At 42.7% G+C, this 120,088-nt stretch overlaps 6 protein-coding genes across 7 annotated transcripts in view; 2 read left to right on the top strand and 4 right to left on the bottom strand.

Annotated features, from left to right (window-relative positions):
- The window catches only part of LOC311132426 (protein Jumonji-like), a 90,875-nt gene extending 76,145 nt beyond the window's left edge, over positions 1–14,730 (top strand). The window contains exons 7-17 of the mRNA XM_084165718.1: positions 2,884–4,129; positions 4,625–5,148; positions 5,983–6,075; positions 6,245–6,363; positions 6,911–6,981; positions 7,318–7,432; positions 10,017–10,305; positions 10,734–10,864; positions 11,162–11,345; positions 11,571–11,678; positions 12,468–14,730. Coding sequence (XP_084021844.1) covers positions 2,884–4,129; positions 4,625–5,148; positions 5,983–6,075; positions 6,245–6,363; positions 6,911–6,981; positions 7,318–7,432; positions 10,017–10,305; positions 10,734–10,864; positions 11,162–11,345; positions 11,571–11,678; positions 12,468–12,650 — 3,063 coding nt within the window. The 3' untranslated portion in view covers positions 12,651–14,730. The remainder of the gene's footprint in view (positions 1–2,883; positions 4,130–4,624; positions 5,149–5,982; positions 6,076–6,244; positions 6,364–6,910; positions 6,982–7,317; positions 7,433–10,016; positions 10,306–10,733; positions 10,865–11,161; positions 11,346–11,570; positions 11,679–12,467) is intronic.
- Positions 14,731–20,541: 5,811 nt separating this feature from the next.
- dtnbp1b (dystrobrevin binding protein 1b) lies at positions 20,542–31,583 on the bottom strand (the record flags this gene model as incomplete). Its single annotated transcript, XM_084165719.1, has 4 exons — positions 20,542–20,837; positions 27,473–27,616; positions 30,591–30,794; positions 31,505–31,583. The coding sequence occupies 4 exons, from the start codon at positions 31,581–31,583 to the stop codon at positions 20,542–20,544; spliced, it is 723 nt and encodes a 240-aa protein (XP_084021845.1).
- Positions 31,584–41,282: 9,699 nt separating this feature from the next.
- Positions 41,283–54,839, bottom strand: LOC311132197 (synaptic vesicle glycoprotein 2A-like; the record flags this gene model as incomplete). 2 transcript variants are annotated; one of them, XM_084165419.1, is made up of 12 exons in its annotated part: positions 41,283–41,466; positions 41,628–41,787; positions 41,986–42,189; positions 42,339–42,472; positions 42,659–42,823; positions 44,022–44,110; positions 44,369–44,476; positions 44,754–44,843; positions 48,570–48,703; positions 48,852–49,003; positions 52,417–52,597; positions 54,239–54,839. In XM_084165419.1, the coding sequence occupies 12 exons, from the start codon at positions 54,837–54,839 to the stop codon at positions 41,283–41,285; spliced, it is 2,202 nt and encodes a 733-aa protein (XP_084021545.1). The 2 variants fall into 2 exon arrangements, with proteins under 2 accessions (XP_084021545.1, XP_084021544.1); XM_084165418.1 differs by having other exon boundaries at positions 52,417–52,659; positions 54,235–54,839.
- Positions 54,840–60,596: 5,757 nt separating this feature from the next.
- Positions 60,597–68,322, bottom strand: LOC311132323 (splicing factor 3B subunit 4-like). Its single transcript, XM_084165573.1, has 6 exons — positions 68,276–68,322; positions 67,319–67,447; positions 66,426–66,968; positions 65,943–66,110; positions 61,307–61,468; positions 60,597–60,933 (listed from the first exon to the last, which is right to left on the bottom strand). Exons 1-6 carry the CDS (start codon positions 68,307–68,309, stop codon positions 60,761–60,763), a joined length of 1,209 nt encoding a protein of 402 aa, XP_084021699.1. The 5' UTR covers positions 68,310–68,322; the 3' UTR covers positions 60,597–60,760.
- A 1,701-nt stretch (positions 68,323–70,023) lies between these two features.
- Positions 70,024–73,605, top strand: LOC311132848 (uncharacterized protein). Its single transcript, XM_084166203.1, has 2 exons — positions 70,024–70,248; positions 71,172–73,605. Exons 1-2 carry the CDS (start codon positions 70,175–70,177, stop codon positions 71,515–71,517), a joined length of 420 nt encoding a protein of 139 aa, XP_084022329.1. The 5' UTR covers positions 70,024–70,174; the 3' UTR covers positions 71,518–73,605.
- Positions 73,606–78,551: 4,946 nt separating this feature from the next.
- Positions 78,552–101,369, bottom strand: LOC311132021 (LIX1-like protein). Its single transcript, XM_084165188.1, has 6 exons — positions 100,913–101,369; positions 97,559–97,722; positions 93,691–93,831; positions 93,404–93,499; positions 82,813–82,890; positions 78,552–79,558 (listed from the first exon to the last, which is right to left on the bottom strand). Exons 1-6 carry the CDS (start codon positions 101,232–101,234, stop codon positions 79,304–79,306), a joined length of 1,056 nt encoding a protein of 351 aa, XP_084021314.1. The 5' UTR covers positions 101,235–101,369; the 3' UTR covers positions 78,552–79,303.
- Between the last annotated feature and the right edge of the window lie 18,719 nt (positions 101,370–120,088).

Consider the following 120,088-nt stretch of genomic DNA (forward strand, 5'->3'; position numbering starts at 1 on the left):
AGTATGCTGAAGACTATTCATGTAGACAGATCTCTAAGGCCACATCTTTTCAGCGATCACATTGATGTGCTTGTTTTTATGTACTTTTGAGTGCTACATTGTTTTGTGTGTTTTTTTGGTGGATCGGTGTCAAATCAAATGTTATTTGTCACATGCACCGAATACAACAGGTGTAGACCTAACCGTGAAATGCTTACTTACAAGCCCCTAAACAACAATGCAGTTCAAGAAAGAGTTAAGAAAAGATTTACTAAATAAACTATTAAATTAAATGTAAATTAAAAAGTAACACAGTAAAATAATAATAACGAGGCTATATCTATAGGGGGTACCGGTACCGAGTCAATGTGCGGGGGTACAGGTTAGTTGAGGTAATATGTACATGTAGGTAGGGGTAAAGTGATGCATAGATAATAAACAGCGAGTAGCAACAGTGTAAAAACAAAGGGAGGGTGTCAATGTAAATAGTCCGGGTGGCCATTTGATTAATTGTTCAGCAGTCTTATGGCTTGGGGGTAGAAGCTGTTAAGGAGCCTTTTGGTTCTAGACTTGGCGCTCCGTTACTGCTTGCCGTGCGGTAGCAGAGAGAACCGTCTATGACTTGGGTGACTGGAGTCTTTGACCATTTTTTGGGCCTTCCTCTGACACTGCCTAGAATATAGGTCCTGGATGGCAGGAAGCTTGGCCCCAGTGATGTACTGGGCCATACGCACTACCCTCTGTAGCGTCTTACGGTCAGATGCCGAGCAATTGCCATACCAGGCGGTGATGCAATCGGTCAGGATGCTCTCGATGGTGCAGCTATATAACTTTATGAGGATCTGGGGACCCATGCCAAATCTTTTCAGTCTCTTGAGGGGGAAAAGGTGTTGTTGTGCCCTCTTCACGACTGTCTTGGTGTGTTTGGACCATGATAGTTCGTTGGTGATGTGGACACCAAGGAACTTGAAACTCTCGTGTCTGCTTCTCTATGCACTGGAAGAGTTACGGTTCCTCTTCCTGATCCAGTCTCTTCCTATTGGTTGCTGAGCTGTAGATCTCTTCCTATGGGCCGCTGAGCTGCAGATGTTCCGTGTTAATCTTCCTGCCATCCTGCAGATGGGCTATAGCAACACATGATGTCATCCTGGGCCATCCCCCGCCACCACCCTCCTCTCTTCCCACTCACATGTGACCAAAATCCACTTCAAGGAGTTGGCTGTGGTTCCTATAATGATTTTTTCCCCCTTTGTTCCCACCAGTCTTTTGGTGCTTTCTACAGGGGCCTTCTCATGCTCCACAGGGCTGGGATGTAGTCTTCTCTCTCTCTCTCCTCTCTGTCTCAGACCAGATTATTACAGTGCAAGGCCGCTGCTCACGTGCACACCAACCCTTGAGAGAGAGTTGTGAAGCAGAGTAGAGCCAGTGAGCTCTCTAGTGGTGAAACTAAACTAGACATCCACCACCCAGCCCGCTGTGCCTTTGTCAGCATATCTGTTCGGTCACAGTTGGCTGACTGGCTTTCTGTTTCTGTTCTTTTGGTCGTGGAGGCAAAATGGATGAGTTTGACCCTTAAGCAAGGTGTTTAAGTTCTGCAGACAGAAGTCTTGAGAATTTGATGTAGTCTTTGGTTATAACCCTATCCCTCAAGAGTTGAGAATAGGATGTATTTGTTGAATCGTGGCATCGTGCTGCTTTGAGACCCTGTGTTTAGCCACTCTGCTATCCATCACTCTGGCCTGCTGGGGCGACAGGGTTTGCCATCTCTCTCTCACGCTCTCTCTCTCATGCTCTCTTCCTCCTCTCTTCCCGCTCTCCTCTCAATTTCAATTTAAGGCCTCTCTCTCTGTCCTTCTCTGTATTTTTCCACTTGGAGGGGAGCAGGATTGATGAAGGGGGTCACATTTCACTCCCCTTATCTTTTAATAGCCTCTCTTTGTGTTGGCTGCACCTGATAGAAGCAGGGCTGCAGCTGTATTGTATTCCTAACGCAGAGGCGTTCAGGGGGCAGCGGAGGGAAAGGAGAGAGGGAGACAACTCTGCTTCTTCCGCTGGTGGGTCTGGATGGCTTTATTCCCCCAGCTGCTGTTAGCCAATGAGGTCCCCGATGTAACCTAAGCTACCCACAATCAGAGGTCACATGTTCAGCAGGGGTTCTCAGATCTGCAGGGGGAAAAAGCCTTTTATTTGAGGCATTAAAGGCAAATTAAAGAGCTTAAGGAAACCATACCAAATTAAACTGGCTTTATGTGCTGGGATAGAGTTTCAAGTAGTAACCTTTTTTTATGTAGTGTTTTCTACATACAGCAGTTGGCTCTGAAATGAAAGCCTCACTCTCCATATTAGGGCCGGGATGGCTTTTTTCAGCTGTTGTTGAAGCTGACATTGTTCTGTTTTTTTGCCCTGTGAGAAGAGTGTTTGTCTATAACAGCAGATTTGAAAGTACAGCAACCCTGTATAGGCTTCAATGAATAGCAGCAGTATTTTATGTTTGCTACGAGTTTTTACTTCTTCAATGTGAAGCCACAGCTCCAGAGAGAGTGTGTGTGTGTTAGAACACAGAACCACTGCACAGAATGTTTATGAACAAATCTTTCTGATCTCTTGCGTTCTCTCTCTCTCGTTCTCTCTCTCGTTCTCTCTCTCTCTCGTTCTCTCTCTCTCTCGTTCTCTCTCTCTCTCTCTCTCTCTCTCTCTCTCTCTCTCTCTCTCTCTCTCTCTCTCTCTCTCTCTCTCTCTCTCTCTCTCTCTCTCTCTCTCTCTCTCTCTCTCTCTCTCTCTCTCTCTCTCTCTCTCTCTCTCTCTCTCTCTCTCTCTCTCTCTCTCTCTCTCTCTCTCTCTCTCTCTCTCTCTCTCTCTCTCTCTCTCTCTCTCTCTCTCTCTCTCTCTCTCTCTCTCTCTCAGGTCTTTAAAGTGAACGGAGTAACACGGGCGTCCCAGCCAGGCGTGCACACGGCCGGTGCCAAAAAAACTAAAGACTTCAGACTGCCGTCCAAAACTGTGAAGGGCCACGTCACATACACCAAAGCAAAACGAGAACTGGTCAAGAAAACCAAACTGAACCACCGCAAACACAGCACTGCTGCTGCCCATAGAGCCCATAGCAACAATCACCACCACCTCCAGCGCCACCAGCGACTCCCCCTCGCCAACTCAGGAAAAGCAAAGAATAGCAAAGCAAAAACACGCAAACAGGTGCTATTATCCAATGGGGTGCACAAGGTGGCCAACGAGGACGGAGTGCGCCTCAACGGCCGGCTAAATGGTCGTCTCTGTGCCAAGCTGGAGGTGGGCAGGCAGGGGCGTGAGGGGCTGAGGAACTCCAAGCGGAGGCTGGAGGTGGCGGCAGCGGCCATCGGCGCGGTGGCTGACTCCCAGGGTAAGCTGGTCGTCCTGGAAACTAACCCCAACCCTAAGAAGACAAAACAGCCCCAGAGCAGCCTTCTGGACGGTAAGACCAAGCACCAGACCAGCCCTCTGGAGACACGCAGTAAGAAAGCCTGTCAGGACAAGACCTTGGTCCCCAACGGACACATCGTCATGGAAACCACCCCTCCCCCGACCCTGCTAGCCCCACCCCCTCCCCCGACTCCTCCCTCTACACCACCAGCCAATCCAGAACCAGAGCGTCAGCGGCCCAAGCGGGCGTCAGCCGGCAAGCTGATGTTCATCAGACAAGCACAGCAGAGGGCGCAGGCTGCCTCTAACCCTAACCACAACCACAACCGCTCAACTACCTCAGAATCCCCTGGCCACACTCCCGGACATATCCCTCACAAACCAGCAGAGCCCCGGCCTGATAGGGAGTGGGAGAGAGAGCGGGATAAAGAGAGGGCAGAGAGGAGCAGGGCGAGCTGGGCGGCGTTAGGTGAGGCGCCAGTGTTCTCTCCCACCCAGCGAGAGTTCCAGGACCCCCTGGTGTACCTGGACTCTGTGCGGGAGGGAGCGGAGCCCTGTGGACTTTGTCGGGTGGTTCCCCCGGCTGACTGGCGCCCAGAGTGCAAACTAAACGATGAGATGCGCTTTGTGACCCAGGTGCAGCGCATCCACAAGCTGGGCCGTCGCTGGGGACCCAACGTACAGAGGCTAGCCTGCATCAAGAAGCACCTCAAATCTCAGGGCATCACAATGGAAGACCCCCCGCTCATCGGTGAGTCTAACTCATAGACTGTCTCTACTTTACCAGCAATAACCCAATCCCCCTGTTCATAGGTTAGTCTCAAACATTCAGACACACTTACATAGGCTGGACAAATGTCGCAAAACAAACCTCTTTAGCAAACATTGGGTCTTGAATGTATTGACAATCCAATAAAACGTTTGTTGCGTTCCACCAACCGTATCTTGTATTTATACTGTAGATTTCAATAACAATATTCAGATGTAGCTATATGTCTGTGAGGCAGTAAAACAATATTCCCAGCAGCTTGTCTGCCTCCTTAGATTTCTCACTCAGCAGCTTGATGTGGTTTTTAAACAGCCTCTCACCTTCAGACTCCCTTGGCCTGTTTCAGAGCCCAGTCAGTGTATCTGACTGAAATATATGTTTGAGTCTGTATGAGAATGCGGCCGATTGTAATGCTATCATTACTGTAGAAGTGTTAAACTCATGGCCATTGACCCTCACCCATATCTCTCTCCCCAGGCGGCTGTGAGGTGGACCTGGCTCGGTTCTTCCAGCTGATTAATGACATGGGCGGCATGCAGCAGGTGATGGACCTGAAGAAGTGGAGTAAACTGGCTGATCTGCTGCGGATCCCCAAGTCAGCCCAGGACCGGCTGGCCAAGCTGCAGGAGTCCTACCTCCAGTACCTGCTGTCTTATGACTCTCTGACCCCCGAGGAGCACCGGCGCCTGGAGAGGGAGGTGCTGCAGGAGAAGGAGGGCCTGGAGCGCCGCAGGGGGCCCCTGGAAGGCCACACAGAGAGGAGCCTGGCCCTGCCGCGCTACGAGCCCAAGAACGGGCTGGCCGGCAGTCTGGTGCAGCGCAGCAACGGTCAGCTGTGCAGCCGGCTGAAGGAGCTGGACAGTCAGCAGCTGAAGGTGGGACGCCGGAGGCTGTTCGCTCAGGAAAAGAAGAATGGGGACAAGACACAGCAGGAGGAAGAGGAGGAGGATGAGGATATGGAGAAAGGCGTTCTCAGTGACCAGCACAAGTGTATTTACAAGGTGAAGCCCGGGCGACAACTTTGCACATCCCTTTTTAAATCAGTGTTTTTGTTCATTCCTCTCATGCCCTGTTCATGCTACAGGAGGAAGGGAAACATGGTATCTAGATCCAGTCCTGCCTGCTCTGTTCTGTTGTTGTAGCTGATGGAATGTAGGTCAGTGCTGCGCTGGTTGAAATGGAGCCTCAGACAGCAGGCCTCTGCCTCTCTACTCCACATCACTCTGCCCTGCCTCTCTCTGTGTTACCCCTGCCCACACACCCACACACAATAGCTTCCTGACCCAGACGTTCCCCTTGGTGCCCTTCTCATGGAAGAGTGTGATGATGTGCATGTAGTTTCTAACCCTAGCCCTCTCCTTCCTCAACCTGCTGTGTGTCTATGATCTCATGACATCTCAAACACCGTTCTGGTCTGGATTCCATTTCAATCTTTTCCCTCCTCCTTTTTGTAACCAAGTCCCCAACACAAGCAGACCCATAAGATGTGAGATCAGTACAGTTACAGTAACCCAGTTCTTACAGAGAGGAGATGTGAGCGGGGTCTTAAATCCAGGGGCAGTACAGGCAGATTTTATAGACGCCATCAAGGCCCCTCCAATCTGAGTAGGCATCCCAGGGAAGGTTCATATTAACTAGTCATGCTCAGAAACGTTCGACACAGACATGGAGCTGCAGAGACTTGCATACAGTACACTCAGGTCATGCAGTCTTTCATTTTTCATTGCAGAAGTATGCCCTGGTGTATGGCTATATGTTTCTCTTCAAGGCTTGTCTATAGGACAGTATTTGCTGTTTGATGTTAGCTGTACTATGTGGCTTCTGTTGTGTTGCAGGGGAAATCTGTATCTCTCACCAACTTCTTTAGGATAGCCAGGAACACCATGACCATGTGCTTTAACAAAGAGCCCGGGGCTGCTGAGGTCGAGGTAAGAATGGAACCAGTCTCAATCCCTACTGGCCTTATGTAGGGGTCAGCGCACTACTGTAGCATACTATTGACCTCCGGCTCCATTTATTAGTCACTACTTAAATCTTTTTTTTAGTATGCACATTTATTGATAACTGCTCACTTCTCCTTTTTCTCTTCCTTTACAGCAAGAATACTGGAGGATAGTGGAGCAGAGGCACTGTCATGTGGCAGTGCATTATGGGAAAGTGGACACCAACACACACGGAAGTGGCTTCCCCGTGGGAAAGTCAGAGCCATTTTCTAAGTAAGAAGACCCAATGTCATCACACCCTAAAAATTACCATGGAGTCGACCCTATATGGTCCAGCTTTAAATTACTTTCAGCTTATAAAGACTTCCTAAGCACTACATCAATGTTTTAAGTATGTCATGCTTTATAAAGGGTTAATAAATGTGGCATAACTGTGACATAATGACCAATGTCATTTATGACATAACCCACTATGTCAAATATGATACAGCATGACAGGGTTAAAAATGCTTTGAAGCCTCAATTTAATATGATTTATAAGGCCTTTATTAAGAGGTGCGTATGCCATATAGTGGGTTATGTCACATTTGACATTGGCGGTTATGTCACACAGTTATGCCACATTTATGAACCCTTTATAAAGCATGACATACGGTTATAGATTTGTAACACATTTATGTAGTGTTTATGACGGCTTTATGAAGCTTTTATAAGCTGCACGTCATTTAAAGCGGGACCAACAATATCTCTTGACTGGCCACTGTGGAATGACTGTGTCCTCTCTCTAACCCTTTCAATGACTGTTCACTCTCCCTTTCAGACATGGATGGAACCTCACTGTCCTCCCAAATAACTCTGGATCCATTCTGCGGCATCTTGGAGCTGTGCCCGGTGAGATTTCTACCTTAACCCCTCATCCTCACTCTAACCCCTAACCCTCACCCCTGATCCTCACCCCCTCTCTCACACTAACCTTCACCCCTGAGGCACATGTCTCTCTGCTGGAGACAATGGGAAGATCTCAATTGCATACTCCTCTCGTCTCCTTCTCAAAACCCATTGGATGAGAAAGCCAGAGGTCCCTCCCCTGTGACCTTTTCCTCCAATGGGTTTTGAGAAAGAGATGAGCAGAGAGGACGCGAGGAGTAGGCAATTGAGATCTTCCCATTGTGATGCCTGTTGTGGCGTCTGCGGTTTTAAAACTGACTTCTCTGTCTCTCTCCGTAGGAGTGACCATTCCCTGGCTGAACATTGGCATGGTCTTTTCTACCTCATGCTGGTCTCGAGACCAAAACCGCCTTCCATACATTGATTACTTACACACTGGTGCTGACTGCATTTGGTAAGTATCCCAACATGACCACCTCTGGCTCTCTCTTCCTCCTCACAGGTAGATGTGTACAGTACAAGGACATTACAAAGATATGTGGTTTTTCTAAGGTGAATACGTGGAATACGTGATATAAAACATGACAAAGCCCTGTCATTGATAACACCCATCTCGGATCAGGCTTGTAATTAGCTGATCAAATTCCACCTTCCTTGAACATGCCAGTCTTTTGGAAATATTATGTATTTATGCCAAAGTGTCTCTCATTAAAGCTACATTTACTTACAACAAGAAACGACTGGGTGGCAGCGAAAGCCACAGACATTAGTGTTTTGTATTGACCTGTTATGGAGGCAATGTTTATTCTCTTTGCATTAGCCCAACTTGAATGTGATGGTAATGAAGGGGGTTGAGAAAGGGCATTGGCTGTGGACATCCACCAGCCCAACCCCTCCCTCCTTCCCCATGTGTGCTACCTGCCCATTGGTGGTGACACAGGTGAGTAGCAATGTGCTAGGAGGTTCCTGAGATGAAGGCAAGTCATAATCAACATCATTGACTGTCTGCTCTCTTGAAGTATGAATGTTCCCCTCATCTTTTCATGGTGTGTCTCCATGTCCTAGAGTAGGGGTTCCCAAACATTTTGCAGGTTTAAAGCATATTTCCTGCAATTCTACACATTTTGTCATGGGGTGCAAAGAAAATGTTGCAATTTTAAAGCACATTTTCTTGCAATTATATACATTTTGCCATGTCTAATGTTTATTCTTGTGATATTTGAGTGACAAAAAAATTACAACAATATCTATGGGCTACAAAACCTAAGTAAAAAAACTGTCAACGTTGCTGACAGGTGTATAAAATCGAGCACACTGCCATGCAATCTCCATAGACAAACATTGGCAGTAGAATGGCTTTACTGAAGAGCTCAGTGACTTTCAACGGGGCACCGTCATATGATGCCACCTTTACAACAAGTCAGTTAGACTTGTTAGAGCTGCCTCGGTCAACTGTAAGTGCTGTTATTGTGAAGTGGAAACATCTAGGAGCAACAGCGGCTCAGCCGCGAAGTGGTAGGCCACACAAGCTCACAGAATGGGGCCGCCGAGTGCTGAAGGGTGTAGCGCGTAAAAATTGTCTGTCCTCGGTTGCAACACTCTAAATTGCCTCTGGAAACAACGTCAGCACAAGCTTCATGAAATGGGTTCCATGGCCAAGCAGCCGCACACAAGCCTATGATCACCATGCGCAATGCCAAGTGTCTGCTGGAGTGATGTAAAGCTCGCAGCCTTTGGACTCTGGAGCAGTGGAAACGCGTTCTCTGGAGTGATGAATCACACTTCACCATCTGGCAGTCCAACTGATGAATCTGGGTTTGGCAGATGCCAGGAGAACACTACCTGCCCCAATGCATAGTGCCAACTGTAAAGTTTGGTGGATGAGAAATAATGGTTTGGGGCTGTTTTTCATGGTTTGGGAAATCTGAATGCTACAGCATACAATGACATTCTAGACTATTCTGTGCTTCGAACTTTGTTGCAACAGTTTGGGTTAGGCCTTTTCCTGTTTCAGCATGACAATGCACCCGTGCACAAAGCGAGGTCCATACAGAAATGGTTTGTCGATCGGTGTGGAAGAACTTGACTGGCCTGCACAGAGCCCTGACATCAACCCCATCAAACACCTTTGGGATGAATTGGAACGCCGACTGCGAGCCAGGCCTAATCGCCCAACATCAGTACCCGACCTCACTAATTATCTTGTGGCTGAATGGAAGCAAGTCCCCGTAGCAATGTTCCAACATTTAGTAGAAATCCTTCCCAGAAGAGGGGAGGCTGTTATAGCAGCGAAGGGGGGACTAACTCCATATTAATGCCCATGATTTTGGAATGAGATGTTCGAGCAGGTGTCCATATACTTTTGGTCATGTAGTGTATGCAATGACTAACATAAGATGAACTGATGATGAACTAAACAATTTCGAAATTGCACCTTGTGCATTCTACTATTACAACTTTCAAGAGTAAGTTTTAAGCCTGACTGTTCCTATACATGTCCTAGAGTTACAGGAAAGGGCTAGACAGTCTGTCTACATGTCCTAGAGTTACAGGAAAGGGCTAGACAGTCTGTCTACATGTCCTAGAGTTACAGGAAAGGGCTAGACAGTCTGTCTACATGTCCTAGAGTTACAGGAAGTGCTAGTTTGGGATGCCCTAGGACAAGCATAAGTCTGTTACACTATTCCCATAGGACTTAGTTGTCCAGTGAGTCTCAGTTAAAAATAGATCTCGTTCTATTATGCAATCAAGGTCCTCCATTTGACAGATGAAACCACAGACGGCCAGACCGCTCTACCTACAGTGTCTACAGGCTATGAGCCTCACAGGAAAGCCGCCTCTCAGGCTCTCATTCACTTTCTCAACCTTCCCTCTAGCTCTCTCTCTTGCTCTCTCTAACCTCTGGAGGCAGTGCGTAAGCACAGACCTACCTCCTGATTGTTCAAAGCTGAGGGGTTACACTGCACAGTTGATGTCCAGCATACCACATACACACACAGAGTTGCATGAACCTGAGTGGTTCCCTCTCGCCCTGCCAGGTATTCTGTTCCTGCTGAGGAGAAGGTGAAGCTTGACAAGGTCGTACACACACTGCTGCAGGCCAATGGGACCCCCGGGCTGGAGATGCTGGAGAAGAACATCATGATATCTCCAGAGGTGCTTTGTCGGGAGGGTATCAAGGTCCACCGCACCGTCCAGCAGAGTGGTCAGTTCGTGGTCTGCTTCCCCGGGACCTTTGTGTCCAAGGTCTGCTGTGGCTACGGTGTGTCGGAAACTGTTCACTTTGCCACCCCCCAGTGGATGAACCTGGGATACGAGGCTTCTAAGGTAAGGCTGAAGCTGGAGCTGCTTTCTGCTGCCTCCCTGTGGCTGTTTAGAGACATAGCTCATTGTTTACACCAGTATCTCTAGAACAGGGCTGCCCATCCCTGTTCCTGGAAAGCTAATCTGTCCTGTAGGTTTTCGCTCCAACCCTAATTTAGCACACCTGATTCTAATAATTGGCTGGTTGATAAGATTAATCAGGTTAGTTAAAACTGGGGTTGGAGCTGAAACCTCCATGAGGGTATTGTAGCTCTCCAGGAACAGGGTTGGAGAGCCCTGCTGTATAGTCTATGCAGATTTTTGTTCCTGTTGATTAGTGTAGTGTCATGTGTAATCTGTAATGTAGTTTTAATCTGGCTGGCTTAAAAGGCTGTAGAATATTCTGTCAATGTTCTGTGTTAACCCAGTGTCTCTCTGCCTTCCCTCTGTAGGACCTGAAATGCCGGCACATAGCCAAACCCTTCTCCATGGAGAAGTTACTCTACCAGATCGCCACGGCCGAATCCAAACGCGAGAACGGACACCTTCTGACTACGATCTCCGCTCTTCTCAAAGACCTCAGGTGAGTAGCCATGGAAACCGGGCACATCATAATATGGATGCTGTTTGCGTCAGGTGTTAGGGACGGCATCATCCTCCATCCACTGTTGCCATAGCAGTATGATCAAAGACCCCAAATACACTCCATGCTTTAATGGATTGGCTTAGTGTCTACTTCAAGGCAGAAAGACATTGAAATAGTACTAACTGTTGTTTGCTGTACTGTGCTAAATCACGGAGTTGTGAGTTGTCGTGTTGTGCCGAAGTGTGTTGTAGTGTTCTGAATCACTGAGTTGTGTTGCTCTGTCTGCTGCAATAGGAACATAGAGATGAGACAACGGCAGGAACTGTACGAGGCGGGGCTTCTGTCCTCTGCCCGCTACGGAACACACAACAACAACCTGGTGCCCGGCGATGGACGCAAGAAACCCAGGAAGTGGCTGGCACTAGAGTCATCAGAGAGACGCTGCCAGACCTGCCAACACCTCTGCTACCTGTCCATGGTGAGAGCTGTGCCACGGGGAATAGTGCTAGAGTTAGGGCTGGGGCTGGGTTACGGAGACTAATGCTAAGATTAGTTGGGGTTAGGACTAGCGCTGGTGCTGGGCAAGGGTGAGGATGAATGTAGTTAACCACTCCATCTAAAGATGCATTTAGTTAACCACTCCATGTATAGATGCATTTAGTTAACCACTCCATGAAAATATGTGTTGTGTTGTTTATCCCAGGTGGTCCAGGAGAATGAGAATGTGGTCTTCTGTCTGGAGTGTGCTCTGAGATACGTGCAGAATCACAAGTCCTGCAGAGGCCTCAAGATGATGTATCGTTATGATGAGGTAAGATGCCATCCCAGCAAACCGGGAACATTCCCAGGACATAAACTAACATTCCCATTAAGGGCGCTATTCAATCTATCACTGAAGCGTTACAGATTGCTCGATAGACATGTAAAGCTAATTTTCCGATTGAGCGTTTACTGTGAATGCAGTCTTCACTACCTTGGGAACATTGCCTTTACATTTAAATTGGGCTTTAACACTGAACTTCTGCGATATGGATTGAATAGAGCCCTAAGCTAGTTAGGGTTTTATCTAACATTAGGATGATAACATCCAAAAAACCTTAAAATAATGTTTTTGATAACAAATATATATATACCGGTATATATATATATATATTTTTTTTTATATATGTTTTAAATAAAATATCCTTGGAATGTTTTCCTAACATTCACTAAAATGTTGTGCACAACATCTGTAACAACCACTGCAGGACATTCCCCTAAGGTTCTTATTATGTTTCCAGGTAATATAATAGCTAAATGTGTTCTTGGAAGGTTCTTGCAATCAAACATTGTATAATCATCAGCACAACTGGACAGTTTTTGTGTTATTAGAACTTTTGGGGCAACCTAATGAATGTTCTGGGAACGTTCACAGAACTGATTTTGGTTTGCTGGGATGGCCCGCTCTTATCTGAGTAGAATTGATCAGAACCTTCAACAGTGGAGTGACGTAACATGCAATGTTTGGATAAATATGAGATTTGTTCATTATAACGCATATGTTCTCGCTCTGATTCCTCCCTTCCCTGACTGTGCCCCCTGTGCCTTCACCTCATTGCAGGAGCAGATCAACAGCTTGGTGAAGCAGGTGTGTGGCAAGGCCCTGGAGAAGACAACTGAGAAATATAATGGTGCGAGCCCCTTCAAACCACCACCCAAACGCGGGCCCCGGAAGAGAGCCACTGTGGAAGTGTCCCTGTCACGCCTCTCCTCCTCCCACCTGTCTCCCGCAGCCGTCTCATGAGGACGTTAACATCCCCCACTGCCCCTCCATCTTAGTTTGGCAAATCACTGTTGCCCTTTTTAAAGAAAGAAAAAATATGTTTTGCTTTTAATGCCCCAAATCTCCCCCACCTATGCCCTTTACTATGACAAACTACTCCCCCCTTAGTATGGCAAACTTGTGAAAGCAAACTGTATTTTTTTGCACTAGCACGGGAAAAAAACTATTTTCAGTTTCTTTTTTTTTTGTTGGGGGGGTGGGGTTAGGTGATGTCGTCCTTAGCATTAAATGAAAAGTTCACAGGTAAATGTTGTGCCCCTTGCACACCCCCCCCCCCTCTACACTTTTTGAGGAGAGGGTCAGATTGGTCTTCCCCACCCACACTCCAGTCACACCCATCACCACCTGTCACTCAACCGTGAACAAAGGGACGAACGGAGAAGATGCTCCTTTTTTCGTTTTATTGAAATGACACAAGTAGAACCCAAAGTTTGCTCTCATCAGTTTTTGAAGATGAGTTGTTTTTATTCTCCTATTTTACCTGCAGCAGCTCCTGTTGTTCAGAGCCTGTTGCTCCCTAACCCACACCAGGTAAAACTTGAAAGGCAGATGTGTTTTGGCTGGCTTGTTTTATTTTGTATTTTAGCTTTGATTTTAGTCTTCTGTGTTTATTTTGTTGTTGTTATTTTCCTTGGTGGCTGTGGAACTAGCAGTGCCATGGCTGTATGTCAGAAACACAGACCTATGTGCCGTGGCTGTATGTCAGAAATACAGACCTAGGTGCCGCTGGTCTCTGTCCCCGTAGTAGGAGGGAGGCCTCCTTTGCTAGCGAGTGAAAACTGTGCCTGATACTAAGCAAGGAGATCCATTGTTTTTGGTGCTGTTGGTTATTATTACTGTATAACAATACAAAAGAAAGGTGGGGTGCTGGCTAACTGCTAGCCTCCTCTCCCACAGGGCGGTAGCCTCTAGACTGTCCTCTCCCACAGGGATGGGGTTCTAGGTTTTCATGTCCCACAGGGTTAGGTTAGGGTTCTAGGCTCTCCTCTCCCACAGGGTTATGGTTCTAGGCTCTCTTCTCCGACAGGGTTAGGGTTCTAGGCTCTCCTCTTCTAGATGTGCAATCATGTTAACATTCCATTCTTCCAGTCCTATCGTCTCAGCTGTACCAGTAAACATTAATTATTTTATTATTATTTTATATTTTGATTGTGTATTTGTTCTGATGTGCGAGTAGAACCACTAGTCAAAGGGTGTAAAATGTGAAATAATGAAATCAACTTCTTTTTTTTGCTTTTGCATTTTCCCTTTTTCAGATATATTATGAATGATTTTAGGAGAAAGTCCAACACAAAAACATAAACTTTTGTACATAATCCTGTAAATGTCTTTAAATACTTGAGCCTTTTCTGGGGTGAAGGAATGATACATCTAAAGGTATTAGAGGAAGCAAGTGAGGAAGTGCTTGATGAAGAAAAAGCCTTACGTTTCAGTTTCTTCATGTGTGTGAGTTTGACGCTTACAGGGTTGCTCTGGTTACGTGTATACATTTAAGTGCTGCTTACATCAGTGAGAAAGATATGGAGTAGCAATGGCCCCCAGTTGTTTTGTAAGTTTTTTTTTTTTTAGCTTTACTTTTTTAAAGAAAAGGGAAAATATGTTCACAAAAAATGTGTTTTACATTTTCATTACTGAAAATTCAACGATGTAGTAGCTCCTCATGTTGCACTGAGCTTGCCAGTGGTGGCTGACAAGGTGATCTTATTATCCAGTTTGTTGGTTGTTGTCCTTTACAGAAGACTGAACTGTTTTAGGAGTATTTAATGAAAACCAAGTCGGGTGTTTTCAACAGAAAGTGGTTGTCAAGTTTTTATGGCCTTACAATGTATTTTATTCTGATTTTTTTTTTTGGTTGCATTTTCTTTTTCTACAGTATAAACTATTGCTCACGGTCTGGCAAGTTAATTTATTAGCGCCTCGTCTCCAGCTTTCCTTTCACTTGGAAAGATTATGTTGGTTATATTGCCAGTTTTTTACTTTTGCAGTTTGTACTAAAGGTTTAATAAAAATGTACAGACAATTCACTGTCTTTTCTTTTGAACCTGTGTGAGTGTCTGCCTGTGTTGTTCTGAAGATGTCATGTTACGAAACTCACTAGCCATTCTACAAATAAGTATACTCTCCATGTCAAGGGGTCCAAGCCTAACTAACTGGTCCATAACCTGATATAAATACAGTTGAAGTCGGAAGTTTACATACACTTGGGTTGGGGTCATTAAAACTCGTTTTTCAACCACTCCATACATTTCTTGTTAACAAACTATAGTTTTGGCAAGTTGGTTAGGACATCTACTTTGTGCATGACACAAGTAATTTTTTCCAACAATTGTTTACAGACAGATTATTTCACTTATAATTCACTATCACAATTCCAGTGGGTCAGAAGTTTACATACACTAAGTTGACTGTGCCTTTAAGCAGCTTGGAAAATTCCAGAAAATGTAATGGCTTTACAAGCTTCTGATAGGCTAATTGACATAATTTGAGTCAATTGGAGGTGTACCTGTGGATGTATTTCAAGGCCTACCTTCAAACTCAGTGCCAATTGCTTGACATCATGGTAAAATCAAAATAAATCAGCCAAGACCTCAGGAAAAAAATTGTAGACCTCCACAAGTGTGGTTCATCCTTGGGAGCATATTCCAAACGCCTGAAGGTACCACGTTCGTCTGTACAAACAATAGTACGCAAGTATGAACACCATGGGACCACGCAGCCTTCATACAGCTCAGGAAGGAGACGCGTTCTGTCTCCTAGAGATTAACGTACTTTGGTGCGGAAAGTGTCAATCAATCCCAGAACAACAGCAAAGGACCTTGTGAAGATGCTGGAGGAAACCGGTACAAAAGTATCTACAATTGTGGTCAAAAGTTTTGAGAATGACATTGGTCGTATTGGTCTCCACAAAGTTTGCTGCCTCAGTGTTGATGATGGTAATTTGCATATACTCCAGAATGTCATGAAGAGTGATCAGATGAATTGCAAAGTCTCTCTTTGCCATGAAAATGAACTTAATCCCCAAAAAACATTTCCACTGCATTTCAGCCCTGCCCCAAAAGGACCAGCTGCCATCATGTCAGTGATTGTCTCATTAACACAGGTGAGAGTGTTGACGAGGACAAGGCTGGAGATCACTCTGTCATGCTGATTGAGTCAGAATAACAGACTGGAAGCTTTAAAAGGAGGGTGGTGCTTGAAATCATTGTTCTTCCTCTGTCAACCATGGTTACCTGCAAGGAAACACGTGCCGTCATCATTGCTTTGCACAAAAAGGGCTTCACAGGAAAGGATATTGCTGCTAGTAAGATTGCACCTAAATCAACCATTTATCGGATGATCAAGAACTTCAAGGAGAGAGGTTCAATTGTTGTGAAGTAGGCGTCAGGGAGCCCAAGAAAGTCCAGCAAGCGCCAGCACCGTCTCCTAAAGTTGACTCAGCTGCAGGATCGGGGCACCACCAGTGCAGAGCTTGCTCAGGAATGGCAGCAGGCAGGTGTGAGTGCATCTGCACGCACAGTGAGGCAAATACTTTTGGAGGATGGCCTGGTGTCAAGAAGGGCAGCAAAGAAGCCACTTCTCTCCAGGAAAAACATCAGGGACAGACTGATATTCTGCAAAAGATACAGGGATTGGACTGCTTAGGACTGGGGTAGAGTCATTTTCTCTGATGAATCCCCTTTCCGATTGTTTGGGCCATCCGGAAAACACCTTGTCCGGAGAAGACAAGGTGAGCGCTACCATCAGTCCTGTGTCATGCCAACAGTAAAGCATCCTGAGACCATTCATGTGTTGAGTTGCTTCTCAGCCAAGGGAGTGGGCTCACTCACAATTTTGCCTAAGAACACAGCCATGAATAAAGAATGGTACCAACACATCCTCCGAGAGCAACTTCTACCAACCATCCAAGAACAGTTTGGTGACGAGCAATGCCTTTTCCAGCATGATGGAGCACCTTGCCATAAGTCAAAAGTGATAACTAAGTGGCTCGGTGAACAAAACATCGACATTTTGGGTCCATGGCCAGTAAACTCCCCAGACCTTAATCCCATTGAGAACTTGTGGTCGATCCTCAAGAGGCAGGTGGACAAACAAAAACCCACAACTTCTGACAAACTCCAAGCATTGATTATGCAAGAATGGGCTGCCATCAGTCAGGATGTGGGCCAGAAATTAATTGACAGCATGCCAGGGCGGATTGCAGAGGTCTTGAAAAAGAAGGGTCAACACTGCAAATATTGACTCTTTGCATAAACTGAATGTCATTGTCAATGAAAGCCTTTGACACTTATGGAATACTTACTCTGAATTATACTTCAGTGTACCATAGTAACTACTGACATAAAGATCTAAGAACACTGAAGCAGCAAACTTTGTGGAGACCAATACCTGTGTCATTCTCAAAACTTTTGACCACGACTGTATATCCACAGTAAAACGAGTCCTATATCGACATAACCTGAAAGGCCGCTCAGCAAGGAGAAGCTACTGCTCCAAAACCGCCATAAAAAGCCAGGCTATGGTTTGCAACTGCACATGGTGCACATACTTTTTGGAGAAATGTCCTCTGGTGTGATGAAACAAAAATAGAACTGTTTGACCATAATGACCATCATTATGTTTGGAGGAAAAAGGGGGTACTTGCAAGCCGAAGATCACCATCCCAATCATGAAGCACGGGGGTGCCAGCATCATGCTGTGGGGGTGCTTTGCTGCAGAAGGGACTGGTGCACTTCACATAATAGATGGCATCATGAGGAAGGTAAATTATGTGGATATATTGAAGCAACATCTCAAGATATCAGTCAGGAAGTTAAAGCTTGGTCGCAAATGAGTCTTCCAAATGAACAATGACCCCAAGCATACTTCCAAAGTTGTGGCAAAATGGCTTAAGGACAACAAAGTCAAGGTATTGGAGTGGCCATCACAAAGCCCTGACCTCAAGCCTATATGAAATTTGTGGGCAGAACTGAAAAAGTGTGTGCGAGCAAGGAGGCCTACAAACCTGACTCAGTTACACCAGCTCTGTCAGGAGGAATGGGCCAAAATTCACCTAACTTATTGTGGGAAGCTTGTGGAAGGCTACCTGAAACGTTTGACCCAAGTTAAACAATTTAAAGGCAATGCTACCAAATACTAATTGAGTGTACAGTGGGGGAAAAAAGTATTTAGTCAGCCACCAATTGTGCAAGTTCTCCCACTTAAAAAGATGAGAGAGGCCTGTAATTTTCATCATAGGTACACGTCAACTATGACAGACAAAATGAGAAGAAAAAAATCCAGAAAATCACATTGTAGGATTTTTAATGAATTTATTTGCAAATTATGGTGGAAAATAAGTATTTGGTCACCTACAAACAAGCAAGATTTCTGGCTCTCACAGACCTGTAACTTCTTCTTTAAGAGGCTCCTCTGTCCTCCACTCGTTACCTGTATTAATGGCACCTGTTTGAACTTGTTATCAGTATAAAAGACACCTGTCCACAACCTCAAACAGTCACACTCCAAACTCCACTATGGCCAAGACCAAAGAGCTGTCAAAGGACACCAGAAACAAAATTGTAGACCTGCACCAGGCTGGGAAGACTGAATCTGCAATAGGTAAGCAGCTTGGTTTGAAGAAATCAACTGTGGGAGCAATTATTAGGAAATGGAAGACATACAAGACCACTGATAATCTCCCTCGATCTGGGGCTCCACGCAAGATCTCACCCCGTGGGGTCAAAATGATCACAAGAACGGTGAGCAAAAATCCCAGAACCACACGGGGGGACCTAGTGAATGACCTGCAGAGAGCTGGGACCAAAGTAAAAAAGCCTACCATCAGTAACACACTACACTGCCAGGGACTCAAATCCTGCAGTGCCAGACGTGTCCCCCTGCTTAAGACAGTACATGTCCAGGCCCGTCTGAAGTTTGCTAGAGTGCATTTGGATGATCCAGAAGAGGATTGGGAGAATGTCATATGGTCAGATGAAACCAAAATATAACTTTTTGGTAAAAACTCAACTCGTCGTATTTGGAGGACAAAGAATGCTGAGTTGCATCCAAAGAACACCATACCTACTGTGAAGCATGGGGTGGAAACATCATGCTTTGGGGCTGTTTTTCTGCAAAGGGACCAGGACGACTGATCCGTGTAAAGGAAAGAATGAATGGGGCCATGTATCGTGAGATTTTGAGTGAAAACCTCCTTCCATCAGCAAGGGCATTGAAGATGAAACGTGGCTGGGTCTTTCAGCATGACAATGATCCCAAACACACCGCCTGGGCAACGAAGGAGTGGCTTCGTAAGAAGCATTTCAAGGTCCTGGAGTGGCCTAGCCAGTCTCCAGATCTCAACCCCATAGAAAATCTTTGGAGGGAGTTGAAAGTCCGTGTTGCCCAGCGACAGCCCCAAAACATCACTGCTCTAGAGGAGATCTGCATGGAGGAATGGGCCAAAATACCAGCAACAGTGTGTGAAATTCTTGTGAAGACTTACAGAAAACATTTGACCTGTGTCATTGCCAACAAAGGGTATATAACAAAGTATTGAGAAACTTTTGTTATTGACCAAATACTTATTTTCCACCATAATTTGCAAATAAATTCATAAAAAATCCTACAATGTGATTTTCTGGAAAACATTTTCTCATTTTGTCTGTCATAGTTGACGTGTACCTATGATGAAAATTACAGGCCTCTCTCATCTTTTTAAGTGGGAGAACTTGCACAATTGGTGGCTGACTAAATACTTTTTTCCCCCACTGTATATAAACTTCTGACCCACTTGGAATGTGATGAATGAAATAAAAGCTGAAATAAATCATTCTCTCTACTATTATTCTGACATTTCACATTCTTAAAATAAAGTGGTGATCCTAACTGACCTAAGACAGGGAATATTTACTAGGATTAAATGTCAGGAATTGTGAAAAACTGAGTTTAAATGTATTTGGCTAAGGTGTATGTAAACTTCCAACTTCAACTTTATGTGCGTTCAGCATGAAACTAAAGAGTAAGCAGACCGATGTCTGTAATGTACCTGCATACTTACCAGGGTCCAGGGGGAGTTCTGTCCGCACTCTAGTCGGCCAGCCCAACCAGGTCATTGAAGTTGAAATGGTGACAAATAATATAGAAAAAGGGAAAATCTAAAAGACATTCCATAACAAAAAGATATCAAACCAACGCTGTAAGACCCCACCAGACCGAGAGGCTACTTAGTCCACCTCTCACTCTGCAATAACCTGCCAATCTGTGAGCTATTACTCCATTAGCAGGCCTTGCTGGAACTTCAAGCAGCTGTATGAAATATGATTGTATATAATCATGTTATACACACTGTACAAAACATTATGAACACCTGCTCTTTCCATGACAGACTGACCAAGTGAATGCAGGTGAAAGCTATAATCCCTATTGATGTAAATTGTTTAATCCATGGGCCAGCATCCCTATGGAATGCTTTCAACACCTTGTGGAGTCCATGCCCCAAGGAATTTAGGCTTTTTTAGGGGGGGTGTATGAGAAATGACATACTGGGCATACTGGGGGTGAAATGTTTATTACCAAGTCAAGAGAGTTTGGGGGAATACTACTGTAACCACACAATGTCAACATGACAAAAAAGGATGAAAATACAGTAAACATAAATTATGCTTCTCTTCCTCCATGCATCCAGTGCATAGCATCTATTCCTCTCAGACTCTCAGTTTTGGTCCGTTCAGTATCTTAGCTCCTACCCTCTCAGGGATTTGGTCCGTTCAGTGTCTTAGCTCCCATCCTCTCAGGGTTTTGGTCGGTTCCGTGTCTTAGCTCCCATCCTCTCAGGGTGTAGATGCGTTCCGTGTCTTAGCTCCTACCCTGGCCCTTATGTGGCCTGTGAGCTGCTGTCCTCAAAGTGTTTAAGTGTCTTGCTTCTGGGTGGGGTTGGTGGCCTCTCTGCTAGGACGGTGTTGGGGGGAACCTCTGCCTCATATGATTGCACCCCAACAGGACAGTGGCTGCTGCCCTCCCTGCCCCCTTCATCCTCTTCATCATCCTCCCCAGCCTCGGTGTCCTGGCTGTCAGTGCAGGTGGAGGAGAGGGAGGACAGCTTGTTTCTTAGCTCAGCCTGGGTGGGAACCTGCAGGGTGATCTCTGTGGTTAACGACTCCACATCTGGATCTGAGAGAAAAACGGAGGAGGCACGTTTTGTGCAGTGCCCGTGAATCAATCAAAGTATGAAGTTCATGTTTGCTGTGCATGTCTGGGGGGGGTAGATCAGCTTTAATATTGCAGATAGATTGTGGCTTCCGTCAATGTAATTGTCTGCATCATTTCCAATCCCCTATATATATTTTTTGTAAATACATATATAAAATATATATATATATTTGTTATATATTTTCCTTTATTATTTTCCGCTAACCTTACCAGCACTCCCCTAATTGGAGTAAACTAATGGACAACAACACTTAGGGTTCTACTTCCAGCTTATACATAGTATATACATTTTACGGACACAGTATATTTTACAATAGTTATCGTTTGTTTGTTTTTAGTCCCATCCTTCAGCTACCCTCAACCCCTCCCGTCTATCTCTGAAGACCATCCAGTTTTGATTTCTATTTGCCATATATTTTTCAACTGTGCTGTTTCACAAAAGTTCTGAACCTATATACATTTTACGAACACAGTACATTTTACATTAGTTATCTTGCTATTTTTAGTCCCACCCTCCAGCTCCACTCAACCCCTCCCATCTATCTCTGAAAACCATCCAGTTTTGACTTCTATTTGCCAAATATTTTCAACTGTGCTGTGATGTTTCACAAAAGTTCTGAACCTTTCTATTCTCATAGTTTCTACAGATTGTAAATTAAAGATAAACATTTTTGCTAAAAGTATTATTATATTATTGATCGATTGACTCTGAATTTTTTAATCACCCAGCAGTGCTATTTGCAGAGTTAGCTCCAGGTAAATGTTGCAATTCTTCAGCCATTCCTGAACCTGCGACCAAAAACAAGCTACAGTTGAAGTCGGAAGTTTACATACATTTAGGTTGGGGTCATTAAAACTCGTTTTTCAACCACTCCACAAATGTCTTGTTAACAAACTATAGTTTTGGCAAGTCGGTTAGGACATCTACTTTGTGCATGACACAAGTAATTTTTACAACAATTGTTTACAGACAGATTATTTCACTTATAATTCACTGTATCACAATTCCAGTGGGTCAGAAGTTTAAATACACTAAGTTGACTGTGCCTTTAAACAGCTTGGAAAATAACAGAAAATGATGTCATGGCTTTAGAAGCTTCTGATAGGCTAATTGACATCATTTGAGTCAATTGGAGGTGTACTTGTGGATGTATTTCAAGGCCTACCTTCAAACTCAGTGCCTCTTTGCTTGACATCATGGTAAAATCAAAAGAAATCAGCCAAGACCTCAGAAAAAAAATTGTAGACCTCCACAAGTCTGGTTCAACCTTGGGAGCAATTTCCAAACGCCTGAAGGTACCACGTTCATCTGTACAAACTATAGTACGCGAGTATAAACACCATGGGACCACGCAGCCGTCATACCGCTCAGGAAGGAGACGCGTTCTGTCTCCTAGAGATGAACGTACTTTGGTGCGAAAAGTGCAAATAAATCCTAGAACAACAGCAAAGGACCTTGTGAAGATTCTGGAGGAAACAGGTACAAAAGTATCTATATCCGCAGTAAAACTAGTCATATATTGACATAACCTGAAAGGCCGCTCAGCAAGGAAGAAGCCACTGCTCCAACACTGCCATAAAAAAGCCAGACTACGTTTTGCAACTGCACATGGGGACAAAGATTGTACTTTTTGGAGAAATGTCCTCTGGCCTGATGAAACAAAAATAGAACTGTTTGGCCATAATGACCATTGTTATGTTTGGAGGAAAAAGGGGGGTCTTGCAAGCCGAAGAACACCATCTCAACCGTGAAGCACTGGGGTGGCAGCATCATGCTGTGGGGGTGCTTTGCTGCAGGAGGGACTGGTGCACTTCACAAAATAGATGGCATCATGAGGAAGGAAAATTATGTGGATATATTGAAGCAACATCTCAAGACATCAGTCAGGAAGTTAAAGCTTGGTCCCAAATGGGTCTTCCAAATGGACAATGACCCCAAGCATACTTCCAAAGTTGTGGAAAAATGGCTTAAGGACAACAATGTCAAGGTATTGGAGTGGCCATCACAATACCCTGACCTCAATCCTATAGACAATTTGTGGGCAGAACTGAAAAAGTGTGTGCGAGCAAGGAGGCCTACAAACCTGACTCAGTTACACCAGCTCTGTCTGGAGGAATGGGCCAAAATTCACCTAACTTATTGTGGGAAGCTTGTGGAAGGCTACCCGAAATGTTTGACCCAAGTTAAACAATTTAAAGGCAATGCTACCAAATACTAATTGAGTGTATGTAAACTTCTGACCCACTGGGAATGTGATGAAAGAAATAAAAGCTGAAATAGATCATTCTCTCTACTATTATTCTGACATTTCACATTCTTAAAATAAAGTGGTAAACCTAACTGACCTAAGACAGGACATTTTTACTAGGATTAAATGTCAGGAATTGTGAAAAACTGGGTTTAAATGTATTTGGCTAAGGTGCATGTAAACTTCCGACTTCAACTGTACATATGGACAGTACCAAAACAAATGATCTAATGATTCTGTCTCTTCGCAGCCAAATCTGCAGAGCTGGGATGGTTGTATCCCCCATATACAGTGGGGAGAACAAGTATTTGATACACTGCCGATTTTGCAGGTTTTCCTACTTACAAAGCATGTAGAGGTCTGTAATTTCTATCATAGGTACACTTCAACTGTGAGAGACGGAATCTAAAACAAAAATCCAGAAAATCACATTGTATGATTTTTAAGTAATTAATTTGCATTTTATTGCATGACATAAGTATTTGATCACCTACCAACCAGTAAGAATTCCGGCTCCCACAGACCTGTTCGTTTTTCTTTAAGCCCTCCTGTTCTCCACTCAGTACCTGTATTAACTGCACCTGTTTGAACTCGTTACCTGTATAAAAGACACCTGTCCACACACTGAATCAAACAGACTCCAACCTCTCCACAATGGCCAAGACCAGAGAGCTGTGTAAGGACATCAGGGATAACATTGTAGACCTGCACAAGGCTGGGATGGGCTACAGGACAATAGGCAAGCAGCTTGGTGAGAAGGCAACAACTGTTGGCGCAATTATTAGAAAATGGAAGAAGTTCAAGATGACGGTCAATCACCCTCGGTCTGGGGCTCCATGCAAGATCTCACCTCGTGGGGCATCAATGATCACGAGGAAGGTGAGGGATCAGCCCAGAACTACACGGCAGGACCTGGTCAATGACCTGAAGAGAGCTGGGACCACAGTCTCAAAGAAAACCATTAGTAACTACGCCATCATAGATTAAAATCCTGCAGCGCACGCAAGGTCCCCCTGCTCAAGCCAGCGCATGTCCAGGCCCGTCTGAAGTTTGCCAATGACCATCTGGATGATCCAGAGGAGGAATGGGAGAAGGTCATGTGGTCTGATGAGACAAAAATAGAGCTTTTTGGTCTAAACTCCACTCGCCGTGTTTGGAGGAAGAAGAAGGATGAGTACAACCCCAAGAACACCATCCCAACCGTGAAGCATGGAGGTGGAAACATCATTCTTTGGGGATGCTTTTCTGCAAAGGGGACAGGACGACTGCACCGTATTGAGGGGAGGATGGATGGGGCCATGTATCGCGAGATCTTGGCCAACAACCTCCTTCCCTCAGTAAGAGCATTGAAGATGGGTCGTGGCTGGGTCTTCCAGCATGACAACGACCCGAAACACACAGCCAGGGCAACTAAGGAGTGGCTCCGTAAGAAGCATCTCAAGGTCCTGGAGTGGCCTAGCCAGTCTCCAGACCTGAACCCAATAGAAAATCTTTGGAGGGAGCTGGAAGTCCGTATTGCCCAGCGACAGCCCCGAAACCTGAAGGATCTGGAGAAGGTCTGTATGGAAGAGTGGGCCAAAATCCCTGCTGCAGTGTGTGCAAACCTGGTCAAGACCTACAGGAAATGTATGATCTCTGTAATTGCAAACAAAGGTTTCTGTACCAAATATTAAGTTCTGCTTTTCTGATGTATCAAATACTTATGTCATGCAATAAAATGCAAATGAATTACTTAAAAATCATACAATGTGATTTTCTGGATTTTTGTTTTAGATTCCGTCTCTCACGGTTGAAGTGTACCTATGATAAAAAATTACAGACCTCTATATGCTTTGTAAGTAGGAAAACCTGCAAAATCGGCAGTGTATCAAATACTTGTTCTCCCCACTGTATATATAACATTCTATTGGTTGCAAGAATTTTGTATAATAATTTAAATGGAAAAACTAAGTTTTGAATCTAGCGTTGTTTTGTGTATCAGTTCATAAACCATGTGACATGGAATCGGTACATCGAAAATATTTTCCCATCTATTTTGCAGTCTATATGGCACAGCTGTCAATTGTTTGGTCTTTAAATTAAACTGGTATAATTCTTTATTTATCATAAATTTCTTTAACCAATTTTGGTCTTTAATGCAGGGCTGACAGACAACTCCCCCCTTCCACTTGCCTTTTCCCTTTTTGCGCTAATGCTGCAATTAGTTGGTTGGAATTTTGAGTAGAGCAGACATTTCCATATATTTTTGTTATCTGCATGTGTGACAACTCCACCAGTCCTATTTATATCATTTACAAAGATTATACTGTTTCTCAAATCAATTAGTATATTTGAGTTTAACCATAATATTTGTTGTAATATTTGTTCTGTCTTTTCTGGTGGATTAAACTGAAATTGTAACCAACTTTCTATGGCTTGTTTTAAAATTTTCATTTTTAAATAACCAAATGTGAGAGGTTGTAATCCGAATAAAGGGAAAAAGGCTATTCTTGAACATGGGGTGAGACATTTTTACTAATCTGCTAGATAACCAGTTTGGATTTAAGTGTAACTTTTGTATGACTGAAGCCTTTAGTGAGAAGTCTAATGCTTTAATATTTAATAATTTCTGCTCTCCGAATTCATATTCATTATATAAATAGGCCTGTTTAATTTTGTCTGGCTTGCCGTTCCAAATAAAATGGAATCTTTTTTGCTCATATAATTAAAAAAACAAGTCGCTAGGTGTAGGCAAGGCAATATGCAAATAGGTCAACTGGGATATGACAAAAGAGTTAATCAGGGTGATTTTCTCACAAATAGACAGGTATTTTACTTTCCATGGTAGCAAGATCTTATCTATTTTTGCTAACATTCTATTAAAAATGTATTGTAGTGAGATAATTTATTTCTTTCGGGATGTAAATACAGAGTATGTCCACTTCACCATCAGACTATTTTATTGGTAAACTGCACAGTAATGTGAAAGTGTTCTTTTTTAGTGATCCAATACTTAATATAGTACACTTTGGTTGTAATCGAGAGAGGTTAGAAATATTATCTCGATTTTCTATGAGCCTGTGGAGGGATCCAGATTGTGGATTTAAAAGAAAACATGAATCATCAGCGTACAATGACAACTTTGTTTTTAAGCCCTGGATTTCTAGGTCCTTGATATTATTGTTTGATCTGATTTTAATAACTAACATTTCGATGGCCATAATAAATAGATATGCCGATAGTGGACAGGTTTATTTTACTCCTCTTGACAGCTTACTACTTTCTGAGAAGTAGCCATTATTTACTATTTCACACCTAGGATTACTATACATAACTTTAACCCATTGTATAAGAGATTCTCCAAAATTTATATATTCCAGGCATTTATATATATATTCCAGTCATACTTTATCAAAAGCCGTTTCAAAGTCAGCTATGAATACTAGGCCTGGTTTCCCAGATTTTTCATAGTGTTCTATTGTTTCCAGTACTTGTCGTATACAGTATTATCTCCAATGTATCGTCTATGTAAAAAAACCTGTCTGATTAGAATGAATAATATCTGACAATACTTTTTTAATTCTATGTACTATGCATTTTGCTCAAATGTATGCATCACAACACTGAAGTGTAAGGAGCCTACACATTTTTTTATGGACTGGATCTTTATATTTACCACTTGGGTCCTGTTTCAGTAATAATGAAATCAGACCTTCATGTTGAGTATCTGATAATCTACCATTTTTATAGGAGTTGTTAAAATATGCTAATAATGGTCCTCTGAGTACATCAAAAAAGGTTTAGTATACCTCAACTGGTATGCCATCCAGCCCTGGAGTTTTCCTGGACTTAAAGGCTTTAATTGCATTAAGAGTTCCTCCTCTGTAATTTGGCATTTACATGAGTCTTTCTGTACAGCTGTTTATTTTACATTATTAATAAAATAAAATCCTTACAATTACGTTCGGTTAGTGGAGATGGAGAAGACTGAAACAAAAACATATGCTTAAGGTACTTTGCTTCCTCTTTCAAAATATTGTTTGGTGAATCATGGGTTACTCTGTTATTTGAAACAAGTTTCACAAAATTATTTTTGGTAGCATTTCTATGTTGAAGATTAAAAAAGAATTTGGTGCATTTTTCCCCATTTTCCATCCAGTTCGCTTTATTTTTATAATATGTTACAGTTGATCTTTCTTGAATAAGTTCCTCCATTTCTTTTTGTTTTTATTCTAACGTATTCTGTGCCTCTATTTTACAGTTTTTATTGCTATATATCTAGAAATTCTGTAAGAGTAATGTATATCCCAATTATTTGATAGTCCAACTGTGCATGTGTGTCTGTGTGTCTGGGTCTGTGTGTCATACCCAGCATGGGCGAGGCAGCGTTGTTGTCCTCTCCCCCAGAGTGGAGGAAGACGTCAAGGCTGTCATGGTCGGAGATGTCCATCAGATCCATCTGCTCCAGCATGTCCACGTTCACCTCCATGGACGAAAAGCTTCCTATTGGCCCTGAGAAGCAAGACACAGGCGTTAGTCACCAATGCATATAAAACGTCATCACCCAGAATGCAACGGCAAGGGGCTGAGTCCAGAAAGAGCCTTTTTATGTTTTAAAACACACTAAGGAAGAAATCATATTGGCAAAACCATCTAACTACTCTTGGCAAAAAAATTGTAATCTTGGAATTAACAACAAAATCTTGCATGCTACCTAATTGACTCTATTATTCTGGGGGTGGAAGTGGCTAAATTTGAATGAGCAGAAACCGCAGATTCAGCGCCATCTCACCACAAAACCCCTAAACCTGTTTCATCAAAAGAACTGAGATTCATCTGAATAAATTTTTTCATCTATCCTGACTGACTTGCCATAAGCCCTGAAATTTCTAGGTTGATGCCTGCAGGGTTCCATCCTGTCTAAATTGATTCCAGGCTGGTGTCTAGGGTTCTATCCTGTCTGAAATGATTCCAGGCTGGTATCTGTATGGCCCTATCCTGTCTGAAATGATTCCAGGCTGGTATCTGTATGGCCCTATCCTGTCTGAAATGATTCCAGGATGGTATCTGTATGGCCCTATCCTGTCTGAAATGATTCCAGGCTGGTATCTGTATGGCCCTATCCTGTCTGAAATGATTCCAGGCTGGTATCTGTATGGCCCTATCCGGTCTGAAATTATTCCAGGTTAGTGCCTGTATGGTTCTATCCTTTTTGAAATTATTCCAGGTTGGTGTTTGTAGGATTCTATCCTGGTTCTATACATGTCCTGGATTCATCACCTTGCAGGAACAGTATCTGTTTTAACACCGGTGTTATGATCACGTGGTGCATACGTCACAAACACACAGTACACTGTGAGGGATGATTGACAGCTGAGACGGCATACCTCAAGGAAAGGAGGAGAGGAGAGCAGGGCAGCAGGGTGGGGCAGAGTAAAGAGAGAGAGGGAACTGTTATTACCCAGCCACACCCACACACACATACAGTTGAAGTCGGAAGTTTACATACACTTAGGTTGGAGTCATTAAAACTCGTTTTTTCAACCACTCCACAAATTTCTTGTTAACAAACTATCGTTTTGGCAAGTCAGTTAGGACATCTACTTTGTGCATGGCACAAGTAATTCTTCCAACAATTGTTTACAGACAGATTATTTCACTTATAATTCGCTGTATCACAATTCCAGTGGGTCAGAAGTTTACATACACTAAGTTGACTGTGCCTTTAAACAGCTTGGAAAATAACAGAAAATGATGTCATGGCTTTAGAAGCTTCTGATAGGCTAACTGACATCATTTGAGTCAATTGGAGGTGTACTTGTGGATGTATTTCAAGGCCTACCTTCAAACTCAGTGCCTCTTTGCTTGACATCATGGGAAAATCAAAAGAAATCAGCCAAGACTTCAGCAAAAAAATTGTAGACCTCCACAAGTCTGGTTCATCCTTAGGAGCAATTTCCAAACGCCTGAAGGTACCACGTTCATCTGTACAAACAATAGTACGCAAGTATAAACACCATGGGACCACACAGCCGTCATACCGCTCAGGAAGGAGACGCATTCTGTCTCCTAGAGATTAACGTACTTTGGTGCGAAAAGTGCAAATCAATCCCAGAACAACAGCAAAGGACCTTGTGAAGATGCTGGAGGAAACAGGTACAAAAGTATCTATATCCACAGTAAAACAAGTCCTATATAGACATAACCTGAAAGGCCGCTCAGCAAGGAAGAAGCCACTGCTCCAAAACCACCATAAAAAAGCCAGACTACGGTTTGCAACTGCACATGGGGACAAAGATCGTACTTTTTGGAGAAATGTCCTCTGGTCTGATGAAACAAAAATAGAACTGTTTGACCTTAAAGACCATCGTTATGTTTGGAGGAAAAAGGGGATGCTTGCAAGCCGAAGAACACCATCCCAACCGTGAAGCACGGGGGTGGCAGCATCATGCTGTGGGGGTGCTTTGCTGCAAGAGGGACTGGTGCACTTCACAAAATAGATGGTATCATGAGGAAGGGAAATTATGTGGATATATTGAAGCAACATCTCAAGACATCAGTCAGGAAGTTAAAGCTTGGTCGCATATGGGACTTCCAAATGGACAATGACCCCAAGCATACTTCCAAAGTTGTGGCAAAATGGCTTAAGGACAACAAAGCCCTGACCTCAATCCTATAGAAAATGTTTGGGCAGAACTGAAAAAGTGTGTGTGAGCAAAGAGGCCTACAACCTGATTCAGTTACACCAGCTCTGTCTGGAGGAATGGGCCAAAATTCACCCAACTTTTTGTGGGAAGCTTGTGGAAGGCTACCCGAAACGTTTGACCCAAGATAAACAATTTAAAGGCAATGCTACCAAATACTAATTGAGTGTATGTAAACTTCTGACCCACTGGGAATGTGATGAATGAAATAAAAGCTGAAATAAATCATTCTCTCTACTATTATTCTGACATTTCACATTCTTAAAATAAAGTGGTGATCCTAACTGACCTAAGACAGGGCATTTTTACTAGGATTAAACGTCAGGAATTGTGAAAAACTGAGTTTAAATGTATTTGGCTAAGGTGTATGTAAACTTCCGACTTCAACTGTACACACAAATGGTGCTTTTCCAATGAGACTTACCCCCACACCAGTGGGTCGCCAGTGTTTTATGTTAATGTGAACTGTTATTGTGTTTCCATCAGCAGTGTGATACAAAGGACTTCTGGTAAGTAGAATCAACAACCTCTGCATCATTCAAATCTGTTGCTTTGTGAGAAGGTGCAGGTCCGCAGGTCCACTGGAGCCATGGCCCAGTGAGACACGGGTGCCGGGCACGCTTAGATAATAAAATAAAATAAAGTCTGAGCCTTTTGGGTAAAACACTGGTGTAAATCCTCATTGGAAATGCGCCAGTACACACACACACCCCATCTGTCACTGTGACCATACTTCTCCATTGAAGATGATAAGGTGTTAGGGTTAAGGTGGGGGCTCTCACCTCTCCTCTCAGTGATCTGCAGGTAGCCGGTGGACAGGTACTGATCCATGTCTTGCTGGAATGCCTCTTCAAATAACTTCTGCCTCTCCTTCAGCTTCACCTGGGCAGGCTCCACCTCCTTTGGCTTCACCTGGGGAGGATCCACCTCCTTTAACTTAACCTGGGCAGGCTCTGCCTCCTTCACCTGGGGTGGCACCTTCTCCGCTACATAGGGCCGAGATATTTAAATTTTTCATTTAAAGGTCCATTGCAGCCGTTTTTAAAAATCTCAATAGTAAATCATTTATGGGTTAAGTACCTTACTGTAATAGCTTCTTAGCAACAAGCAGTTTCTAAAGCAATTTTTTTGAAAACTAGCTGTTATTGGCAGAAAGGTTAGGAACTCTCTTTCTTATTGGTCTAGTCACCAGGCAGGCCAAAACTCCATCCCACCAAAACAGGCTGAAATTTCAGGCAGTCTTTTCAGCTCTTACACTAAAAGGGCATTATCATCATTTTCAAAATTTCACAGTATTATTCCAACCTCATAGTGTGGAAATATATATAAAACACAGGAAAATCACGTTTTTGACTGCACTGGGCATTTAACACTTAAACTCAAATTACAATGAATGGTTACTAGTGTAGATTACAGGTGTATGTACAGCATCTAGTGTTGATCTGTTACATGAAATAATTTGATACAGAATGCTTCGATGTCAGGCCTTTGGGTAGCAACTGACCATCTCTGTCTGTCTGTACGATGACAGAGCAGCAACTGACCATCTCTGTCTGGCTGATGACAGAGCAGTAACTGACCATCTCTGTCTGTCTGGGCGAAGATAGAGCAGCAACTGACCATCTCTGTCTGTCTGTACGATGACAGAGCAGCAACTGACCATCTCTGTCTGGCTGATGACAGAGCAGCAACTGACCATCTCTGTCTGTCTGTATGATGACAGAGAAGCAACTGACCATCTCTGTCTGGCTGATGACAGAGCAGTAACTGACCATCTCTATATGTCTGGGCGAAGACAGAGAAACAACTGACCGTCTCTATCTGTTTGGATGATGACAGAGCCTGGAGGTTTAAACGACACAGTGTCACTTCAGCTGAATGTTTCTCTCAGACAGGGAAAGACCGTTATATAAGACCGATCTAAGACACGAAAGGGAGAGCGAGAAAGGGAGAGAGAGAAAGGGAGAGAGAGACAGAGAAAGGGAGAGCGAGAAAGGGAGAGAGAGAAAGGGAGAGAGAGAGAGAGAGAAAGGGAGAGAGAGACAGAGAAAGGGAGAGAGAGAGACAGAAAGGGAGAGAGAGACAGAGAAAGAAAGAGAGAGGGTACAGTTGACGTCCCCATTATCAGCAGCTGTCCCCAGTCTCTCTCTCCCCCTTTCTCTCTTTAGCTACCCCTCTTTCTCTCCATCACTCTCTTGCCTTTCCACTCTTTCTCGTTGTATGTGTGCTGCTGAGTGTGGTTGGTTCCTTCCACTCTTTTCAGAAGTGTGTGCATGTGTGTGTACAGTATTTGAGTGTCTGTGATGTTTTATGTGTGTGTGTTTGTGCGTGTGCCTGTGTAAGTGCATACGTGTGTGGGTCGTGTTTTGTTTGAGGATGAATAGTGGGGTTCCTAAGGGACTCCAGTGTGATTCATTACTGTGGTTGGTTGGCGCCGACGTTGTTAACCCTGAGAAATAAAGATATTCTGCCCTTGTAGATTGTGTGTCCACTCGACTTGACATAATAAAACTGCACGCATGCTATAAATATGAAATGAGTCATATGTACTGTGCCAAGATGATTGAATCATGTTAGTCACCGTATATGCTGTCAAATAAGATATTTGTATGTTGACTGATAGAAAAATCTGTATTTAAACATATTCCACCCTAACCAATAAACAGAGGCGTGTGTACTACTATTACTGCATAATAACTCTTAATGGTTTGTAATGAGAATGGATGACCAAGGTTCACTGATGAAGCATATAAGCAGTACAATTATATTAGTATTCTGTGAGGACACATTGTTCACAATACAGGACAATGCTGACAGTTTCCCTCCCTTATTCTTCTGAAACGCATCAGCTCAAATGATTGTCTATTATTAGATAAGAAATATAGAATTATTCAGCATGAAGCAAGGCATCCTCCTTTGGTTCATATAAACTAATATATTTAAAAATCAGATTTTCACTCAAATAAAAAACTACAGGCCTGACAAACCTCACATTCTTGACAGTTGTAGCAGTGTATTTATGCAATGTTAATTTTAGATTGCAGGCGTCTTTCTCTGAAATGTTCAGATTTCCAGCAAGGCAGTAGCCAACATGAAAATAACTTGCAATGTTAATAGTGGAGAGTTGGAATGGGTTAGGGTTAGTGATTGAGGCTAGGGTTAGGGTTGAACCAGGATGTGGACATGAAGCTAGGGTTAGTGTTAGGGTTGTGGTTGAGACTAGGGTTAGGGTTGAACTGGGATGTGGACATGAAGCTAGTGTTAGGGTTGTGGTTGAACCGGGATGTGGACAAGAACCTAGGGTTAGGGTTGTGGTTGGTACTAGGGTTAGGGTTAAACCAGGATATGGATATGAAGCTAGGGTTAGGGTTAGGGATAGCAGCATGCACATCTGTGCTCGTCTGGCACCCAGGATTAATTTAATTCACTTATCGAGTGCCTCATGACAAAGTGAACTGATGGTGAGCAGCTCATGACAAAGTGAACTGATGGTGAGCAGCTCATGACAAAGTGAACTGATGGTGAGCAGCTCATGACAAAGTGAACCAATAAATGCCAGAACGAGAAGACTACTCTGTCTTTGTTTGCTTTGTTGAATAGCTTCATTTGCATCCAGCGTACGTACAGGAGCTATACTGATTATGGCAAAGCAAACACACACACACACACACACACACACACACACATTCACAGTGGAGCTTCCACTACAATACTCACTGGAACACAGTGCCCAGACTATCTGCATTTTACTTTGGTTTGTGCAGACAAGAAGAGCGTAGGAGTGGGAACCTGCGGGAAACTGAGTCACTCTACTGCTGTCAGGTCCACTCAACATCCTAGAGAGAGCTGGCAGAGCCAAATTAACAACACTCTGTTAGAGCACTAAACATTCACTGCCATTAAACAATCTAATGTTCATTTTGAACCCCCCCCCCCCCCACACACACACACACACACACACACACACACACAGACACCATAAACAATGCTTAATTCCTTCAATATACAGTAGCTTCTCCTTTCATTTTCTCTCTTTGGCTTTGATAATGTTGCTAGTTCCCTCTGGCTTTCATCATAGAGGGCTATTCAGAGCCACCAGCTAATGTTCCCTCTCCTCTACAGCACTGTTATTGTGAAGCTTTTCAATAGATCACAGAGACCAATGTTCACTGTCCTGTCCTTTCATCATGTCCTGTTCTATACTGCCCTCTCCTATCTCTGTCCTGTCCCATCTGTTCCTGTTCCTGTTCTGTTCTGTTCTGTTCTATCTCTGTCCTGTCCTAACTCTGTTCTGTCCTATCCTATCTCTTTCCTGTCCTAACTCTGTTCTGTCCTATCCTATCTCTTTCCTGTCCTAACTCTGTCCTGTCCTATCCTGTTGTCCTGTCCTTTCTTAACTCTGTCCTCCTGTCCCATCTCTTTCCTAAACACTGTCAAACCATCCCACGGAAACCATCCAATCTTCATCTGCACTCAAAATGAGTGGCTGTGTTAATAGACCATGCGACATGAATGTCTCAGGACATTGAATAATTCTACAGGGTCATTATACGTTCTATTTCATTCTATGAATGCAATTATTGTCCCAGCATGTTGCACAATAGTTTTCAAAATTGTAATGATTACTGCTGCTGAGAATGTGTTTGATTATATACTGAACAAAAATATAAACGCAACATGTAAAGTGTTGGTCCCATGTTTCATGAGCTGAAATAAAAGATCCCAGAAATGTTCCATACGCACAAAAAGCTTATTTCTCTCAAATGTTATGCACAAATTAGTTTACATCCCTGTTCGTGAGCATTTCTCATTTGCCAAGATAATCCATCCCAGGTGTGGCATATCAAGAAGCTGATTAAACAGCATGATCATTACACAGGTGCACCTTGTGCTGGGGACAATAAAAGGCCACTCTAAAAAGTGCAGTTTTGTCACACAACACAATGCCGCATCTCTCTCTCGCTCTGTTTGTTTATCTCTTCTTCTTCTCTATCAGCCAGACTCAGTGCTGTGTTCAGTTCAGTACAAAATATGAGCTCCAGCAGGAAGACAACACCCTCTTCCCCCATAACACCTGTTAAACCAGGTGGTCTCTGCTAGCAGAACACAGGGCTTTACACCACACACATCAAATCATGTTAATATTAATTCCATACACATTTGAAACAAAATCCAACCCGTTTAGAGATTAATCTACTAGACAACTGTGACCATGAAAACTGGAAAAGAAAGTAAGATAAAAACAAGTCTACCAGGAAGGAGAAGACACATATCCACAAATATTAAAAATATATAATAATCAAGCATGGATCAACATCTGCTAGTCCCCGATACCTTAGCGTGTAGACATCCTGACACAAACAAAAAACTAAACAAATAAATAAACCAAGAAAAGCTGGCGTCGGTACCATAGAAATAGAATTAGAGCACTGTATTATATGCATATATACTGTATGTATATCTATGGTGGGTACCTACAGCTATTCCTCTGGCTGCCGTCCATGTATCCTGGAGAAGAAGACATCACAGCGGTGTTGTAGATCAGAGCCAGAGGAAAGGGAGAGGAGCAGAGGGCAGAATGAGGACTGGGTGAGGCGGCAGAGAGGTGATGTTGCCAACTCTCAATCACAGCACCGTCTGTCTCTCTCTGCCTCTCATCCTAAGAGGCTGCTTAAACCACTAACTCATACGCACACACAAACACACAGTCATGCACACATATATTATTACACACACACACTCTCACACACAGAAACACGGCAGCAACGTTCTCCCCGACACACACTGGCTGTCTGAAAGGATAGAGCTGCTCCCTGCAGGCTGTCTGGCAGTGGAGACAGAGAGGCTTCAGCAAGGCTAGGAGCTGGAGATGGGAATGTACCAATCACACGTCTAGGAGCTGGGAATGTACCAATCACACGGCTAGGAGCTGGGAATGTACCAATCACACGGCTAGGAGCTGGGAATGTACCAATCACACGGCTAGGAGCTGGGAATGTACCAATCACACGGCTAGGAGCTGGGAATGTACCAATCACACGGCTAGGAGCTGGAAATGTACCAATCACACAGCTAGGAGCTGGGAATGTACCAATCACACGGCTAGGAGCTAGGAATGTACTAATCACACAGCTAGGAGCTGGGAATGTACCATTAGCCACAGTCATATGAGGGGGAGCTGCACTCAGAACAGGGAGAGGAAGAGAGAGGCAAATAGTGTGCGTGTGTGTGCGTGTGCATGTGTGACAGAGAGAGATGAGGAGTAAAATAACCTCTGGTAGGATGTGTGTTGTCATAGTCACAATAAGGCTGAACGTCTGGACAATACTCAGCCTGAGATCAGGCCAATAATCAGCCTCTCTTCTTCTCTCCTTCCTCATAATGCGCAGCAACATTTTTAATGTATTATTTTTCCTTTTAAAATGTGTTATTATTTATATTTTATCATACGCTCTTATCCAGAGCAACTTACAGTTAGTGAGTGCATACATTATTATACTGGCCCCCCGTGGGAATCGAACCCACAACCCTGGCGTTGCAAACGGCATGCTCTACCAACTGAGCTACATCCCTGCCCTCCCCTACCCTGGACGACACTGGGCCAATTGTGCGCCGCCCCATGGGTCTCCCGGTCGCGGCCGGCTACAACAGAGCCTGGATTCGAACCAGGATCTCTAGTGGCACAACTAGACCACTGCGCCACTCGGGAGGTAATAACCCTCTATCCTCATAATAACACTGGCCTCAGTCCTCATGACTCAGAATAGCCTGGCTCAGTCCTCATGACTCAGAATGGCCTGGCTCAGTCTATACAACTAATACAACATCCTGCACCACTATCAATAGCTTTTTACCAATACATACAAGAGGGACCGGAGGGAGTATGGAATGTTATATTATTACTTATGAAGATCTTCAATTAGCTAGGGGGTGATTATGAAAGGGGGATGGATGCACCAACTGGACATAGTTAATGGGATATGAAAACACATATTGGTTCACACGTAAATTACACATTTTCTCAGGACGTACATTACTGTGTATTGGTTGATTGTTTTTCTGTTGAATAATTCTGTAATCGTAGATTCATTATTATATTGAATTCTATTAATGTAATCATTGTCCCAGCATGTTGCACAATCGTTTTCGAAATATGAGTGATTATTGTTGCAGAGAATGTGTTCGATTAAATTCAAAATGACGCAACATAAACATTTCATGAAGAAAATAATGTGTTTAGAAATTAATTACGAATAATCCTTTATTCATGCAGAGAAGTCACATTGAGATCTCATTTTCATATGAGCCCTGGCCAAGAAAGCAGCATAAGTATAGTTAGTTACACATGAGACACAACACAACATAAACATAACAATGAATGGAAGTTAAAACAGTGCAAAGTGCATTAGAGAGCCAGTTTAAAAACATGTGCAATCTGTGGTCAGCAGCCCTCCAATCTGGGATTTAAAATCATCAATCAGAATAAAAGGATCTAGTTGTAAACCCTTCTGCAAAGTGTACCAAGATGGTGGGGCAGTAAAGCTAAAAGCACTCTTACCAAACTCAGTTCTTCTGTTGGGAACATTATATCAAATACAGGTCATTGATCTTAGACGGTCATTTCCATGACTCTGAAGGGTACGTTAAGCGCTTCAATATATTGACAGCGGCCCTAAAATGGCCTTACAGACAAACATGTACCAGTGAGTCTATGGCCTTACAGTTATGGATGGCCATCCTTCTAACTGATAGAAGGTACAGTGATATGTAAGAGGCCTTGTGTTTGTCACAAATGGTGACACATACACACACAATTTCCTTATCACAAACAGGGAAAATACTTTGTGTTTATGACCATAGTAGTTTTTATTTTATTCATAGAACTGGATAGAGAAATGGCCCACAAGTGTGAATCCCAGCATAAGTAACAATTCTCACATACAATAAATACATACAGCACCTTGTCAACATCCCATGGGAGTGATTACTGAATAATTTTTTCACGTTTCTTAAAAAAAAGGTAATTTACAAAACAAAGACAACATACAATAGTGTTCTGTTATGTTGATAGTATTGTCAAAGTGTTTTCCTTGATCTTTTTTTGTCCACATATTTTATACTAATACGTACAAACATCTACAGTTTCTACACACAGTACAATGATAGCACGTAGATTTTTAAGTAACATTTAAAAAATGGCAGTTTCATCTAAGTGGACATGAGCTTTAATTTACTGAGGGCGCTCTTTTGACGAAAACATGGCGGCCATTTTGAAATACTTAATTATGGAAACCCATCTATTCTTGTGGCTGTTCACTAAGAAAGGGCGAAAGATGTCCCTTTTATTGCTTTGATTTATTTTCTCCTAGTAATACCCAGAACTTTAAACCCCACTGAAAGCAGAGAGAAGTACAACCATTTAACAGGATCACCAAAGACTTACCAACAACAGCTTACTTTAAAAAACACAGATTAAATTTGCACCAAGTCATCCCACTCTGATCAAAAGCGATCATAGAATTGATATTGTACATAAAACCCCAAAGTCTCACCATACAACAGCAATACAAAAGCAGCTCCTGCTTTGGACAAACAGACCAGGCATACGGACAGCCAGAGAGATCAGACACCATAAGCATGCTTGACATCCTGCTTATTGTGAAGGCTACAAGCCTGCCACAGGGACCTTTGATCTTAGAGAAATATGAACAGAGAAAAGTTTAAAAGTTGATGGGTCTAAAACTAGAGTCCAGATTCCTATGCTGGAAACTACAAGCATCTATCTAAAGGGATAATGGCTGGGATTTTGACACTCCCCAAAACCAATTGGTAACACACTTAATTTGAACTTGCTTTGAACAAAAGTAATGTGTTTTTCTCATGATTACCATGGAACCTGTCAGGCAATCAGAGACAAAATGTCAGTTTTCAGGGGAAAACATTTGTTTGGCGGAGGCCCAATCAGCAAAAGAGCGCCCACAAGGCTGACACTATAAAGAACATCACATTGATCTAGATATCTATCGTTCATTTTAGTTCATAGATATGTTATAATGGCCCCTATTGACCTGTGCTCGTTCTTAGGGATGAAAACACCAGAACAATTGAAGTAGAAAAATATTTGGCACTCGCACACACACACGCACACATACACACAAATATGCACACACACATTTGCACACACACACACACATACATAGAGAGCACAAAAGAGATCACAAATTCAATCTACACACATTGTTTTAGACTTATCTTTCGCAAACTCACTCAAACACACTAGGTCTAGCAGAACAAATAGTAGTTATGTGCACACACAAACAACATTAGATGTCACATACAGATATACGCAACACTAAAGAGATCCGATTAGAATAAATAAATCCAGTACCACATCAGCTCTTGTACCAAGCACACAGCAACAGAGAAATCCCACAGGCCACACATTCAACAAGCCCAATCTCCCTGCAGCCAGATATCACACTCACACTACAGTTGAGCAATGGAGAGATCAGCTCTCTCACTGATTGTCACCACACTTGTGACACAAAGATTAAAAGGGATGGCGTGGACATGGTGACAAGTAAGCACATAATAATCAACAAAGACAAAGGAGCTTTGCGGGGAATTTTGTTTTTTTGTGTGTGTGGGGGGGGTTAATCATTTGCACATTACTTATCACAGGGAAAATTGTGTTTTATACTACGGTGGAAAAACAAAATACAGTTTGCATTTAATTGAGCCCTTCAAATGAATCTGTGAGTGACTAGTTGCTCTATTCCCATGAGCCGTATGACTGAAGGACAATGTGCTTTGTAACAGTGTATATGGATTAATTTGTGCTTCATTAATATTGCATCGTTTGGCGACTGAACGGGCTGACTTCGGTCCTCCTACGTGTAATGTTCTGTATGCCTTCATAGACAGCAGAGGGCATGTTTGCAGGAAGCATGAGCTGTAATCCTGGACTCATTGATGTATTAATTATTCTAAAGTAACAATATTCTAGATTTTCAAAATTAAAGGATATCTCCACTGTGTTAAATAGGTTGTCATCTTATTTACTCATCTTTGTCTGGCGTTCCAGATGATAATGATGCACTTTATCAATGTAGATCAATGTACATGAATGACTGCCCCAGAGGTCTCATAGAACCAATTACAAGAACCATACAGAAGGATACATATGATGTAACTCTTTCTCCATCTCTCTCATACATACACAACATAACACTATTTAGACATATACAGTATTTTCCTGCTTGACGTAAATCTGATGCAGAAAAGCATATACAGTAACTGTTTTGTGTGCAAATCAATTAAAAACGATCCCTTCAAATTGCCATCAATAAATAAACTAAAATATTTACCAGTTATTGGTCATGTCCCCTGTAGCTCAGTTGGTAGAGCATGGCGCTTGCAACGCCAGGGTTGTGGGTTCGTTTCCCACGGGGGGCCAGTATGAAAATGTATGCACTCACTAACTGTAAGTCGCTCTGGATAAGAGCGACGGCTAAATTACAATATACCTTCAACACACATGTACAGTCTGTTTTCTATATGATAAAATAACTAGTATCAATGCCAAGTTTGAACAAATAATCTACATCATTATTTTGAAGCAGGGATCTTGGTGCATGTCACCTGGCAAGGGAAATATTGTGTGTAATATTCTCTTTCAGAGGAAGCCAATAAGAGATTTAAATGACAATGATCCTGTCCTCTCTTCCTCACAGGATATAAGATGCAAGCAATAGGCTGATCAACCAATGGGCTTCTATAATACTGCTTTCACTCATCAAGTCCATTCAGATTACAAAGGACAAGACGCTTTGAAGTATGATTAACCACTATTATAAATCAGCCAAAGCTGAAAAACATAAATTTAATATTCAAGTATTCATTTGAGCTCTGCTTTTTCAGTAGAAAGCTAAGTTAAAGTGAAAGCTATTTTCAGGAGGAAATCTATTGGAGGGCATCTGTAACCTCAGATTATTTGAATGGCATGAGGGTCAGATATGGATGCTAGGATGAATTGAGGGTGTCTAGATGTTTGATCTCTTTTGTTGGGAAGTATCTATGATCAATTTATCCCCATTAAGCATTGTAGCTATCAAGCAGTATCTTTACATCCTTTGGCAGTGGTTTATAAACTTGTATCTTTGTTGGCAGGAATATATTCCGTCTAATCTGAAGGGTCTCTGAGAAGCAAACCCAATGTGCTATTTTATGCTGTGGTGAAGATGTCAGCTAGTCTGTGCTGGCTAAATGGGTTACATCAGCATTTTAAGTATGATGCTATCCTCATAATTTCTCAGTAATCTGGGACTGTTGTGATACTGTTGATGACAGTCTGTTTTTTGGTGTTTAATGAGCAATGTTGGATTGCTAAGGGCTGAGATTGTATGGTTGGTCGGGCCCTGGTTGCAATGTGGCCACTGCAGCTACACTCTTCTGCCTTCTGGTGGTGAATTGTGCTACTGCAGCACCTGGCCCCGTGTTTCAGGCAGCTTTAGAGCCAGGAAACTGCCGGCAGCGAGTGCGCCTGCAGCGAACAAGATGGGCACAGCCTTGGTGATGCCTACGAAGGACTGGAAGATGCTTATGCCCAGGACAGCAGCCAGCTTGCAAAGGGCATTTAAGAAGCCAAATGCAGTGGTCCTAAAGAAAAGAAAACAGTGGAAATTGGCAGGGTAACTTCTCAGAACTTAACATGAAAACTTAAATATGTTTTCAATAAATCCAATTGCATAAAATACCCCTTTATTCACTATGCAAGAAGGAGCTGTAACACTTTCAAAATGTGAGGTAGCTGAGCTTGCCTTTTATCCGATGGGTATAGTTCTACAGTCAACACATCCAGGGCATTCCAGGAAGCTATGCTGATGCCGCCAAAGAGACATAAGAGGGCGATCATTCCCGACTCGGTACTGCCGAATGACAGGAAGAAACAGCTTACACAAGATATGACACTTGATCCCGCTGTGTAGGAAAAGAGATTGAGGGGAAAAAATCAGACAAATATAAGGGCTCTTTCTGTAGTAGGCTAATCATGAAATACTGTGGTGCAGTAAGGCCTGCATGGTTCATGTATCATCAGATGTATAATCTCAAAATAAGCACATTTTTTTTGAGTGTTGTATAAAGCATTAATAACACATTAATGAAGGCCTGACATACCCAACATCCTCAGACGCCCAATTTTGTCCATCAGCAGGGCTGACACAATGTTGCCGGGTAACACAGCCAATGTGCCCAGGAAACTGACAAAGTAGATCATGTATGCGTTGTTGTCATCAGTGAAGTCCAGCAGACAGCCTTCCTTGTTGTGTAGGAAGGTGCTGTTTACCAGTTTGCTGTTGATGATTCTGTTCTGGAAGAAGTCTTTCAAGAGAAAAGAAAGCAAGAGAGTTGTCAAGAAGGGACCAAGGGTAGGATACTGCCCTGTTCAATGCTAGACATGGACTGAGCTCATAACTATTGTAAGCTCTACTCTATATTGTTTATGCTTCTTGTTTTGGGAGAGACTTTACCTGTATTGTAAAAGAGGGTTGAGACAAAGGTGCAGTTTCTGAAGAAGCTTCTGCTAGAGGTGATGTCCTCGAAGTAGCACTCCTCAAAAACTGAGTCCTCAAACACCATGGACTTCATCTTAAGGTTGATGAACCTAGCAGACAATTGAAAAGTAAGAAAGACCTTGTATTTAACGGCCCAGCTTTATTAGAGTTCACTACCAATTAGTGTCCATTGCATAGTTGTGAAATTAAGACCAGCACAATTAACCATTCCTGATTAAATACAGAATGGCATTTTGCAAATTCACAAAGTTCTGTGTAATATAATGAGGACTGACTTGTCGTTGAAGTACTGTCCTTGGCGGTGCACTTGGTTCTCCAAGGTAAAGTTAAAAGTGACATGCTCCACTCGCTCCTTGGTGAAGAACTTGGTGCGTGAGGCATATTCCTGCTTCTGAATGTATTTGATCATGTCAGGGAACCACACTGTCAGCCCATAGTAGCTGGGGGAGAAGCAAAATACAAATGTAGTTTAACCAAACTTTCACTATGTTGAAATCAGTTGAGATAAATATGAACCTCAATAACAACCTCTCTCTCAACGTGACCAAGACAAAGGAGATGATTGTGGACTACAGGAAAAAAAAGAGGACTGAGCACACCCCATTCTCATCGACGGGGCTGTAGTGGAACAGGTTGAGAGCTTCAAGTTCCTTGGTGTCCACATCACCAACGAACTATCACGGTCCAAACACACCAAGACAGTCGTGAAGAGGGCACAACAAAGCCTATTCCCCCTCAGGAGACTGAAAAGATTTGGCATGGGTCCTCAGATCCTCAAAAAATTATACTGCTGCACCATCGAGAGCATCCTGACTGGTTGCATCACCGCCTGGTATGGCAACTGCTTGGTCTCCGACCGCAAGGCACTACAGAGGATATTGCGTACGGCCCAGTACATCACTGGGGCCAAGCTTCCTGCCATCCAGGACCTCTATACCAGGCGGTGTCAGAGGAAGGCCCTCAAAATTGTCAAAGACTCCAGCCACCCTAGTCATAGACTGTTCTCTCTGCTACCGCACGGCAAGCGGTACCGGAGTGCCAAGTCTAGGTCCAAAAGACTTCTCAACAGCTTCTAACCCCAAGCCATAAGACTCCTGAACAGCTAATCATGGCTACCCGGACTATTTGCACTGCCCACCCCCATCTTTTTACGCTGCTGCTACTCTGTTAATTATTTATGCATAGTCACTTTAACTCTACCCACATGTACATATTACTCCAACTACCTCAACTAGCCGGTGCCCCCGCACATTGACTCTGCACCGGTACCCCCCTGTATATATAGCCTCCCTACTGTTATTTTATTTCACTTCTGCTCTTTTTTTTCTCAACACTTTTTTGTTTTATTCTACTTTTTTATTAAAAATAAATGCACTGTTGGTTAAGGGCTGTAAGTAAGCATTTCACTGTAATGTCTGCACCTGTTGTATTCGGCGCATGTGGCCAATACAATTTGATTTGATTTGATTTGAACCTCAATGGCCAGTCTGTTAAGATGGCAGAAGACACCATTTTTTAAATAACCTTTTTAGATTTGATGTGACAAAACATTTCTTGAGCTTTTTGATTGATCAGAAAATAACCAGTTTGTGCACACGCCGCTGATAACAGCTATGGTCATGGCCCTGGTTCTGTTACCTGAACGACATGGTAAACCAGACAGCCATCATCATGAAGGTGGTCCTTCTGTATTCTGGATTGAAGATGGCCAAGAAGTTACTCCGCACCTATAGCAACCCACAGAAAATTACTAAGATATGCACCTAGGTTTTACTGCTGACACGGTTTAAAAACACAAAAACCCACTATAAAACCCACTTGCACTGGCTTTGGCGTTTTGGATAAAAGCGTCTGCTAAGTGGCGCACATAATCTACGCAGTCTCATGCATACAGTAAATTAACATATACTGTATAAAATATAACATATATACACATAAAATAATCATATTCTCATACCTTTATAGGGATCTTAAACGACGCTTACCTGTTGGAATAGGCTAGTCAGCTTCAATTTATAGCGTCGCAAAGTTGATATTTCTCCTCCCATGTCCACCAGCTCATCCATCTGCTTTACAGTCTTGATGGTGGTGACCTGGGAAAAATAAGACCTTCCATTTTCAACTCATTTGTATGCAGTACATGTATACATTAGATGACATCAGAAGAACTCCATAAAAAAAATAACTAACAAAACATAGTATGCCTAGCATACGCATTAGACAAATAAGAGTCTCATCAGACCTTCCAGCCTGGGGACGAGGTTACACAAAAACAAACAGCTAAGACAGGACAATACAACTTCATAAACACTTTTTGCAGAAGAAACCTTCAATTCAAAGACTTTACATCTTTGTCTCAGAAATACTCACAGAAAACACCTTCTCTGGGTGTCCCTTTGCTCTCATGTTGGTGTCGTGAACTTGTTTCAGAATCATCCAGCCTTCGTCGTGTTTGCCGTTCTGTTGGGAAATGATTGCATACTTCATCAAAAACACTTGCAGTTTAAACACATTACGAGTATTGTGACACATTATGTCCATGTGAAGTGTCTAATGGTGTACTGTAATGTGCCTTAATATAATTTCCATGAATTTGTAATAAAACCTTATATTTTGGATTATGCTACTAGAGTAAGACAGTTGTGCTAAGCTCAAGAATCAATGTGTACAGTGAATTCGGAAAGTATTCAGACCCCTTGACTTTTTCCACATTTTGTTATGTTACAGCCTTATTCTACAATGGATTAAATAGTTTTTTCCCCTCATCAATCTACACACAAGACCCCATATTGACAAAGCAAAAACAGGTTTATAGAAATCTTTGCAAAAAACAAACATAAACCCCGGCTCTTACGCTTGTCGGACGTGGCAGGGCTTGAAAACTATTACAGACTACAAAGTGACACAAGCCTACCAGACGAGCTAAACCACTTCTATGCTCACTTCGAGGCAAGCAACACCGAAGCATGCATGAGAGCACCAGCTGTTCCGGATGACTATGTGATCACGCTCTCCATAGCCGATGTGAGTAAGACTTTTAAGCAGGTCAACATTCACAAGGCCGCGGGCCAGACGGATTACCAGGACGTGTACTCCGAGCATGTGCTGACCAACTGGCAAGTGTCTTCACCGACATTTTCAACATGTCCCTGACTGAGTCTGTAATACCAACATGTTTCAAGCAGACCACCATAGTCCCCGTGACCAAGGACACTAAGATAACCTGTCTAAATGACTACCGACCCGTAGCACTGACGTCTGTAGCCATGAAGTGCTTTGAAAGGCTGGTCATGGCTCACATCAACACCATTATCCCTAGACCCACTCCAATTTGCATACCGCCCCAACAGATCCACAGATGATGCAATCTTTATTGCACTCCACACTGCCCTTTCCCACCTGGACAAGAGGAACACCTACGTGAGAATGCTATTCATTGACTACAGCTCAGCGTTCAACACCATAGTGCCCTCAAAGCTCATCACTAAGCTAAGGATCCTGGGACTAAACACCTCCCTCTGCAACTGGATCCTGGACTTCCTAACGGGCTGCCCCCAGGTGGTAAGGGTAGGTAAAAACACATCTGCCACGCTGATGCTCAACACGGGGGGCCCCTCAGGGGTGCGTGCTCAGTCCCCTCCTGTACTCCCTGTTCACCCATGACTGCATGGCCAGGCACGACTCCAACACCATCATTAAGTTTGCCGATGACGCAACAGTGGTAGGCCTGATCACCAACAACGATGAGACAGCCTATAGGGAGGAGGTCAGAGACCTGGCCGTGTGGTGCCAGCATAACAACCTCTCCCTCAACGTGACCAAGACAAAGGAGATGATTGTGGACTACAGGAAAAAAAAGAGGACGCCCCCATTCTCATCGACGGGGCTGTAGTGGAACAGGTTGAGAGCTTCAAGTTCCTTGGTGTCCACATCACCAATGAACTATCATGGTCCAAACACACCAAGACAGTCGTGAAGAGGGCACGACAAAGCCTATTCCCCCTCAGGAGACTGAAAAGATTTGGCATGGGACCTCAGATCCTCAAAAGGTTCTACAGCTGCACCATCCTGACTGGTTGCATCACCGCCTGGTATGGCAACTGCTCGGCCTCCGATCGCAAGGCACTACAGAGGGTAGTGCGTACGGCCCAGTACATCACTGGGGCCAAGCTTCCTGCCATCAACAGCTTCTACCCCCAAGCCATAAGACTCCTGAACAGCTAATCATGGCTACCCGGACTACTTGCACCCCCACCCCATCTTTTTACACTGCTGCTACTCTGTTAATTATTTATGCATAGTCACTTTAACTCTACCCACATGTACATATTACGTCAACTACCTCAACTAGCCGGTGCCCCCACACATTGACTCTGCACCGGTACCCCCCTGTATATAGCCTCCCTACTGCTATTTTATTTTTGCTCTTTTTTTCTCAACACTTTTTTGTTGTTGTTATTTAAATGTTTTATTAAGAAATAAATGCATTGTTGGTTAAGGGCTGTAAGTAAGCATTTCACGGTAATGTCTACACCCGTTGTATTCGGCGCTTGTGGCAAATAATATTTGATTTGGAAATATTAAATTTACGTAAGTATTCAGACCGTTTACTCAGTACTTTGTTGAAGCACCTTAGGCCGAATTTACAGCCTCGAGTCTTCTTGGGTATGACGCTACAAGCTTGGCAGACCTGTATTTGGGGAGTTTCTCCCATTATTCTCTGCAGATCCTCTCAAGCTCTGTCAGGTTGGATGGGGAGCGTCACTGCACAGCTTTTTTCAGGTCTCTCCAGAGATGTTCGATTGGGTTCAAGTCCAGGCTCTGGTTAGGCCACTCAAGGACATTCAGAGACTTGTCCCGAAGCCACTCCTGCGTTGTCTTGGCTGTGTGCTTAGGGTCGTTGTCCTGTTGGAAGGTGAACCTTCGCCCCAGTCTGAGGTCTTGTTCGCTCTGGAGCAGGTTTTCATTAAGGATCTCTCTGTACTTTGCTCCGTTCATATTTCCCTCGATCCTGACTAGTCTCCCAGTCCCTGCCGCTGAAAAACATCCCCACAGCATGATGCTGCCACCACCATGCTTCACCGTAGGGATGGTGGCAGGTTTCCTCCAGATGTGACTCTTGGCATTCAGGCCAAAGAGTTCAATCTTGGTTTCATCAGACCAGAGAATCTTGTTTCTGAAAGTCCTTTAGGTGCCTTTTGGCAATCTCCAAGCAAGCTGTCATGTGCCTTTTACTGAGAAGTGGTTTCCTTCTGGCCACTCTACCATAAAGGCCTGATTAGTGGAGTGCTGCAGTGATGGTTGTCCTTCTGGGAGGTTCTCCCATCTCCACAGAGGAACTTTGGAGCTCTGTCAGTGTGACCATCGGGTTCTTGGTCACCTCCCTGACCAAGGCCCTTCTCCCCTGATTGCTCAGTTTGGCCGGGCGGCCAGCTCTAGGAAGAGTCTTGGTGGTTCCAAACTTCTTCCATTTAAGAATGATGGAGGCCACTGTGTTCTTGGGGACCTTCAATGCTGCAGACATTTTTTGGTACCCTTCCTCAGATCTGTGCCTCAACAAAATCCTACGGACAATTCCTTCGACCTCATGGCTTGGTTTTTGCTCTGACATGCACTGTCAACTGTGGGACCTTATATAGACAGGTGTGTGCCTTTCCAAATCATGTCCAATCAATTGAGTTTACCACAGGTGGACTCCAATCAAGATGTAGAAACGTCTCAAGGATGATCAATGGAAACAGGATGCACCTGATCTCAATTTCGAGTCTCATAGCAAAGGGTCTGAATAGTTATGTAAATAAGATTTTTTTATTTTTTTTATAAATTTGCGAAAATGTGTATAAACCTGTTATTTCTTTGCCATTATGGGGTATTGTGTGTAGATTGATGAGGAATTTTTTTTATTTAATCCATTTTAGAATAAGGCTGTAACGTAACAAAATGTTGAAAAAGACAAGGGGTCGGAATCCTTTCCAAATGCACTGTAAATCTGAAGAATCTGAAGAATTGAAAATACTAAATTAACAAAATCCCAGATTGTACCTTTAAAGGTATAATCTGCTATATTTACTGCTGTTCAATAGCCAACTCAGGTAATGATATATAAGGCTTCAAATGATTGAGGTTAGATTTGGACTTGGGTAAACTGCTTCTATATGGATTTATGAGAAAGCGACCCCTGCTTACCTCTAAGAAGAAGCGAGGGCTTTCTGGCATGGTGGTGAGAGAAGCAATAGCCGCAACAGAGGGAAATGCACACACCAGGACGAACACACGCCAGCTGTGGAACTGGTACGCTGACCCCATCTGGAAACTCCAGCCTGGGAGGCGAGGAGCAGAGAGAGAGAAATGGGATGAAGCACAAACTGTAACCCTGCGTAACCACTAGATACAACTTTGTGGTAAGACATTTCGAGTGCTTTTGGGGCCATATCCGTGATGATTGAATTCCTGCCATAGGCTACTCACCATAGTGTGGGATGATGGCCCATGCCATGGCTGAGGCATAGATGCCACCAATCATCCAGAACATGCAGAGCCAACTGAGGTGCTCCCCACGTTTCTCCTGGGCCAGAAACTCTGAGTAGTAGGAGAACACAATGGGGATGGAACCACCGATCCTGCAAGGATTTGCACAGAGACACAAACCACTGGAGGTTAAATTAAATCAAACTTGAAGAGAATATTTGGTGGTAGGAGTGCTATATAGCTTCGAGAGGGTGCTATTTGGATGAAAGGTCATTCTTAGCATTAAAGCCAAGAAAATCTAACTCTCCTAATTATAAACAGCGACTTCAGAAAGTACTCATACCCCTTGACTTATTCCACATTTTGTTGTGATACAGCCTGAATCCCCCCCCAAAAAAATCTCAAACATCTACAGTGAGGGGAAAAAGTATTTGATCCCCTGCTGATATTGTACGTTTGCCCACTGACATAGAAATGATCAGTCTATAATTTTAATGGTAGGTTTATTTGAACAGTGAGAGGCAGAATAACAACAAAATAATCCAGAAAAACGTATGTAAAAAATGTTATGAATTGATTTGCATTTTAATGAGGGAAATAAGAATTTGACCCCTCTGCAAAACATGACTTAGTACTTGGTGGCAAAACCCTTGTTGGCAATCACAGAGGTCAGACGTTTCTTGTAGTTGGCCACCAGGTTTGCACACATCTCAGGAGGGATTTTGTCCCACTCCTCTTTGCAGATCTTCTCAAAGTCATTAAGGTTTCAAGGCTGATGTTTGGCAACTCAAACCTTCAGCTCTCTCCACAGATGTTCTATGGAATTAAGGTCTGGAGACTGGCTAGGCCACTCCAGGACCTTAATGTGCTTCTTCTTGAGCCACTCCTTTGTTGCCTTGGCCGTGTGTTTTGGGTCATTGTCATGCTGGAATACCCATCCACGACCCATTTTCAATGCCCTGGCTGAGGGAAGGTTCTCACCCAAGATTTGACGGTACATGGCCCCGTCCATCGTCCCTTTGATGCAGTGAAGTTGTCCTGTCCCCTTAGCAGAAAAACACCCCCAAAGCATAATGTTTCCACCTCCATGTTTTACGGTGGGGATGGTGTTCTTGGGGTCATAGGCAGCATTCCTCCTCCTCCAAACACGGCGAGTTGAGTTGATGCCAAAGAGCTCAATTTTGGTCTCATCTGACCACAACACTTTCACCCAGTTCTCCACTGAATCATTCAGATGTTCACTGGAAAACTTCAGACGGGCATGTATATGTGCTTTCTTGAGCAGGGGGACCTTGCGGGCGCTGCAGGATTTCAGTCCTTCACGGCGTAGTGTGTTACCAATTGTTTTCTTGGTGACTGTGGTTCCAGCTGCCTTGAGATCATTGACAAGATCCTCCTGTGTAGTTCTGGGCTGATTCCTCACCGTTCTCATGATCATTGCAACTCCACGAGGTGAGATCTTGCATGGAGCCCCAGGCTGAGGGAGATTGACAGTTCTTTTGTGTTTCTTCCATTTGCGAATAATCGCACCAACTGTTGTCACCTTCTCACCAAGCTGCTTGGCAATGGTCTTGTAGCCCATTCCAGCCTTGTGTAGGTCTACAATCTTGTCCCTGACATCCTTGGAGAGCTCTTTGGTCTTGGCCAAGGTGGAGAGTTTGGAATCTGATTGATTGATTGCTTCTGTGGACAGGTGTCTTTTATACAGGTAACAAGCTGAGATTAGGAGCACTCCCTTTAAGAGTGTGCTCCTAATCTCAGCTCGTTACCTGTATAAAAGACACCTGAGAGCCAGACATTTTTCTGATTGAGAGGGGGTCAAATACTTATTTCCCTCATTAAAATGCAAATCAATTTATAACATTCTTGACATACGTTTTTCTTGATTTTTTTGTTGTTATTCTGTCTCTCACTGTTCAAATAAACTTACCATTAAAATTATAGACTGATCATTTCTTTGTCAGTGGGCAAACGTACAAAATCAGCAGGGGATCAAATAATTTTTCCCCTCACTGTATACACAATGCCCCATAATGACAAAGTGAAAACATGTTTTTAGACATGTTTGCAAATTTTGAGAAAATGAAACAGAAATATCTAATTTACATAAGTATTCACACCCCTGAGTCAATACATGTTAGAATCACCTTTGGCAGCGATTATAGCTCATTCTTTCTGGGTAAATCTCTAAGAGTTTGCAAACCTGGATTATATGATATTTGCAAGTTATTCTTTTAAAAATTCTTCAAGCTCTGTCAAGTTGGTTGTTGATCATTGCTAGACATTTTCAAGTCTTGCCATAGATTTTCAAGCCGAAACTGTAACTATGCAACTCAGGAACATTCAATGTAATCTTGGTAAGCAACTCCAGTGTATAGCTGTCCTTGTGTTTTAGGTTATTGTCCTGCTGAAAGGTGAATGTGTCTCCCAGTGTTTGTAGGAAATCAGATTGAAGCAGCTTTTCCTCTAGGATTTTGCCTGTGCTTAGCTCTATTCTGTTTATTTTTATCCAAAAAAACAAGCATACCCATAACATGATGCAGCCACTACCATGCTTCAAAATATGAAGAGTGATACTCAGTGATGTGTTGTGTTGGATTTGCCCCAAACATAACACTTTGTATTCAGGACATAAAGTTCATTTCTTTGCCACATTTTTTGCAGTTTTACTTTAGCGCCATATTGCAAACAGGATGCATGTTTTTAAATATTTTTATTCTGTACAGGCTTCCTTCTTTTCACTCTGTCATTTAGGTTAGTATTGTGGAGTAGCTACAATGTTGTTGATCCATCCTCAGTTTTCTGCTATCACAGCCTTTAAACTCTGTAACTGTTTTAAAGTCACCATCGGTCTCATGGTGAAATTCCTGAGCGGTTTCCTAACTCTTCGGCAACTGAGTTAGGAAGGACACCTGTATCTTTGTAGTGACAGGGTGTATTGATACACCATCCAAAGTGTAATTAATAACTGTACCATGCTCAAAGGGATATTCAATGTCTACTTTTTTTTACCCATCTACCAATAGGTGCCCTTCTTTGCGAGGCATTGAAAAACCTCCCTGGTCTTTGTGGTTGAATCTGTGTTTGGAATTCACTGCTTGACTGAGCGACATTACAGATAATTGTATGTGTGGGGTACAGAGATGAGTTAGTCATTCAAAAATCATGTTAAACACTATTATTGCGTCCATGCAACTTATGTGACTTGTTAAGAAAATGTTTACTCCTGAATTTATTGAGGCATGCAATAACAAAGGGGTTGAATACTTATTGACTCAAGACATTTCAGCTTTTCATTTTCTATTAATTTGTTTTAAAAAATGTCTAAAAACATAATTCCACTTTGACATTATGGGCTATTGTGTGTAGGCCAGTGACACAAAATCTCAATTTAATCCATTTTAAATTCAGGCTGTAACACAACAACATTTGGAAAAAGTCAAGGGGTATGAATACTTTCTGAAGGAACTGTAACTCTATAAAAAAAGCCCTTAAGCCCACCTGCGTCTGTTTGTCACTCTGTCTCTATCTATCATTCACCATCCATCAGTTTTCAGAATCTTACCCAACACCAGAAAGTAGTCGGCAGAAGAGAAAGGTGCTGTAACCCTGAACAAAGGAGGAGAAGAAGGAGAATACGCTGTTGATGGAGAGACAGATAAGAAGGGACTGCCGTCGGCCGATCCGGTCAGCGAGCCCACCCCACACAAATGCCCCGACCATCATTCCCAGATAAACGATCAGACCTGCAGAGGATGGAGAAAGACAATGAGAGAGATACATGTTTCGGTCAGACCTGTGCATAGAGCTGCTTTATTTGTTAAACTTCGGCATAACACGTGGGTCGTTCCACCTCATAAAGCACAAGAAAGAGGATTTCGACACCCACCATCTCAGATTGCTCTTGTCACGGTTTCGGCCGAGGCTGCCTCTCTTCCTTGCTCGGGCAGGCTTCGGCGTTCGTCGTCTCCGGAATACTAGCTGCCACCGTTGCATGTTTCTATGTTCGTTTGCTTTTGTCTGATTGTTGTACACCTGTTATCGTTTAGTGTAATTAGTGTCCTATAAGTTCTCGTTGTGTTTGTCTAGTGTTGTGTGTGATTGTTTTTCACTGTCGTGCGTTTAGCTATTGATTATACAGTTTGCTCGGTTGAGCTGCTCTCCATTTCTGTGTATTGGAGTATTTTGTTGCGCGTATCTTGTGCGCCCGCTTTATTTCGCCTGCGTGCGGAGTTTCTCGCCTCTGGGCATTTGTTTTCGTGCTGTGTTTTGTTTGCAACAACTAAAGTCTTTTGGACTTACTTTGTGCGTCCTGCGCCTGATTCCACCACCACACCCACCTACAGCTACACTGACAGCTCTGAAATCGTTTCTGTTTAGAAACTGATAAGATTAGCATTCCTGCAACGTTATTTTGTTGAAATATAATTTGACCTCTGAGATGTTAAGCTAATTGAATGCACGCAAATTGGCCATTTAATTAATTTATAGGATTCATATAATATTTAATAAATATAGTAACTAACATCCGATTTGGACCAAACTTTTTTCTAACAACGAGTTAGACATGAGGAATCTAAATAAATGGTCAAAAGTTTATATTATATGAATCCTATAAATTAAAATGGCCAATTTGGGTGCAATCAATTAGCTTAATCAAACTACAGAAACGATTTCAGAACAATCTGAGATGGTGGCTGTCATGGCTTGCTGAAATGACATGGAACGACCCATGTGTGTTTTGTTTTTGTATCGTCTCTGATGTGAATTTTAAAAAATCCACCACGTTCTACGGTAAATCCCTCGCATCTTGATACTTTGTTATCAAAACTCACATACATGACTGTCTTGCAATGTAAAAAAAAAAAAAACAACAACTTGCATTTGTGCTTGCTGCCAATGGCATTGTGTAAACATGCAGTTAGGTGTGTGTGTGGGCTGACACCGTCACACACTCACAGACACACAAACAGACAGATATACACACACACACACACACACAAAGCTCAGGGGTAGTGAAAGGGGGAGGTGTGGGATGGAGGAGGCTATTTATAGATGGTTTTCCCCTTTATGTGAGAATGAACTCTCTGCGTCAGCGGAAGAGGAGGGAACGTGTCAGGAGACAGACATAGATGTGTCGGAGAGACAAGATCAAAGCAAGCTGTAGAGCATAATTTGATTGTCTATCAAAGACATAAGATGTGAATTTACAGCAGAACGACAGGGTTTCATTGAATTTGCATTGGGGCCGATAAAACCCCCCACATTTGACATTTGATCGGAGAAAAACAGTATCCAACATGCTCCAAAAAATTTAAGGGCTCACTTACCTAGCATGTAAATCAATAAAATCAATGAAAAATACACAGTTTAAGGGTCACACTTACCCAACATGCCCTTGCTTTCCTCTGACAGACACATATCCTTCTCAGCACTGGGGAGCACAAAGCCCACCACAAAGATCTCCACACCATCCGCCATGAGGGCCAGCCCCAGCACAAAGTAGAGGGTCCACTGGAACTTCCCATGGCCGCACTCCTGCAGGATGGTCTCGTACTGCTGGGCTAGCTCTTCTTGGTCCTTCCGCCGCTCCCCCTCCAACTGTGCCATGTCCCTGAACTGCTGCCCATCTCCCCCTGCTAGGCCGTCAGCAGCCTTGCCCGAATCAGTGCGAGGAATGCCCTGGTACTCGCCCTCGTAGATCTCGTCGTCTTCGTCGTGGCCCTCTGTGGAGTCGCTGTGGCCACCTTCATCGTCATTGGCTGCCTGGCTGTCGCCCCGGTAGTAGCCACCGTCCTGCCCCCCAGGCACTCCAGGGTAGTCATCGTCGTCGTCTTCCTCAAAGCGGGCATAGGAGCGTTTGCTGTACTCGTCGGTCATCTTGTCCACACCGCGGCCCACTTTCTTGGCCGCCTGGCGCTTGACCTCTTTGGCAATGTCTTTGGCACCCTTTATAAAGGCTGTCTTGTTCTGGTAGCCGTCCTCCATTATTGAAGGGTCGAGGAATCTCAAAGGCAGGGGTTTATCACGTGAAAAGTAGGTTGGAGCTAAGGAATCTCTGGGGAGTGTTTATGTCGTGTAGTGTTCCAGTTTACCCTCAACAGGGTGGTGGAGAGTTGAGCTTGATTGTATCACAGGGCCCGCTCTGTGATGGACAGCTCCTCTACAGAGGGAAAGCGCAAACACATTGTTAGTCACATGGACCATACTTCAGAATCAGGGTTGGAGTCAATATAATTGTAAACAAATACTGTAGTTTCAAAACATGTTTGAAACCATAATTGTGATCTAATGGAGTCCTTGCATCCATAGCTCCATCCCTCAGCTCTTTATCAAAACAAGTGGCGGGGTAGCAATTTGTTGTTGTTTTTTTATCCCAGATTGCCCCTTCAAGTAGCATTCCATCTCTATAATGCTAAATAAATGAGTGAGCACAGTGCCCGTTCCTGTTGCTAGGGGGAGCGTATTTCTAAGCAGTTGCCAAGGAGCATCTTATCTCAATTTGCACTCTCTAAACTGATTAGGAATAGCTTACTGTTCTCCTGTTGACATTTTGTTTCTGGTGTCCATCTGATAACAACTCAACACCAGGGAAACTATAGCAGGGACAAACTGAGAAGGGTAGCAGCTATTCCTAGTGGACTGTGCATTCATGGATAAGTCAAAAACAATATTTTTCCAAACGTATGGAAAGGACATTTTAAATAATAGAAAGTAAGAGTATAAATCCAAGTGTGCATTATTGCAATGCACAAATAATGTTGCTTTTGACTTATACTGCTTTATTTGAAAATTGCCTCTCTCACATGTTAAGATGCAGGCGTGTATAGGGACCACAACACATCACATGATCTAACATTTTTAAGCCATATACTATATGCACTGAGAGCTAGTTTCCTGTTCCCCAAAAACCTGACTACAGCAAAGTCAGATTTTAAATGGTTGCCACCATTAGAGAAGGTGGGAATATTTTGATACAATCAACATCACGATAACAATATTGTTTGGGAGCATTTTATCTACAGTACGTCTGCCTATCAAAGCGGTAAACCTACAATGGTCTCTTTCTGTAAATGTGAAACAAATAAATATAGCATTTATTAGTATAGCATTGGATTTTGTAAGACAATGATGAAGAGATGTGTTGATACAAGAATCTACATTTTTTACAGAATCAAATGGGTGGGTCAAAATGTAACTGAGCTTCAAATTCAAAGTTTCGAACTGACTGCCCAGGGGGATGGGCTGTATGTCCTTGTGATTTGATCTTTCTGCTTTTTACAATTAATTATTATCTCAATCTATGGAAGTGGCCACATTTTCCTTGACAGCAAAATACCAAAAGCCCATTGTACAAGGCTGACACCCAGTAACTATATGTATTTTGTTGAAACAGCTGCCCACTTAATCTTTGACAAGGACTAGAGATAAGCTCTAATGCTCTTCTTTACCTAGAATGCCATATTGGGGTGTTTAAAGCGGTGACTCCTTTAACTGGCAAATGAGGATTATTAATCCTCTCATGTCATGTGTTGGGATTATATGAAGGGAAAACAATAGCACAGGAGTGAGAGGATTAACTTTTTGCATCGAGACTGTGTTCAGAGAATCAGATTGATTTCAAAGCTTTGGGAGGTTCGAGACTGTGATCAGATGGGAGGGGAGAGAAACATAGAGAGTGATAGTGAGGGGAAGGAAGAAAGCAAAGGAAGTGAGACAGGACACAATACAATCCACAGACAGAATGGAAGAGAGAAATTGAGAAAAAAGGAGATAGAAATTGAGAGAGAGAGAGTGAGAGCGAGAGTGAAAGTGAGAGCAAGAGCAAGAGCATTCTTCAGGGGATTCCTTCCTGACAACAGGGTGGCAGACAAAATGATTAAAGGGCCACTGGGTGACCCATTAGACTAAGAGGTGCCTGCCAAAAGCAGCAAGAGTGAGGATGAAACTGGGTACAGCAATGACAACACATTCATCTATTTAGAAAAACACTGTCGTTGTAAATACACACACCAGATATGCTATATTTTAGTCAGTAACGTCCACACGGTTACACATGTGGGGTCAGAGATGGGGACAAGACTAACTTTAATACATATTGGTCCTAAAATGCAAACCCCGCTCTCCTGGCGTCCCAGTACTTTACTCTAGCGATTCCCTCACGCCATAGAACACTCTTAATGGCTGCACTGGGCTCCCGAGTGGTGCAGTGGTCTAAGGCACTGCATCTCAGTGCTTGAGGCATCATTTCAGACCCCCTGGTTTGATTCCAGGCTGTATCACAACCGGCCGTGATTGGGAGTCCCATAGGGCGGCGCACAATTGGCCCAGCGTCGTCTGGGTTTGGCCGGTGTAGGCCGTCATTGTAAATAAGAATTTGTTCTTAACTGACTTGCCTAGTTAAATAAAGGTATAAAATATGTGACAAATTCAAGGGGGTAGCCCCGACCAGGACCTGAACCAGAGGCCCTGTGACTGTCAGTCCAACAGTCCAATGTCCCCTTGACGAGTTCAATGGGTAGCCTGGGTGAGTCTTATTCAGTACATTTAGTTATTGCTTGCTTTTCTAAAGTCTACCAACCTTGCCAGCAGGCATACCAGCTAAGATAGTTAGACAAGCTAGCTACTCTAACTTGATATATAGCCTGCAATGGCTTCTTGGCAGCTAGTTATGAGAGATTGGGAACCTATCTGGGCTCGATAAAGCCAACTTCATAAAATTGGTAAGTGGCTAGTAGTATTACAGCGAAAAAAATTAAAATAAAAAATATTTAATTTTTTTACAAACCTGAGGGGGCACGTGTCACTGGGCATGACGCCTCTGCAAGCTGTGACCATGTTCTCCAAAAAATCTAAATCTGCAGACACTATATCTATGCTAATTGGTGTGTGCAGGCATGTTTATTTTAATGGTTAAGGAAATATGTATTTGTTAAGGGAAATAGTAAACCCGTTGAGCATCAGCAACAAATGGCGCCTGTCTGAGACAAGGTCGTTATAGATAAAGCATGCACGTCTTGCCAAAAGTAGGGCGGCTTTCATTCGACCTCAAGATGATGGTCACACATGTCCGTTTATTATGTCAGAAATGGTCTGCCAATAACATGCATTACGGACGGTTGGCATTCAGTCGACATGGAATCACCCCTTACCATCCCTCTCGCCAACACAATCACGATGAATCGCCTATGTGAAGGACAATGGCAAAATTATAACAAATGTCTCCATTCACGCGCGATACGACTGCGAAATTAGTATAGTATGCTAGCAATATAATTTATTTCGGAGTAGCCAATAATTCAATATTTAATGCAGTACAACAAAAACAGCGCGTCTTTTATAACTGAACTAAAGCAATTAGCTCAATTGTTTAATTATCTAAATTCAATATTCAACATATTTTCGGTCAAATAAAGGATTTAAAACCAAACGCAGTTCCAATCTCTTCATTTGAAGAGATATGAAATTGTCGTGACTGCGTTTTTACGCAGGGTTGAGGGATGACTTGTATATAATGTTAGATAGGATACTGTCACGTTAAATAGGCTATAAGAAATATCCACAATTTCAGTCTGCATCGACGCATAAATACATTTCAATAAAACACGAGATGACTTTCACTTCCTAAATCGTGGCCAGTGTGCAAGATCTTTTGGGAGGCACGCACATCCAGATTCATCTAACAACGGGGTAGGCCAATGTAGGCTAATTATAACTAATTAGCTGAGTTTCATTTTAGTAAAGGTAACAGCATCATCTCACCGTAATTATGGATATGGCTTTCACTATATCCCCAGCTTGAATTTTGTCCACAGGATGACAGTGCGTTGATGCTGCTGCTGCTCAAACGTGGATAGGCTCCCTGTAACCCCAACCGACTGAAGAGGAAGCGTGATGCGAGAACCAAGAAATACCACCTCAGTGGGTACCAAACGTAGCATCGTGGATCCCCTCCCCCCCATCTAACCTTTCTGGTCCTCGGCATAAATAGACCATTCACGCACGGTCTATTTTATTGGCTATATAGTGGTTATCAAGTGAACCATTTCTCTTAACCTGTATTTCAAGCAATTTGCAAGTATTAACATCTATTTTGTTTTCGCATTAGATGTTGCCCACCACACCCTCTCATCATCATCATCACACACACCCCAACACTATTCGAATAATGTGTAGGCCTACATGTGAAAGCAAGCAACCATGACGTGTACACTTAATATTCATAACATGATGGTATGTTTGTTTGAAATCGACTAATGTATCCTATGCTTTAGCTGTATTAGGCCTACATAGCCTAAATGAAAATGATATTTACCACGCATGCAAACATGTATAGCCTATACTAGGAATTCCCTCCCTTTCAGTGATAGCTTACACTTAAGTTACCAATATTTGTTTTACTCTGCTCCAATTCAATGTTCGCATCGAACAGCTTCAATATAATGAGTTGTAAAAACAAATAATCGTTGGAACATGACTCACTGTAGACCTTAAACAGGCATTCATAAGAGGTCTCTCAAACAATGTCTTCCATGTAACTGGACACGTCTTCCTGAGCTGAATTTCAAAGTGCCACCCCCATATTTCTCTATCTCCAACACAACTGCCCGTTTCTACGCCAAACACTGGCCTATCCCACATAATGACATCACAGGACAAGATGCTGAGGAAACCAGTAAGCTTAATTGAATACCCATGGTTTGCCCGCCCAGCTCAGTTAGGCAGAAAATATGTTATTCTTCCGCTATGAAAATTGCTAACTCTTATTTTTAAGGGGGGTTTAATTTACCAATCTAATATAGGGTTTTAAGCCTATTTTGTTTGTAGTCGTTAACCGCTCATTAAAATAACTGCTTAATAATTAAAATGTAAATATCATAGGTCAGAATGAGTACAATAAGTCTCATTCATAATGTAAGTGAACATTATCCACCTAAAAAACAGAGAAACACTATTTTCACACCACTTTGATAAAGCTACGACTGGAATGCACTTTTTCGTAGCAGTTTAGAATTTACGCAGCAGGTTAAGATAATTAACGTAGCAGGTTAGGAGACTGAGGTTAAGGTTAGGAAAAGGGGTTTGGTGGTATCGACCAATTTTAATCTTCAAGAATCAATATTATTCATTTAAATTATCAGAAATTGCTTAAAATATCAGTGGGATTATGCAGCCCTGTACACCCTCCTCCATAACCCACTACATCAGACAAGTGGTATCTGCCATAACCATGGCAACAGACAGAGTGAGTGCTGCATTCAACATGGAAGCAGCACAAACATAGTTTTTTTCTATTTTGGAAGCAAGTGCAGAATTAGTATTTGTAATCTACTCAAAGCTTTCTCTCAAAGCACTGCCTATAGCAACATTGTATTTAGAGGGTTTATGGGTACTTCGGGGGGTTTATAAAAAAGACTTCAGGTTTATATAGGTGAAGAGGTTTTCGTTTCCATTAGGTCTGGAACCTGTCAACTTACTTGTGCTTTGTCTGGTCAAAACATAACCATCCCATTAACCTTGTCATTATGGACATGCCTCACCATCTCTCCTGGCTACCAATGGTGACAAACGACTGGCCTTTTGATCACATTTGGGGTTTCTAACCTATTCAGGAGACCAACTACATTTTGTGTCTTATGTTTGTACTAGGAAAGCACAAGTTGATTGACATGATGCATGTTCTGAATTCAATCTCATCTAAGAGAACTGAAATGACTTTACATCAATTGAAAGACTCAATTTGTTGTATTAAAAACCTTTATTCCGAACCTTTGTTTGGGATCTGTACAGTGAAGATGAAATGAAAAAAAAAATGGAGCAACACCATGTCTCCAAATTGTACTCTGGAATAGAAACAAAAAAAGCTAAATGAAAGCATGGTCATGCGCCTTGCTGTGGTCCTCCGTACTCTATGGGGGCATTGGTCCTCTCATGGGGCCTCGAGGTGGACCGCCGGGGGGCCTTGGTGGCATTGGAGGCCCCCTCTGGAAGCCAAACGGAGGCGGACGAGGGGGACCCCCACCGTAGCCTGGTGGGGGCATGGGAGGAGGGGGTCCTCTCATGCCTGGATGCATGGGGTGACCTGTGTGGGTGGGGAGAGAGAGAGGGGATTCACACAATGATATATCATCTCATACAGCAGCACATTTCAACAAGGATTTCAGGAAACAAAGCTCTTGGATATCCATAAAATTAAATTGTGTCCCTTTAGACAAATGTGTAAAATAAAATCTTTACAATACATTTTTTTAAAGTACCAAATGGATGTAACAATTGCAGACTGTAGCTTTAATGTTTAAGAAAAATAATAGTGATGAAACGAAAAGTGGTGAATTGTTTTGCATGAATCAGAAGTCAACTAACAGGCAATTAATTATCCAACTGATAGGAGATTTCAACTATTGAACTGTATTGAGTTGAATTGACCACTAGCCTTGTGAAGGCACAGCACTTACCCATGGGATGCCCATAGGGCCCTCTCGGTGGCATGCCCATGTGTGGATGAGGGGGCATGCCGGGGGGTGGAGGCGCCCGGTGCTGGTTGGATCCTGGGGGGCCCGGTGGAGGCACCATACCTGGAGGATGGCCATGAGGGTGCATGGGCATCTGGGGCATTCCTGTTGGACATGAACAATATAATTGGTGGTGGTCCTCAGTTGCTTAGTTGGTAGAGCTTGGTGCTTGCAATGCCAGGATAGTGGGTTCGATTACGTAAAATGCATGCACGCATGACTAAGTCGCTTTGGATAAAAGAGTCTGCTAAATGACATTTACACTACATGTCGAAAAGTATATGGACACCTCTACAAATTAGTGGAATCGGCTATTTCAGCCACACCTGTTGCTGAAAGGTGTATAAAATCGAGCACACAGCCATGCAATCGCCATAGACAAACATTGGCAGTAGAATGGCCCGTACTGAAGAGGTCAGTGACTTTCAATGTGGCAACATCATAGGATGCCACCTTTTCAACAAGTCAGTTCGTCAGATGTCTGAAAAGCTAGAGCTGCCCCGGTCAACTGTAAATGCTGTTATTGTGAAGTGGAAACGTCTAGGAGCAACAACGGCTCAGCTGCAAAGTGGTAGGCCATACAAGCTCACAGAACGGGACCGCCGAGTGCTGAAGCGCGTAAAATTAGTCTGTCCCCGGTTGCAACACTCACTACCGAGTTCCAAACTGCCTCTGGAAGCAACGTCAGCACAATAACTGTTCGTCAGGAGCTTCATGAAATGGGTTTCCATGGCCGAGCAGCCACACACAAGCCTAAGATGCGCAATGCCAAGCGTCGGCTGAAGTGATGTAAAGCTCGCCGCCATTGAACTCTGGAGCAGTGGAAACGCGTTCTCTGGAGTGATGCATCACGCTTCACCATCTGGCAGTCCGACGGCCTAATCTGGGTTTGGCGGATGCCAGGAGAACGCTACCTGCCTGAAGACATAGTGCCTAGGGCTGTGGCGATCATGACATTTCGTCAGCCGGTGATTGTCAAGCAAATAACTGTCGGTCTCACGGTAATTGACCGTTAATTAACAAACATATTTAGCATCTCCTGGCTTCCACACATAGCCTACAAGCTACTGATGCAGACCTTAGGAACATCTACATTTAAAAAAAGTATAATAAATCCATGTAATATAGCCTACACCTTTACAATAAATCCATTATTTATTTTAGACAGGTCTAAAGAAACATGATATGAAGAAAATGTAGTCTATTTCAGAAGAACAGAAGAACAGAATAGCATACTCCGAGTTGTCTTTATGCTAGGTAACTCGGGTAGTTGTTGTTGCCATCCTGTACCTGTCCCGCAGGTGTGATGTTCGGATGTACCGATCCTGTGCAGGTGTTGATACACGTGGTCTGCCACTGCGAGGACAATCAGCTGTCCGTCCTGTCTCCCTGTAGCGCTGTCTTAGGCATCTCACAGTACGGACATTGCAATTATTGCCCTGGCCACATCTGCAGTCCTCATGCCTCCTTGCAGCATGCCTAAGGCACGTTCACGCAGATGAGCAGGGACCCTGGGCATCTTTCTTTTGGTGTTTTTCAGTCAGTAGAAAGGCCTCTTTAGTGTCCTACGTTTTCATAACTGTGACCTTAATTGCCTACCGTCTGTAAGCTGTTAGTGTCTTAACGACCGTTCCACAGGTGCATGTTCATTAATTGTTTATGGTTCATTGAACAAGCAATGGAAACAGTGTTAAAACCCTTTACAATGAAGATCTGTGAAGTTATTTGGAATTTTACGAATTATCTTTGAAAGACATGGTCCTGGAAAAGGGAGGTTTCTTTTTTTGCTGAGTTTATATATTGTATTCTATAATATTCTACTGTATCTTAGTCCATGCCCCTCTGTCATTGCTTGTCCATATATGTATATATTCTTAATTCCATTCCTTACTTAGATTTGTGTGTATTGGGTATACAGTGGCTTGCGAAAGTATTCACCCCCCTTGGCATTTTTCCAATTTTGTTGCCTTACAACCTGGAATTAAAATGGATTTTTTTTGGGGGGGGGGGGGGTTGTATCATCACAACATGCCTACCACTTTGAAGACGCAAAATATTTTTTTTGTGAAACAAACAAGAAATAAGACAAAAAAAACAATACTTTGTAGAGCCACCTTTTGCAGCAATCACAGCTGCAAGTCTCTATAAGCTTGGCACATCTAGCCACTGGGATTTTTGCACATTCTTCAAGGCAAAACTGCACCAGCTCCCTCAAGTTGGATGGGTTTCGCTGGTGTACAGCAATCTTTAAGTAATACCACAGATCCTCAATTGGATTGAGGTCTGGGCTTTGACTAGGCCATTCCAAGACATTTAAATGTTTCCCCTTAAACCACTCAAGTGTTGCTTTAGCAGTATGCTTAGGGTCATTGTCCTACTGGAAGGTGAACCTCCGTCCCAGTCTCAAATCTCTGGAAGACTGAAACAGGTTTCCCTCAAGAAGTTCCCTGTATTTAGCGCCATCCATCATTCCTTCAATTCTGACCAGTTTCCCAGTCCCTGCCGATGAAAAACATCCCCACAGCATGATGCTGCCACCATGCTTCACTGTGGGGATGGTGTTCTCGGGGTGATGAGAGGTGTTGGGTTTGCGCCAGACATAGCATTTCCTTGATGGCCAAAAAGCTCAATTTTAGTCTCATCTGACCAGAGTACCTTCTGCCATATGTTTGGGGAGTCTCCCACATGCCTTTTGGCAAACACCAAAGGTGTTTATTTTTTTCTTTAAGCAATGGCTATTTTCTGGCCCCTCTTCCGTAAAGCCCAGCTCTGTGGAGTGTACGGCTTAAAGTGGTCCTATGGACAGATACTCCAATGTCCGCTGTGGAGCTTTGCAGCTCCTTCAGGGTTATCTTTGGTCTCTTTGTTGCCTCTCTGATTAATGCCCTCCTTGTCGGGTCCGTGAGTTTTGGTGGTCGGCCCTCTCTTGGCAGGTTTGTTGTGGTGCCATATTCTTTCCATTTTTTAATAATGGATTTAATGGTGCTCCGTGGGATGTTCAAAGTTTCTGATATTTTTTTATAACCCAACCCTGATCTGTACTTCTCCACAACTTTGTCCCTGACCTGTTTGAAGAGCTCCTTGGTCTTCATGGTGCCGCTTGCTTGGTGGTGCCCCTTGCTTAGTGGTGTTGCAGACTCTGGGGCCTTTCAGAAAAGGTGTATATATACTGAGATCATGTGACAGATCATGTGACACTTAGATTGCACACAGGTGGATTATTTAACTAATTATGTGACTTCTGAAGGTAATTGGTTGCACCAGATCTTATTTAGGGGCTTCATAGCAAACGGGGTGAATACATATGCACGCACCACTTTTCCGTAATTTATTTTGTAGATTTTTTTGAAACAAGTTGTTTTTTTCATTTCACTTCACCAATTTGGACTATTTTTTGTATGTCCATTACATGAAATCCAAATAAAAAACAATTTAAATTACAGGTTGTAATATAACAAAATAGGAAAAACGCCAAGGGGGATGAATACATTTGCAAGGCACTGTATGTTGTTAAATTGTTAGATATTACTTGTTAGATATTACTGCACTGTCAGAGCTAGAAGCACAAGCATTTCGCTACACCCGCAATAACATCTGCTAAACACGTGTATGTGACAAATAAAATTTGATTTGATTAGATTTTCCACTACATTTGCATTGATGTCAGAGTGATTAGAGGGACAATAGAGTGCTGAGTACCAGGCAGTGAGCAAGTTTGGTAGGCTACTAATGACCATCAGCAGCATCAGAGCTTGGAGAAGCCCAATTACCGTGACTAAACGGTCACATGGAATTTGACTGCCTTCATAACTCGTGACCGATGGTATGGCGGTAATACGGTCACCGCAACAGCCCTAATATTGCCAACTGTAAAGTTTGGTCGAGGAAGAATAATGGTTTGGGGCTGTTTTTCATGGTTCGGCCTAGGCCCCTTAGTTTCAGGGAAGAGAAATCTTAACGCTACAGCATACAATGGACATTCTAGACGATTCTGTGCTTGCAACTTTGTGGCAACAGTTTGGGGAAGGCCCTTTCCTGTTTCAACATGACATTGCCCCCGTGCACAAAGCGAGGTCCATACAGAAATGGTTTGTCGAGATCGGTGTGGAAAAACTTGACTGGCCTGCACAGAGCCCTGACCTCAACCCCATCAAACACCTTCGGGATGAATTGGAACGCCGTCTGCGAGCCAGGCCTAATCGCCCAACATCAGTTCCCGACCTCACTAACGCTCTTGCGGCTAAATGGAAGCAAGTCCCTGCAGCAATGTTCCAACATCTAGTGGAAAGACTTCCCAGAAGAGTGGAGGCTGTTATAGCAGCAAAGCGGGGACCAACTCCATATCACTGCCCATGATTTTGGAATGAGATGTTCGACAAGCAGGTGCCCATATACTTTTGGCCATGTAGTATATTAATGCACCTCATCGCACACAACAGGCTCTCTTCCTTTTACCAGAGGTAGCAGTAACTTAAAATTCCACACACTACAATTTAAAATTCCAATATTTAACAATCTGGGCAAGCTTTTCCTGACAGTTGTACTCATTCTAATTATATGGTCAGGGTGAGTGACTTACCCGGGTGCATGCCCTGGTGGAAGGGTGGCGGGCCAGGTGGGGGGCCTGAGCCCCCTCCCTGGGGTCCTGGTGTACCTGGGGCTGGGGGCATGGTCATGCCGGGGGGCATGCCAGGAGGCATGGATCCGGGGGGTGGCACAGGAGGGAAGGCACCAGGAGGGGGCATGCCTGGAAATTAAGATCAGAGAGAAATTGCACATTTTCGTCAAGTTGAATTAAAATGTTCTTGATGTAGATGTTTTAATGTTGTGTTGATGTTATAGTCAAGGTATTGTGAAGCCAACATCAAATTTTCACATTGAGGATAATCACGTTTTTGTCATTCTTACTCTTACAAATCTACGGAGCACAATCTATGGCTAAGCTATACAAGGCAATAGGATTACTATCTAAGTACCCCCACGAAATACATGAAGGATTTAGGAAGCTGAAATCAAATTCTTCAACCCTGGTGCACCCACTTGCACGCACACACACACTTACCAGGCATGGGCATCCCAGCTCCCAGGGTGGTGAGGACAGGCGTCGAGGCAGAGGGGGGAGGCGGTGCATCTGCGAACAGCTGATGCGGCCGGTCGGCCTGCGAAAGCGGGTTCTGAGCAGCTAGGAGGCGTTCAGCGGCCGAGCCATGCCGCTCGCCCTTGGAGTCCTTCTTGAAGGCATATGACACCGTAATTGGTCGGTTGCACAGGTACTGGCCGTTCATGGCCTCGATGGCCGCGTCAGAGGCGTCAAAACTGGCAAAGTTGATGAAGGCGTATCCCTTGGAGTTGCCAGTGTCCGGGTCGCGCATGATCTTGGGCGTCTGGAGTATGACCCCAAAGGCGCTGAACGTGTCGTAGAGGAGTTTCTCGTCGATCTCCGGATCCAGGTTACCAATGAAGATGTTGGCGCCCACATCCAGGTTCTTGTTGTGCGCTGACGCCTTGTTGACACGGATGGGCTTGCCGTATAGTTTAATCATGTTCATAATCTTGATGGCATAGTCCGCATCCTCTTCACTGAGGAACTCAACAAAGCCATAGCCTTACGGAGGGGAGGGGGGAGACAGAGGGAACATTCAATAAGACTTTAACGGTTATATTTCTGATCAGCACTTTTTACAGGCTATTTGTCTCTAAAGGACTCTCCAAAAATGACACGACATCAACAAGTGATGGGTTTGCTTTCATAGCATAGACCTAATCTACAATGATCTGTCTTCTTTGCATAGGCTAGTTTTACACAGTTCTTATTTTCAAACATGAGTGTGCCACCTCACCATATGAAATAAATCCTAGGACTGCAGTAAAGTGTAGCATTTCTGGTTGGTCTTACTGACAGTACGTGTCAGTTTTGTTACCAATGCGTTGTTTATGAGTATGTGTGTTACTTACCTTGGTGTTGTCCCGTGACTCTGTCTTTGGGCATGTGTGTGTTGACCACAGGCCCAGCCTGTAGAAAGAGCTCCCACAGCAGTGGCTCTGCCACTTTCTCATCCAGACCACCCACATACACAGTGGCATCTAAAGTGACAGATAGAGCAACACCACATGAAGTGGATGGGTATAAGCCCAAACATTAGACCTTGTTATGGTCCTGCTTTTAGCAACACCTTTCCCATGTTGGAAGCTATATCCTATATCCATAATCGGTTCCTATTACTTGGGCATTGCTTACATTACCGAACAGTGCACAAGAAAGCATTAAATCTAGTTTCCACGCAAAGGATGGTGTTACATCCCGTCTGTGGTCCAAGAGCACAAACCCTGCAAAACGAGCGCAGTTTTGCCAAAGACAGGGACTATAATTAGTGTGCAGCCTAGCGGTTAAGAGCATTGGGCCAGTAACCGAACGGTTGCCGGTTCGAATCCCCGAGCCGACTAGATGGAAAATCTGTTGATGTGCCCTTGAACAAGTAATTTAATCTTAATTGGTCCAGGAGCACCGTACTACTATGTCTGACTCTGTAAATCAACACATTTCACTGCACCTATCCAGTGTATGTGTCAATATATATATAAATCGCTCTGAATAAGAGCGTCTGCTAAATTACTTAAATGTAAAAAATGGTGTGCGCCCAAAGCGCGAAGTTAACCTAGGAACATGTTCAGCTAGCTAACGTTACCCTCTTTGAGCCAGTGCCATTTAACGTTAGATATATGGCCCTGCATTGAGCTGGTTACCCATTCATAGTCCGGCGGATTCATCAGAGACAAATCGGTCGAGTCCGTCATATGGCTAGCTGCTAGATTTATAGCTAAAATGTTCAGGGCATTGGTTCAGATGTGATGGAAACTACTCGTATGGATACATTTGATGAATTTCAATGTAAGATACAAAGACTTATCTACCTTGGTTTCGCTCCGAAATCGGTCCCGCCGCCATGTTAAATCCGGCGTGAGGGCAGCGTTATGCGGAAGTTGTTCATCTGATGGGCAAGAAACCTATCCGGCAAAACCAAATAACGCAATTAGATCAAGTCGCCCTCTAGTGGTGGGCTGTCTGTACCGGTGAGCTCTCATTCAAGATGCAGCTGCCCCCCACACACGTATTATAAAGAATACACTCTTTGCTAATATTACATTTCATTATTTTCTGTATTTTTTTTTGCCAATATCGTGCTGAATCGTGCAGTCTTTATAGGGGCCATCTACAGTTAGTACATCCATTTTTGGATGTATAAATTAATGATATATACCCATTGATTCTTGAAGAATATAACTTATGAATGAATGCCTCATGAGCTTAGTCGTACCACATCAGAACCCAAAATATAAGCTTGTTTTACTCCAATGTCTTCAAACAATGTAAATGTAAACAAACACTGTAAAGCCTCAAAACATGGTTAAAACTATAATATTGATATAATGTATGGTCAGTCCTTGCATCCATAGCTCTGTCTATTAATTTGAGAGTGGTTACATTTCTCCAGGCCCATCCCTCAACTTTTTCACAAAACTTTGTTATTGTTTCAACTGTGGATTGGCCCTGTAGAGCAGGGATCTTACATTTTAGTCATTTAGCAGACGCTCTTATCCAGAGCGACTTACAGTTAGTGAGTGCATACATTTTTCATACTGGCCCCCCGTGGGAATCAAACCCACAACCCTGGCGTTGCAAGCGCCATGCTCTACCAACTGAGCTACACGGGGCCTTCAACTAAATTCAGCCGTGGGCCGATTTCTTCTTGAGTAGATGATCGGTGGGCTGGAACATAATTACAAATAATTAGTAGACTGCAAATTGACTGCAAGAAGCCCAAACAGATATAACATTTGACTAAAACATAATCATTTCAAACCTTGCTTACATTTGTATATGATCACGTGTCTCTCTATTCTGCGTGGGAATACTTGGGAACAGATTTCCTAAATTAAAATCACTTGGAGCTGATTTCCTAGTGTTTTTCCATTATTTTATTTACAACAATTAATGATTTAGTTTATTTTTTTGCTCAGAAAACATTGGGGAGGGGGAGGTGCCGCGGCCCGCTAGTTGGGGAACCTTACTGTAGAGCTACCTACAGTCTGGCAATCTGGTAATTATGCCTATATTGTTGATAACTCTTGAGCTTACAACTGTTTTACCCTATCATATCATAACTCAAAATAAGGTTTCAATTATATTACTCTATTATATTAAAATTATGTGCCTAAACAGATGCCATGTGGATCAGGCTGTCCTTGCATCTATAGCACTGTGTATGAATTTGAGAGGGGTTACATTTATATGGAAATCTTGGCTTTAACATAACATTGGACAAATGCCAAATGGTCTGGCTAAAAACAGTCAAATACATTGTAACATTTTCATAGGCCTATACCTTTGTCTCTGCCTGTTTGACAATGTATTATAATGGTATCTCTTATTATGTCTGACTTTCGGGTTCAGGCTATGCACTCCTGTGTAATTATCAATGGCTGTCTAACAGTGACTGTATCTTAATGGAAACACCTGCAAAACAGGCTCCTCGAGTTTACATCTCACTTGAGCGTGACTTCTTGGATAAGATAAAGTGGCCACATATCTGGCTGTGCCGGTTTCAGAACAAGTTTGTTCACTTAACTGACTACTTAAATAGTTGTTTCAAGTCAATGTTACAGGAATCACTAACAACTTGAGTTAAATGTATATGGGATATAGGCTCCTCTGGCTATAGGCTCCTTGGTTTAGTGAGAAAAATTGACAACAAACAGGACAATTAATTTGCCTCTACTTTGGCTTGCCAGAGGTATCATGAAAGGTCTCACATGGACTTAATGCGTGGACTCCTTGCTGCCATGGGCTTTGATTGTTCCCGACGTGCAAAATCTACTGCTCAGAGGTGAGTGGTTGCCACTTTGTGTAACTTAGGCTATATAATGCTCAGACAAAGAGAGTTATAGTAAAAAGTTGTAACATTTACATGTTCAGTTTAAAAGCTATAGCCTCTTATTCCCCTACATATTCATTTGGACAGTGAAGCTACCACTTTTAATTAGGCTTTATACTCCAGCATTTTGGATTTGAGATCACATATTTCATGAGGGACAATACAGAATGTCACCTTTTATTTTAGGGTATTTTCATACATATCTGTTTTACCTCCTCTGTTATTGGTAATGGTGAGAGGTTAGCATGTCTTGGAGGTATGATCTTTGTGCCTGTAACTTTCTCTCTCATCATTATTCGTGATTCATACATGATTATCCGTAATCATGGTAGCATCCACATTAATGTAGAAGTGTTCAGAAACGTATTTACTTATTTACAAAAAAGTGACTCCAAAATGACACAATACATTATTATCCATTCATTTCTATTGGGCACAACATAATCCAAAACACAACCAAAACAAACTGCAAATGCTTCTAAGTTTGTCGAGTCACAAGCTTGACATAGTCATTGCATGCTAGGAATATGGGACTAAATACAAAACTTTTGAATACTTTAATACAGTGAATTTGTCTAAATACTTATGACACCTTCAAATGTGGGGACTAGATACATAAAGTGCTTTAATTTCTAAATGGTTAAACAGATAAATACCCTCCAATAAAAGATGACATTCTGTACTGTCACCACATATGAAACATTTGATCTCAAATCCAAAATGCTGGAGTATAGAGCCAAATTAAAAGTTTTACCTTCGCTGCCCAAATAAATACATAGGGGAGTGTATACTGTATATTATAAGACTGAAATTAATGGTAGCTAGGTCTTTTTAAGAGGTAATTAACATTTGTTTCCTTCTTCCTCCTGAAACAGCTCACAAGCGGAGGTGACAGTGGTACATGTTGCCAGGAAGGAGAGCAGCCCTCAGACCTGTAGTCTTTCCCTGGACCTCGACACACCGCACTGCCAAAGCTGCATCTCCTACGAGGCTCGGCTGCAGCGCCTGGTCTGCGGACACTTCTACTGTGACCAGTGCAGAGGCTGCATCATTAACCAGGCTTTCAAGGACATCGAGGGCCTCTCGGACTACCCCTGTCCTATGTGCAACTCTATCCGTCAGCTGGGAGGCACAGTGCCTGAGCCACGGCTCTGCAGTAATAGCCCCCCCACTGTGTCTGTGGGCTTCAACGATCCCTCCTCCCCCACATCCTCACCTTAGCTCTACTAATGCAGGTCATCAGGGAAGAGGACTCTGGGAATTGAAGTAAGAAAGTAGAAAGCCACTTTGTAGTCTGTTTAGTGGAAAAACAGACTTAATCAGAGATTCTGTTTTTTTTTCTTTCAGATTTCTTTTAGGAGAACTGACTTTTTCATGAGGAAGTGTGCTCCAGCAAACTACATTTGTATTTTCTTTATTTCTTTCATAATGGATGACATTGGAAGCAGTGAGGGTTGTTTTTGGCTGCTTTATTGCATTTTATGTATATAAATCTAAATACAAACCTACATTGAGTAAAAAAGTAACAATTTAAAACTGGTCATATAAAATACATAAGGATTGTATAAAACAAACAAAGTTTATATAGATCACATTTTGTACAAATGGATTTATGTATCATGCACATCTTGATAAGCGAGAAGGCAGGGTAATAACATGACTGAACAGTCTATAAAAAGATTGCAACCTGTGTTAAAAGGAATAACACCCAAACATTAGTCCCAAGTTATATTAAGTGTCGCTAAAACATGTATTTACATGGTAATTACACAGACAGGTTTAGTGTAATTACAGTGTAGGTACACATTTGAACAATTTGGTTACAAATTACATTTATAAAACTGAAATTGGACAACATACTCTTACAACAATGTGAACAACATACCTGCCAATGTAATTAATAACCATGTAAGATTGGTTGTTTTAGCTACACTTTATATAAAAGTGGGACCCAAACATTAAACAACTTAATTCCGGAAGTACACAAACCAAACTTTTTTTTTTTTTTTTTACAATGTATGTGATTAATGGTGAGCAGACAACTGCCATAAAAACCATCGGTAACACACCGTACATTTAAAAGAAAAATACTAAAAATATATATGATTCACACAAATAAGCATGATGGGAGAATACATCTACCAGACACTTCATGAAATATGATTTTCAATAGCTAACACAAATACAGTCAGGTATCTACTTGCAGCCAAGTGTCAGCCTTCTCCTGGCAGAGGCAACCAGGGTTTTGGCTAAAATGTCCTGCTAATCTGACCAGGACAGGTCAGATTACATGAAAATAGAACTCTTTGGCCGCACACAAGAGTTGTGGGTTTGGCATTGAAAAACAGAAGCATTAGCAGAAAAGTACCTCATACTACGGTAAAATATGGTGGTGCATTTTTTTGACCATGCAATATAGCTTAGTATTTGTATTATTTATTTTATACAGTCTTTTTTGCTCATCTTTATTAACGGGTGCCAATAATTATGTACCTGACTATGTACACTACCGTTCAAAAGTTTGGGGTCACTTAGAAATGTCCTTGTTTTCGAAAAGAAAAGCAATTTTTATGTCCATTAAAATAACATCAAATTGATCAGAAATACAGTGTAGACATTGTTAATGTTGTAAATGGCTATTGTAGCTGGAAACGGCAGATTTTAATGGAATATCTACATAGGCGTATAGAGGCCCATTATCAGCATCCAATGGCACGTTGTGTTTGCTAATCCAAGTTTATCATTTTAAAAGGCTAATTGATCATTAGAAAACCCTTTTTCAATTATGTTAGCACAGCTGAAAAATGTTGTGCTGATTAAAGAAGCAATAAAACTGGCATTCTTGAGACTAGTTGAGTATCTGGAGCATCAGCAATTGTGGGTTCGATTACAGGCTCAAAATGGCCAGAAACAAATAACTTTCTTCTGAAACTCATCAGTCTATTCTTGTTCTGAGAAATGAAGGCTATTCTATGCGAGAAATTGCCAAGAAACTGAAGATCTCGTACAACGCTGTGTACTACTCCCTTCACAGAACAGTGCAAACTGGCTCTAACCAGAATAGAAAGAGGAGTGGGAGGCCCCGGTGCACAACTGAGCAAGAGGACAAATACATTAGAGTGTCTAGTTTGAGAAACAGATGCCTCACAGGTCCTCAATTGGCAGCTTCATTAAATAGTACCCGCAAAACACCAGTCTCAACGTCAACAGTGAAGAGGCGACTACGGGATGCTGACCTTCTAGGCAGAGTTGCAAAGAAAAAGCCATATCTCAGACTGCCCATCTTAATCTTTTATTTTTATTGGCCAGTCTGAGATATGGCTTTTTCTTTGCAACTGATAGATTGGCCTCTGTACACCTATGTAGATATTCCATTAAAAATCTGCAGTTTCCAGCTACAATAGCCATTTACAACATTAACAATGTCTACACTGTATTTCTGATCAATTTTATGTTATTTCAATGGACCAAAAAATTGCTTTTTTTTCGAAAACAAGGACATTTCTAAGTGACCCCGAACTTTTGAACGGTAGTGTATGTTTTAACAAAAGGTTCATTTCTTGATTTAATTAGGACAAGCATACAATGGATTGCACTTCAAGTTATATAGCTTTTGTTTGTAGAAACAGGTGGCAGGTCTATAGAAATTGAGAACCACGAGAAATGCCTAACCCTGGCTTGGTAGGAAAACTAAAAACACTAACCGATACTGTCAATGAAAGAAGAAGCAATGTAAATGCTATCCAAGACTGTAATTATGTCCATCTTAGGCATTCTGTCACATGGACATCTCGTCAACTTATTTTGCGCTGCTGTTGCTATTGTGATATGATCACATTCAGGAAAGTTAGGGCAAGTTAGCTAAACCTTTTTCTCTGCTTATAAAAATTAAAATAAAAAATACCATAGAAAATTGCATGAAGCTACAGTAGGATACAATGTTAAACCCAAGAGGAGATTATATTCGCATTCATTCTTTACTGTAGCTGTCAGTGTGATATGCCCATTGTGATATGACATAGGCATTTACTGGTATTCAATGTGTACATTAGTGGATTCTCTGTGTGTTCTGACCCCTGAATAAATGTGTTTTCTAAATGGGCCTATTTCAAGAGAATTTCAGAGTAGCAGATCGCATGACTAGATAACATTTCATACCGGTATGGTAAAGCCCCTGTAAAATTCAAAAGAATTCAAGAAGAATCCACTGATATTTCATAATGGCTAAAAGGGATAGTTCTCCGGACCCAGATTAAGCCTAGTCCTGGACTAAAAACACTTTCCATGGAGCACTTATGATGGAGATTCTACATTGATAATGTTTTTTTGTCCTTTCAATTTTTCTATGGGAAGCGTATACAGTGAGGGAAAAAAGTATTTGATCCCCTGCTGATTTTGTATGTTTGCCCACTGACAAAGAAATAATCAGTCTATAATTTTAATGGTAGGTTTATTTGAACAGTAAGAGACAGAACAAATAAAAAAAATCCAGAAAAACGCATGTCAAAAATGTTATAAATTGATTTGCATTTTAATGAGGGAAATAAGTATTTGACCCCCTCTCAATCAGAAAGATTTCTGGCTCCCAGGTGTCTTTTATACAAGTAACGAGCTGAGATTAGGAGCACACTCTTAAAGGGAGTGCTCCTAATCTCACCTTGTTACCTGTATAAAAGACACCTGTCCACAGAAGCAATCAATCAATCAGATTCCAAACTCTCCACCATGGCCAAGACCAAAGAGCTCTCCAAGGATGTCAGGGACAAGATTGTAGACCTACACAAGGCTGGAATGGGCTACAAGACCATCGCCAAGCAGCTTGGTGAGAAGGTGACTCCAGTTGGTGCGATTATTCGCAAATGGAAGAAACACAAAAGTACTGTCAATCTCCCTCTGCCTGGGGCTCCATGCAAGATCTCACCTTGTGGAGTTGCAATGATCTTGAGAACGGTGAGGAATCAGCCCAGAACTACACGGGAGGATCTTGTCAATGATCTCAAGGCAGCTGGGACCATAGTCACCAAGAAAACAATTGCTAACACATTACGCCGCTGAAATCCTGCAGCGCCCGCAAGGTCCCCCTGCTCAAGAAAGCACATATACATGCCCGTCTGAAGTTTTCCAATGAACATCTGAATGATTCAGAGGAGAACTGGGTGAAAGTGTTGTGGTCAGATGAGACCAAAATTGAGCTCTTTGGCATCAACTCAACTCGCCGTGTTTGGAGGAGGAGGAATGCTGCCTATGACACCAAGAACACCATCCCCAACGTCAAACATGGAGGTGTAAACATTATGCTTTGGGGGTGTTTTTCTGCTAAGGGGACAGGTCAACTTCACCTCATCAAAGGGACGATGGACGGGGCCATGTACCGTCAAATCTTGGGTGAGAACCTCCTTCCCTCAGCCAGGGCATTGAAAATGGGTCGTGGATGGGTATTCCAGCATGACAATGACCCAAAACACACGGCCAAGGCAACAAAGGAGTGGCTCAAGAAGAAGCACATTAAGGTCCTGGAGTGGCCTAGCCAGTCTCCAGACCTTAATTCCATAGAAAATCTGTGGAGGAAGCTGAAGGTTTGAGTTGCCAAACGTCAGCCTCGAAACCTTAATGACTTCGAGAAGATCTGCAAAGAGTGGGACAAAATCCCTCCTGAGATGTGTGCAAACCTGGTGGCCAACTACAAGAAACGTCTGACCTCTGTGATTGCCAACAAGGGTTTTGCCACCAAGTACTAAGTCATGTTTTGCAGAGGGGTCAAATACTTATTTCCCTCATTAAAATGCAAATCAATTTATAACATTTCTGACATGCATTTTTTTTCTGAATTTTGTTGTTGTTATTCTGTCTCTCACTGTTCAAATAAACCTACCATTAAAATTATAGACTGATCATTTCTTTGTCAGTGGACAAACGTACAAAATCAGCAGGGGATCAAATACTTTTTTCCCTCACCGCAGCTGCCAAAACGCTTTAATAATTTTTTTTACCTTGAGAGTAACTTGTGGTTAGGGGGAAACTGCAATCCATATATTTCTACAAACACTTATGTTTGTGCACTGTGTATGCTATGTTTTTGTGTTGCACACAATACTCACATTTACACAGTTGTTAGCACCAATGCACTGGTCAATCCGGATATCAGTATCGGCTAAATTACTTGTGTAAGTGTTAGTCAAATAATAAGAGTTAAAATGGCTTAGTGACAGTAAATGATCTTGACTTAGAAAGATAACGCTGAAAGTTTAGTCATTAAGCTGCAAGGCCAGAGAAAAACACTGTTGGATAACTGACATTCGTGTAAACTATCCATTCTAGCAAGCAAAGCTAGGCAACTAGTTCTGTTACAAGTGACATCAGTTTGAGTAAGTGGAGCGGTTCTTTCTTCGCAAATAAGGCTGACTATCACTAATGATAGACTCTACAGATGTAGGATCTTAATTTGACCTAATCCTGCAGCAACTGATTTGAACATTTAGTCCATAATGTTGCTTGAGCGGTGGTTAGGCTATTATCTGGTCAAAATTAGGCTACATGAAAAGTGCAATACTGTTAATATAACCGTGTGTTAGTGTGGGTTTTCAGTAAATTTATGTCAATCACGAAAGCTCATCTGCATTTCCTGCGGAAATTCTCACCAACAAAAGAGTGATCAAATTAGGATCCTACATCTGTATATACAGTGGGGGAAAAAAGTATTTAGTCAGCCACCAATTGTGCAAGTTCTCCCACTTAAAAAGATGAGAGGCCTGTAATTTTCATCATAGGTACAAAATGAGAAAAAAAAATCCAGAAAATCACATTGTAGGATTTTTAATGAATTTATTTGCAAATTATGGTGGAAAATAAGTATTTGGTCAATAACAAAAGTTTCTCAATACTTTGTTATATACCCTTTGTTGGCAATGACACAGGTCAAACGTTTTCTGTAAGTCTTCACAAGGTTTTCACACACTGTTGCTGGTATTTTGGCCCATTCCGCCATGCAGATCTCCTCTAGAGCAGTGATGTTTTGGGGCTGTCGCTGGGCAACACAGACTTTCAACTCCCTCCAAAGATTTTCTATGGGGTTGATATCTGGAGACTGGCTAGGCCACTCCAGGACCTTGAAATGCTTCTTACGAAGCCACTCCTTCGTTGCCCGGGCGGTGTGTTTGGGATCATTGTCATGCTGAAAGACCCAGCCACGTTTCATCTTCAATGCCCTTGCTGATGGAAGGAGGTTTTCACTCAAAATCTCACGAGACATGGCCCCATTCATTCTTTCCTTTACACGGATCAGTCGTCCTGGTCCCTTTGCAGAAAAACAGCCCCAAAGCATGATGTTTCCACCCCCATGCTTCACAGTAGGTATGGTGTTATTTAGATGCAACTCAGCATTCTTTGTCCTCCAAACACGAAGAGTTGAGTTTTTACCAAAAAGTTATATTTTGGTTTCATCTGACCATATGACATTCTCCCAATCCTCTTCTGGATCATCCAAATGCACTCTAGCAAACTTCAGACAGGCCTGGACATGTACTGGCTTAAGCAGGGGGACACGTCTGGCACTGCAGGATTTGAGTCCCTGGCGGCGTAGTGTGTTACTGATGGTAGGCTTTGTTACTTTGGTCCCAGCTCTCTGCAGGTCATTCACTAGGTCCCCCCGTGTGGTTCTGGGATTTTTGCTCACCGTTCTTGTGATCATTTTGACCCCACGGGGTGAGATCTTGCGTGGAGCCCCAGATCGAGGGAGATTATCAGTGGTCTTGTATGTCTTCCATTTCCTAATAATTGCTCCCACAGTTGATTTCTTCAAACCAAGCTGCTTACCTATTGCAGATTCAGTCTTCCCAGCCTGGTGCAGGTCTACAATTTTGTTTCTGGTGTCCTTTGACAGCTCTTTGGTCTTGGCCATAGTGGAGTTTGGAGTGTGACTGTTTGAGGTTGTGGACAGGTGTCTTTTATACTGATAACAAGTTCAAACAGGTGCCATTAATACAGGTAACGAGTGGAGGACAGAGGAGCCTCTTAAAGAAGAAGTTACAGGTCTGTGAGAGCCAGAAATCTTGCTTGTTTGTAGGTGACCAAATACTTATTTTCCAACATAATTTGCAAATAAATTCATAAAAAATCCTACAATGTGATTTTCTGGATTTTTTCCCCTCAATTTGTCTGTCATAGTTGACGTGTACCTATGATGAAAATTACAGGCCTCTCTCATCTTTTTAAGTGGGAGAACTTGCACAATTGGTGGCTGACTAAATACTTTTTTCCCCCACTGTAAGTTCTGTAATGTAAGAGCTATACATAATGTTCAAATAACTTTCATAGTCCTTAATGTAGTAATAGATCACGTTTAAGCGACAGACATTGGTCTATTTTGGTGTGTAAGATCTTTCTGTGGCAATATCCTTGTGATTATGTCCTGTACAATCATTAACAAAGGCAGGTCCTGGGCTTTAACTCCACCCATGTCGTAACGTTGTCTACCAGCATAGAAAGGGAATGAGAGGAATGAGAACAGTTCATTATTCCATGTGAATTTCACAAACCCAATTACATGGCAGCACAAAATGACCTCAATGACTTATTGTGTAACAGAATTATTCGATCCTGGTCCTAAAGATTTAGTTTTAAACCAGCACTAACATATCTGACTCAACTACTCAACTTTTTGTCAAGATCTTCATAAGCTGAATCAGGCGTATTAGCACTCACTGTTTTATAATTGAAAGCTCCTAAATGGCTGCCTTGCTAGCCTCTATACAATCAATGGTATTGGCCACTTTTCCTCATTCCTCTCTAAGGCCAGATTCCAAACTGACAACCAACTTCTTTCCATCTGCCCTTGACTCTCAACTCGCAGATCTGATCGGACTGAATAGGTAAAAGACATATGGTGGATGCTATGCCGAGTTACTATTACGTTTCCCACACCTATGCAGACTTTTGAGAACCACGAGGGGGAAGTCAACGTGGGCAGATGGAAGTGAATCAAGTTATGGGGTTGGAATCCAGCGTATACCTAGCAGGTTGAAGGCAGTGTGGCAGTGTTGGCTGCACCCAGTTGGCCAACAGCCAGCATCAGGATGTCCTTCTTTTCCTTGTGAAAGCGAAGCTCCCGGCCGGCCAGCCTGGCCTCCTCAAGTTCCCGATCTGTTGCCGCCACTTCCTGGGCGATGGTGCCAGCCACGCCTTGCTCCCGGTTCACCCAATCAGCAGCCATTTGGGTGCGCATGTCATCATCCAGCGCCCGATGGGAGTAGTGAGCCAGCACTTCCTGTTAGGGGAAAGCAAAAACAAAAAGTTGTTAGGCCGGAATGGACCTTATTGACGCCACGGCCATGATTGTTAGAAATTCAGGCTAGCTGGGTAGGAAGCGGAAGTGCCCCATTAAATCATTATATTTTTCAACAGTACTGGTATCCTAGCAGTGCAGGTTTGATTGAGATCCAGATTATGTTGAATGATCCTGAAATGCTTGGATTTGAAATGACCTGGAACCACAACTGCGTGAGCTGCGTGGCCAGCAATAACATAATTTCAAATGAGGAATGTGAGACGTCTGGGTGAGCTAATTACTCCAGTGGCTCAGCTCCTTAACCATTGAGATGAAAGGCATAAGGCCAGACCAAAGAGAATACTTAATCAGTCAAGAGACACACAGGGTGAAAGCACTCCGTAACCCTAGAAAACACAATACAACTGAGTCGTCTCTATCCCAATCGTGGAGTTGCTGGCTGCTCTTCCTCCTCTTCTCTCCTCTTTGACTTCTGATCTGAATGGCGTAGATTGGCAAAAGCCAGGGTTGAGGCACAATTTCATTATTCAGGTGAATTTATATTAATTTCATGAATTGGAAGTTGCCTGAATTGACCCCCATACTGCAAAAACAATGTCAGAAAGCTCCCATTTTTAAATTAGCATACATGAAGGGTGGGGGATTAAATCTTTAAGGTGTGTGCATAGAGCCTGAGTATTTTAATGTTTGAGATCAGATGAAGTCAAAGAAAAATGATTTAAACTCTGGTAAACATTTTTTACAAACTTTAATCAAACTTTGATCAAGGCTCATAGTTGACGCCTTAAAAGTAGTTTCTGTATGTAAGATGCATGAGATAATGAGGACTGAACACAAACATTTAGGTCACCCGACTCTGCCTGGAACGGAATCACTTCATAGGTATTCATTCAGCCCACACAATGTGGTTTAGATAGGTTCCTTCAGCATGACATTCCATCCTACCTCAAGCCAGAGTGTAACTCAGCCAATGTTACTCATTATCTCCAGTGAGTTTCAGCCCCATTCTGTACTTATGTTGAACTGAGATGCGGTGTTGGCTGTACCATTTGAATTATAATTAAATACTATCACTGTCAGTCTGTAAGGATGAGTGATATGTTTTATTTTCCAAACTTGCTTGATTTAATGGAAACTGTCAGGCAAATGTTTTTCTCAAATAACTCTTGAGTTTGATCAGTTACAGTGAGGGAAAAAAGTATCTGATCCCCTGCTGATTTTGTACGTTTGCCCACTGACAAAGACATGATCAGTCTATAATTTTAATGGTAGGTTTATTTGAACAGTGAGAGACAGAATAACAAAACAAAAAAACAGAAAAACGCATGTAATAAATGTTATAAATTGATTTGCATTTTAATGAGGGAAATAAGTATTTGACCCCTCTGCAAAACATGACTTAGTACTTGGTGGCAAAACCCTTGTTGGCAATCACAGAGGTCAGACGTTTCTTGTAGTTGGCCACCAGGTTTGCACATATCTCAGGAGGGATTTTTGTCCCACTCCTCTTTGCAGATCTTCTCCAAGTCATTAAGGGTTCGAGGCTGACGTTTGGCAACTCAAACCTTCAGCTCCCTCCACAGATTTTCTATGGGATTAAGGTCTGGAGACTGGCTAGGCCATTCCAGGACCTTAATGTGCTTCTTCTTGAGCCACTCCTTTGTTGCCTTGGACGTGTATTTTGGGTCATTGTCATGCTGGAATACCGATTCACAACCCATTTTCAATGCCCTGGCTGAGGGAAGGAGGTTCTCACCCAAGATTTGACGGTACATGGCCCCCTCCACAGTCCCTTTGATGCGGTGAAGTTGTCCTGTCCCCTTAGCAGAAAAACACCCCCAAAGCATAATGTTTCCACCTCCATGTTTGACGGTGGGGATGGTGTTCTTGGGGTCATAGGCAGCATTCCTCCTCCTCCAAACACGGCGAGTTGAGTTGATGCCAAAGAGCTCCATTTTGGTCTCATCTGACCACAACACTTTCACCCAGTTCTCCTCTGAATCATTCAGATGTTCATTGGCAAACTTCAGACAGGCCTGTATATGTGCTTTCTTGAGCAGGGGGACCTTGCGGGCGCTGCAGGATTTCAGTCCTTCACGGCGTAGTGTGTTACCAATTCTTTTCTTGGTGACTATGGTCCCAGCTGCCTTGAGATCATTGACAAGATCCTCCCGTGTAGTTCTGGGCTGAATCCTCACCGTTCTCAAGATCATTGCAACTCCACGAGGTGAGATCTTGCATGGAGCCCCAGGCCGAGGGAGATTGACAGTTATTTTTTGTTTCTTCCATTTGTGAATAATCACACCAACTGTTGTCACCTTCTCACCAAGCTGCTTGGCATGGTCTTGTAGCCCATTCCAGCCGTGTGTAGGTCTACAATCTTGTCCCTGACATCCTTGGAGAGCTCTTTGGTCTTGGCCATGGTGGAATCTGATTGATTGATTGCTTCTGTGGACAGGCGTCTTTTATACAGGTAACGAGTTCAAACAGGTGCAGTTAATACAGGTAATGAGCGGAGAACAGGAGGGCTTCTTAAAGAAAAACTAACAGGTCTGTGAGAGCCGGAATTCTTACTGGTTGGTAGGTGATCAAATACTTATGTCATGCAATAAAATGCTAATTAATTACTTAAAAATCATACAATGTGATTTTCTGGATTTTTGTTTTAGATTCTGTCTCTCACAGTTGAAGTGTACCTATGATAAAAATTACAGACCTCTACATTCTTTGTAAGTAGGAAAACCTGCAAAATCGGCAGTGTATCAAATACTTGTTCTCCCCACTGTACATTTACATAATTTAGCAGACGCTCTTATCCAGAGCGACTTACAGTAGTGAGTGCGTACATTTTCATACTTTTTCAAACTGGTCCCCTGTGGGAATCGAACCGACAACTCTGCCGTTGCAAGTGCCAGGCTCTACCAACTGAGCCACACGTGACCCAGGCGTGTCCAAATATTTTTCTCTTAAGTGCCAGAAATGGAAACATATTCAAATTTGCTCACATACTTACTTACTTTTTACACATAACAGTCATAAGTCATTGCTTTCACACAAAATGAACCAAAAACATTTGAACAAAACAGCAAACCAATTGTTTGAAATACATACCAAAAAATATTAATTGATACCAAATCATGTCTTATTTAATACCTGGACAAATACCAAATGAAACAGGCCTATGAAATAAAGTGATACCAATAATCAGTACTCTTATCCAAATGAGATCTTACTTGACGGGAGCATTGTCTCTCTCTCATGGCCTTCAGGCTTCCATTCCAGTGCAGCAGCTGAAAGACTGTCATCAATTCCTGAAATAAAAAAAACAGTTCAGCGTCGACAAGCAGCATTGTCGTGTGTGCCTGCACCGCATGGAAAGCACTGTTTGGCAGTAAGCACAATTTCAAGTTTGATTGCTATCGCAAGGCAGTGAGTTTTTAATGTCAAAGTCACAAGATTGAATGATTTGAGGCCAGTAGGGGGAGCAAAGAGGGAGAAGGTCAATAAGTAGCATTCATTTGTTTGCATGTGTAAAGCCCTAAATCATAAACAGTGGTTTGGAAAATACCAATCCATGCATTAGATTCAGTGGATTTGGATGACAAACAATGAAAGACTGGAGGCCAGCAATTCTGTCCAGATTTGTTTGCCAGACCAACATGCTCTTAGGAAATTCCAGGAACCACAGAGTCCAATACATGGTTTTGCTTCTATTCTCTTCTGCACGCATGAAGGTCCTCACACTCATTCATGAAGTGGGTCTCATTATCTAGTCCTTGACATCCACAGTGGATTGCTGATAAGTGCACTTTGGATAAGTCAAAACTCTGTTTAAGTGTGTCAAGTCCCAATTCAATTGATGTACATGTACATTATTTCAATTGCTCCCGATACTGGCATGCTCTGCTTTAGTTCATGCTGTCATGAGTCTCAAACTGTTGCATTTATCAAGTTTGACTGCATACTTCTTTTCACTCAACCTGGGAAACCAGAGTGGTATGTCATGAAGCAGAGGTGATGAAACCAGCCAACTTTGATAAACACTCAGAAATTACTCTTGGTTTTCTTTATCATAAATTAAGCTATAGTTTAGGGTTGATCAGTAAATGTTTATATTTTTCCATGAACTGGAATTACAAAGCTAATTGACAATATAGTTATCTGTCTGCTTTGTGTAATTACCAGTAGTTTTGGCACCATTAGTCAAGTCTATGTTAACATGTATGCATCTCCCTCTTTTATAACTCTGTAGAAACCATAATATCATTTAATATTCTCCAACCAATCCCCATGTGTTCTGTGTGTGCAAAGAAAACCCAGTATTTGGATTCCTCATTTCCATCTCCTCCAGTGGCGTGTATTCATGGATGCCAAGGGAATCCAGGCTTCCCCAAAAAGTTACAAGAAACATAAATATTTCTCCGTCCCTCTGTGTTTTGAAATGTTCCTTCAATTCGCAAAAGGCAGAAAGTATCTCACCGGAGAAAGCATTCAATTGAGCAAAACAGTGTCCCTCTGTCTCTGTATGAGTAGCCCGTCTATCTGATGCAGTCTGGTCAAAAAGAGTATGATATTGTTGCCGCCTGTAGCATTGAATGCAAGGGAAGCCAGCAAGCAATTGGCCTCCCTTAATAAAAAAAGTATACAATGATAGCCAGTCAGAGTTGAGCTAAACTGAATGAGCTCAACTGTGAATGGTCCTGGCGCACCAAAAAAATAAGTGTCAAGGGAAGCCAGTTTGGATTTGGCTTCACACCACATCACATCAAAAGCCAAATATAATTGACAGACAAAACTTGAATTGTTGCATCTCTTTGTTTTGTTGTCCTCTGGTGGCTAGCTAGCTAGCAAAACATTTACTAAATTAGCCATGGAGGGAGATAGGGATTTGGACAATACTCCGTACTGGCCAATGATTATAACGGCGATTCTGATCCAACCATAAATTCATACATTGTGCCCCTGGCCTGAGAGGATGGAAGCTCAATACAGTGGGGAGAACAAGTATTTGATACACTGCCGATTTTGCAGGTTTCCTACTTACAAAGCATGTAGAGGTCTGTAATTTTTATCATAGGTACACTTCAACTGTGAGAGACAGAATCTAAAACAAAAATCCAGAAAATCACATTGTATGATTTTTAAGTAATAATTTGCATTTTATTGCATGACATAAGTATCACTTACCAACCAGTAAGAATTCCGGCTCTCACAGACCTGTTAGTTTTTCTTTAAGAAGCCCTCCTGTTCTCCACTCATTACCTGTATTAACTGCACCTGTTTGAACTCGTTACCTGTATAAAAGACACCTGTCCACACACTCAATCAAACAGACTCCAACCTCTCCACAATGGCCAAGACCAGAGAGCTGTGTAAGGACATCAGGGATAAAATTGTAGACCAGCACAAGGCTGGGATGGGCTACAGGACAATAGGCAAGCAGCTTGGTGAGAAGGCAACAACTGTTGGCGCAATTATTAGAAAATGGAAGAAGTTCAAGATGACGGTCAATCACCCTCGGTCTGGGGCTCCATGCAAGATCTCACCTCGTGGGGCATCAATGATCATGAGGAAGGTGAGGTATCAGCCCAGAACTACACGGCAGGACCTGGTCAATGACCTGAAGAGAGCTGGGACCACAGTCTCAAAGAAAACCATTAGTAACACACTACGCCATCATGGATTAAAATCCTGCAGCGCACGCAAGGTCCCCCTGCTCAAGCCAGCGCATGTCCAGGCCCGTCTGAAGTTTGCCAATGACCATCTGGATGATCCAGAGGAGGAATGGGAGAAGGTAATGTGGTCTGATGAGACAAAAATAGAGCTTTTTGGTCTAAACTCCACTCGCCGTGTTTGGAGGAAGAAGAAGGATGAGTACAACCCCAAGAACACCATCCCAACCGTGAAGCATGGAGGTGGAAACATCATTCTTTGGGGATGCTTTTCTGCAAAGGGGACAGGACGACTGCACCGTATTGAGGGGAGGATGGATGGGGCCATGTATCGCGAGATCTTGGCCAACAACCTCCTTCCCTCAGTAAGAGCATTGAAGATGGGTCGTGGCTGGGTCTTCCAGCATGACAACGACCCGAAACACACAGCCAGGGCAACTAAGGAGTGGCTCCGTAAGAAGCATCTCAAGGTCCTGGAGTGGCCTAGCCAGTCTCCAGACCTGAACCCAATAGAAAATCTTTGGAGGGAGCTGGAAGTCCGTATTGCCCAGCGACAGCCCCGAAACCTGAAGGATCTGAAGAAGGTCTGTATGGAGGAGTGGGCCAAAAGGAAACGTATGATCTCTGTAATTGCAAACAAAGGTTTCTGTACCAAATATTAAGTTCTGCTTTTCTGATGTATCAAATACTAATGTCATGCAATAAAATGCAAATGAATTACTTAAAAATCATACAATGTGATTTTCTGGATTTTTGTTTTAGATTCCGTCTCTCACGGTTGAAGTGTACCTATGATAAAAATTACAGACCTCTACATGCTTTGTAAGTAGGAAAACCTGCAAAATTGGCAGTGTATCAAATACTTGTTCTCCCCACTGTATGTAGCTAGATGTAGTAGGCTAATGTTAACTAACTAGCTCATCGTTGCCCATGAAAGGAAGTTAGGCTAGCGAGCAAGCATTTTAGCCAGGTAGCCTAGGACAACAAAAACTAAAAGGGTGTACTGTATGACAGAGTCATAGACCATTTCGGCAACATGAAAGAGGAGGATGGCATTGGCGTTTCTCTACAAGTAGGGTGAGTCAACATGTTTTTCTACTTATGCACACGCACACACAGAAATCAGTATCATGGACAGCCACATGATATTTAGCTTATGTTGATTGGACTAAATCGTTTTTGGTATCTTTTAGTTGTCACTGTGTTAGACTAAGCATAGGTGATTTGATGATGTTGAAATGTTGAAGATGAAATGGTGCTGGAATAGTGGATGCAGCTCGTTTTCTTTGCGACTTGCGGTAACTCTCCGGTGTTCTAAATCAATAGTTGTTTAGTAGTCCGAAAATGTCGGAAACATTAACTTGACCATGCTGTTGGTCATGTAACTGTTTGTTACATGCAATAAGCTTTGTGGACTCAAGCGGACAGATGTTGCCCTTGTCAGGCGTGCGGTAGGTGTAATAGTGGAATGAAACGCAGGACTCAGAACGATATTCCCAAAGGCTTGTATTAGGCCAAACCAAGGCAACAGGAAACTTGGCCCGGAGGCAACAATTACGCACGAAGGCGAAAAGAAACTGCGCACAAACAGGTGCGACAAAATAGTAACCGCGCACAAACAGGTGAGACAAAATAGTACCACGCACAAACAGGTGCGGAAAATACTCCAGTATAATAGAGAGAAGCTCAACCGAGCAATACACACAACTGACGGAAAATCAATTACACACAACACTAGACAAACACAACGAGAAACTTATAGGACACTAATTACGCCAAAACAGAAACAGGTGTGAAAAACAAACAGACCAAAGCAAACGAACAAGAAACAAACAGCGGTGGCAGCTAGAATTCCGGAGACGACGAACGCCGAAACCTGCCCGAACAAGGGAGAGAGGCAGCCTCGGCCGAAACCGTGACAGTACCCCCCCCTTGACGCGCGGCTCCAGACGTGCGCCGACTCCGGCCTCGGGGACGACCAGGAGGACGCGGCGCAGGGCGCGTCGGATGCCCCCGATGGAATTCCGTCAGGAGCGACGGGTCCAAAACGTCTCTCCTCGGCACCCAACACCACTCCTCCGGGCCGTACCCCTCCCACTCCACTAGATACTGGAGACCCCCCATCCGACGTCTCGAATCCAAGATGGATCTCACGGAGTACGCCGGTGCCCCCTCGATGTCCAACGGGGGCGGAGGAGTCTCCAAGATCTCATCTTCTTGGAGTGGGCCCGCTACCACCGGCCTGAGAAGGGACACATGGAACGAGGGGTTAATGCACTTATACTCCACAGGTAACATTAACCTATAACATACCTCGTTCAACCTTCTCAGGACTTTAAATGGCCCTACAAACCGCCGACCCAGTTTCCGACAGGGCAGGCGGAGGGGCAGGTTTCTGGTAGAGAGCCAGACTCGATCACCAGGTGCGTACACCGGTGCCTCACTGCGGTGGAGATCAGCGCTCGCCTTCTGACGTCGGAGGGCCCGCTGCAGGTGGACGTGTGCAGCGTTCCAAGTCTCCTCCGAGCGCCGCGCCCACTCATCCACCGCAGGAGCCTCGATCTGGCTCTGCTGCCAGGGTGCCAGAACCGGCTGGTAACCTAACACACATTGAAATGGAGTTAGGTTAGTGGAGGAATGGCGTAGGGAATTCTGGGCCATCTCGGCCCAGGGAACGTACCTTGACCACTCCTCCGGCCGGTCCCGGCAGTATGTTCTGAGAAACCTGCCCACATCCTGGTTTACGCGTTCCACCTGCCCATTACTCTCCGGGTGGTAACCCGAGGTGAGGCTCACCGAGACCCCCAACCGCTCCATAAACGCTCTCCAGACTCTGGAGGTGAATTGGGGACCCCGATCAGCCACAATGTCCTCGGGTACCCCGTAGTGCCGGAACACATGGGTAAACAGTGCCTCGGCAGTTTGTAGGGCAGTAGGAAGACCCGGCATGGGGAGAGAAAACGACAGGCCTTAGAGAACCGGTCCACAACGACCAGGATGGTAGTATTCCCTTGGGAGAGGGGAAGGTCTGTTATAAAGTCCACTGAGAGGTGGGACCATGGTCGTTGTGGAACGGGCAGGGGTAGCAACTTACCCCTAGGTAGATGTCTAGGCGCCTTACACTGAGCGCACACCGAGCAGGAGGAAACATAAACCCTCACATCCCTTGCCAACGTGGGCCACCAGTACTTGGCACTAAGACAGTGCACTGTCCGGCCGATACCCGGATGTCCAGAGGAGGGTGACGTGTGAGCCCAATAGATCAATCGATCCCGAACCTCGAGCGGAACGTACTTCCGACCCTCCGGACACTGTGGTGGACTAGGGTCGGTGCGTAACGCCCGCTCGAGTTCAGAATCGACCTCCCACACTACCGGTGCCACCAGACACGACTCAGGCAGTATGGGAGTGGGCTCCACGGACCTCTCCTCCGTGTCATACCGCCGAGACAGCGCATCTGCCTTGCCATTCTGTGACCCAGGGATGTACGTGATCTTAAAAGTAAACCTGGTCAAGAACATACTCCATCTTGCCTGGCGAGGGTTCAGCCTCCTCGCCGCCCGGATGTCCTCCAGGTTACGGTGGTCCGTCAAAATGAGGAAAGGGTGTTGAGCCCCCTCAAGCCAGTGCCTCCACACCTTTAGGGCCTGTACCACGGCTAACAGCTCCCTGTCCCCTACGTCATAGTTCCGCTCCGCCGGACTGAGCTTCTTGGAATAAAAAGCACAGGGGCGGAGTTTAGGTGGCGCGCCAGACCGTTGTGAAAGCACGGCTCCTAAGCCGGCCTCCGACGCGTCCACCTCTACCTGGAACGGCAAAGAGGGATCCGGATGCGCCAGCACCGGGGCCGAGGTAAACAGGTCCTTCAGCCTCCCAAACGCCCTGTCCGCCTCGGCCGACCACTGCAGATGCACCGGACCCCCCTTCAACAGAGACGTGATGGGAGCTGCCACCTGTCCAAAACCCCGGATAAACCTCCTGTAGTAATTTGCAAACCCCAAAAACTGCTGCACCTCCTTCACAGTAGTTGGTGTTTGCCAATTACGCACGGCCGACACCCGGTCGACCTCCATCTTCACCCCTGACGCAGACAACTGATAACCCAAAAAGGAGACCGACTCCTGGAAAAACAGACACTTCTCTGCCTTCGCATACAGGTCGTGCTCCACCAGCCTCCGCAACACTCTTCGCACCAGGGCCACATGCTCGACACGGGTAGGCGAGTACACGAGAATGTCATCAATGTACACCACCACTCCCTGCCCCTGCATGTCCCTGAAGATCTCATCCACGAAGGATTGGAAAACTGACGGAGCGTTCATCAACCCGTATGGCATGACCAGATACTCGTAATGGCCCGAGGTGGTACTAAAGGCTGTTTTCCATTCATCACCCTCCCTGATGCGCACCAAGTTGTACGCGCTCCTGAGATCTAATTTCATGAAGAAACGCGCCCCATGCAACGACTCAGTCATGGTCGCAATCAGCGGGAGTGGATAACTATACTTCACCGTAATCTGATTGAGACCACGGTAATCGATGCACGGACGCAAACCACCATCCTTTTTCTTCACGAAAAAGAAACTCGAGGACGCAGGGGAAGTGGAAGGCCGTATGTATCCTTGTCTCAGAGATTCGTCTATGTAAATCTCCATAGCTTTCTTCTCCTCCTGAGACAGAGGATACACATGGCTCCGTGGGAGCGCAGCTCCTGCCTGGAGGTCTATCGCACAATCCCCCTGCCTATGGGGTGGCAACCGCGTCGCCCTCGCCTTACTAAACGCAATAGCCAAATCCCCATATTCAGGTGGAACGGGCAATGCGGGCACCTGGTTTGGACTCTCCACCGAGGTAGCCCCTACGGAAACGCCCAAACATCTACCCCCACACTGAGCAGACCACTCCATCAGAGCCCTCTCCTGCCACGAAATCGCTGGGTTATGGGTACTCAACCAGGGCATGCCCAGCACCACCGGATACGCAGGAGAATCAATCAGGAACAGCTGAATCATCTCCTGATGATCCCCCTGCGCACACATCCTAAGTGGCGCTGTGACCTCCCTGATCAAGCCCGTACCCAACGGACGACTATCTAGGGCATGAACGGGGAAAGGAACATCAACAGGAGTAAGGGGAATCCCTAACGCTAAACAAAACTTTTTATCAATAAAATTCCCAGCCGCGCCTGAATCTACCAGCGCCTTATGCTGGGAATGAGGTGCTACCTGTGGAAAACTGACAGGTATACAAAAATGGGCAACAGTGAGCTCTGGGTGAGTGGGGCGCCTACTCACCTGGAGGGAATCCCCAGTGCGGGACCTGTCGTCATCTCCCCTAGGAGGCCATCCCCAGCACCTAGCCGCGGTGTGTCCTCCCCGACCACAGTTGGTGCAGTGGATGGACCCCCTAGCCTGCCGACTCCTCCTTTCTCTAGCGCCAGCGCCCCCGAGCTCCATAGGACACGGCTCGGAGGCGCTGGAGGGTGAAATGGACGGACCCTCCGCAGGACGTCCGCGGGTAGCCAGCAGGTGATCCAGCCTGATGGACATATCGACCAGCTGGTCGAAAGTGAGGCTGGTGTCCCTACAAGCAAGCTCCCGACGGACGTCCTCTCGCAGGCTACATCTGTATAAATCGATGAGGGCCCGATCATTCCACCCTGCATCTGCCGCTAGAGTACGGAATTCAAGAGCGAATTCCTGGGCACTCCTCCTCCCCTGCCGGAGGAAGACCAGACGCTCCCCCGCCGCTTTCCCCTCCGGGGGATGGTCAAACACCGCCCTGAAGCGGCGGGAGAACTCGTCGTATGTAATCGTCGTGGCGTCGATCTTCCTCCACTCCGCGTTGGCCCACTCCAACGCTTTACCGGCCAGGCAGGAGATCAGGGCGGACACGCTCTCATGCCCCGAAGGGGCCGGGTGCACGGTGGCCAGGTATAACTCCACCTGGAGTAGAAATCCCTGACACCCAGCCGCGGTCCCGTCGTAGGCCCTCGGGAGAGATAGTCGGACTCCTCGAGGTTCCGGCGCTGGAATGAGTGGGCTGGCCGATGGTGCTGGCAGGGAGGGAGGTGGTGGAGGCGTACCCCAGCCTCGGATGGTGGAAATCACCTCCTGCAGGGCGGTCCCCATCTGCTGGATCTGCTCTCGTTGGTCCCGAACCTGGGCCTCCAGTCTCGTCTGAGCTGCTTCGGCTCCTGCTGATTCCATTGATGGTGTGTAATTCTGTCAGGCGTGCGGTAGGTGTAATAGTGGAATCAAACGCAGGACTCAGAACGATATTCCCAAAGGCTTGTATTAGGCCAAACCAAGGCAACAGGAAACTTGGCCCGGAGGCAACAATTACGCACGAAGGAGAAAAGAAACTGCGCACAAACAGGTGCGACAAAATAGTAACCGCGCACAAACAGGTGCGACAAAATAGTACCACGCACAAACAGGTGCGGAAAATACTCCAGTATAATAGAGAGAAGCTCAACCGAGCAATACACACAACTGACGGAAAATCAATTACACACAACACTAGACAAACACAACGAGAAACTTATAGGACACTAATTACGCCAAAACAGAAACAGGTGTGAAAAACAAACAGACCAAAGCAAACGAACAAGAAACAAACAGCGGTGGCAGCTAGAATTCCGGAGACGACGAACGCCGAAACCTGCCCGAACAAGGGAGAGAGGCAGCCTCGGCCGAAACCGTGACAGCCCTCTGGTTTTGTGATGAAACATAGGTGAGGTTAAATTTATTCTGCCACTGTGTCTTCTTATTGTCTTGGCTTTAGGCCTATACAGTGAAGGGGAAAAGTATTTGATCCCCTGCTGATTTTGTATGTTTGCCCACTGACAAAGAAATGATCAGTCTATAATTTTAATGGTAGGTTTACTTGAACAGTGAGAGAGAAAAACAACAACAAAATCCAGAAAAAAGCATGTCAAAAATGTTATGAATTGATTTGCATTTTAATGAGGGAAATAAGTATTTGACCCCTCTGCAAAACATGACTTAGTACTTGGTGGCAAAACCATTGTTGGCAATCACAGAGGTCAGACGTTTCTTGTAGTTGGCCACCAGGTTTGCACGCATCTCAGGAGGGATTTTGTCCCACTCCTCTTTGCAGATCTTCTCCAAGTGATTAAGGTTTCGAGCCTGACGTTTGGCAACTCGAACCTTCAGCTCCCTCCACAGATTTTCTATGGGATTATGGTCTGGAGACTGGCTAGGCCACTCCAGGATTTTAATGTGCTTCTTCTTGAGCCACTCCTTTGTTGCCTTGGCCGTGTGTTTTGGGTCATTGTCATGCTGGAATACCCATCCACGATCCGAGGGAGATTGACAGTTATTTTATGTTTCTTCCATTTGCGAATAATCGCACCAACTGGAGTCACCTTCTCACCAAGCTGCTTGGCGATGGTCTTGTAGCCCATTCCAGCCTTGTGTAGGTCTACAATCTTGTCCCTGACATCCTTGGAGAGCTCTTTGGTCTTGGCCATTGTGGAGAGTTTGCAATCTGATTGATTGCTTCTGTGGACAGGTGTCTTTTATACAGGTAACAAACTGAGATTAGGAGCACACTCTTAAAGGGAGTGCTCCTAATCTCAGCTCGTTACCTGTATAAAAGACACCTGGGAGCCAGAAATCTTTCTGATTGAGAGGGGGTCAAATACTTATTTCCCTCATTAAAATGCTAATCAATTTATAACATTTTTGACATGCGTTTTTCAGGATTTTTTTGTTGTTATTCTGTCTCTCACTGTTCAAATAAACCTACCATTAAAATTATAGACTGATCATTTCTTTGTCAGTGGGCAAACGTACAAAATCAGCAGGGGATCAAATACTTTTTTCCCTCACTGTATATCACAGTGCCAAGGCATATAAACTAACAGTTTATAGAGCAAACAACGCAATTATTAACACAGGTTGTAATATGCCTTTTTTTCATGGCTTGGATTCCACTGTGATTTTACCCATGCACCGCTACTGATCTCCTCATTTCCTGCATCCTGACCGATGTACCATAGAGGCAGCAACAGTCCTAAACTAGCCTCACATACAGTCCAACATTTTCCTTTTCTTACATTTCATTATTGTAACATCCACTGTATCATTACAAGTAATCCAACTTTGCGTTACTCCATCCTATTTACCTGAAACTCCAACATTGACTTTCCTTTGTTGGACTCCAGCATGAAGCGAAACGCCCCAATTCCTGTGCTGGGGTTGTCTGCCTCTTCTCTGTTTCCCTGTAAAATACAAGTAGAGTCCAATCATCCAGTCTTTTTCTCCTTAAGAGCCCAATCAGATTAAGATCTTACCCTCATAAGGCTGTGACCTTTTAATAGGAGCTACAGTATGGATTATATTAAAGACCAGTGTGCACTGCTTCTGTTAATGTCAGTCATTTTATCTAAAAAATACATTCAATGGCACTCACATTAAAGGAGGCCAGTGCCTCACATACACTCTTCTCAATGAAGTCATCTGTGATGCGGCGGGAAGGATGTTCGTTGAAAACCGAGTTCATCAGTGCGATCTTGGCAGCACTACGTCTTGCCTCAGCCTTGGTTGGACAAAACTGCCGAAAGTAAAGCATAAAACATATTTAGTACTTTTCTGAATGGCTCCAAGTCCCCCCCAGAATATATATAGCCTATGGCACAAACTGTAACGTTATGACCGTGTGATACATGCAATATCATAAGATGGTAAAGTCAAATTATTGTATGGGTCTTCTGGAAGTCATATAGAAGTACATTTTTATAATGACCTTTTTTTTTTTTAAACATGAAGCATTTGAAATGTATCTTAATCTTTTTTCATGTATGTTTTTCATGTATGTCTAAGTAATATCAATGTTTCCGCTTCATTGCTATTATTTCAAAGAAAGAAAGAAAGAAAGAGTTAGGAAGGATAGAGGCAAGAGAGGCCCTGTGCAAATGGGATGAGGGGGAGAATGTGGGGAGGGGGTGTCACGGCTCCTTCTAAACTCAATGTTTGGCTCTAATAACAACCAGATGAACCACCAGATGAGTTTCCAACCACAGTACGCATTGCAGTCAGCCAATTCGAGGAGAGGAAGAAATGGCAAAACATTTCATCCTCCCATGGAATATTCTGCTAGGCACAATGCTCAAGTTCCAGTATGATTTAGAATTTAAAATAACATTAGAAAAAAAGAAGAATGTACATTACAGCAGTCATTACTATTTCTATTATTATTATTTAACAAAGATAGGGATACGGCTTGTACTGTATGTAATTATGTATAAATTAATGGATGAGATCAACAGCCAAATGTGGTTTTCTACATCCTTAATTCAATTTTTTTATGCTAAACCTGAATACAAGTAAGGTCCTACTCCTACACCTTGCTAACATGTATTTGATGGACCCAACAGCCTGGAGTTATCGACTTGGCGGTGTATTTCACCTCAGCAGTGGTTCAGATCCAGGGATTATTATTTGAGATTAGCCAATGGTTAGCTATTGAATTTAATCTTGGTTTGTAATCTCTTGTAATGCTGACGAGAGACAACTGCTTTAATATGGGATTCCCAGTACATTTACATTTTAGTCATTTAGCAGACGCTCTTATCCAGAGCGACTTACAGGAGCAATTAGGGTTAAGTGCCTTGCTTAAGGGCACATCGACAGATTTTTCACCTAGTCGGCTCGGGGATTAGAACCAGCGACCTTTCGGTTACTGGCACAACGCTCTTACCCACTAAGCTACCTGCCGCCCCGTACACATTGCTGTGGAAAACTCGATTCTGCCACCACAACATACTATACAAAACTACACAATTTTCACAAGAGCAGGCTGAAGCTAGAGTTTTATCACTCAATTTCTTTATTCTTCAACTAACAGTTACCTTTTTTATTTTTTGGTCTGTATATTACAATTCAGCTTTTAGCTGTGAATGTGTACAAACCTTGATATACACTGAGTGTACAAAACATTATGAACACCTGCTCTTACCGTGACATAGACTGACCAGGTGAATCCAGGTAAAAGCTATGATCCCTTATTGATGTCACTTGTTAAATCCACTTCAATCAGTGTAGATGAAGGGGAGGAGACAGGTTAAAGAAGGAGTTTTAAGCCTTGAGAAAATTGAGACATGGATTGTGTATGTGTGCCATTCAGATGGTGAATGGGCAAGACAAAATATTTAAGTGCCTTTGAACGGGGTATGGTAGTAGGTGCCAGCGCACCGGTTTGAGTGTGTCAAGAACTGCAACGTTGCTGTTTTTTTTACACTCAACAGTTTCCTGTGTGTATCAAGAATGGTCCACCACCCAAAGGACATCCAGTCAACTTGACACAACTGTGGGAAGCATTGGAGTCAACATGGGCCAGCATCCCTGTGGAATGCTTTCGACACCTTGTAGAGTCCATGCCCCGATTAATTGAGGCTGTTCTGAGGGCGGAAGGGGGTGCAACTCAATATTAGGACTCCTAATGTGTGTGTTCCTAATGTTTTGTACACTCAGCGTATATAACAACATATATACACACTTCAACTGTTCTGGTCAAGTTATAAACTATGTAAAACATGCCTCTATGCCTTTTCACTTGTAGAGTTACTTAGGAAAGATTTATCAAGACCGCTTTGGGCTGGATGTAGTCTCGTGTTGCCATACCAAGGACACATTTTGCAGAGAGTTGTTCCATATGCTAGTTTGCCACATTTCAGAAAATGGAAGAAGGCTGGAGGAAAAACTGAATTGTGTTTTGCCAGAAGTGTGCTCTATACACAAAATTGACATACATCAACATATTTTTATGGAGTTTTAATCTGCGATTTCCCAGCCATCCTCACCCACTGTTGCACCTACGACACTAATTAGAGCACTATTGGAGCTCTGCCCAATTAAGGCATGTAATTGGTTTGACGTGTTGCGAGCATACAGTCATTGGTTGCGAGGTGTCACTGATTTACACCGGGTTCCCACCCCTATTTAGCTATTTTTCTGCCATGAACTTCCCCAGGCTTCCCGTTTTAGGGAAGCATGGTTCACGACGAGGCTAGGCTGGATGTGTCAATGTGTAGTTCATACATGCATAATCTATGAGCAGAATTACTGTCTTACCACATGTGGGCCAGCCCCCTAACAATTTGAGTTCAACCAATGAGCTTCAGCCCCTCGCCAATTGAGTGACAGCTAGCAAGTGGCACATCATGCACACACAGCAGAGCGAGAGAGAGAGCAATGACGTGGTGCACATATCTGCACATATGTGACGTAATACGCCATTTTTGGAGAACACTTTTGACTCGTGAGCGCTACCTTTAACTACTGGCTAAAAAGTATACAAAAGTACTGGAGAATCTCTTTAACACATTCTTGAAGTATTCAGATAAACAAAGGAAGAGTGTGAGGAGAAAGTCCCAGAAACATCCGGGTCATGTTCATAAGGCACCAAACAGAAGAAAATGGACTGAAACTGGGAGGGACTACCTGGACGCTAATTTTCGTGATTCATAGGAATCACATACACATACTAAAAATGTAACGACCGGGAGACCCATGGGGCGGCGCACAATTGGCCCAGCGTCGTCCAGGGTAGGGGAGGGAATGGCCGGCAGGGATGTAGCTCAGTTGGTAGAGCATGGCGTTTGCAACGCCAGGGTTGTGGGTTCGATTCCCACGGGGGGGCGGTATGAAAAATAAAAAAAATAAAAAATAAAAAATAAAAATAATGTATGCACTCACTAACTGTAAGTCGCTCTGGATAAGAGCGTCTGCTAAATGACTAAAAATTTAAAAATGTAATAAACATTTCTGCTAAGTGTCATATGCTTCCAGCAGAATATGGGTGCACAGTCAGCAGTTTGTAAACAAAGACTGCATAAACATTGTTTTCAATTGAACAACGTTTTGCTACGGTGTGCCCCCATAAACATGACCCAGGCCTAATTAGTCGCTTGATCTCCCTTGACATTTCAGAAAAGGCTCTCAATGATTGACATTTAATCTGAAAATCCAGGGCCAATGTACTCAAGGTGATCAGGTCAGATTGGCAGAATTGATTTGGGTGGAAGCATTTGTGCATGAGTAGAGTTGTACGGTCAGATAAATCCCTAATGTTATGGCCATAAAGGGAAGTTAATTCATGCAACTACACCAACACAATTTCAAACCATTATACTGTAGTGTAGTGGTAATAATAAATACACTTTTCTAGCACCTTCGCTAACTCAGAGATACTATACAGGGGGCCTTCCACCTGAGGCGCAACCCAACGTTTTAGTGCCCACAACTGTATTGAGACAGCCTACAGTCACAGGTTAGCTCACCTGGAAACTCCCAAAGCAGCTTCCCCCTGGGAGACTGACGTAGCAAACATAGGGTGGGTTGTTTGATGGGACCATCTCGTACACCACCAGCGCCCCATTCCTGAGGTCTGCCCCTCTTGACTGCTTCATCTGCCAGAACTCTTGCAAGGCTTCCACCACGTTCACTGGAGGAGACATAAAATGACACAATTTAACATTCCACTGCATGGAGTCTTAAAGGTGGACTCAGCGATATGATGTGGATGCAGAAAGTAAACGGCATAGTGGGTTAACTTCCGCAACAACTAATAGCGTTGAAACACGAGGCTCAACTCCTCCGCTGTTTTGGTCCCGTGGCTACTATGCTGTAACAGCGTGAAGCGAACACGTGCACATGCACAGATACTGTGTGTGACTGTGTGAGAGCAAAGTCTTGCATCTTGCTCATCTCAATATCTCAAGTTATAATTGCTGAGTTTCCCTTTGAATATGGTCTATTGGACTCATTTGGTATTCAGGTTTGGATTTAAGAAAGAATAAAAGTGACACAGTGGGTTATTGTATAGGAGTGAGGATTAAAACTTGAACACTGCTTTGCACATATATGGCAATAGCCAAAAACATCCTGTTTATTTTACAAGTAAACAACAACAAGGAACAACCCAATATATCTATATTCTTCGTAGCTGTCTGTTTACCACTACAAACCGATGCTGGCACTAAGACCGCACTCAATGAACAGAGACGCATACAAAGCTCTTCTTCGCCCTCCATTTGGCAAATCTGACCATAATTCTATCCTGCTGATTCCTGCTTACAAGCAAAAATTAAAGCAGGAAGCACCAGTGACTCGGTCAATAAAAAAGTGGTCAGATGAAGCAGATGCTAAGCTATAGGACTGTTTTGCTAGCACAGACTGGAATATGTTCCGGGATTCTTCCGATGGCATTGAGGAGTACACCACATCAGTCACTGGCTTCATCAATAAGTGCATCGATGACGTCGTCCCCACAGTGACTGTACGTACATACCCCAACCAGAAGCCATGGATTACAGGCAACATCCGCACTGAGCTAAAGGGTAGAGCTGCCGCTTTCAAGGAGTGGGACTCTAACCTGGAAGCTTATAAGAAATCCCGCTATGCCCTCCGACGAACCATCAAACAGGCAAAGCGTCAATACAGGACTAAGATCGAATCATACTACACCGGCTCTGACGCTTGTCGGATGTGGCAGGGCTTGCAAACTATTACAGACTACAAAGGGAAGCACAGCTGCGAGCTGCCCAGTGACACGAGCCTACCAGACAAGCTAAATTACTTCTATGCTCGCTTCGAGGCAGGTAACACTGAAACATGCATGAGAGCATCAGCTGTTCCGGACGACTGTGTGATCACGCTCTCCGTAGCCGCTGTGAGTAAGACCTTTAACAGGTCAACATTCACAAGGCCGCAGGGCCAGACGGATTACCAGGACGTGTACTCCGAGCATGCGCTGACCAACTGGCAAGTGTCTTCACTGACATATTTAAACTCTACCTGTCTGAGTCTGTAATACCAACATGTTTCAAGCAGAGCACCATAGTCCCTGTGCCCAAGAACACTAAGGTAACCTGCCTAAATGACTACCGACCCGTGGATGGATCCTGGACTTCCTGACGAACCGCCCCCAGGTGGTAAGGGTAGGTAACAACACATCCGCCACGCTGATCCTCAACACAGGGGCCCCTCAGGGGTGCGTGCTCAGTTCCCTCCTGTACTCCCTGTTCACTCATGATTGCATGACCAGGCAGGACTCCAACACCATCATTAAGTTTGCCGATGACACAACAGTGGTAGGTCTGATCACCGACAACGATGAGATAGCCTATAGGGAGGAGTTCAGAGACCTGGCTGTGTTGTGCCAGGACAACAACCTCTCCCTCAATGTGATCAAGACAAAGGAGATGATTGTGGACTACAGGAAAAAGAAGAGGACCGAGCACGCTCCCATTCTCATCGACAGGGCTGTAGTGGAGCAGGTTGAGAGCTTTAAGTTCCTTGGTGTCCACATCACCAACAAACTAACATGGTCCAAGCACACCAAGACAGTCGTGAAGAGGGCACGACAAAACCTATTCCCCCTAAGGAGACTAAAAAGATTTGGCATGGGTCCTCAGATCCTCAAAAGGTTCTACAGCTGCACCATCGAGAGCATCCTGACTGGTTGCATCACTGTCTGGTATGGCAACTGCTCGGCCTCCGACCGCAAGGCACCACAGAGGGTAGTGTGTACGGCCCAGTACATCACTGGGGCCAAGCTTCCTGCTATCCAGGACCTCTATACCAGGCGGTGTCAGAGGAAGGCCCTAAACATTGTCAAAGACTCCGACCACCCTAGTCATAGACAGTTCTCTCTGCTACCGCACGGCAAGCGGTACCGGAGCGCCAAGTCTAGGTCCAAGAGGCTTCTAAACAGCTTCTGCCCCCAAGCTATAAGACTCCTGAACATCTAATCAAATGGCTAACCCCCCCTTTTTTTACACTTCTGCTACTCTCTGTTTATTATCTATGCATAGTCACTTTAATAACTCTACCTACATGTACATATTACCTCAATTACCTCAACTAACCGGTGCCCCCACACATTGACTTGGTACCGGTACCCCCTGTATATAGCCTCCCTATTGTTATTTTTACTGCTGCTCTTTAATTATTTTTTACTTTAATTTTGTATTATTTTATATTGTATTTAAAAAAAAAAAAAATTGGTATTCTTTCTTAAAACTGCATTGTTGGTTAAGGGCTTGTAAGTTAGCATTTCACTGTAAGGTCTACACCTGTTGTATTCGGCGCATGTGACAAATAAAATCTGATTTGATTTGATTTTAAGCTGTCCGAATTGCGTTGACTTTCAAGGCCGTTATAAAAGTCCACATAGACTCAAAATGATTAAGGAGTACATAACATCAGAATACTTCTGTAAATGAAAATTGAATAGACCTACCCACATTTAATTGACTGGGTTTTTGGATGATAGTATGACATGTAGGCTAGGCCTACTCTAAAGCATTGGGGGTGACTTGAAGTGCCAGACTTGGAGTGCCCAAGTGCTATGTAAATTGTGCACGCAACTGTATCCTGAAGTCAACTGTATCCTGTAGTCATTAGGCTAGATATGACAAAATATAGGCTATCATAAACTCGGTATGTTCATGTAGCCTACTGTTATCAACTGGATGGGCAGTTTTGGTGACACAATCTGTATGTTGCACATGCAATACTACGCTATTTAATCCAATTTGTAATCTTAATCACAGTTACAGTGGGATACATTTGAACCACGGCCAGGGAAAGTCGGAGGACCAAAATTCTGCAACTAATTATTTCCAGCTTACCTCTGCCATAGCCCTGCGTATGCTTCGCAAAGCTCCGAACAACAGCCTCCACCGCCTCCTTCAAGACCGCCGGGTTCCCTGGATTACATAGACCGAATCCAGCCACCCCTGTTCCGAGCCCCGCACTCCCAATAGTGCCGTGAAGACTGTGGAGTTGAAGCGGCGGGGGTGGCCCGGAGGAAGCACATAGGGAGGCCGGGGGAGGCAGCAGAGGTGCGGTTGGAACTGTAACCCCGGGCCGGAGAGAGGAGCGTAGGGTCCCAGTCGATGCAGCTCCAAATCCTATCCCTGGTTGAAGTCGCTGAGGGCGGATAGATTCCATTGTTGAAGCGTAAACGTCAACAGTAGGGGGAATACCAATAGAGGAAATTCGTGATGAAAATACTGGTTTCCTCGCTGATATTGTAATGATAGATAACAAAAAACGAAACAAAAAAGATAGTGATAAATAAAAAACGCTGTTTACCTCACGGAGAAAAATGTATTCTGCCAATCCCGTTAGTCTTTGTGAGGATTAGGCTGCTTGGCTGTCAATCTTGGAGTAGGGGCGGAGAAAGCAGAGACGTGGAAAAGGGGAGCTGTGAATGGGCCATTTTCTTGAACCAGCGACGCAAGAGGGACAAATATTAGGAAACAATGAGGCCTCCAAAACTGTAAAGGAATTCTGTTGACCTGCGTAACAATCCATACTCTACAAGAGATTATTAGGGTAATGTAATTTACATTTTAATACTTTGGAAAAATAGTAGCTACTGAAATAATTATTCAAAACTTTTTGGGGTAAAGATATTTGGTAAATGAACGTGACAACACAGTGGTAGATACCTTTAAATTCTACTACTCTTTAACCAACACACAATCTATCTACCTATCTATCTATCTATCTATCTGTCTGTCTGTCTGTCTGTCTGTCTGTCTGTCTGTCTGTCTGTCTGTCTGTCTGTCTGTCTGTCTGTCTGTCTGTCTGTCTGTCTGTCTGTCTATCTATCTATCTATCTATCTATCTATCTATCTATCTATCTATCTATCTATCTATCTATCTATCTATCTATCTATCTATCTATCTATCTATCTATCTATCTATCTATCTATCTATCTATCTATCCATCCATCTCCATCCATTCACCCCATCCATCCATTCACCCCATCCATCCATTCACCCCATCCATCCATCCATCCATCCATCCATCCATCCATCCATCCATCCATCTTTCTAACTAGTCATCTAACTTCACTATCGCTGGTCTAGATCAACTGGACATCTAACTATAACACAGACCCTAAACCAACACAACATCTAACTTCACACTGTGGATTTAGATCTACACCAACTAACCACTCCCTAAATTAAAGATCCAGACCAGCTAGACAGACCAATTGCTAACTAGACTACAGATGTAGGATCTTAGTTTGATCATTATTTTGTTGCTGAAATGTTTCCTACAAAGCAGTGAATGCAAACTTGTAGTGTATTTGTGTTTTAAAAAGGCTTCTAAAGTTTCTAATTTCCACTTTGAAATGTCAGACTTGATTTGCCCTAACGAAACATTTATAAACTCCTTAAAGTCGCGCTATGCAGAAATCGCTCCGACATTTCATGGTTGCTAAAACTCTAATAGTTTGCCTAATTTCAGTTTATGTGACAAAATGAGCTAGTATAGTGTAGATAATCATTGTACCATCTAAACCACTGTGAAATATATTTTCCATAACCAAAAATATTGTTGTTTTAGTTGTTTGAAGCTGGTGTACAAAACTGAAAGTAAAAGAAGCAAAAACAAAACTTAAGAACAGGAAGCATAGAAATAGCGCACATAGAACATATCTACCATTTCTTAGACTTGCTTTCAATGAGAATGATAGATCTATAACTCACATTTCTATGTGAATTTGGTCGGTTCGCCCAAAAAAGTACATATTGCCACTTTAATTTTTATTTATTTATTATAATCCACATAATAATTCACATTTCCTGTTGCTGCAGGATTATTTTCCTGCTGTAGCAAACTGGCTCAAATTAAGATCCTACATCTGTATAGACCTAGACCAACTAGATTGTAGATCTAAACCAATTATACCAACTAGACATCTAACTAGACTATAGATCTAAGACGACTAAAAGCTAAAGCAAGCACACATTTTGTTCAGGGACCTTCACATTTTCCAGTTCTATCTGTAGGCTACCAAACTGTAATTTAAAGCCGGAAGGGAACAAGCATTTCCTTCCAAGCAGTTGAAATATCAGCGCTTGGAGAACATAATGATCTAATAAGGCCCAGTATATAGCCCAATAGGTTAATCTGGCCCTGCCAGAACCCAGAATTTTAATTCAGTGTTTTAATTATTTAATTTTCTGTCACAAGATACTACACACCTGACCTTAAAATGACTCTCTTCCGCCAACAGCAGCACTTACCCCATATGCTGTCCCACAACCAATCGAGAACAGAAGTGAGTAGAAGTGAGTTAAAAGTGAACAAGGAATCCCTGACTCCGTTTTTCAGGTTCTCTGTCAGCAACGTAGTCTCAGGGCAATACGTATTATTCGGTATGTATATCTGTGAGACTTTTTATAGTATGATATACATTACTTTAGGTTACATTATGAATGGAATAACGGTCGTACAATATCATACGAATTGGATGATGTACCATATCATAGATCTTGGAGGATGTATATTATTATACATCTTTCTCTGAGACCAGGTTTCTTGTTACACTCTAACAACAAAGGAGAATTACGGAAATAATTTTCATTGGCGGTTAGGGAACTAACAGCAAAGGTTAGGATCATTTATGTAAAAGGTTAGGAGAACTAAAATGACAAAGGTTAGGAGAATGTACGTAGCAGGTTAGGTGAAATGGGTTAAGTTCAGAATAAGGGTTAGCAGAAGGGTTAGGTAAAATGCTACAGTTGTCCCAGACACGACTCGAACGCGCAACTTTTGGATTGCTAGATGGTTGCGGATTACGCACACCCATCTTCCCTGACCAACATCCCTACTTTAGTTTCTGTCTAAAATAACTAGACCATTAGTTGGCGTCATACATCTAGGAGGTGCCCAGAAATACGTAAAGTATGTTTCGCATGGCTCTGAGGCCAGGCTGCTGTCAGGCAGCCCTGCAATGCACCAGTAGAGGGCACTGTGCAGCTACAAACTGTTCCCCCTGAATGTTCCTCCCATGCTGCTATTAGCAGATGCTAACCAAAGCCCGACTCAACTGCCCGCTGCCACATCCTCTCAGTCAGGGACTTTTCAAGGTAATTTGAACCTGTACTTGTGGCTGTTATGTCACTCCAAACTGGTGTCACTTTACATAAGCCTGCAATGTACACTCAATAAGGTCACATGACACAGTTGACTCCCATCATGACATTCACTATAGTGTGCCTTGAGATATGTGACACAAAGCTTTATGAATGTCATTATAGCCTCCTAAGTAGCATGTTAAAGTAGAACTGTAATAGCACATTACATTATTGTGTAGCCTGTGTTGACATAAGAGCACATTACAACACATTTGCCTGTCATCTATAATGCCCATTATAAGTGCATTTATAAGTGTATTTATAATGTCTTATGGCATTGTTCTAAATGTTTATGACTTCCTATGATGGATGTTATAATGTCTTATGTAGCAATTATAAAGGCTTGTACGCTTGAATGCATACATAAGGGCGGCTACAGTAAAGTGTTAACATATAGCCTACTCGAAAAATTTATTTCCCAGAATGCATTATACTCATCATTGCTCCCTATATAGATTGGCCCTACTCTCCTCACCTGATGTATTACCTAGTATGATAACGCACTGGGGTTGCATTGACCTGGTGAATGGGTTTACAGTATACTCTGTGATGTGTTTCAGCTCAGACTCAAGATTCAATGTTTGTAGTTTATTTTGGTTTATTTTACTAACATATCCATTAATCCATCAGGGCTAATATATCTGGATTCATAGCCCACTCAAACATACAATACAATACAGTACAATATACGATTCAATACAATACACAAACATAAGAGGAAACATGTGAATAAATATATTGGCCATATAACACACCCCCTCGGGCCTTATTGCTTAACCATAGTATATAGTATACTGAAAAATTATAAATGCGAACAAAAAATACATTGAAAGTGAAATATCTTAAAGGGGCAATCTGTGACTGGTACATCCATTTTTGGACATTATGATATATTGTCATTGATTATTGAGAAATATATACAGTGCCTTACAAAAGTATTCAGACCCCTTGGATTTCTTCAAATTTTATTGTGTTACAAAGTGGGATTAAAATGGATTTAATTGTAATTTTTTGTCAACAATATACACAAAATACTCTGTAACGTCAAAGTGGAAGAACATTTTTTTTTTTTAAGATACAAACAAAATTTCATAACTAAAATATAGTAATTGCATAAGTATTCAGCCCCTTTGTTTAGACAAGCTTAAATGAGTTCAGAAGTAAAATTTGGCTTAACAAATCACATAAAAAGTTACTCTGTGTGAAATACTGTAATAGGGGTTGACATTATTTTTTTATGACTAACCCTTCCTCTGTCCCACATACATACAACATATGTAAGGTCCCTCAGTCAAGTATTGAATTTCAAGCACAGATTCAACTACAAAGACAGGGAGCTTTTCGAACGCCTCATAAAAAAGGGCAGTGATTGGGTAACAATAACAAATCAGACGTTATGCTGTGCATAATGTATTAAACCACCCAGACACCTCAAAGAGAAAGTCCTCCTTCTGAACTGAGCTACAGGACAGGAAAGAAACTGCTCATGGATGTTACGATGAGGCCATTGGTGATTTTAAATCAGCTAGAGTTCAATGGCTGTGATGGGACAGAACTGAGGATGGATCAACAACATTGGAGTGACTCCACAATAATGACCTAAATTACAGAGTGAAAAGAAGAATAAAAATATACATGCATCTTGTATGCAACAACTCTCTAAAGTAATAGTGCAAAAAAAAAACATGGCAAAGGAATACACTTTTTGGCCTAAATACGAAGCCCTATGTTTGGGGCAAATCCAGCACAACACATAACTGAGTAACTGCCTCCTTATTTTCAAGCTTGGTGGTGGCTGCATCATGGTATGGGTATGCTTGACATTGGCAAATACTGGGGAGTTTTTCAGGATAAAAAGAAACAGGATAGGGCTAAGCACAGGCTGAATCCTAGAGCAAAACCTGCTTCAGTCTGCTTTACACTGTAATGAATACTCAGGGAGAAAAAGGTGTAGATTCACGCGCAGAGCGCGGCAGGTGTTTATTTAGCCTTCGCAAAAGGCAGGAATCGTGGTCACAGGCAGGCAATGGTCATCCACAGGTAGGCAAACAGGCAGGAGAATCAAAAACTAGGACTGAAGGCTATAACTGGTTCTCACAAACGAGCTAGGAAAAGGCTTAGTAGAGTCAAAACGAACAGTACCTCACAAGGCACAAACAGAATGACCTGAACTAAATAAGGAGCTAATGAGACCAGGTGAGTAACAAACACAGGTGAAATCAATGAACAAAAATTAAAGACAGGGCTACATTCAAGAACACAAAGAAACAGGGCTACGTTCAAGAACACAAGGTTGACTAAGAAAATAAATACAGAACCTTACATACACCAGACACTGGGAGAGGAATTCACCTTTCAGCAGGACAATAACCTACAACACAAGGCCAAATCCACACTGAAGTTGATTACCAAGAAGACAGTGAATGTTCCTGAGTGGCTGAGATACAGTTGACTTAAATCTGCTTGAAATACTGTGGGAAGAGTTTAAAATTGCTGTCAATCCATGATCTCCAGCATCTCGACAGAGCTTGGAAGAATTTTGAAAAGAATAGTAGGCATCCATTTTAATCCCACTTTGTAACACAATAAAATATGAAGAAATCCAAGGGGTCTGAATACTTTTGCAAGGCACTGTATATCTTTAATTTAGTAGATTAGGAAGAAGGCTGACCTTTGACCAAACACTTTGGCATAGCAAGAATCATGCTCAGATCAAATGAGGTAATGATGTGACTCTCTTCTGCTGAGGATACACTTGGCCAGTACAAAGAGAGACAATATGGGACTGGTACATACATTGTTGGACGTTATGATATACAGTGCCTTCAGAAACTATTCACACCCTTTGACTTTTTCTACATTTTGTTGTGTTACAGCTTGAATTTAAAATGCATTACATTGAGATTTTGTGTCACTGGCCTACACACAATACCCCATAATTTCAAAGTGGAATTATCATATAGAGTGTGCAAAGCTGTCATCAAGGCAAAGGGTGGCTATTTGAAGAATCTCAAATATAAAATATATTTTGATTTGTTTAACACTTTTTTGGTTCCTACATGATTCCATATGTGTTATTTCATAGTTTTGATGTCTTCATTATTATTCTACAATGTAAAAAAAAAATGTTAAAATAAATAAAAACCCTTTAATGAGTAGGTGTGTCCACACTTTTGACTGGTAGTGTATATACAGTATATATAGATATATTGTTTTTTACAAATTAATTGAAAATGAAAAGCTGAAATGTCTTGAGTTAATAATTATTCAACCCCTTCGTTATGGCAAGCCTAAATAAGTTCAGGAGTAGAAATGTGCTTAACAAGTCACATAGTAAGTTGTATGGGCTCACGCTGTGTGCAATAATAGTATTTAACATACTTTATGAATGACTACCTCATCTCTGTACCCCAGTCATACAATTATCTGTAAGGTACCTCAGTTGAGCAGTGAATTTCAAACACAGATTTAACTACAAAGGCCAGGGAGGTTTTCCAATGCCTCGCAAAGAAGGGCACCTATTGGTAGAAGGGTAAAAATAAAAAAAGCTGACATTGAATATCCCTTTGAGCATGGTGAAGTTATTAATTACACTTTGGATGGTGTATCAATACATGCAGTTACTAGATACAGGCATCCTTCCTAACTGTTGCCAGTGAGGAAGGAAACCGCTCAGAGATTTCACCATGAGGCCAATGGTGACTTGAAAACAGTTTAAGTTTAATGGCTGTAACACCATTGTAGTTACTCCACAATACTAACCTAAATGACAGAGTGAAAAGAAGGAAGCCTGTACAGAATATATTCCAAAACATGTGTCCTGTTTGCAATAAGGCACTAAAGTAAAACTGCAAGAAATGTGGCAAAGAAATGAACTTTATGTCCTGAATACACAGCGTTATGTTTCGGGCAAATCCAACACAACACAACGCATGGTGGTGAGTGCATTGTGTTATGGGTATGCTTGTCATAGCCAAGGAATAGGGAGTTTTTGTTCATAGCCCGTAACAACGAGGGAGACAACGCGGAGATAAATAAATAACAAACGTATATTTATGAAATAAAGTAAACTTTATACAAGTAACAATGGTGTGTGAGGTCAGTAGTGCAAGTGAGTGGATGCGTGCATTGATGGTGATAATGATGGGTGTTGAGAGATGCCAAAATAAACGAACAAAAATAACCCCCAAAATGCCACAACGAAAAAACAACAGTGTGTCTGCGTGTAGAGAGTCTCCTCGATGTATGGGGGAAAGGTGTATTTATCCCAGGGACACACCCGGACCCAGGTGTGTCCCATTTCGCTGATGACCCTCCCAGCTCTGCCCACCGACATCCTATTAAGGAAAACAAGAGCAGAGAGAAAGAATACGGCAGACAGAGTGGGAGGGTCGTCACACTAAGCACAGGCAAAATCCTAGAGGAAACCTGGTTCAGTCTGGTTTCCAACAGACACTGGGAGAAAAATTCATCTTTCAGCAGGACAATAACCTAAAACACATGGCCAAATATACACTGGAGTTGCTTACCAAGACAACATTGAAAGTTCCTGAGTGGCCTAGTTACAGTTTTGACTTAAATCAGCTTGAAAATCTATGGCAGGACTCAAAAATGGCTGTCTAGCAATGATCAACAACCAATTTGCACTGCCCCCCCCACCCATCCTTTTTACGCTGCTGCTACTCTGTTAATTATTTATGCATAGTCACTTTAACTCTACCCACATGTACATATTACCTCAACTAGCCGGTGCCCCCGCACATTGACTCTGCAACGGTACCCCCCTGTATATATAGCCTCCCTACTGTTATTTTATTTTACTTCTGCTCTTTTTTTTCTCAACACTTTTTTTGTTGTTGTTTTATTTTTACTTTTTTGTTAAAAATAAATGCACTGTTGGTTAAGGGCTGTAAGTAAGCATTTCACTGTGATGTCTGCACCTGTTGTATTCGGCGCATGTGACCAATAAAATGTGATTGGATTTTATTTGAATTTGACAGAGGTTGCAGAATAAAAAAAATAATAATGTGAAAATGTTGTACAATCCAGGTGTGCAAAGCTCTTAGAGACTTACCCAGAAAGAATCACAGTAGTAATTGCTGCCATAGGTGATTCTAACACGTATTGATTTAGGGGTGTGAATCCTTATGTATTTGAGATATTTCTGTACTTCATTTTCAACACATTTGCAACAATATCTAAAAACATGTTATCACTTTGTCATTATGGGGAATTTTGTGTAGATGGGAGAATTTTTTTAAAATTCAGGCTGCAACACAAAATAATGTGGAATAAGTCAAGGGGTATGAATACTTTCTGAAGGCACTGTATAGCCATTGATGATTTAATACATATATATAAATGTCTCATGAGCTCAATACAATTGTCTTTACCCCATCAGAACCCCAAATAATCTTGTTTAGACAGGGCTCCCAGATGCAAGGACGGACAGTCCATGAAATCCACATGATAGTTGTAACCATATTTTAAAGCTACATTGTTTGTTTACAGCAACATTGTTTAAAAGAAATGGAGTAAAACCAATGTATATGTTGGGTTTTGATGGGGTAAGACAGTTGTATTAAGCTCATTAGGTATTTATAAGCAATATACTTCAAGAATCAATATCATACATTTAAAAGTCCAAAAAGTTATGTTCCAACCCCAGATTGTATCTTTAACGTATTTTGAAGCTGGGGGGGGGGTTAATATACTTCTCCCATGGGCAAAGAAATTCAAAAGGGGTGATGATATTAATTAATAGTAATTTCGATCCGAATGTGCAAATTGTCCAAATAGATACGCAAGGTAGATGGATTATTTTAAATATGTTATTGGACCATAAACAGATATGGCTCATTAACCTTTACAGACTAAATAATGATGATCCACAATTCTTTGACAATATATATAATACATTATCAACCCTGCAAGCAATTCAAGACAATATTATTATGGTGGGGGATTATAATACTGTTTTAAATAGCTCAATGGACCGTAAAGGAAATCACACCACAAACAATCACCCACATGCTCTTAAGGAAATTGTGAATGTCATGGATACATTAGAACTAGTAGATATATGGAGGCTTAAATATACTGATCTAGTGAGATATACATGGCGGAGACTGAATCAAGCTAGTCGTCTTGACTTCTTTCTTATCTCATTCTCATTGGCACCAAAAGTAAAAAAAAGTGTTGATAGGGGACAGAATGCGGTCGGACCATCATATAATAGGCATATACATTACTCTTACTGAATTTCCACGTGGGCGATGATATTGGAAATTTAATCAAAGCCTATTGGATGATAATTTATTTATAATTAGAACAAAGGCTTTTTCCAACATAACATAGGTACAGCGAATCCCCTTATTGTATGGGACACCTTTAAATGTGCCTTTAGAGGCCATGCAATTCAGTACTCATCTTGAAAACAAAAGCAATTTAGGTCAAAAGAGTTTATACTAAGAAAGGAAATAGAAAGTCTAACAGAACAGATAGATGGCAATAAAAACTGTAACATAGAGGCTCAGAATAAATTAGAGGAAAAACAAAAAGAAATGGAGAAACATATTCAAGAACGATCAAGTGTAATATATTATAAAAAATAAAGCAAACTGGATGGAATATGGGGAAAAATTCACAAAATTATTTTTTAATCTTCAACATAGGAATGCTACCAAAAAGAACTTAATGAAACTGGTTACAATTGACGGAGTCACCCATAATTCACCAAATGATATTTTGAAGGAAGAAACAAAGTACTTTAAGTATATGTTTTCTTTTCAGTCGACTCCATCTCCTCTAACTGAAGCTAATTGTAGAGATTTTTTTTTTGTTGATAATGTCAAATTAACAGACACACAGAAAGATTCATGTGAAGGTGAAATGACAGAGGAGGAACTTCTGGATGCAATTAAAGACTTTAAGTCTGGGAAAACTCCAGGGTTGGATGGCATACCAGTCGAGGTATACCAAACCTTTTTTGATATACTAAGAGGACCATTATTAGCATGTTTTAACCACTCCTAGGTAAGTGGTAGATTATCTGACACTCAAGAAGAAGGTCTGATCTCATTATTACTGAAACAGGATACAAGTGGAAAATATAAAGATCCAGTCCATTTACAAAATTGGAGGCCCCTTACACTTCAGTGTTGTGATGCAAAAATTGCAAAATGTATAGCGCATAGCATTAAAAAGGTATTGTCGGATATTATTCATTCTAATCAGACAGGTTTTTTACATGGAAGATACATTGGAGATAATATAAGGCAAGTATTGGAAACAATAGAACACTATGGAAAATATGGGAAACCAGGCCTACTATTCATAGCAGACTTCGAAAAGGCATTTGATAAAGTTCGACTGGGATTTATATATAAATGCCTGGAGCATTTCAATTTTGGAGAATCTCTTATAAAATGGGTCAAAATCATGTATAGTAACCCTAGGTGTAAAATAGTAAATAATGGCTATTTCTCAAAACGTTTTAAACTGTCAAGAGGAGTGAAACAAGGTTGTCCACTATCGGCATATCTATTTATTGTGGCCATCGAGATGTTAGCTATTCAAATCAGATCCAATAATAATTTCAGAGGATTAGAAATCCAGGGCTTAAAAACAAAGGTGTCATTGTACGCTGATGATTCATTTTTTCTTTTAAATCCACAACTAGAATCCCTCCACAGCCTCATAGAGGATCTAGATACATTTTCTAACCTCTCTGGATTACAACCAAATAATGACAAATGTACTATATTATGTATTGGATCACTAAAAAATACAATTTTTACATTACCATGTAGTTTACCAATAAAATGGTCTGATGATGATGTGGATATACTCGGAATACATATCCCAAAGGAAATAAATGATCTCACTTCAATACATTTTAATAGAAAGTTAGCAAAAATAGATAAGATCTTACTACCATGGAAAGGAAAATACCTGTCAATTTGTGGGAAAATCACCCTGATTTAACTCTTTAGTATTATCTCAGTTTACCTATTTGCTTATGGTCTTGCCTACGCCTAGCGAACATTTCTTTAAATTATATGAGAAAAAAATATTCAATTTTATTTGGAACGGCAAGCCAGACTAAATTGAAAGGGCATATTTATATAATGAATATGAATTCAGAGGACAGAAATGATTAAATATTAAAGCATTAGACCTATCACTAAAAGCTTCAGTCATACAAAAGTTATACTTAAATCCGAACTGGTTCTCAAGCAAAATAGTAAGATTGTCTCACCCAATGTTCAAGAAAGGCCTTTTTCCCTTTATTCAGATTACAACAACTCATTTGCAGTTATTTGAAAAGGAAATAATCTCCCAAATATCACTATTTCTAAAACAAGCCATAGAAAGTTGGTTGCAATTTCAATTTAATCCTCCAGAAACGACAGAACAAATAATGCAACAAATATTGTGGTTAAATTCAAATATACTAATTGACAAAAAACCTTAATTTTTTGACAGAATGTTTAAAAAAGGAATAATCTTCATAAATGATATCATCGGTAGGACTGGTGGAGTTATGTCGCACATGCAGCTAACAAAAACATATGGAAATGTCTGCTCTACCCAAAACTACAACCAAATAATTGCAGCCTTACCGCAAAAATGGAAGAGGAAAGTGGAAGGGGGAGAAAGTAAGGAACTTGTCTGTTGGCCTTGCATTAAAGAACATAATTGGTTAAGGAAAACTGTGATAAATAAAAAAGTATATCAGTTTCACTTAAGGACCAAAGGATCGACAACCGTCCCATATAAATTGCAAAATAGTTGGGAAGAGATTTTTGACATACCAATCCCATGGCATAGTGTTTATGAACTGACACACAAAACGACACCGGATTCAACATTTTGTATCTTTCAATTGAAATTATTATATAAAATTCTTGCTACCAATAGAATGTTATTTATATGGGGGATACAATCTTCCCAGCTCTGCAGATTTTGCTGTGAAGAGACAGAATCATTAGATCATTTGTTTTGGTTCTGTCCATTTGTAGCTTGTTTTTGGACACAGGTCCAGGAATGGCTAAAGGATTGCAATATTTACCTGGAGCTAACCTTGCAGATAGCATTACTGGGTGATCTGAAAAGTCATAGTCAATCGATCAATAATATAATAATACTTTTAGCAATTTTTTTTATTTTTAATTCACAATCTGTAGAAGCAATGAGAATAGAAAGGTTCAGAACTTTTGTAAAACATCACAGTACGGTTGAAATATATATGGCAAATAGAAATCCTAAATGGATGGTGTTAAGAGATAGATGGAAGGTATTGAATAGAGTTGAAGGATGGTGCTAATAACAAATAACAACAAATAATAACAAAGATAGCTAATAATGTAAGCATACTGTGTCCATAATAAGTATATAGGTTGTATGTTAGGAGCTTTTGGGAAAGAGCACAGTTAGAAAGATATGGCATATAGAAGCAAACCGGATGGACATCATGAAAATGATCGGAGAGGTTGAGAGTAGAAGAAGTTCAGGAGCAAAAAAAAAATAAAAAAAAAATATATATATATATAATAGAATTATTGTAAAATTAACTGTGTCCATAAGGTGTAGATAGTAAGTATAGACCGGAAGTAGAGGCCTGGGCATTGTTGTTCACTAATTTACTCGATGGCGGGGTTGAAAAGTAATAAAGTGGAGTATATATATAAAAAACATGGGGGATTGGAAGTGATGCAGACAATTACATTGATAGAAGATACAATCTATCTGCAATATTAAGCTGATCCACCCCCCCCCCCCAAAAAAAAAAGAAAAAAAAAAAAGAAATATTACATTTACATAAGTATTCATGCCCTTTACTCAGTTATTTGTTGAAGCACCTCTGGCAGCGATTACAGCCTCAAGTCTTCTTGGGTATGATGCTACAAGCTTGGCACACCTATATTTGGGGAGTTTCTCCCATTCATCTCTGCAGATCCTCTCAAGCTCTGTCAGGTTGGGTGGGTAGCGTCGCTGCACAGCTATTTTCAGGTCTCTCCAGAGATGTTCGATCGGGTTCAAGTCTGGGCTCTGGCTGGGTCACTCAAGGACATTCAGAGACTTGTCCCGAAGCCACTCCTGCATTGTCTTGGCTGAGTGCTTAGGGTCGTTGTCCTGTTGGAAGGTGAACCTTCTCCCCAGTCTGAGGTCCTGAGCGCTCTGGAGACGGTTTTCATCAAGGATCTCTTTGTACTTTGCTCCATTCATCTTCCCCTCGATCCTGACTAGTCTCCCAGTCCCTGCCGCTGAAAAACATCCCCACAGCATGATGCTGCCACCACCATGCTTCACCGTAGGGATGGTGCCAGGTTTCCTCCAGACGTGACGCTTGACATTCAGGCCAAAGATTTCAATCTTGGTTTCATCAGACCAGAGAATCCAGTTTCTCATGGTCTGAGAGCCCTTTAGGTGCCTTTTGGCAAACTCTAAGTGGCCTGTCATGTGCCTTTTACTGAGGAATGGCTTCCGTCTGGCTACTCTACCATAAAGGCCTGATTGGTGGAGTGCTGCAGAGATGGTTGTCCTTCTGGAAGGTTCTCCCATCTCCACAGAGGAACTCTTGAGCTCTGTTAGAGTGACCATCAGGTTCTTGGTCACCTCCCAGACCAAGACCCTTCTCCCCCGATTGCTTAGTTTGGCTGGGCGGCCAGCTCTAGGAAGAGTCTTGGTGGTTCCAAACTTCTTCCATTGAAGAATGATGGAGGCCACCGTGTTCTTGGGGACCTTCAATGCTGCAGAAATGTTTTGGTAACCTTCCCCAGATCTGTGCCTGGACAAAATCCTGTCTCGGAGCTCTACGGGCAATTCCTTCGACCTCATGGCTTGGTTTTTGCTCTGACCCTGTGGGACCTTATATAGACAGGTGTGTGCCTTTCCAAATCATGTCCAATCAGTTGAATTTACCACAGGTGGACTCCAATCAAGTTGTAGAAACATCTCACGGATGATCAATGGAAACAGGATGCACCTGAGCTCAATTTCGAGTCTCATAGCAAAGGGTCTGAATTCTAAAAACCTGTTTTTGCTTTGTCATTATGGGGTGTTGTGTGTAGATTGATGAAGAAAACAATTAATTTAATCCATTTCAGAATAAGGCTGTAACTCAACAAAATGTGGAAAAAGTCAAGGGGTCTGAATACCTTCCGAATGCACTGTATATCATTAATTGCAGGAGCAAGAAAAATCTCAGATTGTGCCTTTAAAGTTACTTAAGATTCTTTACAATTTCAGAAGCAGATCATATCATGTCTATTTAAAACACATTCAGAACATACATTAGGTATCTAGCATTTCAGCCCATATCAGCTCCATGTTGGAGATATACAGGTACAGTTGAAGTCGGAAGTTTACATACACTTAGGTTGGAGTCATTAAAACTCGTTTTTTCAACCACTCCACAAATGTCTTGTTAACAAACTATAGTTTTGGCAAGTCGGTTAGGACATCTACTTTGTGCATGACACAAGTAATTTTTCCAACAATTGTTTACAGACAGATTATTTCACTTATAATTCACTGTATCACAATTCCAGTGGGTCAGAAGTTTACATACACTAAGTTGACTGTGCCTTTAAACAGCTTGGAAAATAACAGAAAATGATGTCATGGCTTTAGAAGCTATGATAGGCTAATTGACATTTCTTGAGTCAATTGGAGGTGTACCTGTGGATGTACTTCAAGGCCTACCTTCAAACTCAGTGCCTCTTTGCTTGACATCATGGGAAAATCAAAAGAAATCAGCCAAGACCTCAGAAAATAAAATGGTAGACCACAAGTCTGGTTCATCCTTGGGAGCAATTTCCAAATGCCTGAAGGTACCACGTTCATCTGTACAAACAATAGTATACAAGTATAAACACCATGGGACCACAGCTGTCATACCGCTCAGGAAGGAGACGCGTTCTGTCTCCTAGAGATGAAAGTACTTTGGTGCGAAAAGTGCAAATCAATCCCAGAACAACAGCAAAGGACCCTGTGAAGATGCTGGAGGAAACCGGTACAAAAGTATCTATATCCACAGTAAAACGAGTCCTATATCGACATAACCTGAAAGGCCGCTCAGCAAGGAGGAAGCCACTGCTCCAAAACCGCCATAAAAAAGCCAGACTACGGTTTGCAACTGCACATGGGGACAAAGATCGTACTTTTTGGAGAAATGTCCTCTGGTCTGATGAAAGAAAAATAGAACTGTTTGGCCATAATGACCAATGTTATGTTTGGAGGAAAAAGGGTTATGCTTGCAAGCCGAAGAACACCATCCCAACCGTGAAGCACGGGGGTGCCAGCATCATGCTGTGGTGGTGCTTTGCTGCAGGAGGGACTGGTGCACTTCACAAAATAGATGGCATCATGAGGAAGGAAAATTATGTGGATATATTGAAGCAACATCTCAAGATATCAGTCAGGAAGTTAAAGCTTGGTCGCAAATGGGTCTTCCAAATGAACAATGACCCCAAGCATACTTCCAAAGTTGTGGCAAAATGGCTTAAGGACAACAAAGTCAAGGTATCGGAGTGGCCATCACAAAGCCCTGACCTCAATCCTATAGAAAATCTGTGGGCAGAACTGTAAAAGCGTGTGCGAGCAAGGAGGCCTACAAACCTGACTCAGTTACACCAGCTCTGTCAGGAGGAATTGGACAAAATTCACCCAACCTATTGTGGGAAGCTTGTGGAAGGCTACCCAAAAGGTTTGACCCAAGTTAAACAATTTAAAGGCAATGCTACCAAATACTAATTGAGTGTATGTAAACTTCTGACCCACTGGGAATGTGATGAAATAAATAAAATCTGAAATAAATCATTCTCTCTACTATTATTCTGACATTTCACATTCTTAAAATAAAGTGGTGATCCTAACTGACATAAGACAGGGAATGTTTACTAGGATTAAATGTCAGGAATTGTGAAAAACTGAGTTTAAATGTATTTGGCTAAGGTGAATGGAAACTTCCGACTTCAACTGTAATTAGTTAAATAAAGTCAACCTGTGTGCAATCTCAGTGTCACATGATCTGTCACATGATTTCAGTATATCTACACCTGTTCTGAAAGGCCCCAGGGTCTGCAACACCACTAAGCAAGGGGCACCACCAAGCAAGCGGTACCATGAAGACCAATGAGCTCTCCAAACAGGTAAGGGACAAAGTTGTGGAGAAGTACAGAGCAGGGTTGGGTTATAAAAAAATATCGGAAACTTTGAACATCCCACGGAGCACCATTAAATCCATTAAAAAATGGAAAGAATATGGCATCACAACAAACCTGCCAAGAGAGGGCCGCCCACCAAAACTCACAGACCAAAGATAACCCTGAAGGAGCTGCAAAGCTCCACAGCGGAGATTGGAGTATCTGTCCATAGGACCACTTTAAGCCGTACACTCCACAGAGCTGGGCTTTACGGAAGAGTGGCCAGAAAAAATGCCATTGCTTAAAGAATAAAATAAGCAAACCCGTTTGGTGTTCGCCAAAAGGCATGTGGGAGACCCCAAACATATGGAAGAAGGTACTCTGGTCAGATGAGACTACAATTGAGCTTTTTGGCCATCAAGGAAAATGTCTGGCGCAAACCCAACACCTCTCATCACCCCGAGAACACCATCCATGGTAGTGGGAGCATCATGCTGTGGGGATGTTTTTCATCGGCAGGGACTGGGAAACTGGTCAGAATTGAAGGAATGATGGATGGCGCTAAATACAGGGAAATTCTTGAGGGAAACCGGTTTCAGTTTTCCAGAGATTTGAGACTTTATTTTGGCCATTATTTTGCCTTGTCTATGCCCCCATAGAATGACAATGCACCCATCCACATGGCACGAGTGGTCACTGAATGGTTTGATGAGAATGAAAACGATGTAAACCATATGCCAATACTTGCAGAATATATGCTAAGGTCCATTTAATATTTTCTGGCTCGTTGTGGCCCAACTCCCTACAGCCCTTTCCTGCAGTCAAATGACCAAATCGCCCCTAGTGGCCTCATGGGTGAATATTATTAATATTTGTCATATTTTCATAATTAATTCACTTTTAATTTTTTTTACACAACAAATCTGGTGTTTCTAGGTCAAACATTTGTTTTTATATTTCAGTCTTCTGTGATGTATATAAAGTGTAATATTGGGATGCAAACTGAAAATTGAATACATTTACATTTTAGTCATTTAGCAGACGCTCTTATCCAGAGCGACTTACAGTTAGTGAATACATTATTATTTTTTTAAATACTGGCCCCCCGTGGGAATCGAACCCACAACCCTGGCGTTGCAAACGCCATGCTCTATCAACTGAGCTACATCCCTGCCGGCCATTCCCTCCCCTCCCTCCCCGCTGGGCCAATTGTGCGCCGCCCATGAGTCTCCCGGTCGCGGCCGGCTGCGACAGAGCCTGGATTCGAACCAGGATCTCTAGTGGCACAGTTAGCACTGCGATGCAGTGCCTTAGACCACTGCGCCACTCAGGAGACATTTCAACGCTATATCTGACATGGAATAGGTGTCTTATTTTTTGTAAACCATGTGTGTGAGGTGTATACTTTTGTGTCAAAGTAGATTTGTTTAAGACTACCAAGAAACACTCTGTGACCCTGATTTAGCCCACTGCAGTAAAGGTTTATGAAGACACTTTATGTTGGTGTTTCCTTTATTTTGGCAGTTACCTGTCTCTATAACCTATTAGGTTAGGAAGAAGGCTGACCTTTGAACAAACACTTTGGCATAGCAAGAATCCTGCTCAGATCAAGTGAGGTAATGAGGTTACACAACTGTTGCTCAGTTGGTAGAGCATGCCGTTTGCAACGCCAGGGTGTGGGTTCGTTTCCCACGGGGGTCCAGTATGAAAATGTATGCACTCACTAACTCTAAGTCGCTCTGGATAAGAGCGTCTGCTAAATTACTAAAATGTCAAATGTAAAATGTGACTCTCTTCTGGTGATGATACATTTAGCTAGTCCAAAGAGAGCTTTCATAGCATTGTCAGGATGGGGTCCACACACAGTAACATAATACTTTTTAGATTTATTCAACATTGCCCTTTTGCGCTCTGTAAACAATTTACATTTTGTTACTATAAATTAATGATATATAGCCTTTGATTCTTAAAGAATATAACCTTCCTCATGAGCATAGTTCAACTGATGCCCCTTTAGAACCTCAGCTATAAGCTTGTTTATATTGTTTGTAAACAATATAATTGTAAACAAACACTATATCTTCAAAATATGTTTAAGGGTAGGATTCAATTCAATCAGCGTTAGATCCGCGCACTTGATATGTAAAGCCACATTGTCGGCTGTCCAGCGCACTGCTTGAATCCTGACCTAAAAATATTATTTTGATCTCATGGATAGTCAGTCCTTACACCCATAGCTCCTTCTATGAATCTGAGAGTGGTTACATTTCTCCAGCTCCATCCCTCAGCATGTGGCGGGGCAGACAGTTTTTTGTTTTTCAAATGCCAGACTGTAACTTTAAGCTGTCACAGCAACCAAAATCCGTTGACATAGTATCACAACAGATCCCAAGATGTCAAGCTTTTACTACACTGTCACTATTTTCTCTGCATACAGATATTTTTCCCCCTGTTTCTGTTTGTCATGATGGACTCGTATCACCAAATAACAGAGGAGATTGAATGCCCTATGCAGTACAAAGCCGCAATAGTGAACACTTAGGCATAGCTTCCACATATTTTTCTGAAAGGAAAGGGTCTAGGGCATTGTATGAATCAACACCGTCTGTGATTAACCCGAGGTAATTCAGCACTCCTACTCTAAGACGCTGGATACATTTGGCCCCAGGTTACATGCAAACTCAGCTAATCTTTTGAGACATTGATTTAATCTGC

This window comes from Coregonus lavaretus (genome assembly GCF_964263955.1).
Source record: "Coregonus lavaretus genome assembly, chromosome: 7".
Taxonomy (NCBI): domain Eukaryota; kingdom Metazoa; phylum Chordata; class Actinopteri; order Salmoniformes; family Salmonidae; genus Coregonus; species Coregonus lavaretus.

Coding starts and splice junctions, on each gene's coding strand:
- LOC311132323 (XM_084165573.1), bottom strand. CDS start 68,309: ATGGCGGCGGGACCGATTTCGGAGCGAAACCAAG. Junction 67,448..68,275: donor GATTTCGGAGCGAAACCAAG/GTAGATAAGTCT, acceptor CTGTCACTTTAG/ATGCCACTGTGTATGTGGGT. Junction 60,934..61,306: donor GCCCTATGGGCATCCCATGG/GTAAGTGCTGTG, acceptor CCACCCACACAG/GTCACCCCATGCATCCAGGC.
- LOC311132848 (XM_084166203.1), top strand. CDS start 70,175: ATGGACTTAATGCGTGGACTCCTTGCTGCCATGGGCTTTGATTGTTCC. Junction 70,249..71,171: donor GCAAAATCTACTGCTCAGAG/GTGAGTGGTTGC, acceptor CTCCTGAAACAG/CTCACAAGCGGAGGTGACAG.
- LOC311132021 (XM_084165188.1), bottom strand. CDS start 101,234: ATGGAATCTATCCGCCCTCAGCGACTTCAACCAGGGATAGGATTTGGA. Junction 97,723..100,912: donor TACGCAGGGCTATGGCAGAG/GTAAGCTGGAAA, acceptor TGTCTCCTCCAG/TGAACGTGGTGGAAGCCTTG. Junction 79,559..82,812: donor AGAGACAATGCTCCCGTCAA/GTAAGATCTCAT, acceptor TTCCCCTAACAG/GAAGTGCTGGCTCACTACTC.